General features: G+C 35.4%; 9 protein-coding genes across 13 annotated transcripts in view; all 9 read right to left on the reverse strand.

Moving 5' to 3' along the window:
• Window positions 1–1,512, reverse strand: part of LOC131951486 (uncharacterized) — an 8,757-nt gene extending 7,245 nt beyond the window's left edge. Inside the window, exons 1-3 of the mRNA XM_059313903.1 lie at window positions 1,444–1,512; window positions 1,028–1,187; window positions 362–453 (exon numbers count right to left, since the gene is read on the reverse strand). Of these exons, the coding sequence (XP_059169886.1) occupies window positions 362–453; window positions 1,028–1,165 (230 nt within the window). The 5' untranslated portion in view covers window positions 1,166–1,187; window positions 1,444–1,512. The remainder of the gene's footprint in view (window positions 1–361; window positions 454–1,027; window positions 1,188–1,443) is intronic.
• A 3,563-nt stretch (window positions 1,513–5,075) lies between these two features.
• Window positions 5,076–10,045, reverse strand: LOC131951616 (uncharacterized). The gene is made up of 5 exons (XM_059313988.1): window positions 10,040–10,045; window positions 9,073–9,084; window positions 7,363–7,439; window positions 5,908–6,121; window positions 5,076–5,198 (listed from the first exon to the last, which is right to left on the reverse strand). Exons 1-5 carry the CDS (start codon window positions 10,043–10,045, stop codon window positions 5,076–5,078), a joined length of 432 nt encoding a protein of 143 aa, XP_059169971.1.
• Window positions 10,046–16,967: 6,922 nt separating this feature from the next.
• On the reverse strand, window positions 16,968–20,112 carry LOC131927457 (uncharacterized). Its single transcript, XM_059283169.1, has 3 exons — window positions 20,042–20,112; window positions 17,927–18,140; window positions 16,968–17,183 (listed from the first exon to the last, which is right to left on the reverse strand). The coding sequence occupies exons 1-3, from the start codon at window positions 20,071–20,073 to the stop codon at window positions 17,061–17,063; spliced, it is 369 nt and encodes a 122-aa protein (XP_059139152.1). The 5' UTR covers window positions 20,074–20,112; the 3' UTR covers window positions 16,968–17,060.
• A 27,996-nt stretch (window positions 20,113–48,108) lies between these two features.
• Window positions 48,109–84,344, reverse strand: LOC131951705 (uncharacterized). The gene is made up of 7 exons (XM_059314102.1): window positions 84,238–84,344; window positions 83,814–83,973; window positions 56,163–56,254; window positions 54,823–55,024; window positions 54,584–54,697; window positions 52,317–52,328; window positions 48,109–48,234 (listed from the first exon to the last, which is right to left on the reverse strand). The coding sequence occupies exons 2-7, from the start codon at window positions 83,952–83,954 to the stop codon at window positions 48,109–48,111; spliced, it is 687 nt and encodes a 228-aa protein (XP_059170085.1). The 5' UTR covers window positions 83,955–83,973; window positions 84,238–84,344.
• On the reverse strand, window positions 62,083–75,803 carry LOC131927544 (uncharacterized). Its single transcript, XM_059283286.1, has 3 exons — window positions 75,733–75,803; window positions 73,509–73,722; window positions 62,083–62,230 (listed from the first exon to the last, which is right to left on the reverse strand). Exons 1-3 carry the CDS (start codon window positions 75,762–75,764, stop codon window positions 62,108–62,110), a joined length of 369 nt encoding a protein of 122 aa, XP_059139269.1. The 5' UTR covers window positions 75,765–75,803; the 3' UTR covers window positions 62,083–62,107.
• Window positions 84,345–98,433: 14,089 nt separating the features above from the next.
• On the reverse strand, window positions 98,434–106,150 carry LOC131951879 (uncharacterized). Its single transcript, XM_059314335.1, has 7 exons — window positions 106,124–106,150; window positions 103,561–103,568; window positions 103,143–103,302; window positions 102,520–102,611; window positions 101,193–101,394; window positions 99,191–99,202; window positions 98,434–98,643 (listed from the first exon to the last, which is right to left on the reverse strand). Exons 1-7 carry the CDS (start codon window positions 106,148–106,150, stop codon window positions 98,434–98,436), a joined length of 711 nt encoding a protein of 236 aa, XP_059170318.1.
• A 6,381-nt stretch (window positions 106,151–112,531) lies between these two features.
• Window positions 112,532–121,442, reverse strand: LOC131952448 (uncharacterized). 2 transcript variants are annotated; one of them, XM_059315140.1, is made up of 11 exons: window positions 121,299–121,442; window positions 119,442–119,538; window positions 116,942–117,018; window positions 116,308–116,548; window positions 115,670–115,708; window positions 115,481–115,536; window positions 114,665–114,914; window positions 113,922–113,960; window positions 113,390–113,428; window positions 112,920–112,958; window positions 112,532–112,670 (listed from the first exon to the last, which is right to left on the reverse strand). In XM_059315140.1, the coding sequence occupies exons 2-11, from the start codon at window positions 119,443–119,445 to the stop codon at window positions 112,633–112,635; spliced, it is 822 nt and encodes a 273-aa protein (XP_059171123.1). In that variant the 5' UTR covers window positions 119,446–119,538; window positions 121,299–121,442; the 3' UTR covers window positions 112,532–112,632. The 2 variants fall into 2 exon arrangements, with proteins under 2 accessions (XP_059171123.1, XP_059171205.1); XM_059315222.1 differs by having other exon boundaries at window positions 121,289–121,442.
• Window positions 121,443–125,787: 4,345 nt separating this feature from the next.
• On the reverse strand, window positions 125,788–131,041 carry LOC131952116 (uncharacterized). Of its 4 annotated transcripts, XM_059314675.1 has the most exons (10): window positions 131,010–131,041; window positions 130,759–130,881; window positions 129,396–129,447; window positions 129,142–129,170; window positions 128,400–128,601; window positions 127,842–127,906; window positions 127,425–127,659; window positions 126,741–126,785; window positions 126,538–126,583; window positions 125,788–126,100 (listed from the first exon to the last, which is right to left on the reverse strand). In XM_059314675.1, exons 3-9 carry the CDS (start codon window positions 129,430–129,432, stop codon window positions 126,561–126,563), a joined length of 636 nt encoding a protein of 211 aa, XP_059170658.1. In that variant the 5' UTR covers window positions 129,433–129,447; window positions 130,759–130,881; window positions 131,010–131,041; the 3' UTR covers window positions 125,788–126,100; window positions 126,538–126,560. The 4 variants fall into 4 exon arrangements, with proteins under 4 accessions (XP_059170658.1, XP_059170805.1, XP_059170740.1 ...); XM_059314822.1 differs by lacking the exon at window positions 130,759–130,881 and having other exon boundaries at window positions 130,902–131,021; XM_059314757.1 differs by lacking the exons at window positions 130,759–130,881; window positions 131,010–131,041 and adding an exon at window positions 130,105–130,180.
• Window positions 131,042–139,238: 8,197 nt separating this feature from the next.
• The window catches only part of LOC131927630 (uncharacterized), a 7,619-nt gene continuing 2,678 nt past the window's right edge, over window positions 139,239–144,179 (reverse strand). The window contains exons 2-4 of the mRNA XM_059283408.1: window positions 143,349–143,411; window positions 142,082–142,110; window positions 139,239–141,887 (exon numbers count right to left, since the gene is read on the reverse strand). Of these exons, the coding sequence (XP_059139391.1) occupies window positions 141,747–141,887; window positions 142,082–142,110; window positions 143,349–143,411 (233 nt within the window). The 3' untranslated portion in view covers window positions 139,239–141,746. The remainder of the gene's footprint in view (window positions 141,888–142,081; window positions 142,111–143,348; window positions 143,412–144,179) is intronic.

Below are 144,179 nucleotides of genomic sequence, written 5' to 3' on the forward strand. Positions count from 1 at the left end.
ATTAAAACTTTAAATACAATTTAAATAACTTTAAAATTACTTCAAAATAAATTGTAACTAATCATTAGACAGAGTCAAACGTTTAATAAATTCTCTGCAATTAATTGCAAATTTAATAACATTGATTCTTAAGCGATTACTAATCTGATATTTTCTTTCAAGCTTTAGATTTGCTTTAAATATGAAAAATTAATTTTCAAAAACATGATTTTTATACATGATAACAAAAATAGACTGACGGCATTTCGTGGAAAACGTTGGGTCTATAAATCTGTATAAATCTACTCGTATCTAACACACGCTGCCTAAACTGTAGAAATTGGAACTTTTCATCTTAAATAAATAAAACACAAGCAGTCACCTTTTCGTTGAAGACGTTGTCACTCCTTCAATGATAACCTCTTTCCCGTCGTACATTGGAAATCGAATTTCCCCATAGTAAGGGATTGGGTACTGCGTAAATTACGATCAGATTAGAAGTCACAAAACAATTTTTAAGACAACTGTGTTTGTTGCAAATTGTTGTTGTATCAAAGTTCAGAATATTTTTTGTACTGATATGAAACCAGATGTAATCATAAAAGTATGATAGATATTTTGTGTAGTGGTTTTGTAAACAAACTATTAATCTGATCAAATTAACAATATATAAGATATAATATGTAATATGTGTAATTTAATGTGTATATATATATATATATATATATATATATATATATATATATATATATATATATATATATATATATATATATATATACATATATGCCTACTGTTGTTGTCATTCTTTTTGTTTCAATATTGATTTTTCGTTTCATTTTGTCTTATGTCGGCTCCAAACGAATTCCTTTTATAAAATATAGAATTTGATGTGACCTAAACCGATTAGGTTTATATTTTTGTCTGGAGCTGCATTTTTACTCTTAAAGTGGACAAAGTTTCAGCTTTATAAAGTTTTGACCAAATGCTTTAAACAATAACCAAGTCATAAACTAAAGAAAACAAAGCCAGATTAATGAACACTTACATTTGTTTTACCATCAGCAAACGACCATTTAGGGTGGTAAAATGTGCTGTTGTCGAAGGTCTGGATCTGATAAGTGTCCACACAACCCAAGGAAAGGATAATTGACAGAAATACAAAGAGCATATGATGAAGCATCATTGTATTGCTAGAGGTCCGACGTCTACAAAAAAATAGATTGAGTTTTTAATCAATTAACCTGGAAATTTATTAAGAGATTTTATATTTTAGTTACCACTTTGATTACATAACATAGACACAAATCTTTAATGCGTCTATACTAAACAGGATTTTTTAAAACTGTCAACTGATGCCTCTGTTAGATAAAGTATCGCAACTTTTTTATTAAAAATTCTTAGTTTCACTTTAATGACGGTTAAATTTTAAATAAAACGAGTATAATATACAGGAGAACGTGCCTAGTGCACTAGTACAGGTTTTCAAAATGTGTTGCTACTCACTTTTCTTTAACACGTAGAACAAAGATGGCCGAAGAAAATTAAACAAAAGACAACTATATCCGGTCATCAGAACCACGTCAACAAAACGTGATACTTACAGATTTTTCGGTGTCGGTGACTGGATTACAAACGCTGAAGTTAAATCAAACGATGTCGAGTAGATCGTTGCAAAAGAAATCAATTACGGTAAATTACATATTGGTTTTTACAACGTTCATCTTGTAGTTAAAGATAATAACACATTGATTAATATATGGAAAAATGCTAGCAAATTGTTTTTTACCACATTACACCAGACGCAACAGATTGTAAAAAAAAATAGAGGTAAACCTATCTAAACATATATCTCCAACATATTAAGAATACCGAATTAAAACGGTCGATCATTGAACCACAACCACCTAATAACTATCCTTATTGCTTCTCTATCATGAAATCGACGGAAATAATACTTAAGGTGGTTGGCGCTGTCGAGTAGGTAAAGCTCATTATGGGAAAACCTTGATTTATCATGGTCAACACAATATCATGCTTGAAACAAATCAATTATAAAAACTGAATAATAGGTTAAATCTCATCAATTAAAATTACATGTCTTGCAATTAAATGTTAGATAAAATGTTTACTAACGCTGTTATTTATATTTTGCTGATTCGGAATATTTTTTGAAAGTCTTTTGTGTTGTGATGTCACCACTGATGTGCAAAGAGAGAGAACAATCTTAAAACAATGCAGAGAGTTATACCCTAATCTGGCTATCTAAACATATTTCTCCAACATATTAATTATAACCCGGTCGACCATTGAACCACTTCAGACTGTATGATAAATAGCGACCTAATAACTATTCTTATTGCTTCTCTATCACGAAATAGCCGGAAATAATACCCAAGGTGGTTCGCGCGGTCGAGTAGGTAAAGCTCATGATAAAAAAAAACCTTTGGTATAGTGACGTAACTCCTCTCCTTTGTTTCAGTTTTTACTGCCGATTATCAAGACAGAAAAATCACATATCGATTGCTTCGTGATTTGCAAAGCTCAACATGACAAGTGGTTCCCTATAAGACTAAGGGACAGATGACTGTCTTTTAAAGATTACAAGCAATTGGTTGGTTTAACAAACAATTTTTGTGTGTTGCTCTCTCCTATTTAGTGTCAGCTTTTTGTTTCAGGCGAATGACTATACATTTTAAAACAAAACAAAATAAAACCCTTATAATAACAAGCTTTTGAATGCACTGAAAACAAGAAAACAAAATTAATTTTCCCCCTAAAATAAAAGCTTTTGTCGCTAAAATATGTTGAAGATTTCAATGAGTGACCATAGCTTAAATTAAAGAAAGAAGATTTGTCTTATTTTCTTATTTTCGGTGCAGATAAAAGCCTTTTATTTTATTTATTTAATTTTTTTATATTTTATTTTTTTTAAATTATAAATGACGAGCCGGCTCGACGCCGCTGTTTAGTTGTTTTATTTTCTACTTTTCACTAATTTATAATTTGTGAATTTGACACTACCAATGAACTTGTTATTACCTCCCCTTAGTTTCAAATCGTTTTTTTATTGACTGCCCGTAATAGCCGTCACTTATTCGACCCGCCTCTTCGATTGTAAACATTTCGAGAGTACCACAGCTCACCAGACTGGTGGGAATGGGGGTGGTAGCGATATGCGTAGAGAGCGAGGGATATGGAAACTCGGCGCGCGTAAGTGTTGGTACAGAGGAGGGTCGGTAACAATTTGTCTGATATATGATTGGTTGATTTAAGTGAAACAAAAATATTAAACTAAATTTTTAAATGATCAGTTTCGTAAAAATCCAGAATTATGAATTTATCATTTTTCAGAAACATTAACAGAATGTGAAAACATTAGACATCGTAGAATAGAAGGTACAATAATTACATACCTTGAGCATTGAAACTCAGCAAGCATTAAAAAATTATTTTCCTTATATTGAAAATGCATTTTATTTCGTAATTTTTCAGGAATATTTTGTCACATCTATTACAAAAAACATGAAACATTAACTCAGAGACGCATACAGATATTTTCGGATTAGCGGTAGTGGCCAGAAAAGGCACCATATATATATATGACATTGCTTCGCTAAAGTGAAAAATACATTCAAACATTAGTCTGTAGAAAAACAAAGAACAAGACACCCTATGGGCCGAAAACACAAAACAATTAATCACACAAAACAAGAAACAATTTAAAATATAAAACCATCACAACACAGCCAAAAAGAAGTCTCGTCAGTAGCCTGTTTAAACCATTACTCTTTCAAGAGTAAATCTAGAAAGATTTGTTTAAAATCAATATCTCCTTGTTGTTTTTTTAGTTTAACAACTTAAAAATAATACTTTTCATAGAGTAGAAAACTGTTTGAAAACTAGCAGTTACAATGGGCTTGAAAAGTCGATATAATAATAATTTTTTAAAATCTTTTTAAAATTATGGCAGGGGATAAAATTATAGTTATATTTTTTAAAAGTTGATTTGGAACCCTCGATTACACTCATTTTCATTTTGTTGTATTGAATATAAGCCGAGTAAAAGCCGTTTAAAATTATTTTATCAATTCAAAATTTAAAAAAAAAACCGCCTCAACCTCTCCTTAAAGACAACCGGATTGGCCAGGGAGAGTAAAACAATTAAAGTCACAATAATTGTTTTCATTGACAAAATACACAATATTCTTATATAAAATAACACGGGATGGGAACTCGGGCTATAGACATGATTTTTAATCCATTTTAAATACTTAAAGTTTTTAAAATAGAATAAAATCTCGTAGACAAAAGAATTGCACACCAAGTGAACGCCAAATTAAGAAGTGCATAATAGTGCGCAATATTATTAGTACTTTAAAAATTTACATTAGTTTTTTGAGAAAATGACTACTTCCGGTCAACGGAAATTACTAAAAATTTAACAGAAGTTAGAGAATTAGATATTTTACTTACATGTGAAATTTTATTTTTCTATCTGAAATAGTACTCAAGTTATAGGCTTTTGAAAAATTCAAAGTAGGAAAAGTACCACTTCCGGTTATCGGAAATCGCTAAAAAGTTAATAAGGATCTACGATTTTGATAACGTACTTATATATGAAATTTCATCAACCTAGCTGTAACGGTACTCAAGTAATCGTGTTTACACACAGACACACACACACACACAAACATAGACAGACAGACAGACACACAGACATACGGACAAGATTGCAAATTATGTTTTTCCCTATCAGTGAGATGTAAAACGTCGAGATTTGTAAAAATCTCGATTTTTCTTTTGCACGATTACAATACTTTCTCTATACTTCGTATATACGAGAAAGTAAAAAATGAAGCATTAGCATTAGTTTAATTTCCCTTATGCAAACTCATGTTCACATGAAGATATAGATGTTTAAGTCATAAAAAGCAGAAATATTGTCAATAAAATACTGGTTTGTGGTGTTATGATCTTAATGCATGAACCTGTTTTGTTTTTTTTATTCATGAATTTAAACTAAAAAATGAAGCAACAGCAATAGTTTTATTTCCCTTAAGCAAACTCAATTGTTCACAGGAAGAAATAGATGTTTAAGTCATATGAAGCAGAGATATTGTCAATTTTCCCCAATGCTCTATCCGGTCATAGCATGAACTAAGGTTGGTCTTGGAGTAATCTTTCCTGCTAGAACTCTCAGCTGTAGTAACTGTAATCTGAAAAAATGTTAAAGTAGTTATTTTAATAGAAAATATCAACATCTTATTTCCCAAAATTAGTTGATACAAATATAGTAGCAACACATGTTTTTGGCGGAAATACTGTCAAAGTTGGAAAATGCAGCGTTTCTTCCAGACTTCTTTCTCGGGGGGTGGGGGATGTACAACATTTTCAGGGGGGGGTGGACACTGGTAAAGTATATGTTTTCTATATAAATTCCATTTCGTTGTGGTTGGGGTGGTAGACTTACTTCGGGGGAGGGGGTAGCAGACACCCCCCTCTCTACCCCCCCCCCCCCCCCAAGAGTTGCCTGGAAGAAACTCTGGAAACATGTTTCATTTTTTTTCCTCTCCAGTGATGAGTATCGCTACTCTAAGTATCGTCGATTATAAGTAAAGACAACTCTGAGTATCTTCAATATTTAATGTCACCGTGTCTAAGTATTTTCGATTATAAGAATCATCAATTCTAAATACTGTCGATTCTAAATATCGCCGACTGCAAGTATAGTTGATTCTAAATATTGTTGACTCTGTCGTATAAAGAAATTTGTACCACTTTTAAGGAATTAGCGTAAATCTTAATTACCAGCACACAAATTTAGTTTGAGTATAGGTTAGTCATATGAAGCAGCATAATTTATCTCAGTTGCATAATTGGATATCACACCAAATAAACTAATAATCACACGATGTCAAAACTTACCTGCAAGAGAGGTGGGCGTAGTACCCACACCATCGTGAAAGGAACATTGAATTCAAAGGGGGAATCATACATAGCTGCTGCCTTCCCATAGGTACCGTTAAATAGATCATTTATAATTACAGTATTCACGTGGTTACCATCATTAAATACAACTCTAAAGAGCGCTGCAAGATCAGATTTTCCTTCCCCAGTACATGCCAAGTCGACCGAAAACCTAAATTAAATCAGAACTAATTAATCAAAAACCTAAGTATAACAGTCTAAACATATCTACAAAAAACACACCGGAGCTTGCGTGTATACATTTGATAAAATGTGTATATTACATATATGAAAGGATTGACAAAACTAAAAAAAGAGGATTGTACATCTAGACATGAAAGGATCATAAAACCAACCCACACGACTTGTGTATGTTTAATACCATCCCTTGGTGGTGGAGACAGACCCTACGGGAGAAAATGACTGCTACACGGAAATAATACAAGAAGAAATTACTTTCAAGAAAAGTCAAACAATGAACAAGATCACACCGTAGATATTGTTTGACAAATGTTAATTTGAAGATCGCAGTCTACTCATTCGTACGGAGCTTCCAAAGAAAGCAGTATTTATGTTGATTTAGCCCGCCATGTAAGCTTATAGCAATAAAAAAAATATTTTTACTGAATGATTCAGATAACCCAATTATTTTTGTTTAACTTTTCACGTCTTTTGATCACTGAAGTGGTATAATTAACTTGCACCAACACCGGACAACAACGACAACAACGATAACACAGCGCTTGTGATCAAACACCAGTTGATAGACCACCTGTGATCAAAGACCCTCTGCTGAGAAAACACCTGTGGTCAAACCCCCTATGGTCAAACCCCCTATGATCAAACCCCCTATGGTCAAAGCACCGCTATGGTCAAAGGCCCGCTGTGGTCAAACCCCCTATGGTCAAAGCCCCTATGGTCAAAGCTCCGCTGTGGTCAAACCCCCTATGGTCAAACCCCCTATGGTCAAAGCACCTGTGGTCAAAGGTCCTAGGACCCTAATTTAGTACTTAAACATATTTCATTGCAATATATCTGGCCTGAAATAATAAATAATAACGTATTGATCGAATTTTAGCCCGTGGAAAATTACGAAAAGTGTAACTTCATATCGGTCAATGGTATACGAAACACGGAAGTTTGATACCTGAAATGCTTTTTCGTGTTCGTTTTATTCTTATATTTTTTCGTTTTTATATTTAGTTTGAAACTAATTCCGTAATAAAGATGTCATTTTTCAATGTGCCTTATTTTAATAATATTTAAGAGAAGGAATTCCTTTTAAATTGCCCCTTAATGGCCTGCTTCCCCTTTTCTCTTTTACAAAGTGATAGTAACAAAAATAAACTGTTAACTGCTGTAAATATTCAAGTGCACATTAATTTACATGTACAAAGTAATTATAACACTTACAAAGGGATCCTTGTTGGTGTTCCTCTAATTATTATCTTTTCTCCAACCGGCAATCTTTTAACAGGAAGTACGGGACCCTCATAATGGGAAAGAATCAAAAGATTTTAATTTGAAACAAATGAATGTATTAGGCCTTTGCAGAATTTTAAAAATACAACCAAACTCCGGTCAGTCATCGCCATAATCACAATTTAAAAGGGATTCTGCCGTGACGTGACTAGAAAAACAGCACCCCCCCACCACCCCCCTGCAGAAATGTTTTTGGGTTTCAGGGTCCTAACCTATATATATATATATATATATATATATATATATATATATATATATATATATATATATATATATATATATATGTTACGGTCAAAGCCCGAAGTGCGGCCAAACCCCGGATTGGCCGGCCAATGCGCGGATTGGCCGGCTCTCTTGGCCAAAGCCCGAAGAACTTAAAACTAAGATCGTATTTCGTACATTGGCCGGCCAATGCGCGCACTGGCCGGGACGTACTGGCCAAAGTCCGAAGTGCTTAAACTTGACAGCGTATTTTGTACATTGGCCGGCCAATGCGCGCATTGGCCGGGATGTCCTGGCCAATGTTCTATCTAGACTAAGTTGTGATCGCGTTTTCATTATTCTGGGTGCGGTTTCATTGTGAGTAACGTATTGTTTAGCTCTTGTTTGTACAGCTCATTCTTGTGGATCCTGTGGCAAAGATGTCCATGCTATTTGTGGAGTAACCAATGAAGCAGACGAAGGGTACGGAGGGAACATTACCTGCAGATTGTGTCACAACAAACAAGACATCATGGAACACAGGTCAGCAGCTCATGCTGGCTTGCAAACTCAAGGTGCTAAGATGCTTAAAACATCAAATACAAAATTTAAAGATGGTGAAGTGGGTGACAATGTACGCATCCGTGTTCAAGATGTTGACAAGAGGTCGCGGTGATCCCCGAAGCGTGATTGCATTTGTCATGAGCGTCGAGGGCGGTTTCTACAAATTAGGAACGGAACATGGTGTTCTAAAACAACTGTATGCTAGAAGTGAGTTTTCAATTCTTCACGAAAAACTGCTCAGTTGGCACTGAGGAAAAATCACTACGAACCATCGCATCTTCACAATCATTGACTGGGGGCCAAGGTTACACTCGCTGCAATTGCACAACCAAGTGCACAACAAATCGCTGCAAGTGTAAAAGTAACAAGCTACTATGTAATTCTAAATGCAATAAAAGTTCAAATTGTTGTAACAAATGATAATATTGATTGATTGAGACTATTATACAATAAAAAATTTGAATGTTTCTGTCATTTACTTTAATTAATAATCAATAAAGACTTAATTTCATGATCCTTACGGCATAAAAAAAGCCAAAATCTGCCCAAGATCTTCTAATTAAGACTTTGGCCGGTCCAAAATGGCCAGTCCGCGGACTGGCCGGCTAAAGGCCGAAATCAAGAGCTATTTCAGACTTTGGCCGGCCCACCATGGCCAGTCCGCGGATTGGCCGGCCAAAGGCCGAAATCAAGCAAAGTTTCGGACTTTGGCCGACCAATGGGAGACGATATTGGCCAATGCGCGGATTGGCCGGCCAATCCGCGCATTGGCCGACTTCGGGCTTTGACCGTAACATATATATATATGTTTGTGTGTGTAATAGCAGTATTAATTAAAACAAATATTTCATTCGCAGTCAACTGTAGTGTACTTACAGGTGAGGCTATCTGCAACAAAAACATAAGAAATAATTAAATCTAATATTAGCTCAAGGTTTGTGCCAGATTAACTGACTTTTTTTTTACTTACTATTTTATTATTATTTTTTTTGTTTATTTTTCAATTATCTTTTTTTCAATTTTTAAGTAGAATATAGATATAAACTATCAAGGTTATATGAGGTATATTTGTATGTTAATGACGGATGGAATTATTTGTGTATAGAACTTTTTCTTTGAATTTCGAATAATCAAGGAATTAGCCATGTAAAAAAATATTAATTTGGCTGCTTCACTTTACCAATTAAAAAATTCTGACACAAAACTGGGATGGGATTACCATTCTTAAAATAATGATTAGTAGTACGTTAAGGAATACTATTGAATTTCGTTAGATTTGCTGCCCCAAGCTCCAACATTAGCACAACGGACCCTAAGTTCGATTTAAGAGTCTGATACACTACGGATACAATGGGCTACTATAATCGCTTACTAATCAAATCAATCGCGTCCATCGGCGACTCGGCGATCGGTAAACTGCAGCACCGCGTTCTCCTCTGTTAGCAGTTGTGGCGCCTACTTCTGTTTTAAAGAGCATTTTTCAATAGCGACACAACATTCGACCATAATACCGAACTAAGGTGATTTCTCGCCGAATGCAGTAGTGCAAACGGTGGTTTCCGAGATTACCCAGACGAAATAAGCCACGTATTAAATAACATGCTAGCGTGCCCGTTGCGCGGGTTGCTGCAAGCTGACACAATATTTTAAGAGGATTTCATCAATGCGTTACCAATGGTGTAATTTTAGTCTTTGTGTTTCTGAGACTGAGTTATTCAAGTGTTAACCGCGCTTGTGCTATATTGGATCTGAGATGTTTGAGCGCGGGTTTGTTCACACTCTCGCCCAGACCACGACCCCCCACAGGACGTCCTGTGTTAACGCCTTAATGTACGTTATTTACCTCCATAATAATAAGGTAGAGCACACCATGGCGACCGCTCAAGTGTCAGGGTCGTCGTGGGGGCGCTCTCGAAATAAACCGATTAAAGCACCACAGTGTCGACGGGTGCTCTTTAAAACTAATGTGGCCCCATATCGATCATAAATAGCCCATGGTATTTCGGGTAATCCGACCTCAGACGGACGCACACGTAAAAAATTCATACTTTGGTGGGGGAAAAATGCACAATGAAAAATCTAACCCGGCGTTGGGTCCCTTTAAAATCTTGGACTCAACCAGTTTACCCCTAATAGTAACGCATGGTCTTATTAGTTTATTGCACTCTTAACACGCACTGGGGTGTACTAAACGGTAGTGTGGCAAAAAATTTGATTTGAATTTTGAATTTTGACTTTCGAATTTTGATTTTTAAATTTTGAATTTTTTTTTAATTTTGAAATTTGAAATTTGAATTTTGCCTTTTTTTTTTAAATTTTGAATTCAATATAAAAGATTTATTTTAAACCGTATTTGAAATTTGAATTTCGAATTTTGAATTTTGGATTTTTTTTTATTTAGAATATTGAATTCAATATTAATGATTATTTTTAAACCGTATAAATATACTGCATTAGGTACACACACTGTACAGTATCCATTCCACAAAAATACCCTCACGAACTGATACGTATTTAATTGTTTCTTTGTTTACACCTCGTAGACTCAAGTCTGTAAGCAAATCGTCTTTAAAGTAAATCTGGTGAATACAAAATAAATTATCACTAGACTTAAGCCTGTTCAACTATCAGTAATCGTTTGAAAACGTTAAGAGAATAATTTTAAAATTGCCAACCTTCTGTATTAATTTAAAAACGAATTATGAAACAATTACCCTAATCATGGAGTCATGTATTATGAGTTTTATCTCAACCTCAGATTGGGTCATTAGTGAAGCGACATTAAACGTGATTTCCGGTCCCCACGTGTCGTTTTTTATAGAACTAATTCGAATTTTTCCTGTTTCCTTCCGAACACTCATATACATTTGTTTGTCATCGCCGCAGTCAGCTCTCGGACACAACTCAACTATGAACCTAGAACAATTATATTATTACAATGTAATGCATGTATTCTGAATCTCATATAACGTACGTTAAAATGTATAAATATAAAACGGATCTACGCCCATGTTTTTAATTCTAATTTCACATTCTTAGTCTCCCATTCTGCACCATATAATATACTGTAAAAATTAATAAAAGCCAACTTTTATGTAGCTTGCTTCCCAGAACGTGTGCAAGATAAAACACTATTTTTGTAATACGTTTTAAATAACTTTAAAATAACCTCAAAATAAATTAAAACTAATCATTAGACGGAATCAAACGATTTCTAAATTCTTTGCATAAATTTTATAACACGAGAAAAATGGCCCGTTGAGGAAGGATACAACGGGCGCTAGGCTGATAGTGCTGTCTCTTTTCCTAAACTAAAACCAACCCACCCCCCCCCCACATACACACCACCCCCACCCCCACCCCCCCACCCCCACCCCCCAAAAAAACATGTCTACCGTCCCATTCAACGAAATATAATTATATACTTTTTCCAGTGTCCGCCCCCTCCCCAAAAATTCTACCCCCGCCCCCGAAAATTTCAAGTACCCCCACCCCTCTCCGGGGAGGAAAAAGTCTGAAAGAAACACTGGTGTCGCGCTTAGCCACTACCCGAAGAATTGCATTAAAGAAATTGCAAGTAAACCACTTTTTAGATTAGACACATTAATTAGGCGGTAATTTTATTATAGAGTATCGATGAGGAAATTTCTTTTGAGTTGGGGAGGAGGGGGGGGGGGGGCTCAGACGTTCTTACGCGGGGGTGGGGCTTCGCCCCTACCCGAAGAATTGTATGAAAGAAACTCTTCACGCAAACCACTTAGATTAGACAAAATTGCCTTTGTATTGAATGTTTACTCGATAATCAATGACGTCATATTAATGTGTGCACTATCCGGCTTGAGATTATTTTCTACTCTGTGCTAAATGTGTCGACGTCATACTTCGTTTTTCGAATTACTATGCATGTTTTTATTTTCCTTGTGTTTTCTCTAGAGCGTTCTTGTCAGATAGATACATAGACAGACAGCGAAACTATTATTATAGATAGATTCCTAAACAATTACTAATCTGATATATTCTTTCAGGCTTTAGAGATTTTTTAAATGGTCGCTATAAAGGCAAAATTTATTGACGAAAACACGATTTTTATACATGATAACAATAATAGACGGACGGCATTTCGTAGAAAACGTTGGTTCAATAAAGCTAGTATAAATCTAACCGTATCTAACACACGCTGCCTAAACTGTAGGAATTGGAACTTTTCATCTTAAATAAAACACCATGCAGTCACCTGTTCGTTGAAGACGTTGTCACTCCTTCAATGATAACCTCTTTCCCGTCGTACATTGGAAATCGAATTTCCCCAGAGTAAGGGATTGGGTACTGTGTAAATTACGATCAGATTAGAAGTCACAACACAATTTTTAAGACAACTGTGTACGTCGCAAATTGTTGTTGCGTCAAAGCTCAGAATATTTTTGGTAGTGTTATAAAACAAAACGTGATCATAAAAATATGATAGATATTTTGTGTGATAGTTTTGTTAACAGACTGTTTATCTTATCAAATTAACTATCTAAACATGTATGATAAAATATGTAAAATGTATAATTTAATGTGTATTTATATTTATTTTTATATATTTATTTTTGTCATTCTTTTCGTTTTTATTTTGCGTTGCCTAATCGATATTAATTTTTAATTTCATTTTGTCGTATTTCGGCTCCAAGCGAACTCCTTTTATAAAATGTTGAATGTGGCCTAAACCGATTAGATTTATATTTTTGTCTGGAGCTGCATTTTTCTCCTTAAGTGGAAAAAGTTTCAGCTCTATTAAGTTTTGACCAAATGCTTTAAACAATAACCAAGTCATAAACTAAAGAAAACAAAGTCAGATCGATGTACACTTACATTTGTTTTACCATCAGCAAACGACCGTTTGGTGTGGTGAAATGTGCTGTTGTTGAAGGTCTGGATCTGATAAGTGTCCACACAACCCAAGGAAAGGATATTTGACAGAAATACAAAGAGCATAAGATGAAGCATCATCATGGCAATGGAGGTCCGACGTCTATAAACATACAGTGAGTTTTTAATTAATTAGCCTGGAAATTTATTAAGTAATTTTATATTTTAATTACCACTTTGATTACGCAACATAGACACAAATCTTTAATGCTTCTATACTAAACAGGATTTTTTAAAACTGTCAGCCTTTGCCACTGTTAGGTAAAGTATGTGCAACTTGTGTATTAAAAATTCTGAATTTCACTTTAAGGACGGATAAAAGTTTAAATAAAACGAGAAAAATATACAGCAGAACTTGCCTAGTGCTCTAGTAAAATCCAGAAAGCAGCTTTTCAAACTGTTATGGCACTCACTTTTATTTAACACGAAGACCAAAGGTGGCCGAAGGAAATTAAACAAAAGATAACTATATTCAGTCATCAGAACCACGCCAACAACACGTGTTATTAACAGATTTTTTCAGTGTCGGTGACTGTTGTGGACATGAGTGGAGTAATAAACTAGTTTAGACATGGTGAGATTTATGTTTTATTGTATGAGTAGACATTAGAACTGGGGGTAGAGCAGGATAAACTTGTTCAGACATGGGGAGATGTTTGTATATATCCACATTTTCTATGTGTATGTCGGCCTTATGTTCGATTGACCTCTTTTTTTAATAATCTACTACGTCTAGTGTAATGTAGTAAAACAAACAATTTGCTAGTATTTTTCATCAATAAATCAATGTGTTATTATCTTTAACTACAAGAAACTACAAGATGAACGTTGTAAAACCCAACATGTAATTTACCGTAATTGATTTATTTTGGCAACGATATATACTTCAATAGATAGGTTCAACTATTATAACAAGGTGAGATAATTATTAATGGAATAGATAAAAGGCAAACCGTAACAACCGAGGTGCAAAGAGAACCAGCAAACAAAAAAATACAAAGTTGTTTTCTGTCCTTAACTGGCTATCTAAACATATTTCTCCATCATATTAAGAATACAGAAAAAAAAACGGTCGACCATTGAACCACTTCAGACTGTATGATAAATAGCTACCTAATAACTATCCTTATTGCTTCTCTATCTCGAAATGGCCGGAAATAATACTTAAGGTGGTTGGCGCGGTCGAGTAGGTAAAGCTCATGATGGGAAAACCTTGATTTGTCATGGTCAACACAATATCATGCTTGAAACAAATCAATTATAAAAACTGAATAATAGGTTAAATCTCATCAATTAAAATTATATGTCTTGCAATTAAGTTTTAAATAAAATGTTTTTTAACGCTGTCCGTTATCTTTTGCTGATTCGGAATATTTCTTGAAAGTCTTTTGTGTAGTGGTGTAACACCGATTCTTTGTTTCAGTTTTGACTGCCGACTTTCAAGCCAGAAAAATCACACATCGATTGTTTCGTGATGAGCAAAGCTCAAACATGATAAGTGGTTCCCTGTTAAGACTAAGGGACAGAAGGCTGTCTTTTAAAGATTACAAGCAACTGGTTGGTTTAACACAATTTTTGTGTGTGTTGCTCTTTCCTATATAGTGAATGACTATAAATTGGAAAACAAAACAACATAAAACCCTTATAATAACAAGCCATTGAATGCACTGAATATATATATAATAGCAGTTTGACATTGCTTCGCTAAGGTGAAAAATACATTCAAACATTACTCTGTAGAAAAACAAAGAACAAGACCCTATGGGCCGACAACACAAAACAATTTATCACACAAAACAAAAAACAATATAAAATATAAACACAACACAACACAACCAAAAAGAAGAAATCTTGTAAGTAGCCCATTTAAACTATTACTCTTTCAAGAGTAAATCTAGAGGGATTTGTTTAAAATCAATATCTCCTTTTTTTATTTTTAGTTTAATTAACAACTTAAAAATAATAATTTTCATAGAGTAGAAAACTGTTTAAAAACTAGCAGTTACAATTGGCTTGAAAAGTCGATATAATCATAATAATTTTTAAAAATATTTTTAAAACTATGGCAGGGGATAAAATTATAGTTATATTTTTTAAAAGTTGTTTTGGAACCCTCGATTACACTCATTTTCATTTTGTTGTATTGAATATAAGCCGTGTAAAAGCCGTTTAAAATTATTTTATCAATTCAAAATTTAAAAAAAAAACCCGCCTCAACATCTCCTTAAAGACAACCGGATTGGCCAGGGAGAGTTAAACAATTAAAATCACAACAATTGTTTTCATTGACAAAATACACAATATTCTTATATAAAATAACAGGGTATGGAAACTCGGGCTATAGACATGATTTTTAATCCATTTTAAATACTTAAAGTTTTTAAAATAGAATAAAATCTCGTAGACAAAAGAATCGCACACCAAGTGAACGCCAAATTAAAAAGTGCATAATAGTGCGCAATATTATTAGTACTTTACAAATTTACATTAGTTTTTTGAGAAATCGGAAGTAGCGTAAATTACTACTTCCATTCAACGGAAATTACTCAAAATTTAACAGAAGGTAGACAATTAGATCTTTTACTTACATGTGAAATTTTTTTTTTATATCTGAAAAAGTACTCAAGTTATAGGCTTTTGAAAAATTCAAAGTAGGAAAAGTACCACTTCCGGTTATCGGAAATCGCTCAAAAGTTGATACGGATCTACGATTTTGATAAAATACTTATATATGAAATTTCATCAACCTAGCTTTAACAGTACTCAAGTAATCGTGTTTACACACAGACACACACACACACATAGACAGACAGACGGACACACAGACATACGGACAAGATTGCAAAATTATGTTTTTCCGTATCAGTGAGATTTTTTACTTTCTCGTATATACGAAGTATAGAGAAAGTATTGTAATCGTGCACAAAAATCATTTTAAATTTTAACAATTTTCCCCTTATTACACCTCAGTTCTTCATCACATCCGAAGTATAGAGGGCTTTTTTTTAATCGGGCAAAAATTATAAATCCAGATTTATCAAAATAAAGAGGTTTTATGCGTAATCCAGTCTGAAAAACTGGGCTTTGCAATTCTGTCCGTATGTCTGTGTGTCTGTCTGTGTGTCTGTCTGTGTGTCTGTGTGTAAACACCATTACTTGAGTACCGTTACAGCTAGGTTTATAAAATTTCATATATAAGTATTTTATCAAAATCGTAGATCCGTATTAACTTTTAAGCGATTTCCAACAACCGGAAGTGGTACTTTTTCTACTTTGAATTTTTAAAAAGCCTATAATTTGAGTACTATTTCAGATAGATAAATGAAATTTCACATGTAAGTATACGATCTAATTCTCTACCTTCTGTTAAATTTTGAGTAATTTCCGTTGAATGGAAGTAGTAATTTACGCTACTTCCGATTTCTCAAAAAACTAATGTAAATTTTTAAAGTACTAATAATATTGCGCACTATTATGCACTTTTTTTAATTTGGCGTTCACTTGGTGTGCAATTCTTTTGTCTACGAGATTTTATTCTATTTTAAAAACTTTAAGTATTTAAAATGGATTAAAAATCATGTCTATAGCCCGAGTTCCCATCCCCTATTGTTTTATATAAGAATATTCGAGAAAGTTTAGGGGAGATCACCCCCGGTTTATTTTTTTGCACGATTACAATACTTTCTCTATACTTCGTATATACGAGAAAGTAAAAAATGAAGCAACAGCATTAGTTTAATTTCCCTTATGCAAACTCATGTTCACATGAAGAAATAGATGTTTAAGTCATAAAAAGCAGAGATATTGTCAATAACATACTGGTTTGTGGTGTTATGACCTTAATGCATGAACCTGTTTTTTTTTATTCATGAATTTAAACTAAAAAATTAAGCAACAGCAATAGTTTCATTTCACCTATGAAAACTCATTTGTTCATAGGAAGAAATAGATGTTTAAGTCATATGAAGCAGAGATATTGTCAATGTTCCCCAAAGCTCTATGCGGTTATAGCATGAACTAAGTTTGGTCTTGAAGTAATCTTTCCTGCTAGAACCCTCAGCTGTAGTAACTGTAATCTGAAAAAATGTTAAAGTAGTTATTTTAATCGAAAATATCAACATCTTATTTCCCAAAATTAGTTGATACAAATATTATAGCTACACATGTTTTTGGCGGAAATACTGTCCAAGTTGGAAAATGCAGCGTTTCTTCCAGACTTCTTTCTCCGGGGCGACACTTGATATTTTCGGAGGGGTGGGGGGGTGGACAACTTTTCTTGGGGGGGGGGGGTTAGCGGACACTGGTAAAGTATATGTTTTCTATATAAATTCCATTTCGTTGGGGGTGGGGCGGTAGACTTACTTCGGGGGGGGGGGGGGGGGGGGGTAGCAGACACCCCGTCTACCCCCCCCCCCCCCTAGAGTTGCCTGGAAGAAACTCTGGAAACATGTTTCATTTCTTTTTTCCTCTCGAATGATGAGTATCGCTACTCTCTATCGTCAATAATTAATGTCACCGAGTCTAAGTATTTTCGATTATAAGAATCATCAATTCTAAATATTGTCGATTTTAAATATCGCCGGCTGCAACTGTAGTTGATTCTAAGTATTGTTGACTCTGTCGTATAAAGAAAAAAGCCGATAAGACTCCTTAGTTAATTTGTACCACTTTTAGATAATTAGCGTAAATCTTAATTACCAGCACACAAATTTAGTTTGAGTATATGTTAGTCATCTGAAGCAGCATAATTTATCTCAGTTGCATAATTGGATATCACATCAAACAAACTAATAATTAATCACACGATGTCAAAACTTACCTGCAAGAGAGGTGTGTGTAGCACCCACACCATCGTGAAAGGAACATTGATTTCAAAGGGGAAATCATTCATAGCTGCTGCCTTACCATAGGTACCGTTAAATCGGTCATTTATGATTACAGTGTTCACGTGGTTACCATCATTAAATACAAGTCTAAAGAGCGCTGCAAGATCAGATTTTCCTCCGCCAGTACATGCCAAGTCGACCGTAAACCTAAATTAAATCAGAAATAATTAAGCTTCAACCTAAGTATAACATTCTAAACATATCTACAAAAAACACACCGGAGCTTGCGTGTATACATTTGATAAAATGTGTATATTACATATATGAAAGGATTGACAAAACTAAAAAAAAGAGGATTGTACATCTAGACATGAAAGGATCATAAAACCAACCCACACGACTTGTGTATGTTTAATACCATCCCTTGGTGGTGGAGACAGACCCTACGGGAGAAAATGACTGCTACACGGAAATAATACAAGAAGAAATTACTTTCAAGAAAAGTCAAACAATGAACAAGATCACACCGTAGATATCGTTTGACAGATGTTAATTTCAAGATCGCAGTCTACTCATTCGTACGGAGCTTCCAAAGAAAGCAGTATTTATGTTGATTTAGCCCGCCATGTAAGCTTATAGCAATAAAAAAAATATTTTTACTGAATGATTCAGATAACCCAATTATTTTTGTTTAACTTTTCACGTCTTTTGATCACTGAAGTGGTATAATTAACTTGCACCAACACCGGACAACAACGACGACAACGATAACTATATGAAGAGCCAGCACTAGGCCCGACCGCTATAATTTTCCTATATATATATATATATATATATATATATATATATATATATATATATATATATATATATATATATATATATATATATATAATTTATATATGGTAAAGGTGGCATCTCGTACCTCTCCCATATTCCTTGACCTTGAAAATCGCGGGAACACAATGAATACATCTTACATGATGCAAGCTGTGTTCTTAGAAAAAAAAATCGCGGAGACGACCGTACAGTTGAAACGCAAAGTTAGTTTATGTGTTTTGTCACTCTTCGATGTAATATCGAGACTGTCTATCTAGCTGTACCATGAAGCAGAGAAACGTGTAACTAGTTTTTTTCTGTTCTAACGTGCCGACAAATCATTTATGCTTCATTATATTTTGATTTTGTTTGCCGGTTAAAACTCGAAAGCAAATGTCTGTTTACAGTGGAGGTTGGCTCAGTCGTACCAAGCTAGGGCGGCTAATGGGTACTGGTGGAACTAGTTAACCTACCTGTGTACATTTTACAGCTGCTAACTAATAGTATACCTGGTCAATGGGTTGCAAGTTTGATTCACAAATCCTGTTAAGGAAGTTACTTCTTACTTTACATTATTAAAACGTTTTTGCATTTATTGGTTTTGAAAACGTGATACGAAACGGACTGAAGCAGACCTGAAAAAAGCTATTCAGGTTTACAGAGAAGGGGTTTGTGGATTTAATGAATGTGCAAGTTTGTATGGAGATTTAAGCCCACTTTAAGACGTCATTTACTTAACAAAAACAAATTCGCATAAAATGGTACTACTTACCCACCTTTACCCTATATTATATATATATATATATATATATATATATATATATATATATATACATACCTTAATAGACTAAATTTTAAATTTTAAAATTGCCTAATTTAGTACTTAAACATATTTCATTGCAATATTTCTGGCCTGAAATAATAAATAATAACGTATTGATCTCATTTATGCCCGTGGAAAATTAGGAAAAGTGTAACTTCATATCGGTCATAGGTATACGAAACACGGAAGTTTGACACCTGAAAAGCTTTTTCTTGTTCGTTTTAGTCTTATGCTTTTTAGTTTTTATAATATTTAGTTAGAAACTAATTTCGTAATATAGATGTCATTTTTTAATGTGCCTTAATTTAATAATATTTAAGAGAAGGGATTCCTTTTAATTTGCCCCTTAATGGCCTGCTTCCCCTATTCTCTTTTAAAAAGTGATAGTAACAAAAATAAACTGTTACTTTCTGTAAATATTAAAGTGTGCATTAATTTAAATATACAAATTAATTATAACACTTACACAGTGTTCCTTGTTGGTGTTCCTCTAAACATTATCTTTTCTCCAACCGGCCATCTTTTAACAGGAAGTACGGGACCCTTATAATGGGATAGAATTAAAAGCTTATAATTTGAAACAAATGAATATATTAGGCCATTGCAGAATTTTAAAAATACAACCCAACTCCGGTCAGTCATCGCCATAATCACAATTTAAAAGGGATTCTGCCATGACGGGACTAGAAAAACAGCACCCTCCACCCCTTCAGAAATGTTTTTGGCTTTCAGGGCCCTAACCTATATATATATATATATATATATATATATATATAAAAATACAACCAAACTCCGGTCAGTCATCGCGATAATCACAATTTAAAAAGGATTCTGCCGTTACGGGACTAGAAAAACAGCACCCCCCCTCCCCCACCCCTGCAGAAATGTGTTTGAATTTTCGGGCCCTAACCTATATATATATATATATATATATATATATATATATATATATATATATATATATGTAATAGCAGTATTAATTAAAACAAATATTTCATTCGCAGTCAACCGTAGTGTACTTACAGGTGAGGCTATCTGCAACAAAAACAAAAGGAATAATTAAATCTAATATTAGCTCAAGGTTTGTGCCAGATTGACTGACTTTTTTTTTACTTAGTATTTTATTTCTTTCTTTATTTTTCAATTATCATTTTTTCTATTTTTAAGTAGAATATAGATATATACTATAAAGGTTATATGAGGTATCTTTGTATGTTGATGACGGATGAAATTATTGGTGAATAGAATTTTTTTCTTTTAATTTTGAATAATCAAGGAATTAACCATGTAAAAAATATTAATTTGGCTGCTTCACTTTACCAATAAAAACATTCTGACACAAAAACTGGGATGGGACTACCATTCTTAAAATAATGATTAGTAATAAGTTAAGGAATACAGTTGAATTTTGTTAGATTTGCCGCCCCAGCTCCAACATTAACACAACGGCCCCTAAGTTCGACTTAAGAATCCAATACACTATGGATACAATGGTGTCCGGTAATAATCCCCCTGGACAAAAAAAAACCCTGGACAAAAAAAACCCCGCAATATAAACCACTGGATAACCCCCCCCCCCCCCCCCCCCCAAAGAAAAATGATGTTTAAATAACGAAAAACCATAGTTGATGAGAACCAAAATTAATAATTAAAAACAAAACAAACATTAGAAAAATAATGTTTTATTATAACTTTAAAAAGAGAGATTTTGAGCAATGCCTCGCAAATACTCTATAATGGCCAACTTCAAATGAGTTGTTTGATTTTGCCATATAGTCTTCTGTTGAAGACCAGAGTTCTGTATTTTTCTGAATATGTTTTGGCTAAGATGGAAAAAGCATCCTTTTATCTCACAGTCTGGAAATACCCTTTCAACACTTTTTATCACAATCGTTTCAAAGCCAATCATAATAGAAATTGGTTGCAGGTTTGTATTCATTACCGTTAGTTGCTCTAAGAGCGCTGTGTATGTTTCCTGTGTTTTGTATTAAAGTAAAGCATAAACACATGGAACAGTCCGCCCATTGACCAATGTATGGACTGTGTACAATTGTGAAACAATGCAGGAGCTGTTTTGAATGTACCACCCATAAAGCAGTGCTGATTAACCTCCAAAAACCTAACGTTGTCTTTACTTCCAAACAAAAACATACTACTTTTGACTCGGTACCAGAATCGTTAGTCGTTAAAAATTACACTAATTTAATTTAATTTTGTTTTTTGGTTCTCATTATCGTTATTATTTCCTTATATAAACCTCAGTCGGGGTTATTATCCAGGGGGTTTATGTCGCGGGGCGGGGGGGGGGGGGGGGGGTTATGTCGCGGGTGTTTTTGTCCAGGGGTTTATGTCCAGGAGGTTTTTGACCGGGAGCCGGGTACAATGGGCTACTATAATCGCTAACTAAATCAAATCAGGCGCGTCCACCAGCGACTCGGCGATCGGGTGACTGCAGCACCGCGGTCTCCCCTGTTAGCACTATTGGCGCCTACTTCTGTTTTAAAGAGCATCCTACAATAGCGACATAACATTCGACGATTATACCTAACTAAGCTGCGTTCTCGGCAACTGCATAAGTGTGAATTTTTAAATTTCGAATTTTAATTTTTTTAACTTTAAATAGCGAATTCAATATTAAAGTTTAATTTTAAACCGTATGATTATACTGCACTAGATACATACACTGTATAGTATCCATTCCACAAAAATATCCTCTCGCACTGATACGTATTTTATTGTTTCTTTGTTTACACCTCGTAGACTCAAGTCTGTAAGGAAATCGTCGTTTACGTAAATCTGGTGAATACAAAATTAATTATCACTAGACTTAAGCCAGTTCAACTAACAGTAATCGTTTGAAAACGCTAATGAGAATAATTTTAAAATCTGTATTAATTTAAAAATGAGTTATGAAACAATTACCTTAATCTTGGAGTCATGTATTATGAGTTTTATCTTAACCTCAAATCGGTTCTTAACTGTAGTGGAATTAAACCTGAACTCCTGTCCCCATATGTAGTTTTTTCTAGAACTAATTAGAATGTTTCCGCTGTTCTTCCAAACAGCAATTTGCATTTGTTTGTCAGTTTTGCAGTCGGCTCTCGGACACAACTCAACTATAAACCTAGAACAATTATATTATTACAATGTATTGCTTGTTTTCTGAATCTCATATAACGTACGTTAAAATGTATGAATATAAAATGGGCCTACGCCCAGATTTTTAATTCTAATTTCACAGTCTTAGTTACACATTCTGCACCATATAACATAAAGTAAAAATTAATAAAGGCCAACTGTTGTTCAACTTTCTTTCCATAATGTGTGCAAGACGGAAAACTATATTTGAAAACAACCTTATTTTTAACGTAGAAATTGATTAATTTTTCCAATATATCCAACAAAGAATAATCTCGAATATTCCATTCCCTTTTTTTAAATTGGCGTGCGGTATTAATAAATAAATTGTGGTTCAATGGCATTGTGGGAGGGGGGGGGGTGTAGGGGGGTTCATAATAACCATGTTATTTATTTAAATCTATTTCTGAATCAGTATAATTGTATAATTATATATGCATGTTTAGAACAGTCATCTAAAAACTGACGCTATGTTCACTCTGAGTTGGTTCCCTCACCCCCGTCCCCACCTTACCACCTAAAACCGGACAGGCCTTAATTGTGTAGATCGACATTAATGTCACACCTAGGTATACGCCGGGCAGGATAATTCCACTAAAGTTACCGGACAGTGGTGAATGAAGTTGAACCCCCCCCCCCTCCCCTCAACCCACCCGAACTGATCTGTGAAGTACATTTGGGGAAACGCGTAATGATGTACCAAAGTACCTTGCCGCCAGGTTCATAGCTTTTGAAACATGTAAATTTCTGTAAATAAAGAGTTGTGTGATCAATACAATGACCTAACCCATACATTATCATTATGTTAAAAAATTTATCTTTAAAGAACACAAAACAATAGCAGCTAATATAAAATTGATTGATCTTAACTGCAAGAAGAATAATTTAGTTACATGTAGGCTATTATTCAGAAGGTTCCACCTATTCGATTTAGGATGTATATTAAATTGAAAAACTTGATTTTATACCAACTCTGATTTCAAAAACTTTCATTATGCTGCAATATTTTATGACAATATATTTAATTCTGATTGTAAAATCATATATTTATAAAAACGAATAGTGTAAAGCTACTATATTACATACTAAAGTAATTATGATCTGTTTTGACATTTACAATTAAATGTTTAGAAATGCACATATTTACATTAAGAGAGTATTTATTTCCCCTAGTTCGCATGTCTTAATTAATATTCTAGGTATCATGTCCAATTGTTTTTACTTTCTTACTTGTATATATAGTATAGAGAAAGTATTGTAATGGTGCAAAAAAAAATTCCAGATTTTTACAAATCTCGACGTTTTACACATCCCTGAGTCGGAAAAATAAAATTTTGAAATCGTGTCTCTATGTCTGTGTATGTGTGTGTGTGTGTGTGTGTGTGTATATCTGTAAACACGATAACTTGAGTACCGTTACAGCTAGGTTAATGAAATTTCATATATGTATTATATCAAATCTGTAGATCCGTATAAACTTTTCAGCGTTTTCCGATAACCGAAACTGGAACTTTTTCTACTTTAAATTTTTCAAAGCCTATAACTTGAGTACTATTTCAAGTAGACGAATAAAATTTCACGTATAAGTAAAAGATAAAATTCTCTGCCTTCTATCAATATTTGAGTAATTTTAGTTGACCGGAAGTATTAATTTACGCTATTTCCGATGTCTCAAAAACGCATGTGAATTTATAAAGTACTAATAATATCTCGCACTATCATGCATTTTATTTAGTGTTCACTTGGTGTGCAATTATTTTTTCTAAGAGATTCTATTCTATTATAAAATGTTTAAGTAATTAAAAATGGATACAAAATTTATATACTATTAAACCTCAAGTTTGTTTACATTTCTGAATATTTTTTTTTTATTGTTTTTTTTTTCTTTTTTTTTGTCCCTTTGGTTACAGGAGAGAATCTGCACCGTGTGTAGAGCTGTAAAATAGTAATTAGGTAGAGAACAATTTTTTTTTGTTTTTAGACAGACTGTTAATCACAAATTTATTTAAAAACGTTAATTAAAGGCTAATTTTCTGTCGGCTATAGATTTAACGAAGCGTCCGTTTTCTATTTTTATTAGGTTTCAACACTATCGAGTCCTTGCAAACACGTGACCTAAATCACGTGATACCTACGTCCGCCGCCACGGTGGTGTACACCGGACGTAAACAAAATCAGCTGTTCGTCAGCGCTAGACGCGTTCACTGTTTGTAAAGAACCGCACCCGCGGAAAGGAACAATACGTTAAAAAAACTCGAACTCTTAGGAATTGAAGATCCTTATACTGTTATTGACAGTTTCGTGGATAATATAAATATGTGGCCGAAATTTCTAAATAAAAATACTGTTAGTAATACTGTTTGCGTTTAGAGTTTAAGTAGACGAATCTGATAAAATGCAGTAATATATTAAAAGTTATCTAGATTTGGTTAATGTAGATTCTAGATTCTCTGTGAAGTACAAGATTTAGTAGCAAAAGATCTAGTACAACCACACTACTGTAACAAACGTGAGACCACTTAACTCCTACAAAGCCCACACTAGAACGGCTAATATAATTCATGGGTAATAACCACTGCTGTTCTTAGATTTCAGCCAATCTGGGTAGCATGTAATTCCAAAGAGGAGTCAGTACCACTGCCCTCCCTGATAATTTCTCACCTTCGTGATACCCAGCCCCACAGAGACAGTATCTCTTATAAAATTTATGACCCTCAGGGCACAGCAAAGAGAACAAAGGGGAAAGTCCCACTGTTCTCCCCTCAACATTTCTCACCTCCATGTCATGTTATGTCATTTATAGCACACGTGGCTTATCAGGGGAAAGTATTAAGGCAGATAAGTACCATCCCTTTTTACATCCAAGAATCTTAACTCTGGACAGCTACACACTGGTATACTAGCTACACACTAGGTGCCTACTTTAAACAACTAGATTGTAGGCCCTATGTAGACCTGCAATTGTGTAAATTGTAGACCTGGTCCATTTTTATTATTCTAAACCATCTCACTTATAAAGTTTCTAGCTTGATTTGTTTCTTTTATAAACTGGGGATTTTTTTAAAAAAAATTAGCCTAATCATTAACCAAATAATAATAATGTGGTTATCTGTTGTTGGCTACATAAACGTAGTAGACTATTTACTGGATATGCATTTGAATTTAATTAAACTCAGTCCAGTATCAGATACATCCTAATATATAAAACCCCACGTTCGCACATCTCTCTCTCTCTCTCTCTGTCTGTCCGCAAAATATTTTCGCCGGACATCACGTCAGAATCGGCAGCGATATATGGATACTTTTATACGGACTTTTGTTGAAAATAATATGTTAGATGTTTTAAATGTATAACCACAATTTTATTGAAAGAAGAAAAATAAAAAATAAAGGCGTATTCGAATGTAGAGAAACAGTATTATTTATGCAACCGGAAAAGTGTATAAACTTGGGACAAGAGCGCATTTAACAATGACGTCGCTTATTGCTTACACTAAAAAAAAGAGCACGAAACTGATGACGTCATCTTCCGAGTTTAGAATGTTAAAAGATGAACTATTTCATTCAAATATGATTTAGAGCTATGTACGCTATGAATTGTAGACTACACAATACGATATTCTCGGCCTAAACTTTAAAAAAATATTTTATCTATTTGGATTCTAGATCTAGATTCTAGAGATTCTAATATATAAATATAATATGTAGATCTAGATCTAAATCTACGTTACGTCGCTAAGATCTATTCTAGATCTAGAATTAGACTCTATCTACTGTAGAATCTATTCCAAAAATAAATTTCTATAATAAACTTTTTCAGGACTTAAATATTTTATAGAAATCTTTGTTTGTTTAGCAATGAAACTGGCTAATTTTGGGTAAAAAAAATAATTTGAAAAATAGGCATATTCGTGTAAGTTTTTTTTTTTTAAACACTTCTTTTATTCTCCATATTTTAAAAGGTACCTAATTAGCTGAGATGATAGTGTACTTAATACCAGACAGGTGGTGCTGGATCAAGACACACCAAGTCAAACCTAATTTTTTTTTTATATGTGAATCTTCCTATATTAGACTATAAAGAAAGGAACTACTTTGGAAATCTTTGTTTATCTATGCAATTTGCTAATCTCTATAATATATGAAGCAAAGTAGTCGGGTGCCCGACATCGGGCACTTCCCGGCGCCGCAGGCGCTTCAAATTTGGCAGGATTTTGCCTTGGGGCGACAGAACACGGGGGCCGGTGCCCGTTGACCTAAAATTCTACGATGAGGGGGTCAAAACAGACCTCGACTGACCGGCGCCGCCTTATATGAGCTATAAATCGAAAAAAATTTGTTCACGTAGGAACCTCTTCATAACTCCTGAGGTCGTAGACCGACCCTCGGGCGAATTAATTAAGCATTCAAATTCTCAATGTTTTTGAAAGCCTAAGCGAAGCTGGGCAGCATGCCTAGTATTACTGTAAAAAGACACAAAGGAGGTAGCCCTTAGTAATTTATTAAAGTCGTCTACTAATCAATTAAATGCTTGTATAAACTTTTTAAAATTTAATTTTAAGTAGCAGATTCTAGATCTAAGTCTAGTCACACAATCTATTTCAATTTCAGATAATTTCGTTTACTAAAAAATGATTAGTTTATAGAGCAATAATATACAGCTTATATATATATATATATATATATATATATATATATATATATATATATATATATATATATATATATAATTGAACACCCCCCCCCCCCCATGAGACGATCCTGGCTACGCCACTGTTGTGGTTATTAAAAATTTAAATACTATTTAAATAACTTTAAAATAACTTCAAAATAAATTGTAACTAATCATTAGACAAAGTCAAACGCTTAATAAATTATCTGCAATTAATTGCAAATTTAATAACATTGATTCTGAAGCGATTACTAATCTGATATTTTCTTTCAGGCTTTAGGTTTGTTTAAATAGGAAAAATAAATTTTCAAAAACATGTTTTTTATGCATGATAACAATAATAGACGGACGGCATTTCGTGGAAAACGTTGGTTCCATAAATCTAGTATAAATCTACTCGTATCTAACAAACTGTAGAAATTGGAACTTTTCATCTTAAATAAATAAAACACAAGCAGTCACCTCTTCGATGAAGACGATGTCAGTCCTTCAATGATAACCTCTTTCCCGTCGTACATTAGAAATGGAATATCCGCAGAGTAAGGGATTGGGTACTGCGTAAATTACGATTAGATTAGAAGTCACAACACAATTTTTAAGACAACTGTGTTTGTTGCAAATTGTTGTTGTATCAAAGCTCAGAATATTTTTTGTACTGATATGAAACCAGATGTAATCATAAAAGTATGATAGATATTTTGTGTAGTGGTTTTGTAAACAAACTATTAATCTGATCAAATTGACAATATATAAGATATAATATGTGATATGTAAAATTTAACGTATATATATATATATATATATATATATATATATATATATATATATATATATATATATATATATATATATATATATATATATGTATATATATATATATATATATATATATATATATATATATATATATATATATATATATATATATATATATATATATATATATATATATACTGTTGTCATTCTTCTTGTTTCGATATTGATTTTTCATCTCAGTTGGTCTTATGTCGGCTCCAAGCGAATTCCTTTTATCAAATGTACACTTTGGTGTGGCCTAAACCGATTTGGTTTATATTTTTGTCTGGAGCTGCATTTTTACTCTTAAAGTGTCCTTCAGCTCTATAAAGTTTTGACCAAAAGCTTTAAACAATAGCCAAGTCATAAACTAAAGAAAACAGCTAGATCGATGTACACTTACATTTGTTTTACCATCAGCAAACGACCGTTTAGTGTGGTGAAATGTGCTGTTGTCGAAGGTCTGGATCTGATATGTGTCCACACAACCAAAGGAAAGGATATTTGACAGAAATACAAAGAGCATATGATGAAGCATCATCATGGCGATGGAGGTCAGACGTCTATAAATACAGATTGAGTTTTTAATTATGTAATCTGGAATTTTATATTTTAATTACAACTTTAATTACATAACATAGACACAAATCTTGAAAGCGACTATACTAGAAAGGATTTTTTAAAACTGTCAACATATGCCACTGTTAGTTAAAGTATGTGCAACTTGTATTTTAAAAATTCCGAATTTCACTTGAAGGACGGATAAATAAAAAGAGAAAAATATACATGAGAACTTACCTAGTGCACTAGTAAAAACCAAAAAACAGCTTTTCAAACTGTGATGGCACTCACTTTTCTTTAACACGTAGAACAAAGATGGCAGAAGGAAATTAAACAAAAGACAACTATATCCGGTCATCAGAACCACGTCAACAACACGTGCTACCTACAGATTGTTGTAGTGTCGGCTTCTGTTGTGGACATGAGTGGAGTAATAAACTTGTTCAGACAAGGGGAGATTTATGTTTTATTGTATGGGGCATTAGGACTGGCGGTAGAGCAAGATAAACTTGTTCAAAAAATGGGAGATTTGTGTTTCCTTGTAAAGCAGTAACAGAATTATAAGTGGCTGAAAATCTATATATATATAAGCGCCTTGCTGTCCCCTCTCTTCCTCTCTATCGCTACCACCCCCCCCCCCCCCCACCTCACATGGTCTGGTAAGCTGTGGTTCGCGTTAAATGTTTACATTTTACAATCGTAGAGCCGGGTTGAGTGACGGCTATTAGGGGCAGATAATTTTGTTTGAAACGCTTTTAAACTTAAAGGAGGTAACTAAGAGGAGGCTGCTTTCAAGGGGGGGGGGGTGAATGGGGGTTTAGTGTTTTAAAGCAAATATTTTTAGTGTCAGCATTGGTACTGTCGAATTCACAAATTATGAATTAGTGAAAAGTAGAAAAAACAACTAAATAGCGGCGTATGATACACCGCGGGTCGGGTCGTATTATATAATTGTGTATAGGGCGACACCAAGATTGCAGGTAGAGCGAGATAAACTTCTTCAGGCATGGCGTGATTAACGTTTTATTGTACAGTTCTGTAGTGTATATATATATATATATATATATATATATATATATATATATATATATATATATATATATATAAATATATATAGATATATATATATGGACTTGAAAAACAATTGCGGCGGGGCACGGCGTCATTATTTAAAGTTTTGCCTAGGGCACTACATAACTTGGCGCCGACAATGTCAGCATTGGTCGCTGTCTTTAAGCATGAGTCACTAGATCACTATCGTGTGACTGAAATATAACTATTGACTTTAAATGAAAATGGTATTTCCACGGAGGGCGGATGTCTTTAGGGCCTTCTGACAACAAAGCGAGCGGCCACCTTGGTGCGTAGGTGTGTTTTCATAGCCCTTCAATCAATAGATAAGCAATCAGCTTTGATCTAGCTTCGTCCATCTAATGTGGTAGGATTATCTCATGATCGATAAGTCCACCTAAACTGTCTATCTAATAGTATATCTCTAATTGCAATTTTAATATATTTAATGTAGTGTGACAAGCCAATACGAGCAATCTATTCTAGCACCAACAAAACAATGGTGCTCATGGCAAACAGCAACACGAGTCGATGACGTCGATATACAAACCAAAAAGCCTGGGTTCTGTACCTGGTCTGGTCTCGATAACTTAGGCCGTCCACCATCCGAACTACAGATGTAAACCAAACATGTCTACCGCCATGGTCTCGATAACTTAGGCCGTCCACCATCCGAACTACAGATGTAAACCAAACATGTCTACCGCCATGGTCTCGATAACTTAGGCCGTCCACCATCCGAACTACAGATGTAAATCAGACATGCCTACCGCCATGTTCTCGATAGCTTAGGCCGTCCACCATCCGAACTACAGATGTAAACCAGACATGCGTACCGCCATGTTCTCGATAGCTTAGGCCGTCCACCATCCGAACTACAGATGTAAACCAAACATGTCTACCGCCATGGTCTCGATAACTTAGGCCGTCCACCATCCGAACTACAGATGTAAACCAAACATGTCTACCGCCATGGTCTCGATAACTTAGGCCGTCCACCATCCGAACTACAGATGTAAATCAGACATGCGTACCGCCATGTTCTCGATAGCTTAGGCCGTCCACCATCCGAACTACAGATGTAAACCAAACATGTCTACCGCCATGGTCTCGATAACTTAGGCCGTCCACCATCCGAACTACAGATGTAAACCAAACATGTCTACCGCCATGGTCTCGATAACTTAGGCCGTCCACCATCCGAACTACAGATGTAAACCAGACATGCCTACCGCCATGTTCTCGATAGCTTAGGCCGTCCACCATCCGAACTACAGATGTAAACCAAACATGTCTACCGCCATGGTCTCGATAACTTAGGCCGTCCACCATCCGAACTACAGATGTAAACCAAACATGTCTACCGCCATGGTCTCGATAACTTAGGCCGTCCACCATCCGAACTACAGATGTAAACCAGACATGCCTACCGCCATGGTCTCGATAGCTTAGGCCGTCCACCATCCGAACTACAGATGTAAACCAGACAAGCCTACCGCCATGGTCTCGATAGCTTAGGCCGTCCACCATTCGAACTACAGATGTAAACCAGACATGTCTACCGCCATCACTGGGGAGGGCGGAAAATTCTGGTGGAAACATTTGACGGCTAACAACTGGGTTTAGAAATTACACGACGCATAGAAAAGCAGTTTAGTCGTGACAAGTACAAATACTAGAGATATAAAGCGTGTTTGATTATGTTGACTGGTAAGTAAGAAAAAAAACTTGTTTACATATGACAAACATTTTTAGCAGTTTCTTCTTATTCACTAGCTAGATCATTACATGGCTAGACTTCAAAGGCGCTATTATTGAACTAGATCGATTATAAACCCTGAGGTTAAAGCAAACGATGTTGAGTAGATCGTTGCAAAAGAAATCAATTACGTTAAATTACATGTTGGTTTTTACAACATTCTTCTTGTAGTTAAAGATAATAACATATTGATTTATAGATGGAAAAATGCTAGGGAATTTGTTTACTTCATTACACCAGATGTAGCAGATTGTAAAAAAAAGGGGGTCAACCTAACCTAAGGCCGACAGGCTATAAGGCCAACATACCATAAAAACGACATTGAAAATGTAGATATGTACTGAATGGGATAGGTTCAACTACCATAACGAGGTGAGAGAATCTTTAATGAAATAAATAAAAGGCAAACCTCCGCGGTCGCGAGGTCGAGTAGGTAAACCTCATGATGGAAACACCTTTGGTATAGTGACGTAACTCCTCTCCTTTGTTTCAGTTTTTACCGCCGACTTTCAAGCCAGAAAAATCACACATCGATTGTTTCATGATTAGCAAAGCTCAACATGACAAGTGGTTCCCTGTTAAGATTAAGGGACGGATGACTGTCTTTTTTAGATTACAAGCGATTGGTTGGTTTAACACAATTTGTGTGTGTGTGTTGCTCTTTCCTATATAGTGTCAGCTTTTTGTTTCAGGCGAATGACTATAAATTTAAAAACAAAACAAAATAAAACCCTTATAATAACAGGCTGTTACGGATGTGAAAGCAACATCCGTAACGACAGTTTACAGATGACAATGAAAAGATCAAGCAGAACTTTTTAATACCTCCTCTTAGTTTCAAATCGTTTTGAAACAAAATTGTTTGCCCTTAATAGCCGTCACTAATTCGACCCGGCTCTACTATTGTAAACATTTCGCGTGTACCACAGCTCACCAAACTGGTATGGATGGGGATGGTAGCGATATGCCTAGAGAGCGAGGGAGGGGGCGACTCGGCGCGCGTACGTGGTGGTGTTGGGGTGTCCTGCATGGTCCCCACGTAAATAATTAAAATATACGAGCTGACCCGCGACGTAGCATACGCCGCCATCTAGTTGTTTTATTTTCTGCTTATCAGCAATTCAGCAATTGTAATTTAAACACTACCCCCTCCCTTACCCTCCCTCCCCCATTGAAAGCAGCCGTTTACAGACAATGGAAATATCAGTCAGAAATTGTTACCTCCCCTTCATTACAAATCGTTCAATATGCTACTAAATTATCTGCCCCTAATAGTCGTCGCTAACCCGGCTCTACGATTGTTAACATTCGGGGTGAACCACAGCTCACCTGACAAGTGGGGATGAGGGTGGTGGCTAAGATGCGTGGTGTTTTCTATGGTCTCCATGAAGAGAATTATATATATATATATATATAGATAGGTTGGTTAAAGCCGTACATGTCACGTTTTGTCATTTAAGGGAGCTGATTCTGATAGCGTTTTGAAAGATTTCAATTTTCTTGAATAATCCCCCTTTGATCGTGCGAAAGGATAGGCGCTGAAACGATAAAAGCCATGAACAATCTTTGCCACAGAGGAGGGTCGGTAATGATTTATCTGATATATGATTGGTTGATTTAAGTGAAACAAAAATATCAAACTAAATTACCAAATGGTAAGTTTTGTAAAAATCAGGAGAACCATCGATTTATCACTTTTCTGCAATATTAACAAAATGCGAAAACATTAGACATCGTAGAATAGAAGACACAATAAACACACATTTTTAGCCTGACAACAAAAATCAATTTTATTCACTAATTTTCAGGAATATATTGTCACATCTATTACAAAATAATTAAGCATGCAGTCGGAGGCGTACTAAGGTTTTCGGATTAAAGGGAGCGGACAGATAAACAAACTGGCATCCCAAAAATGATATGAAGTTCGTTTAAAACCACCAATGCAATGTAAAATAAATAGCAGAATGAATTGCTAAAATAAACGGCATACAGTCAGGGCCGGCGCTACTTATAAGGCGAACTAGGCGGTACTTTTAGAAAGTACCTAATATTTATTACTTTGATTACATTATATAAACTATAGACAGGGTTTTATACAAAAGTGTAGCGATTTATTTCGGCGCCCAGGATGAATTACCCCCCCCTCCCCTTCCACAAATGGGCCTAGATAGGCCCTATAGGTATTCGCGTTGGTGAAAAAAACCCTCCCCCACCTCCCTCATTTCAATAGAATGCGACACATGCTTCGACACTAGAATTAGTAGAAGCGAAGAAGACACGAAAAAATTAAATTTAGATTTTGAAATCTACTTGTAACATTTATGCAATTGATAATAATTTAATATGTCACTTTACATCTATTGTTTTCTTATACATGTGTTTTTGTAATTCATTTGTGTGAAAGGGGGCGTTTTAATAAGTTTTGCGTAGGGCGCGTAGCAACCTGGCACAAGTACTGCATACAGTAGCATCTAAACAGACTAACAAAATATACGTCATAAAGTCTTGAAAGTTGCACGTTAAATTCATCACTTTTTCAAGAGTAATCAGTGTTTCTTTCAGACTTTTACTCCGGGTGGGGGGGGGGGGGCACTTGAAATTTTCGGGGGGGGGGGGGACGACGGGGCGGTGGACGGTAGACTTTCTTCGGTAGACCGAAGAGATGCCTGGAAGAAACTCTGGAGTAAATCGAGAGATGTAATGTAGCAAGCTACGATATGTTGCGTTGGAGCTGGTTCTAAAACAAACAATGGTAAACATTATTTAACATAACTCGAAGACTAAAGATTTGCCAAAACAATTTTTTTTAGTTTAACAGCTTTAAAATAATCCTTTTCAGAGAGTATAAAACTTTTTGAAAACTAACATTTATTTTTATTTTAAAACTTGTATTACCTGTTACATAGGCTTGAAAAGTCGATGTAATAGTACTGAATTAAAAATATTTTTAAAAATGGCAGGGGATAATATTGTAGTTATATGTTTAAAATTTAAAGCTGTTTGGGAACCCTTGATTTCACTCAATTTTATATGTGTGCATTCAATATACACTGTTTAAAAGACGTTTAGAATTATTTTATCAATTCAAATATTTAAAAAAAAAACGCTCTCAATTTCTCCTTGAAGTCAACCGGAATGTCGAGGGAGAGTAAAACAATTAGTCACATCTATTGTTTTCCTTTGTAAAATACACAATGGTGGTCAATGGTGTATAGCGTAGTATTGTATTTATATTAAATAAGATAGCATCACTTATCACCACAACACCCTGACTCTACTAATTAAAATTAAAAATGAAAGTATTTGTTAAATTACAATTATTTTACTAGTAATTATTTGTTTGACTATTTCTAGCCTTAATAAAACCGGAAGTCATTGTGCACTTATCACACAAATGTTAAAAGATATTCAATTTCGGGTTGAAAAAGATGCTCACTGTCAACGAAAATGTCGAACTATTACAAACAGTTTTTCAAGCATATAGAATACCTACAATGTTTATTTATGTTTAGGTAAAATAAATTATAGAATTTTAATTTTGAAATACTGGTTTGTGGTGTTATTACCTTAATGCTGAGACATGGAGAATAACTGTTATAAATAAGAAGAAAATGCAATAATTTATAAACTCATGCCTCAGAAAGATCCTGCGAAGTCGCTGGCCTAAAACCATCAGAAATGATGTTCTGTGGCAACAGACAAATCAAGTGCCAGCTGAAGTAGAGATGCTCCAGTGAAAGTGGAAATGGATTGGCCACACACTCCGGAAGCCTGTATCCAGCATAACAAGACATGCCCTCACCTGGAATCCACAGGGCAGGAGGAGGAGAGGCAGACCAAGAAAGACATTGAGACGTGACCTGGAAGAAGACACCAAGACGATTTGATACACCTGGGGACAGTTGGAGAGACTAGCTCAGGACAGAGATGCCTGGAAAGCTCTTGTCGGCGGCCTATGCCCAGGAGGGACGACAGGCAAACCTAACCTAACCTAAGAATTTAAACTAAAAAAATGAAGCAACAGCATTCGTTTAATTTCCCTTATGCAAACTCATGTTCACATGAAGAAATAGATGTTTAAGTCATTTGAAGCAGAGATATTGTCAATAAAATACTGGTTTGTGGTGTTATGACCTTAATGCATCGACCTGTTTTGTTTCGTTTTATTCATGAATTTAAACTTTAAAAAAAAATTAAGCAACAGCAATAGTTTCATTTAACCCATGCAAACTCAATTTTTTCACAGGAAAAAATAGATGTTTAAGTCATATGAAGCACAGGTATTGTCACTGTCCCCCAATAGTGGACCTGGTTATAGCATGAATTTAGGTTGGTCTTGGAATAATCTTTCGTGCCAGAACCCTCAGCTCTAGTAACTGTACCCTGAAAAAAAAGTTAATGTAGTTATTTCAATAGAAAATATTAACATATTATGTTCCATAGTTAGCTGATACAAATATAGTAGGCACACATTTTGGCGGAAATATTGTCGAAGTTAAAAAGATGTTTAATTTTTTTCCTCTCCAGTGATGAGTATCGCCAGAGTTTCTTCCAGGTATCTCTTCAACGAACGAAATCAAATTTATATAATTTATATAGAAAATATATAACAGTGTCCGCCCCCCCCCCCCCGAAGAAAGTTTACCGCTCCCCCGAAAATTTCAAGTGCCCCCCCCCCCCCCCCGGAGAAAAAAACTCTGGAAGAAACACTGAGTATCGCCGACTCTATGTATAGTCGATTCTAAGTAAAGTCAACTCTAAGTATCATCAATGCTTAGTGTCCCCGACTCTAAGTATTTTCGATTATATGAATTGTCGATTCTAAATATCGCCGACTGCAAGTATAGTTGATTCTAATTACCGTTGACTCTAATAAGCCGACAAGAATCCAGTGGTGTAGCTACCGTACAGCAAGCGTAAGCAAGGCATAGGGCTCAAGGCAAAAAGGGGCCTTTTTCACTCTTTAAATTTTTAAAATTTTACATTGGAATTTTAATATTTGTATTATAAAAATATTTTTTTAAAAAGAAAACTAAAATCTAGTTTCTTTTCTACTGTAGAGGTAATTAAAAAATCCAAAAAAGGCTCCCAAATCTTTCTTACTGGGGAGATACTTTAGGCATTATTTCATTGTCGGGCAAGTCGAATTAGCCTACAAATAAACTTGAACATAGACTGTTTTGTGAGATTGGCATCCGGCACCCGCAAATTTATACGCATTGCTAAATACTCTCTCGCCACAAACCTGCACCCCCTCCCCTCTCAACTCGCTGTTCTCACCGAAGTTCCTCCCATCCATGATTACAATTGAACCATTTTTTAAAATAACAAAAGTGGACAATGTTTTCACAACAAGCTACATCGAAAATGTGTTTCTAGTTTTAACCTGAATTTAACCACATTTTGTTTGTTGATCTAATTTACCTCTCGTAAATATGCCGCTACTTAAAGATTTTTGTTTGTCTGTCTCTTTGTTCTTTATGCATTAATTTGTAAGTCGTTTGGAATAATGCAGACAAACCTCTACTGATCGTGAAATCTCCTACCACAACCCCACACACGAGGAGCAGCCAGAAAGAAACTCGGACTCCTGCAAAGTTTTCTGCCATTATTTTTTTAAATTTTATTCGGAGAGCGGCCCCTTGACAGTAAGGCGGTTCGGTTTTGCCATCCAGAGTTTCCCAGCGTCTTTCTTAGTACCCGATGCCAGTTATTTGGGTGTTCTGCACAATGGGTCAGGGTTACTGCTTAATTCAACGGTCAAAATGCACATGTGCATCAGCCGGCGCCCCGGGCTCTCCTTGTGAGCACTACGGCGCAAACACTTGCTCTAGGGATACGGAGGATTACTATAATCAATGGCTAAAGAAAATAAGTGGTGCCCTACAGCCGCATCGGTAGTAATATACAGTTGGACGCCCGAGTCTCTCCATTATGATAATGTTATGAAACAAGTTGTAGATATGCCCTTTGGGTCAATAGCTTGCCCATCCTAAGTACCTAAGATACAGTGGCAACTAAAATAGACTTCAAGGAACATATTTATCACTTTGCGAACTAATAAGAAATATAAAAACAAATCTAAATAAATCATGAGCAAAGTTTTAAAATTTGTATTTGGTTAGTGGCGTCCACGAGGTTTCGATATCACCCGTTGCGTTTAGTTAGTGTTGCCCCCCTACCCCGTCTGACAATTTTGCATTTCCGGTGGAGTGTTACCCCTCTCCATAATATCGTATTATTATAACTGAATAAAACATAGTTTTGAAAGAAAAGTTAACAATTTTTCGTCATGGTATCATGCCTAAATTGTGAGCCCCCCCCCCCCCCCCCAACTTGAAGCTACTGTGTTGGGTTACTTAAAGGTTACAGGGTAACAGATCATTTGTTAGTTTGTTTTTCATAAAAGTGATATAAAATCAAAGGTATTTTACGCTACGGGGTACTACATAATAATACCGTATAAATACACAACTATGGACGTATAAAATACACAATTTACAGATTAACGTATGGGCCCGATAATAATTTTTGCATAGGGGCCCGAAAATCCCAGCTACGCCACTCTTTAGTAAATTTCTACCACTTTTAATTAGTAATTAGAGTAAATCTTAATTACCAACACACAAATTTAGTTTGATTATTTGTTAGTCGTCTGAAACAGCATAATTTATCTCAGTTGTTTAATTGGATATCACATCAAACAAACTAATAATTAATCACACGATGTCAAAGCTTACCTGAAAGAGAGGTGGGCGTACCACCCACACCATCGTGAAAGGAACATTGATTTTAAAGGGGAAGTCATGTATAATTGCTTCAGTCCCATAGGCGCCGTTAAATCGATGATTTAAAACTACAGTTTTCTCGTAATAAGGATCTTTAAATATATTTCTAAAGATCAGAGCAAAATCAGATTTTCCCCCTTCAGTACATTCCAAGTCGATCGAAAACCTAAATCAAATCAGAACTAATTAATATTCAACCTAAATATACCATTCTAAACGTATATACCAAAATACACCGAGACTTGATTATAAGCCTTTTATAAAATTATGTGTATGTTACATAACATATAAAAGGATTGACAAAACTAGAAAAGAGGATTGTACATCTAGACATGAAAGGATCATAAAACCAACCCACACGACTTGTGTATGTTTAATACCATCCCTTGGTGGTGGAGACAGACCCTACGGGAGAAAATGACTGCTACACGGAAATAATACAAGAAGAAATTACTTTCAAGAAAAGTCAAACAATGAACTAGGTCACACCTTAGATATCGTTTTTACAAATGTTTATTTCAAGTTTGCAGTCATGCGTACTGAGCTTCCATAGAAAGCAGTATTTATGTTAATTTAAAGATTGCAGTCATGCGTACTGAGCTTCCATAGAAAGCAGTATTAATGTTAATTAGCCAGCCATGTAAGCTTATGGCAATAATACAATTGTTTTTACTGAATGATTCAGATAACCCAATTACTTTTTTAAAACTTGTCACGTCTTTTGATCACTGAAGTGATATAATTAACTAACACCAAAACAAGACAACAACGACAACAACAATGGCGTCAACTTGTTTACTTCCGGAATTGATGTCAACTTTCTTTCATAGTTTTTAGTGTTTTTATTCTATATTTGATCCAAAAAATCTAAGGGAAGTACTACTCATCCATTAGGGTTGAGAATGTAGTTTAGTACTAATTTACTAACCGGTTCTTACTGTAATATTTTATGCTTTTATTTTATTGTCTCATCCATTGTTAAAATGTAAACCGGATATCTATATTCTTAGTTGTTGTAGATCTACTGATGATTCGTTTTCTACTTCATCTATTTCTACTGATGTCAGCATGATATTTTAATTTTACTGGTGAGTGAAAATGTTAGGGACTGGTGTTGTCACCAGAAGCGTCAGAGCCAAGAAGTATCGTTTAAATAAAGAAAAAGCTATATCAAAAAAGATTGCCAACATTTGTGCAGCGGATGATATTCATTTTCAAAAGAAAGATGGAGGACGATGCGTTATCATTGCTTTTCGAAACTCAATTAGCTATGAAAAGGTAAAAAGAATCATTAAAACAAAATATGCTGATGTTGTTGAGGAAAGAAGAGATGATGATGGCGCCAATGTTGAAGATAATTATAAATTACCAGGGCTGTCAGTCCATCTGTACCACACGAATAACAAAATCATGGTACAGGGAAAATCTAACGTTGTGTCTGTTTGGGTGGATTCGGATTTTTGCTGTATTCTAAATAACCTAATTACAACAGACAAAGCTGTCGACATGCCTCTACCCATGTCGCCGCCACTATCACTGTCACCACCACCTTCACTGTCCCCACCCAGAGTATTGGAGCTACCCATTTCACCGCCAATGATTATGTCCGCTTCCAACAGTGACAATCAGTGTGGCGAGGTTACGATCAATACCAATCCGTTAGATTGTGTAACTCCTATAAATAACTATACATTTTCATCAAACCTATCCCAACCAACTGATCTGCTTAGTCCAAAAATATCATTTCTTCAAACCACACAACTGGATAATAACTTAAGATCGTTTATTCTTAACGAGATCACCTGTGTTAAAAAAGCTTTTAAAGCGGAGAAATTACAGTTTAACAGTCAACTAGAACAACTCCGAGTCGAAAACGCTGTCTTAAGGGACGAAGTCAAGAGACTATCTAATGAAGTGCATAGCTACAAGGATATACACGTTAACCTTAAGAAGCGTTTGATTGATCAAGAAAATATTTCTGCGTCACTAAAGAAACTCCTCACAACCAAGAAACCCTCTTGCAGCACAATATCCACCTCAACATGTGAGGATAATCAACAACAACTAATAAATGAAACAAAAATCACATCGGCAGGCATCATGCAAGAAGCTCCGTTCCCAATCCCTGTTAAAATTACACAACGTGATGACAGAGCGCGAATCAAACCATCGGAACATTCGAGTCCCAGCACCCTGCAACGACAACGCACTAAAAGTGATTCCACACATTGCAGCGTCCCAACGGTCAAGGCTGTTCATGTCCCTGTTGTCCAACGCTCTACTCACTATGCCACTAATAGAGATAGCACACAACATGTCGCCGCCCCCTACACCAACCAAACAACGAAACACCATTTGATTCTTGGTGACTCTACACTTAAAGGTCTCCATCCTGATATAATGGCCACGGATCATTACGAGCGTGTATCGGTAATAGCGCTGCCTGGGGCAAATTTTGAAAAAATTAGGGACGTTATTAGTAGCCGTTCACGTGACTCAAGCACCACAACTGTAACCTTACATTGTGGTGTCAACGACAGTCTATCAAACGTCAGACTGTCACAAGCTAGTATGCTAGAAATTGTTAGAAGTATCATTCACAAATTTCCCAACGCTACAATCCGATTCTCATCCATCGTACCCCCATGTCGTGGCAAGGGTAGGCACTTGATAGAAATAAATAATAGATTTTTACAGTCTTTCTGCATTAGTTATAAATACTGTTTTATAAACAATACACCTTTTTTCACTGCGAAGTCAGGTGCCCCGAGACAACGCTTGTACAATGACAGTATTCATTTGACAAAAATTGGTAGCAGCATTCTCGCTAAAAATATCAAGTATCCCCAAAGAGCCGTCAGCTTAACAGATAAAGACCATGTGCAACTTTCAAACGTAAACGGTACAAAGGCTGATTTTGTTTCGACTGTTGATATGCTTCCAACAATATCTTCAGATCAATTGAACTCTATCCCAGGCTTACATCACTTAATGGGCTTTAGCCCTTTGTTGCTTCATCAAGCTCTAATGTTGTCGCTTAAGCGCCTTCCTGGAACCTAACTTTTTTTCACTTACTATTTACTAGTTGAGCTCACGGTACTATTTTAATTATAATACGTACTGATACTATTGTACATTTATATAGCAATATTTGTTTATATATATTTATATATATTTATATATATATTTATATATAGGTATTTTTTTTGAGAGAGAGAGAGAGTGAGAGAGAGAGAAAGAAAGATAATAAGGCAGTGTGAAGAGCAGCGAGTGTTTGTTTATTGGATGACAAAGCGTGTAATTGTAAGACAATTATATTGATTCTGTTTAATTAGTTCATTATATTGATTTTTGTTTATAACATCTCTTATTCATTGATATTTTATTATCTTTATGCATTGTTTATTTTCATCATCCTGGCCCTCACAAAGAGGGCTAAAGTTGGGCCATTTAAATATTTTCCACATATTTAATAAACACCATGAAGTTCTAAAAATTTTAAACAATTCCAACAATCCTTTCCATATCTTTGGTTTCTCTGAAACTCGATTACAATCTTTTATAAATGATGTTGAGATTTCCGTCTCTGATTATAACCTAATACGCCGAGACCCATCCTTACACAAAGAAACTGGCCTTTGTGTCTATGTCCACTCCTCAATTTGTTTCAAGTACAGGAAGGATCTGTCAACGGACAATATAGAATGTATTTGGATTGAACTCGAAAAAAGCAAACACCATCCGGCAATTTTAATTTGCTTCCTTTATAGAAATCCCTGCGAAAACATGGATTGGTATGATCGTTTTTGCTCCATGATGGATACCGTTTTATCTACTAACAATGAATATATCATTTTGGGAGATTTTAATATAAATTTATTAAAACCTCAAGGATATTGGCAAGATATTATTGATTCTCTGAATCTAAAACAATTTGTGCACACGGCTACCAGGGTAAATGATAAATCAAGTACAATAATTGACCACATATACGCATCACCTGACTGCAACCTAATTGAGGTCTGTGTCCCCTCTTGTGGTGTTAGTGACCACTTCCCTGTTTGTTGTACTTTTTCGACAAAAAGATTATGTGTACCTTCGCGGCAACACATAACTATAAGTTATCGCTCTTTTAGAAAATTTAATGAAAATCTTTTTCTTTCGGATTTATTGGCTGCCCCCTTCTGCAATGTATACAATTATAATTGTCCCGATCTTGCCATTTCTGAATGGCTGCGTATTTTCTATACTATATATGACAAACATATTCCTAAAATCTCTAAAAGGGTTAAGACTACATACAAACCTTCTTGGTTTAACAACAATATCGAATCTGCAATTAATAAAAGAGACTGGCTTAAACGTTATGGAACTTCTGAAGACTTTTGTAGGCAACGAAATTATGTAAAACTGCTCGTGCGTAGGTCGAAGAAGGAGTATTTTAATAAACTGCTGTCAGGCAAACCTAATTCCAAATCTATCTGGACTGCCATAAATCAAATAATTAGAAAAAAACGCACATGTAATACAGCTGGACATTGCCAGATATCTGCTGATGACTTTAATAAACATTTTATATCATCTGTAGCGCTCAACACAGATGCTGATTACACAATCAGTGAGGAGCTTAAAATTTTTTGTAATTCTGCTCACCGTGGTAGGACAGAGCTGATCATTCCGCTTCTCACTGTTCATGAAGTATATGTTAGCCTAAGATCTCTTAAACCGTCTTCAACAACTTCGTTTGATGATATTTCTAATAATGTATTGAAGATTTCAGCTCCAATAATTTCCGAAGTTTTAACCTATGTCTATAACCTCTGTATTGCCAAGCATTATTACCCGACACATTTTAAGCATGCTAAAGTTATACCACTACACAAAAAAGGTAACATCCAAGATGCTAATAACTACAGGCCAATTTCTATACTTTCATCCCTCTCCAAGCCACTAGAAATACATATAAACAAATTCATGTCAAACTACCTAGAAAAGCATAAACTTTTCCATAGTAATCAGTCTGGGTTTAGAAAGTTTCATTCTTGTCACACTGCTTTGATTAAGATGAATGAAAACTGGCTTAAAAATATTAACAATAACCTACTCTGTGGCTCGCTGTTTGTCGATTTCAGAAAAGCCTTTGATTCAATTGATCACAGCATTCTTCTTAAAAAACTAATTCCATACAAATTCCACGACTTTACAGTTAGGTTACTTCACTCCTTTTTATCTAACCGATCTCAACGCGTGTTTCACCTTAATAACATCTCTTCACAGAAATATGTTAATATAGGGGTTCCACAGGGCTCAATCTTAGGTCCTTTACTTTTTTCTTTATACATTAATGATTTTCCATTACACATTGACGCTGGTCAGTGCGAGATGTTCGCTGATGATACTTCTTTACATGTCTTTGCAGACAGTGCTGAGTCACTCAGTTACAAACTTCAAACGTGTGCCAATCAGCTTGCTACTTGGACAAAATTGAACAAAATGAAACTTCACCCCGATAAAACCAAGTCAATGTTTATTACAACTCATCAAAAACGCCTTCGTCTTCCATCCACCGCATTAAACATTACTATAGACAATTCAAACATTGAACAGGTAGAAAGTTACAAATGCCTTGGATTGTTTATAGATCACAACCTCACTTGGTCTGACCATATTCATTTTCTAAGAATGTCCTTATTAAAGACAACCTTTCAATTAGCAAGGATAAAAAACTTTCTCAACTATAGGAGCAGGCTGGTTTTTTATGAAGCTTTTATTCAATCCAGGTTGGATTATGCTTCTGTAGTGTGGAGCGGCAGCTTTATAACTAAGCAGCGTCCTCTTCTTTCTTTACAAAAAAGGGCTATAAAACTGGTTACTGGCTTGTCTAGTAATCTGGATTCCTTTCTTACAACTAAAATACTTCCATTAAATAAAAAGATAATATATACTAAATCAATTTTCTTATATAAAATATTCCACGAAACAGCCCCCTCTTACTTGTCAAATCTATTTTCTTTTAACATAAAATTAAATCGCCGTCTTAATTTACCATTCCCTTATTCAACCTTTTTCCAAAAACATAGCTTCGCCTACTCTGGTTGTAATTTGTGGAACAATCTTCCTAATAAAATAAAGCTATCTAGATCTGAAAATATATTCAAATCTAAACTAAAACTAAAACTATTTAATGACCTAACTGACTCATTGTAACATTTCTCATTCATCTATTATATTTTCTTTTTTTTATCTCATTATGTATGATAGCTATGTAACATTGTTTCTTTATTCCACATTTTTAATGCTATGTTGTTACTGCTATGTGTTATTGAATTGTTTTATTTGTTTGAACGGCCAATGTGAAAAAAGGCCTTTGTGCCTACAATTGTAACCGTTGTTTGAATAAATTTGAATTTGAATTTGAATTTGAATTTGAATTTGAATTTGAATAAATTTGAATTTGAACAATAACGATATGAAGGTTCAGCACTGTGCCCGGTATAAATTTTCCTATATTTATATAAGTATATATACAGACCCGGCGCCAGGTTATTTAGCGCCCTTGGCAAAACTTATGACCCCCCTCCCGCACATCTTTTTCGACCCCTTATATTTTATATATATATATATATATATATATATATATATATATATATATATATATATATATATATATATATATATATATATATATATATATTTATATATATATAGGCCTATATATATATGTGTGTGTGTGTGTGTGTGTGTGTGTGTGTGTGTGTGTATGTGTGTGTGTGTGTGTGTGTTTAGGGTCTTGTGGTGCCAACAATAAATTTACTTTGAAAATCTAAATCTCTCCCTGGCTAACGAGATTTCTAATTCAAAGTTAGAGAAAACAAGACTTAGCCCTATTTAAAAACCGAAATCGCACAGACGCCGTCCCAAAGGGGGCGCCAAACGAGGTAGATATTAAAATATAAAGGGTCATTACTGAATTACACACAGTCGAAATGAAAATTTTTACCTGCTACTTGGCATAACGGACTTATTTAAATGTTTTCTATATTAATTTTTTGACACCAAAACAAAAAGGCAAAGTGACTGGTAAAAAGCGCCCCGAACTTTCTTAGTGAGGGAGGTTGGGGCCGCATTTTCCCCTAATTTAAACATGGGGCGCAAATTTGATAGTTCGTCCTGGGAACCGATATAGATCGCTACGCCTTTGTATATTACCCTGTTTAAAGTTGATATAATTTAATAAAAAATATTAATTATTATGTACTTCTTACTAATCGATATTACACATTTTTGCGCCCCTCTATGGATATCGCCCTAGGGGACCGCCTAGTTCGCCTTATAATATTTAGTTTGAAATTAATTACGTTTTACAGCTAAGTCATTTTTTTTAATTTGCCTTATTTTAATAATAATTAAGAGAAGGTATTCTTTTTAATTTGCTGAGTACAAAACTACTTTAATGAGCTTGGTGGAAACCCCTATTAGAATATTTAAAGAAGAGCAATAAGTTGTAGAAGTGGTTAGAAGTTATGCCTAACGTTCACACAACAGCTAACGTAATTTTTATTTTTGGACGCAACAGTCTAGGCCAGGGGTCGGCAACCTGCGGCTCGCGAGCCGCATGCGGCTCTTTTGATATCAAGATGCGGCTCTCCAGCTCCTTGCACAAATACTAGTAATCTTAATAAAAAAAATGTTTTAAATAAAAAAAAATGTTAGTGGCTCTTTAAAACCAGGGAAATTTTGAAAATTGTAACTTTTGGCTCTTCCGCTTCATAAGGTTGCCGACCCCTGGTCTAGGCTAATCACTGTAGAACAATCTGCCGCAGTAGATCTGTTTTTTTTTTTTACTAAACTACTTCCCTATCAAGGTGGACAAATTTTGTTCGGTCAGTTTTCGATCCCCTTAAAAGGCCAGCACCCTCCCCCCCCCCCCCGACGGTTATGTAATTCTACTAATTCCTCCCCTTTTGAGTATTAACGAAGAATTGGGTAGAAACATTCACTGCACCTGTTCTTTTTAAGATAATTAAAACATGTCTGTTCTTCACTTACTTATATACAGAGTATAGAGGGAGTGTTGTAATCGTGCATCTACAGTTTTTTTAAATTTTAAATAAAAAAGAATAATAGATTTTTTAAAGTGATAGTAACATAAATAAACTGTTAACTTCTGTAAATATTCAATTGCGCATTAATTTACACGTACAAATTAATTACAACACTTACACAGAGTTCCCCGCTGTTGGTGTTCCTCTAATGATTATCTTTTCTCCAAACGGCCATTTTTTTACAGGAATTATGCGACCCTCATAATGGGATAGAATAAAAAGCTTTTAATTTAAAACAAATGAATGAATTAGGCTAGTGCAGAATTTTAAAATATAACCAAACTCAGGCCAATCATCGCCAAGGCAATTAAAACATAATTATAATTTAAAAGGGATACTGCCGTGACGGGACTAGAAAAACAGCCCCCCACCCAACCCCACCCAACCCCTGCAGAAGTGCTTTTGGGTTTTTGGGCCCTAACTTTTATATATATATATATATATATATATATATATATATATATATATATATATATATATATATATATATATATATATATATATATATATATATATATATAACTTGTGAATTCAAGGTATTTTTAGCTTTTCCGTTCGGTACACGAATAAATCACGAATAAATTTTTCAAACTCGAGAGCAGGCCCCATATGGTTGTCCATCTAAAAAGCACGGACTCTCCTAATCTAGTCCAACACAACAAACTGACGCTGCTTTTTATGAGGTTTTTATCAAAAAAGTTACCAATCGTGTAATTTTAGACGTGTGACCTTCTTTCCCAGAACAAAGTAAATAAAATTCAGATGTCGGCTCTGTGTTTCTTGGGTCTTAGTTGTTGGGGCGCGGGTAGTAACCCTGGTAAGAAAAGTCACAAGGGCCAACGGAGGCATTTTACTGATGAAGATTGTGACGTTTTAGTGTGAGTTCGTTGTTGCCGGGGAAGAAGCTAGAAAGGAGTCTTGTTCTTGTAGTCTTGGGGTGATGCCGTTATGTAATCAAGTATTAAGATCTCATTGTCCAAGTCATTGTATGTATTTGTATTGTGGAATAAACAGTAGAGTTATATAGCGTCTTCTATCAAGTCATTTGGATAGTTTGATATCGTCTCACTTCAGAATGAACTAGTAATTGGCTGGAGGGAGTACAATAGCAGTGCTAGAACCTCTCACATAGTGAGGCTTAACAGAGATAAATTGAGAGAAAAAGCCCAGAAAGCAGAAAAAGAAAAGGATTGGAGGCGACAACAAGGAATTGAAAGTGATTAAGAAGAAGTGGTAGAAGAAAAGGGTGGAGTTGAAGCCGGAGCAAAAAACAGGGAATTGCCTTCCTCACAATCTTCAGAGTCAGAAATAGAGAATCATGATCAGGAGGAAAAGCCAAAAGGTGTTTCACGTTTAATCGATATTGAAAATCCAAATAGAGCTGGTCACAGAAATGGGAGAATCTGGCGGCACTAATCTTTCTAGGAGGGAAAGAGAAGAACTAGAAAAAAATGGGACTCGAAGAAGGTACCAGGCACTCCATTTGGCAGGGAAAACAGAGGAAGCACAAGCAGATTTAGCTCGATTAGCTATTATTCGTAAACAGTGAGAAGAAGCAGCTAAGAAGAAAGAAGAATAGAAGAAATCTTAGGAAGCTGCTCTAGCATTTGATTCAAAGACAAATGGAAAATCTTGACCATATCAAGGTGTACAGCAGCGTGCATGATGGTTGCTCTGTTTTACTCCAATGTGCTTGGATACAAGCTGTGCTGGCTCTAACAGGTGTTTCATGGACTGGTGCCATCTTGTGCTCTCTTTTTCTTTCAACTTTTTTTTTTATCAGTAGTAATATTTTTAGCATCTTAACTTTCAAAATAAATTATGGATTTACAAAAAGTAAAATATTTTTATTTCGAAAGTGTAGCGTTAATAACATGAATTATTTGTATCCTCAATCAGGGGCGGAACTACAGTGCCGCCAGACCCCGCAATGCGGGGGGGCCCAGACCGATTGGGGGCCCAAAAATCCTGGCTAAATTATTTAAAAAAAAAAATTTAAAAAAAAAAATTAGGTGGAGGTCGAGTTATCTTTCTTCTACAGTTACAAACAAACACGATAGTCGGCAAACGTCTTTGATAAAAATGCACAGACTATAGCTCGAGAGACCGCCAGACATAAAGTCAACTTCAAAGACGCAGCCTACCGTTCTTTTTAGTGGCGTCGACTAGGAGAACAAAAAAGCATTGTTATATTGTTTACATTATTAAAATACATATCTATGATTGTGTGTTTAAACTACTGGCCTGAATTCTACAAAAAATATAATTATTTATTTCGATCTCGTACATTTATAACTGCGTTCATTTTTACTTTAACAACTGTATCAATAAACTTGTAAAAGTTTAAGTTATCTCCCTTCAGCGAAGCATCTGAAATTTGACTGTGCCGGCACGCTTTGAAATCGGGCTGGGGAAATGTTGCGGCGACTATCCTGGTCTTCTAGACGACCGGAAAAAGTCGGCACTATTGATGTAGATGTTCATCGGCGCTTTCTTGTCCCCTTCCAATGAACCTTCCCAACTCTCTCCCCTGCCCCCTCTCACCCCTACCCCTCACCACACCCTTACTCTTACAATAAGATGTAATGCATAGATTAACGAACCGTCTATGAACTACTGAACTGTAAACTGACCACTCCTGCACATTTTGTTAAAGACACTAGTCAGTAGTTGTTCATTTACCTGATGAACAGCGACGGAACTACAGTCCCGCCAGACCCCGCAATGCGCGGGGGGGGGGGGGGGGGCAGGCCGTTTAGGGGCCCACGGCTGACCAAAATTAATATTTTTTTAAATTTTGAATTTAATTTTCGTGCATTTTTGCCTTAATATTTGGTTTGTAAACGAAAAACACTAGCTGCGGTACGATTATCTTTATTTTACAGTAACTATACCACGCTCTTCCGCAACAGATAAAATCCATTACACAAACTACAGTGTAAAATATAGGCAACTCTTCAAATTTGAATGACTTCTTTGACTCGTTGCCCCCCACCTCTTTAATAGCTAAATAGAGGACACGTAACTGTTTAACCGATCCTCCAAAGTGTACTGTCGCGGATTAGGCAGGGGATGTGGACCAAAAAGGGGGTTCAAAAATTGTCGAATTTTTTTTACATATTTTAAACAGTTATTTATAGTTGTATTTTTTAACCATTGTCAAGGCCGAGTTCTATTTCCCTACAATCAAACACACGCTGTCGTCGGCAAAATTCTTTTTAAAAAACAACAAAGTCCATAGCACGAAAAGCCGCTATATATGAAGTGGGCTTTCGTCTTTGCGGCATTGGTAAGGGACCCGAAATCCTTTGTACAATTTTCAATGTTAATGTGTTTGTGATAGTGGTTGAATTTGTATCTTGCATCCTACAAATAATAAAAAAATAATATAATACTATACTAGAAACTTCAGTTTTATATACGGTTACTTGTTTTTGCTTTTACGAGAAATATCATAGTAAACTTTTAAAGTCTATACTTGGAATAATCTCCCCTGAGTAAGTTTTACAATGGGCGATGCTGACGTACATAGATCAAGGCGTTTTGATGTCGCTTTCAAGTTTTTTTCCCGAGCCGACCCCTATCCCACCCCTCTTTCTCAACCTCACAAGTATCGTTTATGAACTACTTCCTAACCGTACGATTCAACACTTCAGCACATTTAGTCAGACACTAGACAGCACTAGATCTAGATCTAGATCTAGTCAACAGATATTAATTTACTTTCATAGTATTAGGCACATCTAATTCACAAAACAGGGCAGGTAAGATTATTTTTATATAATTATTTAGAAATTAATTACGTTTAGAATTAATTGAACATTATTAATAGTCAATTACTATTTATAAATGACGTCATTGAGGTGGGGGTGTGAGAGGGTCTGGCTTTTTGTTAGTCCCCCCCCCTCCCCTAAATCAGAAGGTTATCCAACGCGTGACCTGGCCACATACAGTTGTACACGTGAAAAACATTTTCTGTCTATTTTGCATTACTGCATCATTCACCCAATCGCCATGAAAACTTGGGAAGCTGTTGAGTACAGCCCCGCAAAAGTTTCTGTCATAGGCCTAACATTTGTACATATTGGAGTGGGGACTCCTAACGGAAATATGTGATTTAGCGCCCCGTGATCCTGCATAAACGGATGAGGTTACTACTTGAATACAACCGGCGTCAGTGTCATCCTGAGCGCATCACATATGAGCAAGTTGGCCCCCCACAGACAGTCGTTTAAAAGTTCCCACAACACTAGGAATAAGTCTCGCTACAACACTCGATGACTAAATCTAATTAGGTGTCGCACCAATGTTTCTTCCTAGGTAGACTGTTTTCGGAGGAGGGGTGGGGGAGGGGGAGCTCTGCCGGAAGAAACAATTTGTTGCACCCATCACCCGTGCAGTAATGTAACCGGTAGCTCCAAGAGCCCCGTGACTCCCCTGACACCTGGGTCGTCGCCGAAGGACTTACAGCATGCCTTGGCGTGTCTAGTAGGTAGTGTGGACAAACCCGCGCCCTAAGATCCAAGAAATGAACTGCCGACATTGTTAACATTTAATTCAACTTCTGGAAAACAGGGCACACGGTTGGTAACGTTTTGATGAAAGCCTCATAAAAACCGGCGTCAGTTTGGAGTGTTGTACTAGATTTAGAGAGTCCGTGCTTCTCACATGGAAAACTGAATGGGGCCAGCTCGTGTGTTGGAAAACCTCTGATTTATTCGGGTACCGGATACATTTTTTTTTTAATTTAGTGCGACCTTTGTTTTCCATATATATATATATATATATATATATATATATATATATATATATATATATATATATATATATATATATATATAGGGGCCCAAAAAAAAATTCTGCGGGGGGGCCTTTTTTTTCTAGTTCCGCCACTGTCCTCAATAAGTATTTAATTCTTCTTGCTGTCAAGCCTCCTCAAAATAGGATGAGTAAAATATATTTTTGTCAATTGTCATCTATATTTATATTTGTTTCATTAACTCTAAGATGATTAAGATGTGTTACAATTTACATTTACTTGCTGTACTGTAAAAAAAACATGTTTTGAAATAACTTCCTAATGTTAACAAAATATTTAACATGGAACTACTTTGAATTACTTGTTTATACCCGCAACAATGATAAATATGATGTGTTTAATTTTGAAAAGAAATTTTAATTTAAAAATGTTTTTTTTTAAAGGTGGCTTATTTCTGGTTTCCCATGAAGGTCTACATGGCGTTGGCAACAACAGAAAGTATTTTTACTGAAACTATTTTGTACCACCCCCATATGTGCATCTCTTTATCATGTCAAATACATGCACTCACATTGGGCTACTTTTCTTTAGCAAAGAGATATGGATGGTTCATTATTTCCCATATATTTCCTTACATTTCATGCAGTATGGATACCTTTGCTAATAAATTAAATGTTAATACTGAACACAAAAAAACAAAACAAAAAATGCGGCAAAGTTCCTGATCATGACTACATAAATAGCAATTTTTTAAAATATATCAAACGTGTTAATTGTAATAAATATAGATGTTTATCTTTAAAGAATATACTTGACACTTTAATATTCTTCGCAAATATTTTTTTGTAGTTTTAGTTAACTTTGTATCAGTGGCGTAGCAGTATCGCCTCATGTGGGGTTCAAATTTATATATATATATATATATATATATATATATATATATATATATATATATATATATATATATATATATATAAATATATATATATATATGGATGCGTATATAAACTATATATATAAATATAATATATAATATAGTAGTATTAATTAAAACAAATATTTTATTCGCAGTCAACCTTAATTTACTTACAGGAAAGTTTATCTGAAACAAAAACATAAGGAATGATTAAATCTAATATTAGCTCAAAGTTTGTGCCAGATTAACTGACTTGTTTTTTTTTACTTAATATTTTATTTTTGTCTTTATTTTTCAATTATCTTTTTTTTCTTTTTTAAAGTAGAATATAGATATATACTATAAAGGTTATATTAGGTATCTTTGTAAGTTGATGACAGATGGATTTATATGTGAATAGATTTTTTTAGTTGAATTTTGAATAATCAAGGAATTAGCCATGTAAAAAATATCAATTTGGCTGCTTCACTTTACCAGTTAAAAAATACTGACACAAAAACAGGAATGGGACTACTGTGATGACGCTACATTATGTCAGATAGGTCAAGTAGAAGAATTTAATAGAAACAGGCTATAGCTAGTTGGTTAGAGAGACCAATGAAAATACAGGAGCTGGCCGGTCACGCGGGACGGTCAGCTGACCACTGAAGCGTGGGTCTGCAGTTAGGTAGGCAGTTGATATATTGGTAGGGTAGGAGAATTGACAGAAATTTGTAGAGCTAGGGAACAGATAGATAGTGTTAGGATTGGTTACGGGAGTGCGTAGTTAGTAGTAGTAGTGGATAGTATAGAATAGGCCTGTTATGTGAAAAGCTGATTGTGTCTATTTTAATAAAGAACATTATATTTTGACATGGACATGTGTGTGTGTGTGTGTGTTGGATCTTCATCATTTTCATCAAGCCCACCTTCACATTTGGTAGTTGCTGTTTTTCCCCACCCTCACAACTTGCGGAAGATCTTCTAATTCACCCCCACAACTACCGTTTTTAAAATAATGATTAGCAATACGTTAAGGAGTACTGTTGAATTTCGTAGAATTTTGCGCCCCGAGCTCCCACATGGGCACCACGGCCCCTAAGTTAGATTTAAGAATCTGATACACTACGGATACAATGGGCTACTATAATCGCTGACTAAATCAAATCAGGTGCGTCCTCCAGCGACTCGGCGATCGGGTGACTGCAGCACCGCGGTCTCCCCTGTTAGCACTATTGGCGCCTACTTCTGTTTTAAAGAGCATCCTACAATAGCGACACAAAATTCGACGATTATGCCAAACTACGGTGCGTACTCGGCGACTTCAGTAGTGTAAATGATGGTTTCCGAGAGCGCCCAGACGAAATAAGCCACTTATTAAATAGGATGCTAGCGTGCCCGTCGCGCGGATTACTGCAAGCTGTCACAATATTTCAAGAGGATTTCATCAATGCGTTACCAAAGGTGAAATTTTAGACCATGTTTTTCTGAAACTGAGTTATTCGAGTGTTAACCGCGCTTGTGCTATATTGGATCTGAGATGTTTGAGCGCGGGTTTGTTCACACTCTCCCCCCCCCCCCCCTGCAACCGTTCAAGTTTCAGGGTTTACGTGGGGGCGCTCTCGAAATAAACTGGTTAAAGTACCGCAGTGTCGATGGGTGCTGTTTAAAACTAATGTGGCACCATAGTGATCACAAGTAGCCCATGGTGCTACGGGTAATCCAATCTCGGACGGACGCACCTGATTCAATGTATTAAACAATTACAGTAGCCAGTTGTAGACTGCCCCGCCGGTCTATCAGGAAATATTTCGGTGGGCACCCAGATAAACATCCCGTTCAAAGTCTTTCTAATGATGCGTAAATTCAGGCTTTGATGGTGGGGGGGGGGGGGGAGAAATGCGAAATGAAAATTCTAACTTAGAGTGGGGGGGGGGGTTGGGTCCCTTAAAAACGGGCATCTTGGACTCAACCAGTTTACCCCTGATAGTAGCCAATAGTATCATTAGTTTATTCCACTCTTTAAATCGAACGTAGGCGCCATATTGCTCACCGCGCTGTCGTAACTCCGGCTGATGCATCTGGTGCAGTTTTACCGTAGAAGTAAGTAGTAAACCTGACCCCCCCCCCCATCCCCTACCATATTGGCACACGACTTTCGATGATAAATCGAACCAGGGCCCGTACGCGAGACCCCTACGGTAGTGTAATCGGGGCCCCCGAGCAGCCCTACTATGTCCCTAATATCGGGGAGGTTGCGTAGTGTATTCTACCACTACCACACTATTACGGAGAGGGATTAACCTACACTCAGGCCTTTCATAAAACACGACCTGGGATGTGCTGAACGGTAGTGTGGCAAAATTTTGAATTTTAAATTTTGAATTTTGAATTTTGAATTTTGAATTCAATATTAAAGATTATTTTTTAAACCGTATAATTATACTGCATTAGGTACATACACTGTACAGTATCCATTCCACAAAAATACCCTCACGCACTGATACGTATTTAATTGTTTCTTTGTTTACACCTCGTAGACTCAAGGCTGTAAGGAAAACGTCTTTAAAGTAAATCTGGTGAATACAAAATAAATTATCATTAGACTTAAGCCTGTTCAACTAAAAGTAATCGTTTAAAAACGCTAATTAAAATAATCTTAAAATCGTCAACCTTGTGTAATCATTTAAAAATTAGTTACCTTAATCTTGATGTCATGTATTATGAGTTTTATTTTAATTTCAGTTCCAGTCATTAGTGACGAGGCTTCAAACGTGTACTCCGGTCCCCAAATGTTGTTTGTTTTAGAACTAATGTGAATGTGTCCGGTGTTCTTCCGAACACTCATATGCATTTGTTGGTCAGCGTTGCAGTTAGCACTCTCGCACAGCGCAACTATAAACCTAGAACAATTATATTATTACAATGTAAAGCATTGTATTCTGAATCTCATATAACGTACGTTAAAATGTATGAGTACAAAACGGGTCTACGCCCATGATTTTTATTCAAATTTCACCGTCTTAGTCTCACATTAATAATTGCCAACTTTATTTTTAACGTAGAAATTTATTCATTTTTCTAAATGTCTCCAACCACGAATAATCTCGAATATTCAATTACATTTTTTTTAAAATTGGTTTGCGGTATCAATAAAAAATTGTGTTAATTAAAACTTAAAATACATTTTAAATAACTTTAAAATAGCTTTAAAAAAGAATGAAACTAATCAGTAGATGAAGTCAAACCGGTTCTAAATTCTCTGCAACTTTTATAACATTTATTCTTAAACGATTACTATTCCGATATATTCTTCAAAGGTTTAGTTAAGCGACATTAAACAATAACTCCTGCCCCCACGTGTAGTTTTTTATAGAACTAATTTGAACTTTTCCTGTGTTCTTCCAAACACTCATATACATTTGTTGGTCATCGCTGCATTCAGCTCTCTGACACAACTATGAACCTATATCAATTATATTATTACAATGTAATGCATGTATTCTGAATCTCATATAACGTACGTTAAAATGTATGAATACAAAACGGGTCTACGCCCATATTTTAATTATAATTTCACAGTCTTAGTCTCACATTCTGTACCATATACCATACTGTAAAAATTAAAAAAGGCCAAAGTTATTCAACATGCTTCCCAGAACGTGTGCAAGATAAAACACTATTTTTGTAATACGTTTTAAATAACTTTAAAATAACTTCAAAATAAATTGAAACTAATCATTAGACGGAATCAAACGGTTTCTAAATCCTCTGCATAAATTTTATAACATAGATTCTTAAACGATTACTAATTTGGTATATTCTTTCAGGTTTTAGATTTTTTTGAATGGTTGCTATAAAGGCAAAAAATGATTGACAAAAACACGATTTTTATACATGATAACAATAATAGACGGACATTTCATGAAAAACGTTGGGTCCATTAAATTAAGTATAAACCTAACATAATCTAAAACACACTGCCTAAACTGTAGGAATAGGAAATTTTCATCTTAAATAAATAAAATACGATGCAGTCACCTGTTCGATGAAGACGTTCTCACTCCTTCAATGATAACCTCTTTCCCGTCGTACATTGGAAAACGAATTTCCCCAGAGTAAGGGATTGGGTACTGCGTAGATTACGATCAGATTAGAAGTCACAACACAATTTTTAAGACAACTGTGTTCGTCGTGACAAATTGTTGTTGTATCAAAGCTCAGAATACGTTTTGGTAGTGTTATAAAACAAAACGTGATCATAAAAATATGACAGATATTTTGTGTAATAGTTTCGTTAACAAACTATTTATCTGATCAAATGAACAAAATGTAAGATATAATATGTAATATGTGTAATTTAATATGTATTATATATACATATATATATATACATATATATATATATATATATATATATATATATATATATATATATATATATATATATATATATATATATATATATATATATATATATACTGTTGTCATTCTTCTTGTTTCGATATTGATTTTTCATTTCTTTTTGTCTTATGTCGTCTCCAAACGAATTTCTTTTATAAAATCTAGAATTTGGTGTGGCCTAAACCGATTAGGTTTATATTTTTGTCTGGAGCTGCATTTTTACTCTTAAAGTGGAAAAAGTTTCAGCTCTATAAAATTTTGACCAAATGCTTTAAACAAAAACCAAGTCATAAACTAAAGAAAACAAAGTCAGATTAATGAACACTTACATTTGTTTTACCATCAGCAAACGACCATTTTGTGTGGTGAAATGTGCTGTTGTCGAAGGTCTGGATCTGATAAGTGTCCACACAACCCAAGGAAAGGATAATTGACAGAAATACAAAGAGCATATGATAAAGCATCATTGTATCGCTAGAGGTCCGACGTCTACAAAAAAATAGATTGAGTTTTTCATTAATTAACCTGGAAATTTATTAAGTGATTTTATATTTTAGTTATCACTTTGATTACATAACATAGACACAAATCTTTAATGCATCTATACTAAACTGGATTTTTTAAAACTGTCAACTGATGCCTCTGTTAGATAAAGTATCGCAACTTGTATATTAAGAATTCTTAGTTTTACTTTAATGACGGTTACATTTTAAATAAAACGAGTAAAATATACAGGAGAATTTGCCTAGTGCACTAGTACAGGTTTTCAAAATGTGTTGCTACCCACTTTTCTTTAACACGTAGAACAAAGATGGCCGAAGGAAATTAAACAAAAGACAACTATATCCGGTCATCAGTACCACGTCAACAACACGTGATACTTCCAGATTTTTCAGTGTCGGTGACTGGATTACAAACGCTGAAGTTAAAGCAAACGATGTCGAGTTGATCGTTGCAAAAGAAATCAATTACGGTAAATTACATATTGATTTTTACAACGTTCATCATGTAGTTAAAGATAATAACACATTGATTAATAGATGGAAAAATGCTAGCAAATTGGTTTTTACCACATTACACCAGACGCAACAGATTGTAAAAAAATAGAGGTAAACCTAACATAAGGAAGACAAGCTATTAGGCGACATACCATAAGACCGACATTGAAAATGTGGATATATACTGCATGGGATATGTCAAACTATCATAACGAGCTGAGGCAATCCTTAATCTTTAATAAATTAAAGGCGAACCTCCGTCACCACTGATTTGCAAAGAGATACAGCAAACATTAAACAATGCATAGTTGGTTTATACCTTTATCTGGCTAAACATATTTCTCCAACATATTAAGAATACCGAAAAAAAAATGGTCGACCATTGAACCACTTCAGATATAGCTACAAATAGCTACCTAATAACTATCCTTATTGCTTCTCTATCATGAAATGGCCGGAAATAATACCCAAGGTGGTTGGCGCTGTCGAGTAGGTAAAGCTCATGATGGGAAAACCTTGATTTATCATGATCAACACAATATCATGCTTGAAACAAATCAATTATAAAAACTGAATAATAGGTTAAATCTCATCAATTAAAATTATATGTCTTGCAATTAAATTTTAGATAAAATGTTTACTAACGCTGTCCTTTATATTTTGCTGATTCGGAATATTTTTTGAAAGTCTTTTGTGTAGTGATGTCACCACTGATGTGCAAAGAGAGAGAACAATCTTAAAACAATGCAGAGAGTTATACCCTAATCTGGCTATCTAAACATATTTCTCCAACATATTAATTATAACCCGGTCGACCATTGAACCACTTCAGACTGTATGATAAATAGCTACCTAATAACTATTCTCATTGCTTCTCTATCACGAAATGGCCTGAAATAATACCCAAGGTGGTTCGCGCGGTCGAGTAGGTAAAGCTCATGATAAAAAAAACCTTTGGTATAGTGACGTAACTCCTCTCCTTTGTTTCAGTTTTTACTGCCGACTATCAAGACAGACAAATCACACATCGATTGCTTCGTGATTTGCAAAGCTCAACATGACAAGTGGTTCCCTGTAAGACTAAGGGACAGATGACTGTCTTTTAAAGATTACAAGCAATTGGTTGGTTTAACAAACAATTTTTGTGTGTTGCTCTCTCCTATTTAGTGTCAGCTTTTTGTTTCAGGCGAATGACTATACATTTTAAAACAAAACAAAATAAAACCCTTATAATAACAAGCTTTTGAATGCACTGAAAACAAGAAAACAAAATTAACTTTCCCCCTAAAATAAAAGCTTTGGTCGCTAAAATATGTTGAAGATTTCAATGAGTGACCATAGCTTAAATTAAAGAAAGAAGATTTGTCTTATTTTCTTATTTTCGGTGCAGATAAAAGCTTTTTATTTTATTTATTTAATTTTTTTATATTTTATTTTTTTAAATTATAAATGACGAGCCGGCTCGACGCCGCTGTTTAGTTGTTTTATTTTCTACTTTTCTCTAATTTATAATTTGTGAATTTGACACTACCAATGCTGCGACAGAAGATATTTTGCTTTTAAACACTATCAGTAGCTCGTGATGAACGATTATCCTCACCCTAACTTTCAACCACTCCCTCCCCTCTCCAGCCCCTGTGAAAGCAGCCGACCGTATAGACAGTTTACTGATGACAATGAAAAATATCAAGCAGAACTTGTTATTACCTCCCCTTAGTTTCAAATAGTTTTTTTTTTATTGACTGCGCCTAATAGCCGTCACTAATTCGACCCGCCTCTTCGATTGTAAACATTTCGCGAGTACCACAGCTCACCAGACTGGTGGGAATGGGGGTGGTAGCGATATGTGTAGAGAGCGAGGGATATGGCGACTCGGCGCGCGTAAGTGTTGATACAGAGGAGGGTCGGTAAAAATTTGTCTGATATATGATTGGTTGATTTAAGTGAAACAAAAATATTAAACTAAATTTTTAAATGATCAGTTTCGTAAACATCCAGAATTATGAATTTATCATTTTTCTGAAACATTAACAGAATGTAAAAACATTAGACATCGTAGAATAGAAGGAACAATAATTACATACCTTGAGCCTTGAAACTCAGCAAGCATTAAAAAAATATTTTCCTTATATTGAAAATGCATTTTATTTCGTAATTTTTCAGGAATATTTTGTCACATGTAACGTCCCCTATCTATCAGCCAAATAGAAGGAGAACGTCCCCGGATTCTTTTTTCGGGGTCATATGCAAATGCCTTACGGCCTAAGTGGATGAACACTAATACAACGGCACACTAAGGCTCGAATTCAATGTCTAGGGTAAACTAGTGATACTATTGTAATTAACACTCATCCAATCTACATACAACTTTAATCAGCGAACTCAGTTGTGGCAAAACACAAGGTTGAACTAGTTAAAATATTTAATGTATAAAATATCAAAAACACAACTTACAAAAGTAGGAAAAACACTATCACAGATTTCTACACTGTCTAAATAACTGTTTGATCAAGGTAGACGGCCTGACCAAGGTAAAATCGCCCTGTAGACTGCCACGTGTTGCACAATCATTCCATATAAGGTATTATACAATGTCGAAATAAAAATGGAACCTGACTCGACCTAAGTAGGTCACACACATCTATTACAAAAAACATGAAACATTAACTCAGAGACGCATACAGATATTTTCGGATTAGCGGTAGCGGCCAGAAAAGCCACCATATATATATGACATTGCTTCTCTAAAGTGAAAAATACATTCAAACATTAGTCTGTAGAAAAACAAAGAACAAGACACCCTATGGGCCGAGAACACAAAACAATTAATCACACAAAACAACAAACAATTTAAAATATAAAACCATCACAACACAGCCAAAAAGAAGTCTCGTAAGTAGCCTGTTTAAACCATTACTCTTTCAAGAGTAAATCTAGAAAGATTTGTTTAAAATCAATATCTCCTTGTTGTTTTTTTAGTTTAACAACTTAAAAATAATAATTTTCATAGAGTAGAAAACTGTTTGAAAACTAGCAGTTACAATGGGCTTGAAAAGTCGATATAATAATAATTTTTTAAAATCTTTTTAAAATTATGGCAGGGGATAAAATTATAGTTATATTTTTTAAAAGTTGTTTTGGAACCCTCGATTACACTCATTTTCATTTTGTTGTATTGAATATAAGCCGAGTAAAAGCCGTTTAAAATTATTTTATCAATTCAAAATTTAAAAAAAAAACCGCCTCAACCTCTCCTTAAAGACAACCGGATTGGCCAGGGAGAGTTAAACAATTAAAGTCACAATAATTGTTTTCATTGACAAAATACACAATATTCTTATATAAAATAACACGGGATGGGAACTCGGGCTATAGACATGATTTTTAATCCATTTTAAATACTTAAAGTTTTTAAAATAGAATAAAATCTCGTAGACAAAAGAATTGCACACCAAGTGAACGCCAAATTAAGAAGTGCATAATATAACTATAATTTTATCCCCTGCCATAGTTTTAAAAATATTTTTAAAAATTATTATGATTATATCGACTTTTCAAGCCAATTGTAACTGCTAGTTTTCAGTTTTCTACACTATGAAAATTATTATTTTTAAGTTGTTAATTAAACTAAAAATAAAAAAAACCGGGAGTGATCTCCCATAAACTTTCTCGAATATTCTTATATAAAAAAAACAGGGGATGGGAACTCGGGCTATAGACATGATTTTTAATCCATTTTAAATACTTAAAGTTTTAAAAATAGAATAAAATCTCGTAGACAAATTAATTGCACACCAAGTGAACGCCAAATAAAAAAGCGCATAATAGTGCGCAATATTATTAGTACTTTAAAAATTTACATTAGTTTTTTGAGAAATCGAAAGTAGCGTAAATTACTACTTCCAGTCAACGGAAATTACTCAAAATTTAATAGAAGGTAGAGAATTAGATATTTTACTTACATGTGAAATTTCATGTATCTATCTGAAATAGTACTCAAGTTATAGGCTTTTGAAAAATTCAAAGTAGGAAAAGTACCACTTCCGGTTATCGGAAATCGCTAAAAAGTTGATAAGGATCTACGATTTTGATAACGTACTTATATATGAAATTTCATCAACCTAGCTGTAACGGTACTCAAGTAATCGTGTTTACACACAGACACACACACACACACACACACATAGACAGACAGACAGACACACAGACATACGGACAAGATTGCAAATTATGTTTTTCCCTATCAGTGAGATGTAAAACGTCGAGATTTGTAAAAATCTCGATTTTTCTTTTGCACGATTACAATACTTTCTCTATACTTCGTATATACGAGAAAGTAAAAAATGAAGCATTAGCATTAGTTTAATTTCCCTTATGCAAACTCATGTTCACATGAAGATATAGATGTTTAAGTCATAAGAAGCAGAAATATTGTCAATAAAATACTGGTTTGTGGTGTTATGATCTTAATGCATGAACCTGTTTTGTTTTTTTTATTCATGAATTTAAACTAAAAAATGAACCAACAGCAATAGTTTTATTTCCCTTAAGCAAACTCAATTGTTCACAGGAAGAAATAGATGTTTAAGTCATATGAAGCAGAGATATTGTCAATTTTCCCCAATGCTCTATCCGGTTATAGCATGAACTAAGGTTGGTCTTGGAGTAATCTTTCCTGCTAGAACTCTCAGCTGTAGTAACTGTAATCTGAAAAAATGTTAAAGTAGTTATTTTAATAGAAAATATCAACATCTTATTTCCCAAAATTAGTTGATACAAATATAGTAGCAACACATGTTTTTGGCGGAAATACTGTCCAAGTTGGAAAATGCAGCGTTTCTTCCAGACTTCTTTCTCGGGGGGTGGGGGATGTACAACATTTTCAGGGGGGGGGGGGTGGACACTGGTAAAGTATATGTTTTCTATATAAATTCCATTTCGTTGTGGTTGGGGTGGTAGACTTACTTCGGGGGAGGGGGGGGGGGGTAGCAGACACCCCCCCTCTCTACCCCCCCCCCCCCCCCCCAAGAGTTGCCTGGAAGAAACTCTGGAAACATGTTTCATTTTTTTTCCTCTCCAGTGATGAGTATCGCTACTCTAAGTATCGTCGATTATAAGTAAAGACAACTCTGAGTATCTTCAATATTTAATGTCACCGTGTCTAAGTATTTTCGATTATAAGAATCATCAATTCTAAATACTGTCGATTCTAAATATCGCCGACTGCAAGTATAGTTGATTCTAAATATTGTTGACTCTGTCGTATAAAGAAATTTGTACCACTTTTAAGGAATTAGCGTAAATCTTAATTACCAGCACACAAATTTAGTTTGAGTATAGGTTAGTTATATGAAGCAGCATAATTTATCTCAGTTGCATAATTGGATATCACATCAAATAAACTAATAAATAATCACACGATGTCAAAACTTACCTGCAAGAGAGGTGGGCGTAGTACCCACACCATCGTGAAAGGAACATTGAATTCAAAGGGGGAATCATACATAGCTGCTGCCTTCCCATAGGTACCGTTAAATAGATCATTTATAATTACAGTATTCACGTGGTTACCATCATTAAATACAACTCTAAAGAGCGCTGCAAGATCAGATTTTCCTTCCCCAGTACATGCCAAGTCGACCGAAAACCTAAATTAAATCAGAACTAATTAATCAAAAACCTAAGTATAACAGTCTAAACATATCTACAAAAAACACACCGGAGCTTGCGTGTATACATTTGATAAAAATTTGTATATTACATATATGAAAAGATTGACAAAACTAGAAAAGAGGATTGTACATCTAGACATGAAAGGATCATAAAACCAACCCACACGACTTGTGTATGTTTAATACCATCCCTTGGTGGTGGAGACAGACCCTACGGGAGAAAATGACTGCTACACGGAAGTAATACAAGAAGAAATTACTTTCAAGAAAAGTCAAACAATGAACAAGATCACACCGTAGATATTGTTTGACAAATGTTAATTTGAAGATCGCAGTCTACTCATTCGTACGGAGCTTCCAAAGAAAGCAGTATTTATGTTGATTTAGCCCGCCATGTAAGCTTATAGCAATAAAAAAAAATATTTTTACTGAATGATTCAGATAACCCAATTATTTTTGTTTAACTTTTCACGTCTTTTGATCACTGAAGTGGTATAATTAACTTGCACCAACACCGGACAACAACGACAACAACGATAACTATATGAAGGGTCAGCACTATGCCCGACCGCTCTAATTTCCCTATATATATATATATATATATATATATATATATATATATATATATATATATATATATATATATATATATATATATATATATATATATATATATATATATATATATATGTATATATATGTATATATATATATAATTTATATATGGTAAAGGTGGCAACTCGTACCTCTCCCATATTCCTTGACCTGACCGATAGAAAATCGCGGGAACACAATGAATACATCTTACATGATGCAATCTGTGTTCTTAGAAAAAAAAAATCGCGGAGACGACCGTACAGTTGAAACGCAAAGTTAGTTTATGTGTTTTGTTACTCTTCGATGTAATATCGAGACTGTTTATCTAGCTGTACCATGGAGCAGAGAAACGTGTAACTAGTTTTTTTATGTTCTAAGGCGCCGACAAATCCTTTATGTTTCATTATATTTTTATTTTGCTTGACGGTTAAAACTCGGAAGCGAAAATCTATTTACAGTAGAGGTCGGGTCAGTCGTACCAAGCTGGGCGGCTAATGGGTACTTGTGGTACTAGTTACCCTACCAGTGTACATTTTACACGCTGCTAACTAATAGTATACCTGGTCAATGGGTTGCAAGTTTGATTCACAAATCCTGTTAAGGAAGTTACTTCTTACTTTACATTATTAAAAGGTTTTTGCATTTTTTTTTTGAAAACGTGATCCGACATGGACTGAAGCAGACCTGAAAAAAGCTATTCAGGTTTACAGAGAAGGGGTTTGTGGATTTAATGAATGTGCAAGTTTGTATGGAGATTTAAGCCCACTTTAAGACGTCATTTACTTAACAAAAACAAATTCGCATAAAATGGTACTACTTACCCACCTTTACCCTATATATATATATATATATATATATATATATATATATATATATATATATATATATATATATATATATATATATATATATATATATATATATATATATATATATATATATATATATATATATATATATATATATATATATATATATATATATATATATATATATATATATATATATATATATATATATATATATATATATATATATATATATATATATATATATGGGTCAAAGCTCCGCTGTGGTCAAACCCCCTATGGTCAAACCCCCTATGGTCAAAGCACCTGTGGTCAAAGGTCCTAGGACCCTAATTTAGTACTTAAACATATTTCATTGCAATATATCTGGCCTGAAATAATAAATAATAACGTACTGATCGAATTTTAGCCCGTGGAAAATTACGAAAAGTGTAACTTCATATCGGTCAATGGTATACGAAACACGGAAGTTTGATACCTGAAATGCTTTTTCGTGTTCGTTTTATTCTTAAATTTTTTCGTTTTTATATTTAGTTTGAAACTAATTCCGTAATAAAGATGTCATTTTTCAATGTGCCTTATTTTAATAATATTTAAGAGAAGGAATTCCTTTTAATTTGCCCCTTAATGGCCTGCTTCCTCTTTTCTCTTTTACAAAGTGATAGTAACAAAAATAAACTGTTAACTGCTGTAAATATTCAAGTGCACATTAATTTACATGTACAAAGTAATTATAACACTTACAAAGGGATCCTTGTTGGTGTTCCTCTAATGATTATCTTTTCTCCAACCGGCAATCTTTTAACAGGAAGTACGGGACCCTCATAATGGGAAAGAATCAAAAGCTTTTAATTTGAAACAAATGAATGTATTAGGCCTTTGCAGAATTTTAAAAATACAACCAAACTCCGGTCAGTCATCGCCATAATCACAATTTTAAAGGGATTCTGCCGTGACGGGACTAGAAAAACAGCACCCCCCCCCCATCACCCCCCTGCAGAAATGTTTTTGGGTTTCAGGGTCCTAACCTATATATATATATATATATATATATATATATATATATATATATATATATATATATAATATATATGTTTGTGTGTGTAATAGCAGTATTAATTAAAACAAATATTTCACTCGCAGTCAACTGTAGTGTACTTACAGGTGAGGCTATCTGCAACAAAAACATAAGAAATAATTAAATCTAATATTAGCTCAAGGTTTGTGCCAGATTAACTGACTTTTTTTTTACTTAGTATTATATTTTTTTTGTTTATTTTTCAATTATCTTTTTTTCAATTTTTAAGTAGAATATAGGTATAAACTACCAAGGTTATATGAGGTATATTTGTATGTTAATGACGGATGGAATTATTTGTGAATAGAACTTTTTCTTTGAATTTCGAATAATCAAGGAATATTAATTTGGCTGCTTCACTTTACCAATTAAAAAATTCTGACACAAAACTGGGATGGGATTACCATTCTTAAAATAATGATTAGTAGTACGTTGAGGAATACAGTTGAATTTCGTTAGATTTGCTGCCCCAAGCTCCAACATTAGCACAACGGACCCTAAGTTCGATTTAAGAGTCTGATACACTACGGATACAATGGGCTACTATAATCGCTTACTAATCAAATCAATCGCGTCCATCGGCGACTCGACGATCGGTAAACTGCAGCACCGCGTTCTCCTCTGTTAGCAGTTGTGGCGCCTACTTCTGTTTTAAAGAGCATTTTTCAATAGCGACACAACATTCGACCATAATACCGAACTAAGGTGATTTCTCGCCGAATGCAGTAGTGCAAACGGTGGTTTCCGAGATTACCCAGACGAAATAAGCCACGTATTAAATAACATGCTAGCGTGCCCGTTGCGCGGGTTGCTGCAAGCTGACACAATATTTTAAGAGGATTTCATCAATGCGTTACCAATGGTGTAATTTTAGTCTTTGTGTTTCTGAGACTGAGTTATTCAAGACTTAACCGCTCTTGTGCTATATTGGATCTGAGATGTGTGAGCGCGGGTTTGTTCACACTCTCGCCCAGACCCCGACCCCCCACAGGACGTCCTGTGTTAACGCCTTAAGTGTACGTTATTTACCTCCATAATAATAAGGTAGAGCACACCATGGCGACCGCTCAATTGTCAGGGTCGTCGTGGGGGCGCTCTCGAAATAAACCGATTAAAGTACCACAGTGTCGACGGGTGCTCTTTAAAACTGTGGCCCCATATCGATCATAAATAGCCCATGGTATTTCGGGTAATCCGACCTCAGACGGACGCACACGTTAAAAATCAAGGTCATTTCAATTTTTTTCTATTGATTCGTAAATTCATACTTTGGTGGGGGAAAAATGCACAATGAAAAATCTAACCCGGCGTTGGGTCCCTTTAAAATCTTGGACTCAACCAGTTTACCCCTAATAGTAACGCATGGTCTTATTAGTTTATTGCACTCTTAACACGCACTGGGGTGTACTAAACGGTAGTGTGGCAAAAAATTTGATTTGAATTTTGAATTTTGACTTTCGAATTTTTATTTTTAAATTTTGAATTTTTTTTTAATTTTGAAATTTGAAATTTGAATTTTGCCTTTTTTTTTAAATTTTGAATTCAATATAAAAGATTTATTTTAAACCGTATTTGAAATTTGAATTTCGAATTTTGAATTGTGGATTTTTTTTTTTTATTTAGAATATTGAATTCAATATTAATAATTATTTTTAAACCGTATAAATATACTGCATTAGGTACACACACTGTACAGTATCCATTCCACAAAAATACCCTCACGAACTGATACGTATTTAATTGTTTCTTTGTTTACACCTCGTAGACTCAAGTCTGTAAGCAAATCGTCTTTAAAGTAAATCTGGTGAATACAAAATTAATTATCACTAGACTTAAGCCTGTTCAACTATCAGTAATCGTTTGAAAACGCTAAGAGAATAATTTTAAAATTGCCAACCTTCTGTATTAATTTAAAAATGAGTTATGAAACAATTACCCTAATCATGGAGTCATGTATTATGAGTTTTATCTCAACCTCAGATTGGGTCATTAGTGAAGCGACATTAAACGTGAACTCTGGTCCCCACGTGTCGTTTTTTATAGAACTAATTCGAATTTTTCCTGTATTCTTCCGAACACTCATATACATTTGTTTGTCAGCGCTGCATTCAGCTCTCGGACACAACTATGAACCTATATCAATTATATTATTACAATGTAATGCATGTATTCTGAATCTCATATAACGTACGTTAAAATGTACAAATACAATACGGGTCTACGCCCATGTTTTTAATTCTAATTTCACATTCTTAGTCTCCCAATTTGCACCATATAACATACTGTAAAAATTAATAAAAGCCAACTTTTATGCAGCTTGCTTCCCAGAACGTGTGCAAGATAAAACACTATTTTTGTAATACGTTTTAAATAACTTTAAAATAACCTCAAAATAAATTAAAACTAATCATTAGACGGAATCAAACGATTTCTAAATTCTCTGCATAAATTTTATAACATAGATTCCTAAACAATTACTAATCTGATATATTCTTTCAGGCTTTAGAGATTTTTTAAATGGTCGCTATAAAGGCAAAATTTATTGACGAAAACACGATTTTTATACATGATAACAATAATAGACGGACGGCATTTCGTAGAAAACGTTGGTTCAATAAATCTAGTATAAATCTAACCGTATCTAACACACGCTGCCTAAACTGTAGGAATTGGAACTTTTCATCTTAAATAAAACACAATGCAGTCACCTGTTCGTTGAAGACGTTGTCACTCCTTCAATGATAACCTCTTTCCCGTCGTACATTGGAAATCGAATTTCCCCAGAGTAAGGGATTGGGTACTGCGTAGATTACGATCAGATTAGAAGTCACAACATAATTTTTAAGACAACTGTGTACGTCGCAAATTGTTGTTGCATCAAAGCTCAGAATATTTTTGGTAGTGTTATAAAACAAAACGTGATCATAAAAATATGATAGATATTTTGTGTGATAGTTTTGTTAACAGACTGTTTATCTTATCAAATTAACTATCTAAACATGTAAGATAAAATATGTAATATGTATAATTTAATGTGTATTTATACGTATTTTTATATATTTATTTTTGTCATTCTTTTCGTTTTTATTTTGCGTTGCCTAATCGATATTAATTTTTCATTTCATTTTGTCGTATTTCGGCTCCAAGCGAACTTCTTTTATAAAATGTAGAATGTAGCCTAAACCGATTAGATTTATATTTTTGTCTGGAGCTGCATTTTTACTCCTTAAGTGGAAAAAGTTTCAGCTCTATTAAGTTTTGACCAAATGCTTTAAACAATAACCAAGTCATAAACTAAAGAAAACAAAGTCAGATCGATGTACACTTACATTTGTTTTACCATCAGCAAACGACCGTTTGGTGTGGTGAAATGTGCTGTTGTCGAAGGTCTGGATCTGATAAGTGTCCATACAACCAAAGGAAAGGATATTTGACAGAAATACAAAGAGCATAAGATGAAGCATCATCATGGCAATGGAGGTCCGACGTCTATAAACATACAGTGAGTTTTTAATTAATTAGCCTGGAAATTTATTAAGTAATTTTATATTTTAATTACCACTTTGATTACACAACATAGACACAAATCTTTAATGCTTCTATACTAAACAGGATTTTTAAAAACTGTCAGCCTTTGCCACTGTTAGGTAAAGTATGTGCAACTTGTGTATAAAAAATTCTGAATTTCACTTTAAGGACGGATAAAAGTTTAAATAAAACGAGAAAAATATACAGCAGAACTTGCCTAGTGCTCTAGTAAAATCCAGAAAGCAGCTTTTCAAACTGTTATGGCACTCACTTTTATTTAAGACGAAGACCAAAGGTGGCCGAAGGAAATTAAACAAAAGATAACTATATTCAGTCATCAGAACCACGCCAACAACACGTGTTACTTACAGATTTTTTCAGTGTCGGTGACTGTTGTGGACATGAGTGGAGTAATAAACTAGTTCAGACCTGGTGAGATTTATGTTTTATTGTATGGGTAGACATTAGAACTGGGGGTAGAGCAAGATAAACTTGTTTAGACATGGGGAGATGTTTTGTATATATCCACATTTTCTATGTGTATGTCGGCCTTATGTTCGATTGACCTCTTTTTTTAATAATCTACTACGTCTAGTGTAATGTAGTAAAACAAACAATTTGCTAGTATTTTTCATCAATAAATCAATGTGTTATTATCTTTAACTACAAGAAACTACAAGATGAACGTTGTAAAACCCAACATGTAATTTACCGTAATTGATTTATTTTGGCAACGATATATACTTCAATAGATAGGTTCAACTATTATAACAAGGTGAGATAATTTTTAATGGAATAGATAAAAGGCAAACCGTAACAACCGAGGTGCAAAGTCTTTTGTGTAGTGATCTAACACCGATTCTTTGTTTCAGTTTTTACTGCCGACTTTCAAGCCAGAAAAATCACACATCGATTGTTTCGTGATGAGCAAAGCTCAAACATGACAAGTTGTTCCCTGTTAAGACTAAGGGACAGAAGGCTGTCTTTTAAAGATTACAAGCAACTGGTTGGTTTAACACAATTTTTGTGTGTGTTGCTCTTTCCTATATAGTGAATGACTATAAATTGGAAAACAAAACAACATAAAACCCTTATAATAACAAGCCATTGAAAGCACTGAAAAAATATATAATAGCAGTTTGACATTGCTTCGCTAAGGTGAAAAATACATTCACACATTACTCTGTAGAAAAACAAAGAACAAGACACCCTATGGGCCGACAACACAAAACAATTTATCACACAAAACAAAAAACAATATAAAATATAAACACAACACAACACAACCAAAAAGAAGAAATATTGTAAGTAGCCCATTTAAACTATTACTCTTTCAAGAGTAAATCTAGAGGGATTTGTTTAAAATCAATATCTCCTTTTTTTTTATTTTTAGTTTAATTAACAACTTAAAAATAATAATTTTCATAGAGTAGAAAACTGTTTAAAAACTAGCAGTTACAATTGGCTTGAAAAGTCGATATAATCATAATAATTTTTTATATATTTTTAAAACTATGGCAGGGGATAAAATTATAGTTATATTTTTTAAAAGTTGTTTTGGAACCCTCGATTACACTCATTTTCATTTTGTTGTATTGAATATAAGCCGTGTAAAAGCCGTTTAAAATTATTTTATCAATTCAAAATTTAAAAAAAAAAACGCCTCAACATCTCCTTAAAGACAACCGGATTGGCCAGGGAGAGTTAAACAATTAAAGTCACAACAATTGTTTTCCATGACGAAATACACAGTATTCTTATATAAAATAACAGTGTATGGAAACTCGGGCTATAGACATGATTTTTAATTTATTTTAAATACTTAAAGTTTTTAAAATAGAATAAAATCTCGTAGACAAAAGAATCGCACACCAAGTGAACGCCAAATTAAAAAGTGCATAATAGTGCGCAATATTATTAGTACTTTAAAAATTTACATTAGTTTTTTGAGAAATCGGAAGTAGCGTAAATGACTACTTCCGGTCAACGGAAATTACTAAAAATTTAACAGAAGGTAGAGAATTAGATCTTTTACTTACATGTGAAATTTTATTTTTCTATCTGAAATAGTACTCAAGTTATAGGCTTTTGAAAAATTCAAAGTAGGAAAAGTACCACTTCCGGTTATCGGAAATCGCTAAAAAGTTGAGAAGGATCTACGATTTTGATAACGTACTTATATATGAAATTTCATCAACCTAGCTGTAACGGTACTCAAGTAATCGTGTTTACACTCAGACACACACACACACATAGACAGACAGACGGACACACAGACATACGGACAAGATTGCAAAATTATGTTTTTCCGTATCAGAGAGATTTTTTACTTTCTCGTATATACGAAGTATAGAGAAAGTATTGTAATCGTGCACAAAAATCATTTGAAATTTTAACAATTTTCACCGTATTACACCTCAGTCTTTCATCACATCCGAAGTATAGAGGGCTTTTTTTAATCGGGCAAAAATTATAAATCCAGATTTATCAAAATAAAGAGGTTTTATGAGTAATCCAGTCTGAAAAACTGGGCTTTGCAATTCTGTCCGTATGTCTGTGTGTCTGTCTGTGTGTCTGTCTGTGTGTCTGTGTGTCTGTGTGTAAACACCATTACTTGAGTACCGTTACAGCTAGGTTTATAAAATTTCATATATAAGTATTTTATCAAAATCGTAGATCCGTTTTAACTTTTAAGCGATTTCCGACAACCGGAAGTGGTACTTTTTCTACTTTGAATTTTTAAAAAGCCTATAATTTGAGTACTATTTCAGATAGATAAATGAAATTTCACATGTAAGTATAAGATCTAATTCTCTACCTTCTGTTAAATTTTGAGTAATTTCCGTTGAACGGAAGTAGTAATTTACGCTACTTCCGATTTCTCAAAAAACTAATGTAAATTTTTAAAGTACTAATAATATTGCGCACTATTATGCACTTTTTTTAATTTGGCGTTCACTTGGTGTGCAATTCTTTTGTCTACGAGATTTTATTCTATTTTAAAAACTTTAAGTATTTAAAATGGATTAAAAATCATGTCTATAGCCCGAGTTCCCATCCCCTATTGTTTTATATAAGAATATTCGAGAAAGTTTAGGGGAGATCACCCCCGGTTTTTTTTTTTTTTGCACGATTACAAGACTTTCTCTATACTTCGTATATACGAGAAAGTAAAAAATGAGGCAACAGCATTAGTTTAATTTCCCTTATGCAAACTCATGTTCACATGAAGAAATAGATGTTTAAGTCATAAAAAGCAGAGATATTGTCAATAACATACTGGTTTGTGGTGTTATGACCTTAATGCATGAACCTGTTTTTTTTTATTCATGAATTTAAACTAAAACATTAAGCAACAGCAATAGTTTCATTTCACCTATGAAAACTCATTTGTTCATAGGAAGAAATAGATGTTTAATTAATATGAAGCTGAGATATTGTCAATTTTCGCAAAAGCTCTATTCGGTTATAGCATGAACTAAGGTTGGTCTTGGAGTAATCTTTCCTGCTAGAACCCTCAGCTGTTGTAACTGTAATCTGAAAAAAATGTTAAAGTAGTTATTTTAATAGAAAATATCAACATCTTATTTCCCATAATTAGTTGATACAAATATAGTAGCTACACATGTTTTTGGCGGAAATACTGTCCAAGTTGGAAAATGCAGCGTTTCTTCCAGACTTCTTTCTCCAGGGCGACACTTTATATTTTCGGGGGGGGGGGGGGGGATGGACAACATTTTTTGGGTAGGGGAGAGCGGACACTGGTAAAGTATTATGTTTTCTATATAAATTCCATTTCGTTGTGGGTGGGGCATTAGACTTACTTCGGAGGGGGGGGGAGAAGCAGACACCCCCTCTCCCCACCCCAAGAGTTGCCTGGAAGAAATTCTGGAAACATGTTTCATTTTTTTTTTCCTCTCTAGTGATGAGTATCGCTACTCTACGTATCGTCGATTCTAAGTAAAGTCAACTCTGTGTATCGTCAATATTTAATGTCACCGAGTCTAAGTATTTTTGATTATAAGAATCATCAATTCTAAATATTGTCGATTTTAAATATCGCCGACTACAAGTATAGTTGATTCTAAGTAGTGTTGACTCAGTCGTATAAAGAAAAAGCCGAAAAGACTCCTTAGTAAATTTGTACCACTTTTAAGTAATTAGCGTAAATCTTAATTACCAGCACACAAATTTAGTTTGAGTATATTTTAGTAATCTGAAGCATCATAATTTATCTCAGTTGCATAATTGGATATCACATCAAACAAACTAATAAATAATCACACGATGTCAAAACTTACCTGCAAGAGAGGTGGCTGTAGCAACCACACCATCGTGAAAGGAACATTGATTTCAAAGGGGAAATCATAAATAGCTGCTGCCTTACCATAGGTACCGTTAAATCGGTCATTTATGATTACAGTGTTCACGTGTTTACCATCATTAAATACAACTCTAAAGAGCGCTGCAAGATCATATTTTCCTCCGCCAGTACATACCAAGTCGACCGTAAACCTAAATTAAATCAGAACTAATTAATCAAAAACCTAAGTATAACAGTCTAAACATATCTACAAAAAAACACACCGGAGCTTGCGTGTATACATTTGATAAAATGTGTATATTACATATATGAAAAGATTGACAAAACTAAAAAAGAGGATTGTACATCTAGACATGAAAGGATCATAAAACCAACCCACACGACTTGTGTATGTTTAATACCATCCCTTGGTGGTGGAGACAGACCCTACGGGAGAAAATGACTGCTACACGGAAATAATACAAGAAGAAATTACTTTCAAGAAAAGTCAAACAATGAACAAGATCACACCGTAGATATCGTTTGACAGATGTTAATTTGAAGATCGCAGTCTACTCATTCGTACGGAGCTTCCAAAGAAAGCAGTATTTATGTTGATTTAGCCCGCCATGTAAGCTTATAGCAATAAAAAAAAAATATTTTTACTGAATGATTCAGATAACCCAATTATTTTTTTTAACTTTTCACGTCTTTTGATCACTGAAGTGGTATAATAAACTAGCACCAACACCGGACAACAACGACAACAACGATAACTATATGAAGGCTGAGCACTATGCCCGACCGCTCTAATTTCCTTATATATATATATATATATACATATATATATATATATATATATATATATATATATATATATATATATATATATATATATATATATATATATTTACATATATATATATGCCTATATATATATAATTTATATATGGTAAAGGTGGCAACTCGTACCTCTCCCATATTCCTTGACCTGACCGATAGAAAATCGCGGGAACACATTGAATACATCTTTCATGATGCAATCTGTGTTCTCAGAAAAAAAAATCGCGGAGACGACCGTACAGTTGAAACGCAAAGTTAGTTTATGTGTTTTGTCACTCTTCGATGTAATATCGAGACTGTCTATCTAGCTGTACCATGAAGCAGAGAAACGTGTAACTAGTTTTTTTTCTGTTCTAACGTGCCGACAAATCATTTATGCTTCATTATATTTTGATTTTGTTTGCCGGTTAAAACTCGAAAGCAAATGTCTGTTTACAGTGGAGGTTGGCTCAGTCGTACCAAGCTAGGGCGGCTAATGGGTACTGGTGGTACTAGTTAACCTACCTGTGTACATTTTACAGCTGCTGACTAATAGTATACCTTGTCAATGGGTTGCAAGTTTGATTCACAAATCCTGTTAAGGAAGTTACTTCTTACTTTACATTATTAAAAGTTTTTTGCATTTTTTTATTTTTTGAAAACGTGATACGAAATGGACTGAAGCAGACCTGAAAAAAAGCTATTCAGGTTTACAGAGAAGGGGTTTGTGGATTTAATGAATGTGCAAGTTTGTATGGAGTTTTAAGCCCACTTTAAGACGTCATTTACTTAACAAAAACAAATTCGCATAAATTGGTACTACTTACCCACCTTTACCCTTTATAATATATATATATATATATATATATATATATATATATATATATATATATATATATATATATATATATATATATATATATATATATATATATATATATATACATACCTTAATAGACTAAATTTTAAATTTTAAAATTGCCTAATTTAGTACTTAAACATATTTCATTGCAATATTTCTGGCCTGAAATAATAAATAAAAACCTATTGATCTCATTTATGCCCGTGGAAAATTAGGAAAAGTGTAACTTCATATCGGTCATAGGTATATGAAACACGGAAGTTTGATACCTGAAATGCTTTTTCGTGTTCGTTTTAGTCTTATGCTTTTTCGCTTTTATAATATTTAGTTAGAAACTAATTTCGTAATATAGATGTCATTTTTTAATGTGCCTTAATTTAATAATATTTAAGATAAGGGATTCCTTTTAATTTGCCCCTTAATGGCCTGCTTCCCCTATTCTCTTTTAAAAAGTGATAGTAACAAAAATAAACTGTTACTTTCTGTAAATATTAAAGTGTGCATTCATTTAAATATACAAATTAATTATAACACTTACACAGTGTTCCTTGTTGGTGTTCCTCTAAACATTATCTTTTCTCCAACCGGCCATCTTTTAACAGGAAGTACGGGACCCTTATAATGGGATAGAATTAAAAGCTTATAATTTGAAACAAATGAATGTATTAGGCCATTTCAGAATTTTAAAAATACAACCAAACTCCGGTCAGTCATCGCCATAATCACAATTTTAAAAGGATTCTGCCGTTACGGGACTAGAAAAACAGCACACTCCCTCCCCCACCCCTGCAGAAATGTGTTGGAATTTTTGGGCCCTAACCTATATATATATATATATATATATATATATATATATATATATATATATATATATGTGTGTGTGTGTGTGTGTGTGTGTGTGTGTGTAATAGCAGTATTAATTAAAACAAATATTTCATTCGCAGTCAACTTTAATATACTTACAGGTGAGGCTATCTGAAACAAAAACAAAAGGAATAATTAAATCTAATATTTGCTCAAGGTTTGTGCCAGATTAATTGACTTGTTTTTTTTTTATTTAATATTTTATTTTTTGTTTATTTTTCAATTATCATTTTTTTAAGTAGAATATAGATATATACTATAAAAGTTATATGAGGTATCAGGGAATTAGCCTTGTAAAACATATTAATTTGGCTGCTTCACTTTACCAATAAAAAAATTCTGACACAAAAACTGGGATGGGATTACCATTCTTAAAATAATGATTAGTAATAAGTTAAGGAATACAGTTGAATTTTGTTAGATTTGCCGCCCCAGCTCCAACATTAACACAACGGCCCCTAAGTTCGATTTAAGAATCCAATACACTATGGATACAATGGTGTCCGGTCATAAACCCCCTGGACAAAAAAAACCCTGGACAAAAACCCCCCGACATAAAAACCCTGGACAAAAAACCCCCGCAATATAAACCACTGGATAACCCCCCCCCCCCCCCCCCCCCCCCCCCCAAAAAAGAAAAATGATGTTTAATGAGAACCAAAATTAATAATTAAAAACAAAACAAACATTAGAAAATAATGTTTTATTATAACTTTAAAAAAGAGAGATTTTGAGCAATGCCTCGCAAATACTCTATAATGACCAACTTCAAATGAGTTGTTTGATTTCGCCATATAATCTTCTGTTGAAGACCAGAGTTCTGTATTTTTCTGAATATGTTTTGGCTAAGATGGAAAAAGGATCCTTTTATATCACAGTCTGGAAATACCCTTTCAACACTTTTTATCACAATTGTTTCAAAGCCAATCATAATAGAAATTGGTTGCAGGTTTGTATTCATGACCGTTAGTTGCTCCAAGAGCGCTGTGTATGTTTCCTGTGTTTTGTATTAAAGTAAAGCATAAACACATGGAACAGTCCGCCCATTGACCAATGTATGGACTGTGTACAATTGTGAAACAATGCAGGAGCTGTTTTGAATGTACCACCCATAAAGAAGTGCTGATTAACCTCCAAAAACCTAACGTTGTCTTTACTTCCAAACAAAAACATCCTACTTTTGACTCGGTACCAGAATCGTTAGTCGTTAAAAAGTACATTAATTTAATTTAATTTTGTTTTTTGGTTCTCACTATCGTTATTATTTCCTTATATAAACCTCAGTCGGGGTTATTATCCAGGGGGTTTATGTCGCGGGGGGGGGGGGTTATGTCGCGGGGGGGGGTTTTGTCCAGGGGTTTATGTCCAGGAGGTTTTTGACCGGGAGCCGGATACAATGGGCTACTATAATCGCTGACTAAATCAAATCAGGCGCGTCCACCAGCGACTCGGCGATCGGGTGACTGCAGCACCGCGGTCTCCCCTGTTAGCACTATTGGCGCCTACTTCTGTTTTAAAGAGCATCCTACAATATTGACATAACATTCGACGATTATACCTAACTAAGCTGCGTTCTCGGCAACTGCATAAGTGTGAATTTTTAAATTTCGAATTTTAATTTTTTTTAATTTAAATAGCGAATTCAATATTAAAGTTTAATTTTAAACCGTATAATTATACTGCACTAGATACATACACTGTATAGTATCCATTCCACAAAAATATCCTCTCGCACTGATACGTATTTAATTGTTTCTTTGTTTACACCTCGTAGACTCAAGTCTGTAAGGAAATCGTCGTTTACGTAAATCTGGTGAATACAAAATTAATTATCACTAGACTTAAGCCAGTTCAACTAACAGTAATCGTTTGAAAACGCTAATGAGAATAATTTTAAAATTTGTATTAATTTAAAAATGAGTTATGAAACAATTACCTTAATCTTGGAGTCATGTATTATGAGTTTTATCTTAACCTCAAATCGGTTCTTAACTGTAGTGGAATTAAACCTGAACTCCTGTCCCCATATGTAGTTTTTTCTAGAACTAATTAGAATGTTTCCGCTGTTCTTCCAAACAGCAATTTGCATTTGTTTGTCAGTTTTGCAGTCGGCTCTCGGACACAACTCAACTATGAACCTATATCAATTATATTATTACAATGTATTGCTTGTTTTCTGAATCTCATAGAACGTACGTTAAACCGAATGAATATAAAATGGGCCTACGCCCAGATTTTTAATTCTAATTTCACAGTCTTAGTTACACATTCTGCACCATATAGCATAAAGTAAAAATTAATAAAGGCTAACTGTTGTTCAACTTTCTTTCCATAACGTGTGCAAGACGGAAAACTATATTTGAAAACAACCTTATTTTTTTAACGTAGAAATTGATTCATTTTTCCAATATATCCAACAAAGAATAATCTCGAATATTCCATTCCTTTTTTTTTTAATTGGCGTGCGGTATTAATAAATAAATTGTGGTTCAATGGCATTGTGGGAGGTGGGGGTGTAGGGGGGTTCATAATAACCATGTTATTTATTTAAATCTATTTCTGAATCAGTATAATTGTATAATTATATATGCATGTTTAGAACAGTCATCTAAAAACTGACGCTGTGTTCACTCTGAGTTGGTTCCCTCACCCCCGTCCCCACCTTACCACCTAAAACGGGACAGGCCTTAATTGTGTAGATCGACATTAATGTCACACCTAGGTATACGCCGGGCAGGATAATTCCACTAAAGTTACCGGACAGTGGTGAATGAAGTTGAACCCCCCCCCCCTCCCCTCAACCCACCCGAACTGATCTGTGAAGTACATTTGGGGAAACGCGTAATGATGTACCAAAGTACCTTGCCGCCAGAATCATAGCTTTTGAAACATGTAAATTTCTGTAAATAAAGAGTTGTGTGATCAATACAATGACCTAACCCATACATTATCATTATGTTAAAAAATTTATCTTTAAAGAACACGAAACAATAGCAGCTAATATAAAATTGATTGATCTTAACTGCAAGAAGAATAATTTAGTTACATGTAGGCTATTATTCAGAAGATTCCACCTATTCGATTTAGTTTGTATATTAAATTGAAAAACTTGATTTTATACCAACTCTGATTTCAAAAACTTTCATTATGCTGCAATATTTTAGCATTCATTATGACAATATATTTAATTCTGATTGTAAAATCATATATTTATAAAAACGAATAGTGTAAAGCTACTATATTACATACTAAAGTAATTATGATCTGTTTTGACATTTACAATTAAATGTTTAGAAATGCACATATTTACATTAAGAGAGTATTTATTTCCCCTAGTTAAAATGTCTTAATTAATATTCTAGGTATCATGTCCAATTGTTTTTACTTTCTTACTTGTATATATAGTATAGAGAAAGTATTGTAATCGTGCAAAAAAAAAATTCCAGATTTTTACAAATCTGGACGTTTTACACATCCCTGAGTCGGAAAAATAAAATTTTGCAATCGTGTCTCTATGTCTGTGTATGTGTGTGTGTGTGTGTGTGTGTGTGTGTATCTGTAAACACGATAACTTGAGTACCGTTACAGCTAGGTTAATGAAATTTCATATATGTATTATATCAAATCTGTAGATCCGTATAAACTTTTCAGCGGTTTCCGATAACCGAAACTGGAACTTTTTCTACTTTAAACTTTTCAAAGCCTATAACTTGAGTACTATTTCAAATAGACGAATAAAATTTCACGTATAAGTAAAAGATAAAATTCTCTGCCTTCTATCAATATTTGAGTAATTTTAGTTGACCGGAAGTATTATTTTACTCTATTTCCGATGTCTCAAAAAACTCATGTGAATTTATAAAGTACTAATAATATCTCGCACTATCATGCACATTTTATTTAGTGTTCACTTGGTGTGCAATTATTTTTTCTAAGAGATTCTATTCTATTATAAAATGTTTAAGTAATTAAAAATGGATACAAAATTTATATACTATTAAACCTCAAGTTTGTTTACATTTCTGAATATTTTTTTTTATTGTTTTTTTTTCTTTTTTTTTTGTCCCTTTGGTTACAGGAGAGAATCTGCACCATGTGTAGAGCTGTAAAATAGTAATTAGGTAGAGAACATTTTTTTTTGTTTTTAGACAGACTGTTAATCACAAATTTATTTAAAGACGTTAATTAAAGGCTAATTTTCTGTCGGCTATAGATTTAACGAAGCGTCCGTTTTCTATTTTTATTAGGTTTCAACACTATCCAGTCCTTGCAAACACGTGACCTAAATCACGTGATACCTACGTCCGCCGCCACGGTGGTATACACCGGACGTAAACAAAATCAGCTGTTCGTCAGCGCTGGACGCGTTCACTGTTTGTAAAGAACCGCACCCTCGGAAAGGAACAATACGTTAAAAAAACTCGAACTCTTAGGAATTGAAGATCCTTATACTGTTATTGACAGTTTCGTGGATAAATTTATTCATTCAAATTTATTCAAATTTATTCAAACAACGGTTACAATTGTAGGCACAAAGGCCTTTTTTCACATTGGCCGTTTAAACAAAAAAAGCAATTCAATAACACATAGCAGTAACACATAGCACTGAAAATGTGGAATAAAGAAACAATGGTACATAGCTATCATACATAATGAGATAAAAAAAGAGAATATAATAGATGAATGAGAAATGTTACAATGAGTCAGTTAGGTCATTAAATAATTTTAGTTTTAGTTTAGATTTGAATATATTTTCAGATCTAGATAGCTTTATTTTATTAGGAAGATTGTTCCACAAATTAGAACCAGAGTAGGCGAAGCTATGTTTTTGGAAAAAGGTTGAATAAGGGAATGGTAAATTAAGACGACGATTTAATTTTATGTTAAAAGAAAATAGATCTGATAAGTAAGAGGGGGCTGTTTCGTGGAATATTTTATATAAGAAAATTGATTTAGTATATATTATCTTTTTATTTAATGGAAGTATTTTAGTTGTAAGAAAAGAATCCAGACTACTAGACAAGCCAGTAACCAGTTTTATAGCCCTTTTTTGTAAAGAAAGAAGAGGACGCTGCTTAGATATAAAGCTGGCGCTCCACACTACAGAAGCATAATCCAACCTGGATTGAATAAAAGCCTCATAAAAAACCAGCCTGCTCCTATAGTTGAGAAAGTTCTTTATCCTTGCTAATTGAAAGGTTGTCTTTAATAAGGACTTTCTTAGAAAATGAATATGGTCAGACCAAGTGAGGTTGTGATCTATAAACAATCCTAGGCATTTGTAACTGTCTACCTGTTCAATGTTTGAATTGTCTATAGTAATGTTTAATGCGGTGGATGGAAGACGAGGGCGTTTCTGATGAGTTGTAATAAACATTGACTTGGTTTTATCGGGGTGAAGTTTCATTTTGTTAAATTTTGTCCAAGTAGCAAGCTGATTGGCACATGTTTGAAGTTTGTAACTGAGTGACTCAGCACTGTCTGCAAAGACATGCAAAGAAGTATCATCAGCGAACATCTCGCACTGACCAGCGTCAATATGTAATGGAAGATCATTAATGTATAAAGAAAAAAGTAAAGGACCTAAGATTGAGCCCTGTGGAACCCCTATATTAACATATTTCTGTGAAGAGATGGTATTATAAATATGTGGCCGAAATTTCTAAATAAAAATACTGTTAGTAATACTGTTTGCGTTTAGAGTTTAAGTAGACGAATCTGATAAAATGCAGTAATATATTAAAAGTTATCTAGATTTGGTTAATGTAGATTCTAGATTCTCTGTGAAGTACAAGATTTAGTAGCAAAAGATCTAGTACAACCACACTACTGTAACAAACGTGAGACCACTTAACTCCTAAAAAGCCCACACTAGAACGGCTAATATAATTCATGGGTAATAACCACTGCTGTTCTTAGATTTCAGCCAATCTGGGTAGCATGTAATTCCAAAGAGGAGTCAGTACCACTGCCCTCCCCTGATAATTTCTCACCTCCGTGATACCCAGCCCCACAGAGACAGTATCTCTTATATAATTTATGACCCTCAGGGCGCAGCAGGGAGAACAAAGGGGAAAGTCCCACTGTTCTCCCCTCAACATTTCTCACCTCCATGTCATGTTATGTCATTTATAGCACACGTGGCTTATCAGGGGAAAGTATTAAGGCAGATAAGTACCATCCCTTTTTACATCCAAGAATCTTAACTCTGGACAGCTACACACTGGTATACTAGCTACACACTAGGTGCCTACTTTAAACAACTAGATTGTAGGCCCTATGTAGACCTGCAATTGTGTAAATTGTAGACCTGGTCCATTTTTATTATTCTAAACCATCTCACTTATAAAGTTTCTAGCTTAATTTGTTTCTTTTATAAACAGGGGATTTTTTTTAAAAAATTAGCCTAATCATTAACCAAATAATAATAATGTGGTTATTTGTTGTTGGCTACATAAACTTAGTAGACTATTTACTGGATATGCATTTGAATTTAATTAAACTCAGTCCAGTATCAGATACATATTACTGTAAAAAGACACAAAGGAGGTAGCCCTTAGTAATGTATTAAAGTCGTCTACTAATCAATTAAATGCTTGTATAAACTTTTTAAAATTTAATTTTAAGTAGCAGATTCTAGATCTAAGTCTAGTCACACAATCTATTTCAATTTCAGATAATTTCGTTTACAAAAAAATGATTAGTTTATAGAGCAATAATATACAGCTTATATATATATATATATATATATATATATATATATATATATATATATATATATATATATATATATATATATATATATATATATATATATATATCATTAGACAGAGTCAAACGTTTAAAAAATTATCTGCAATTAATTGCAAATTTAATAACATTGATTCTGGAGCGATTACTAATCTGATATTTTCTTTTAGGCTTTAGATTTGTTTAAATAGGAAAAATAAATTTTCAAAAACATTATTTTTATGCATGATAACAATAATAGACGGACGGCAATTCGTGGAAAACGTTGGTTCCATAAATCTAGTATAAATCTAGCCGTATCTAACACACGCTGCCTAAACTGTAGAAATTGGAACTTTTCATCTTAAAAAAATAAAACACAAGCAGTCACCTCTTCGATGAAGACGATGTCAGTCCTTCAATGATAACCTCTTTCCCGTCGTACATTAGAAATGGAATATCCGCAGAGTAAGGGATTGGGTACTGCGTAAATTACGACCAGATTAGAAGTCACAACACAATTTTTAAGACAACTGTGTTTGTTGCAAATTGTTGTTGTATCAAAGGTCAGAATATTTTTTTGTACTGATATGAAACCAAATGTAATCATAAAAGTATGATAGATATTTTGTGTAGTGGTTTTGTAAACAAACTATTAATCTGATCAAATTGACAATATATAAGATATAATATGTGATATGTGTAATTTAATGTATATATATATATATATATATATATATATATATATATATATATATATATATATATATATATATATACTGTTGTCATTCTTCTTGTTTCGATATTGATTTTTCATCTCAGTTGGTCTTATGTCGGCTCCAAGCGAATTCCATTTATAAAATGTACACTTTGGTGTGGCCTAAACCGATTTGGTTTATATTTTTGTCTGGAGCTGCATTTTTACTCTTAAAGTGTCCTTCAGCTCTATAAAGTTTTGATCAAATGCTTTAAACAAAAACCAAGTCATAAACTAAAGAAAACAAAGCCAGATTAATGTACACTTACATTTGTTTTACCATCAGCAAACGACCGTTTAGTGTGGTAAAATGTGCTGTTGTCGAAGGTCTGGATCTGATAAGTGTCCACACAACCAAAGGAAAGGATATTTGACAGAAATACAAAGAGCATAAGATGAAGCATCATCATGGCGATGGAGGTCAGACGTCTATAAATACAGATTGATTTTTTAATTATGTAATCTGGAATTTTATATTTTTATATTTTAATTACAACTTTAATTACATAACATAGACACAATTCTTGAATGCGACTATACTAGAAAGGATTTAAACATGTGCAACATGTATGTTAAAAATTCTGAATTTCACTTGAAGGACGGATACATAAAAAGAGAAAAATATACAGGGGAACTTAGCTAGTGCACTAGTAAAAACCAGAAAACAGCTTTTTAAAATGTGATGCTACTCACTTTTCTTTAACACGTAGACCAAAGATGGCAGAAGGAAATTAAACCAAAGACAACTATATCCGGTAATCAGAACCACGTCAACAACACGTGCTACCTACAGATTGTTGTAGTGTCGGCTTCTGTTGTGGACATGAGTGGAGTAATAAACTAGTTCAGACAAGGGGAGATTTATGTTTTATTGTATGGGTCGACATTAGGACTGGCGGTAGAGCAAGATAAACTTGTTCAAAAAATGGGAGATTTGTGTTTCCTTGTAAAGCAGTAACAGAATTATAAGTGGCAGAAAATCTATATTTATAAGCGCCTTTCTGTCCCCTCTCTTCCTCTCTATCGCTACTACCCCCCCCCCCCCCCCACCTCACATGGTCTGGTGAGCTGTGGTTCGCGCGAAATGTTTGAGTGACGGCTATTAGGGGCAGATAATTTATTTTGAAACGCTTTTAAACTTAAAGGAGGTAACTAAGAGGAGGCTGCTTTCACGGGGGGGGGGGGGGGGGGGGGTAAATGGGGGTTTAGTGTTTTAAAGCAAATATTTTCAGTGGCAGCATTGGTACTGTCGAATTCACAAATTATGAATTAGTGAAAAGTAGAAAAAACAACAACTAAATAGCGGCGTATGATACACCGCGGGTCGGCTCGTATTATATAATTGTGTAAAGGGCGAAACTAAGATTGCAGGTAGAGCGAGATAAACTTCTTCAGCCAGGGGTGATTAACGTTTTATTGTACTGTACTGTAGTATATGTATATATATATATATATATATATATATATATATATATATATATATATATATATATATATATATATATATGGACTTGAAAAACAATTTCGGCGGGGCACGGCGTCATTTTTTAAAGTTTTGCCTAGGGCACTACATAACTTGGCGCCGACAATGTCAGCATTGGTCGCTGTCTTTAAGCATTAGTCACTAGATCACTATTGTGTGACTGAAATATAACAATTAACTTTAAATGAAAATAGTATTTCCACGGAGGGCGGAAGTCTTTAGGGCTTTCCGCCAACAAAGCGAGCGGCCACCTTGGTGCATAGGTGTGTTTTCATAGCCCTTCAATCAATAGATAAGCAATCAGCTTTGATCTAGCTTCGTCCATCTAATGTTGTAGGATTATCTCATGATCGATAAGTCCACCTAAACTGTCTATCTAATAGCATATCTCTAATTGCAATTTTAATATATTTAATGTAATGTGACAAGCCAATACGAGCAATCTATTCTAGCACCAACAAAACTACGGTTCTCATGGCAAACAGCAACATGAGTCGATGACGTCAATATACAAACCAGAGAGCCTGGGTTCTGTACCTGGTCTGGTCTCGATAGCTTAGGCCGTCCACCATCCGAACTACAGATGTAAACCAGACATGTCTACCGCCATGGTCTCGATAGCTTAGGCCGTCCACCATCCGAACTACAAATGTAAACCAGACATGCCTACCGCCATGGTCTCGATAGCTTAGGCCGTCCACCATCCGAACTACAGATGTAAACCAGACATGTCTACCGCCATGGTCTCGATAGCTTAGGCCGTCCACCATCCGAACTACAGATGTAAACCAGACATGCCTACCGCCATCACTGTGGGGGGGGGGGGAGGAAAACATTTGGCACCAGCAGACAACTTAGGGTTAGAAAATACATGACGCATAGATAAGTAGTTTAGTGTTGACAAGTACAAATACTAGAAATATAAAGCGAGTTTGTTTATAAGTACCGGTATGTGTATGTAATTAAAAAACGTGTATACATATGACCAACATTTTCTAGCAGTTTTTATTATTTACTAGCTAGGTCATTACATGGCTAGACTTGAAAAGACTCCATTATTGAACTAGATCGATTACAAATGCTGAGGTTAAAGCAAACGTTGTCGAGTAATCGTTGCAAAAGAAATCAATTACTGTAAATTACATGTTGGTTTTTACAACGTTCATCTTGTAGTTAAAGATAATAACAAATTGATTTATAGATGGAAAAATGGTAGCAATATTTTTTACTTCATTACACCAGACGTTGAAGATTGTAAAAAAAAGGTCAACCTAACATAAGGCAGACAGGCTATAAGGCCGACTTACACATAGAAAATGCGGATATATACTGCAAGGGATAGGTCTAACTATCATATCGAGATGAGGCAATCTTTAATGAAATAAATAAAAGGCAAACCTCCGTCACCACTTATTTGCAAAGAGAGAGAACAGACTTAAAACAATGCATAGTTGGTTTCTACCCTTATCTGGCTATCTAACCATATTTCTCCAACATATTAAGAATACCGAAAAAAAAACCGGTCGACCATTGAACCACTTCAGATATAGCTACAAATAGCTACCTAATAACTATCCTTATTGCTTCTCTATCACGAAATGGACGGAAATAATACCCAAAGTTGTTTGCGCGGTCGAGTAGGTAAAGCTCATGATGGGAAAACCTTGATTTATCATGGTCAACACAATATCATGTTTAAAACAAATCAATTATAAAAACTAAATAATAGGGTAAATCTCATCAATTAAAATTGTATGTCTTGCAATTAAATTTTAAATAAAATGTTTACTAACACTGTCCGTTATCTTTTGCTGATTCGGAATATTTCTTGAAAGTCTTTTGTGTAGTGATGTAACTCCGATTTTTTGTTTCAGTTTTTACTGCCGACTTTCAAGCCAGAAAAATCACACATCGATTGTTTCGTGATTAGCAAAGCTCAAACATGACAAGTGGTTCCCTGTTAAGACTAAGGGACAGAAGGCTGTCTTTTAAAGATTACATTTTTTTCTGTGTTGCTGTTTCCTATATAGTGTCAGCTTTTGTGTGAGCGTGTGAATGGATTATTTATTTTGTATTATTTTATTGTGTGCGAATCTGTGAGTGAATGGTCCACTGGACAGCGGCTACGGGGATTCCCCTTCCGCCCGAAGCGGTCAGTATAAAAACTGACCGCTCGGAACATTTCTTTCTTTTTTACCCGAGGCGAGATGTAGATCGGGTCGGTTTCTGTGTGGGCGCGTGGCACACCTCATGCGTGGGTGTTTTGTTTAGTCGTGTTTTGTGTATTCTGTACTTTTTCATCTTTTTTATTTTGATAGGTGTGTGCTGTAGATGGCAGCCTCGTGTGGGCTAGACTGGACAACACACACGGGCGTGGCACGGATCTGGTGTGTGAGGCAGACCGGTGACCAACGAACGGCTTATGGCGTCATCTCTTGACTCACAAAGAGGGCTACCTGGACACCGCCCCGCAGGTGTGTCTATACCAAGGCACTATCATGGGGGCGTGGAACAGACTGAGAGCCAGTGGTGCTAGGCGTTTGCGTCTTCTCTTGACCCACTAAGAGGGCTAACTGGACACCCGCCCCGCAGGTGTGTCGAGGCGTACACACGGTCATTGGAGGCGGGCATAAGCACGAGAGACAGTGGTGCAAGACGGTTGCGTCATATCTGGACCAACTAAGCAGACGCTTTACCGGTGGTCTTACGCTGAGGCCAGAACCAAATACACGGTGTGTTGTACAGTGGGCCAAGGTGGACGGGATGGAAAGGCAGCGTGCACTCAGCAAAGTGTGCCATTATTAGCTTCTGATCTAGACAGACACCCCCCCCCCTTCCTTAGCTAACTCAGCGCATGAAAGAATGACACGACCAGTAGCACGGCTAGGGACCTCGGTGTAAGGAACATTATCTTGGTGCCTCTGGTACAATGACAGAATTTATTTTGGGAGCCCAGACGCAAGATTATGTGTTATTGTAAATTGTTTTTTTATCTTGCATTCAAGCTTATGGGCTTGATGTAAGAGATAGGGTGAATTTGTTTTGTTAAGTTTGTTGGATGCATTTATTTGCTTACAGGGACTGTAAGCTTTAAAACAGGGGTAAATGTGAGCGGGTGAATGGATTATTTATTTTGAAATATTTTATTGTGTGCGAATCTGTGAGTGAATGGTCCACTGGACAGTGGCTACGGGGATTCCCCTTCCGCCCGAAGCGGTCAGTATAAAAACTGACTGCTCGGATAATTTCGTTTTTTTTACCCGAGGCGAGATGTAGATCGGGTCGGTTTCTGTGTGGGCGCGTGGCGCACCTCATGCGTGGCTGTTTTGTTTAGTCGTGTTTTGTGTATTCTGTACTTTTTTCACCTTTTTTATTTTGATAGGTTCCATGTAATAAATGTAATTAACTGTTAATTTTTTTTTGCTTTTATTTAGTCTAAGGTTAAGGTTAATAACCAGTCTGGGTTTAGCCGGTCTTGCACTGACAGGACAGTAGTAAGATAATCCTAGCATGGCTTACATTTGTTTTCGAGTGAATGACATTAAATTGGAAAACAAAACAACATAAAACCCTTATAATATCACGCTTTTGAATGCACTGAAAATAAGAAAAAAAGTAATTTGCCCCCTTATGTGAGCGGCTGGAGTGTATTATTATTATTTGTAACTTAGAAGGCGAATGTATCGTTTCGTTTCATGTCGTAAATTGTTCGTAGTTTTTTGTTGTGTAGTCCCGTATTATGGCGCCGCTGTCTCACTGTTTATGTCCCTGTTTATAGCTCGTTTGTATATATTTCGTTTATATTGTTGTCATTGTTTATATTAAGTGTCTTTTTATATAATTCTGTTGCATGTTTCGTGGCGTTCGTTTTATCCGTGAATTAGGGACTATTTGTTTACGTGTAGTGTGTGAGGTATGTGGAAGTCGATTTCCGGCTGGTTCGAGTCTGTCTTTTTGGTGTGTGGAAGGCGATGAAGAGAGCAGGAAGACTCTCTTGTCATCGATTATAAAGATTACCATCCAGCCGTATTTATTTTGTGTATGTGTTCTTCACAGACCTGGTAAGTTAGAAAGATGTTTATTTTTTTGCTATGCTGTTTATTTTTGGTTGCTGGCCATAAGTTTTTTTGTGGCTGTTTTCTGACCGCCATTGTGGTTTGGTCAGACCATGTGGACTCAGATTCTGAGTTTTATTATATTATTATGTTATGGTTATTTTGTTACTTTGTTGTATCTCTTGGGCTTGTGTTAAGCCAGGGATAATGCTTATTTATACTTGGCCCACAGTTATGGTTTACTCCTGGCTGTTGGGTTAGGTGGTACACACATTTTATTGGTTGTATCCCTTGGGCTGGTGTTAAGCCAGGGATAAAGGTATTTTTAGACTTGACCCGCAGTCATGGTTTACTCCTGGCTGTTGGGTTAAGTAGTGGAGTTATTGTTACTTGACCCACAGTCACGGTTCGTTCCTGACTGTCGGGTTTGGTTATGTACTTGTAGCTGTAGGCTGGTTATAATATTTTTATGCCATTATAGTGACCTTTCGCTTCCTGTGGTGATCTTGTTGATCCCCAGGAGAGTGTTTGGTTCATTCTAAGTCACTGTGGATGTGCGCATGTTATTAATAGATTTTATTTTACATGAGCCTTTTGTTAGGCTGGTAACTGTGTTGAGCTAGTAGTTTGAGCTCAGTGTCCTGGTAGTGTTCCAGTTAATTGTTAAAGTATGTTCTGTGTGAACTACCTGCAGGCTGTTGAGATGTAATCCAGCCAGCCTGTGGTTAATGCTTTGTATATAACTTTTTTTGTATAATAATTAATTTATTTGTTTTCCCTTTTCTAGGACGTAGTCCGAAATTGGGTGTTTTGTTTTGTTTGGTTTTGTTTTGTCTGTTTTGTGTCAGTAGTTTTTATCTACTCTTTTTTTGTGATTTTCCATTGGTTCCATATTTTTGGTAAATAAATTTTATTAATTGTTAAAGTTTTTGTTTTATTTTAGTAGTTTTTTATTTAGACTAAGGATAAGATATAACCACCGTGGGTTTCACCACGGTTGCACTGACCCGGACAGTTAGATAGATTCTAGTATCCCCCCTAGCAGGGCTTACACTTATATAAATACTTTGGTCGCTAAAATATGTTAAAGATCTCGTGAGGCACCATAGCTTATATTTAAGAAAGAAGATTGGTCTTATTTTCTTATTTTCAGTGCATATAAAAGCTTTTTATTTTATTTTTTAATCTTCTTATATTTTATTTTTTAAAATTATAAATGACGAGCCGACCCGACGCCGCTATTTAGTTGTTTTATTTTCTACTTTTCAGTAATTTATAATTTGTGAATTCGACTGCGACAGAAACTATTTTGCTTTAAAACACTATCAGTAGCTCGTGAAGGACGATTATCCTCACACCTCACTTTCAATCCCTCTCTCCCCTATCCAGCCCCCGTGAAAGCAGCCGTCTGTAACAACAGTTTACAGATAACAATGAAAAGATCAAGCAGAACTTGTTATTACTCCCCTTAGTTTCAAATCCTGTTTTCTTTTAAATTGTCTGCCCCTAATGGCCGTCACTAATTCGACCCGGCTCTACGATTGTAAACATTTCGCGTGTACCACAGCTCACCAAACTGGTGGGGGTGGGGGTGGTAGCGATATGCATAGTAGGCGAGGGTGGTGTTGGTGGTGTCCCGCATGGTCCCCACGTAGATAATTAAAATATACGAGCTGACCCGCGGCGAATCATACGCCGCTATTTAGTTGTTTTATTTTCTACTTTTCAGTACTTCGTCGTGATTGAATTCGACACTACCCTCCCTTTCATTCCCGGGGGAGTAACGGCGTACGTTTACATGGTGTCTCACATGGTCTCCATGAAGAGAATTATATATATTGAAGGCTGTTTAGGGTCAATATATGTTACGTTTTAACAATTAAGGGAGCTAATTCTGATGGCGTTTTTGAAAGATTCCAATTTTCTTGAATAACCCCCCTTTGACCGTGCGAAAATATAGACACTGAAACGATCGTGTCTGGAACAATCTTTGCCATGGAGGAGGGTCGGTAACAATTTGTCTGATATGTGATTGGTTGATTTAAGTGAAACAAAAATATCAAACTAAATTACCAAATGCTAAATTTTGTAAAAATCCAAAACCATGGATTTATCATTTTTCTACAACACCGTCCGTGAGATAATTTGTCCTTGAGATTATTTGTCTTGAGATCATTTGTCCTGAGATCATTTGTCCGTGAGATATTTTGTCAGAGATGTTTTGTCTAAAATCATTTGTCCTGAGATCATTTGTCATCACGTTTTTACCCACGTACCAACTACGAACCGTATCAGTCACTTAGAAGTGCCTGCAATTTCGCTCGGGCGTTTCGATCAAGACAGACAGACTGACGACAGACTGACGACTGACGACAGACAGAGAAAGTGAGATAAATAAAAGCTTGTAAAAATATTCAATTTTGGTTGAAAAAAAAGATGCTTTTTGTCAAAAAAATTACTGCTAAACATAAGAAGAAAATACAATCATTTATAAACTCATGCCCCAGAAAGATCCTGCTAATTCGTTGGCCTAAAACCGTCAGATATGATGTTCTATGGCAACGGAAAAATCAACTGCCAGCTGGAGTAGAGATGCTTGTATCCACCATAAAAAGTCAGGCCCTCACCTGGAATCGATAAGGCAGGAGGAGGAGAGGCAGACCAAGAAAGACCTAGAGACGTGATCTGGAAGAAGACTCCAAGAAGATTGGATACACCTGGGGACAGTTGGAGAGACTAGCCCAGGACAGAGACGCCTGGAAAGCTCTTGAATTTAAACTTAAAAAAATTAAGCAACAGCATTTGTTTCATTTCCCTTATGCGAATTAATGTGTTCACAGGAAGAAATAGATGTTTAAGTCATACGAAGCAGAGATATTGTCAATAAAATACTGGTTTGTGGTGTTATGACCTTAATGCATCGACCTGTTTTGTTTTGTTTTATTTATGAATTTAAACTATTAAAAAATGAAGCAACAACAATAGTTTTATTTCCCTTAAGCAAACTCAATTGTTCACAGGAAGAAATAGTTGTTTAAGTCATATGAAGCAGAGGTATTGTCAATTGTCCCCAATGCTCTATTTGGTTATAGCATGAACTAAGGTTGGTTTTAAAGTAATCTTTCGTGCTAGAACTCTCAGCAGTAGTAACTGTAATCTGAAAAAAGTTAAAGTAGTTATTTTAATAGAAAATATCAACATCTTATTTCCCAAAATTAGTTGATACAAATATAGTAGCTACACATTTTTTTTTGTGTGGAAATACTGTCGAAGTTGGAAAAATGCATTGTTTTTTTTTTCCAGAATTTTTTCCTGGGGGCACTTGATATTTTCGGGGCGGGGGGGAGGGGGGTCGGACAACATTTCCTTTCGGGGAGCGGACAATGGTAAAAGTATTTAATTTCTATATAAATTCCATTTCGTTGGGGGGCGGTAAACTTTCTTCTGGAAATATGTTTAATCTATTTTCCTCTCCAATGATGAGTATCGCTACTCTAAGTATCGTCGATTCTAATTAAAGACAACTCTGAGTATCGTCAATATCTAATGTCACAGAGTCAAAGTATTTTCGATTTTAAGAATCATCAATTCTAAATATTGTCGATTCTAAATATCGCCGACTACAAGTAGGCCTATAGTTGATTCTAAGTATTGTTGACTCTGTCGTATAAAGAAAAAAGCCGGTAAGACTCTTTAGTAAAATTCAACCACTTTTAAAGTAATTAGCGTAAATCTTACTAGCACACAAATTTAGTTTGAGCATTTGTTAGTCGTCTTAAGCAGCATAATTTATCTCAGTTGTATAGTTGGATATCACATCAAACAAACTAATAATTGATCAAACGATGTCAAAGCTTACCTGCAAGAGAGGTGGGCGTAGCACCCACACCATCGTGAAAGGTACATTGATTTGAAAGGGGAAATCATACATAGCTGCTGCCTTTCCATAGGTACCGTTAAATAGATCATTTATAATTACAGTGTTCACGTGGTTAACATCATTAAATACAACTCTAAAGAGCGCTGCAAGAGCAGATTTTCCTTCCCCAGTACATGCCAAGTCGACCGTAAACCTAAATTAAATGAGCACTAATTAATCAACAACCTAAGTATAACATTCTAAACATATCTACAAAAAAAACACACCGGAGCTTGCGTGTATACATTTGATAAAATGTGTATGTTACATATATGAAAGGATTGACAAAACTAAAAAAGAGGATTGTACATCTAGACATGAAAGGATCATAAAACCAACCCACACGACTTGTGTATGTTTAATACCATCCCTTGGTGGTGGAGACAGACCCTACGGGAGAAAATGACTGCTACACGGAAATAATACAAGAAGAAATTACTTTCAAGAAAAGTCAAACAATGAACAAGATCACACCGTAGATATCGTTTGACAAGTGTTCATTTCAAGTTTGCAGTCATGGGTACTGAGCTTCCAAAGAAAGCAGTATTGATGTTAATTAACCAGCCACGTTAGCTTATGGCAATACAACATTTTTTTTTATTACTGAATGATTCAGATAACTCAATTACTGTTTATAACTTTTCACGTCTTTTGATCACTGAAGTGGTATAATTAACTAACACCAACACCGCATAGATAACGAAGACAACAACAATAACGATATGAAGGGTCAGCACTGTGCCGGGCCGCTATAAATTTTCATATATATATATATATATATATATATATATATATATATATATATATATATATATATATATATATATATATATATTTATATATATATATATATATATATATATATATATATATATATATATATATATATATATATTTCCCCTAATATATACATTTCCCTATATATGTTTCCCCTTCCGCCAAGTCACATGGTATTTAAGGCCGAGTGACTGCCAGAATTAGTTCTTTTTCACCATATAACCAGAATGTAGTTCTGGTCAGTTTCTGTGTGGGCGCTTGGCGCACCTAGTGCGTGGAGGTATTTTTTTTATATATTTTTTTTATATTTGTGATTGGTATGAAAGCGACTGCCGATTTTTCTCGTTTTCTAAAGATTTTAAAATTACTTTTGTTTTTCCTAAACCCTTGGCGTGTGTTTTTGGACCACGTTATTTAGGTCGATATGTTTAGGAGTGTTTCCTAAACTGGTGTGAATGCGTGTGTGTATTTTACTTTATTATTTTAATCAATTGTTATTGTGGGTTCCCCACGATGACTAAGTTGGGCTTAGTAACAAGTAATTTTGTTGTAGTTGTCTAAAACAGTTCTTAGTACATTTTAGTTTGTCTCTCGAGTTTTAGTTTACCTTAAATTTAATGTGTGTGATGTTTTGTGCAACGTCATGTTGAGCAGCACTTGCTTTGTGTCTGCCTTTATTGGGGCCTTAACGGGGTGTGTTAACTTTATTGTTATCAATGTAGATGTTGTGTAGGTAGACCAATGGCTTCGGGCTGCTCCTGGTGTAGGAAAGATTGGTTCTACAATGAGTTTGTTTTACACGTTATTTTTGATTTGCTATTTTCTTGGTAAGACAGTCGTTAGTTGTGGTTTTGAGAATGGATTTTAGTAGTCTAAGATTAGTGTTAGTAGTAGGGATCAGTATTTCACTCGAAACTTTAGCTAGGTATCTTTAGTAGTAGTAGGTAGTATGTTAAACATGTCTATATATGTCTATATATATTTTACATGCATTTTATTTATGTTTTTTTTTTATTCTTTTCTTCCCCCCCCCCCCCCCCCTCCCTTCAAGTGAATTTGCTTGTGCAACCTGGCTGGGTGTTTAGTACGTATTGTTTGGTACGTATTATTTTGTATGTAGTGTTTTGTTGTTGTTTTTTTTTTTGACATGTGGTGTAGATATTAGATGGCGTTTCGGTTGTCGTAGGGGATCGGAAGGTGGTCTGTGTGGTCAGAGCTTAGACTATCCGAGACATCGAAGGTACATAATATCCCATCAAACGTTGTGTGTTTTGTTTGTTTAGAGTTGGATTAGGATGTTTTGAATTTGTCTTAATGTTTACGTTTTTATTATTGGTTCCATTTCTGTTAAATAATTTTTATTAAATTGTTAAAGTTTTTTTGTGTTTTTATCTAGACTAAGGTTAGGGTGTCACCACCGTGGGTCTACCACTGTTGCACTGACCGGGCAGTTAATTTAGATAAGCCTAGGGAAGGGTAGATAGATAGATAGTAGTTATCCCCCCTCCCAGCCCCCGAGCAGGGCTTACAGTAGACTAAATTTTACATTAAACATCTTCCTAACGTAGTTCTTAAGCATATTTCATTGCAAAGCAGATCTGGTATTAGACGAAAAAGAAACACAGAAATAAGCTCAACTAATTTCTTGCCTGAAATAATAAATAATGAACCGGGAGTGATCTCCCCTAAACGTTCTCGAATATTCTTATACAACTACACTACTGGGGAATGCAACTCGAGATATAGACAATATTTTTAATCAATTTTTAATTACTTAAACGTTTTATAATAGAATGGAACCTCGTAGAAAAAAAAAGAATTGCACACCAAGTGAACTCCAAACAAAATGTGCATAATAGTGTGGGATATTATTAGTACTTTATAAATTCAAATGCGTTTTTTTTTAAATCGTAAATTACTACTTCCGGAAAGTGGAAATTACTCAAAGATTGAGAGTAGGCAGAAAATTATATCTTTTACTATTATGCGAAAATTCATTTATCTATCTGAAAGAGTACTCAAGTTATAGGCCTTTGAAAAATTAAAATTAGAAAACGTTCCACTTCCGGTTATCGGACATTTTTCTAAAGTGTATACGGATCTACAAATTTTATATTATACTTATATATGAAATTTCAACATTCTAGCTATAACGGTACTTATGTTATCGTGTTTACAGACACACATACATGCACACACAAAGACATGCGGACAAGATTGCAAAATTATGTTTTCCGACTCAGGGAGGTGTAAAACGTCGAGATTTGCAAAAATCTTTATTTTTTATTTTATTTTTTTCACGATTACAATACTTTCACTATACAATGTATACACGAGAAAGTAAAAACCGTATTGATCTCATTTATGCCCGTGGAAAATTGCAATAAATTTTAACATCAAAAGTGTATGAAACACGGAAGTTAGATATCTCTAATGCTTTTTCGTGTTCGTTTTATTCTTATGCTTTTTCGCTTTTATAATATTTAGTTTGAAACTAATTCCGTAATATAGCTGTCAATTTTTATGTGCCTTATATTAATAATATTTAAGAGAAGGAATTCTTTTTAAGAATGGAGTAGAAACATTCACTGAACTTGTTCTTTTTGAGATAATTAAAACATGTCCGTTCTTTACTTTTTACAGAGTATAAAGGGAGCATTGTAATCGTGCATATACAGTTTTTTTTAAATAATTAAATTAAAAAGAATAAAAGTGTTTTTTTAAGTGATAGTAACATAAATAAACTGTTAACTTCTGTAAACATTCAATTGTGCATTAATGTACATGTACAAATTAATTATAACACTTACACAGTGTTCCCTGTTGGTGTTCCTCTAATGATTATCTTTTCTCCAACCGGCCATCTTTTAACAGGAAGTACGTGACCCTCATAATGGGATAGAATTAATAGCTTATAATTTGAGACAAATAAATTAATTATGCCAGTGCAGAATTTTAAAAATGTAACCCAACTCCGGCCAGTCATAGCCAAGGCAATTAAAAGGTCAACAAAATCATAATTTAAAAGGTATTCTGCCGTGATGGGACTAGAAAAACAGCAACCCCCCCCCCCCCCCCCCCACCCCTGCAGAAATGTTTTTGGGGTTTTGGGCCCAAACTTATATATATATAAATATATATATATATATATATATATATATATATATATATATATATATATATATATATATATATATATATATATATATATATATACATATAATTACTTACTTAATCCTCATCACTCTTTGTGGAGTATAAGGCAGCAACAATTCTCCGCCATTCCACTCTGTCCTGGGCGAGCCGCTTCAGTTCATGCCTGGTCTTGCCAGTAGCCTGCACTTTTTCTTCCATCTCTCTTCTCAATGTTCCCAGTGGTTTTCCTCTCTTTCGCTTTCCAGGCGGGTTCGAAATCAGCGCCATGTTGGGGAGTCTTCTTTTGCTCATGCGTAGGACATGGCCCAGCCAGCTCCATCTCCTCATTCGAACTTCTGAAACAATGTCGTTTAATCCTGTCCTTCGCCATATTTCCTTGTTCTGGACTTTGTCGTCCCACTTTAATCTGGGGATACGTTGGAGGGATCTTCTTTCAAAGCCTCTAAGTCGGATCTCTCCTTTCTTGTTTAGTTTCCATGACTCTGCAGCATAGAGGAGTACAGAACGTACATTAGACTTGTAGATCCTTATTTTAGTTCTATGCTGCAGTGATGATGATTTCCAGATCTTAGCAAGTCTGTTTAAAGCCTGTGCTGCCATTGCTATTCTGGTGGCTATTTCTTTCTCCATGCTGCCATTTGCTGATATATAGCTGCCGAGGTACTTAAAGTCTTCGACCTCTTCTAGCTCTGCTCCATTAGCAAAGGTCTTGAGAGCACTTTTGGTTTTCCCGGAGTTTATCTTTAGCCCAACGCTTTTAGCAATTTGCTCTATTTTCGTGGTTTTTGCTTGGATGTCTTTTTGGGCATGTGAGAGTAAAGCCAAGTCATCAGCAAAGTCACAGTCCTCCAGGTGGTTGGTAAGTTCCCAAACAATTTCTCTTGGCTTATCCTCAGTGGCTCTTCACATAATCCAGTCTATGACACCAAAATGATGATAGGTGAGATGACACAGCCCTGCCTGACTCCTGTTTTTACCTTGAACCATTCACTTTGCTGATTTTCATGTCGCACACAGCATTGGTTGTCATAGTAGATGTCCTTAAGTATGTTTATGACTTTTCCTGGGAAGCCATATAGCTCTAGTATCTTCCATAATGATGGGTGGTGGATGCTATTGAATTCTTTCTCAAAATCTATGTAGTTGATGTAGAGAGACGAATTCCACTCCAGGGACTGATCCACTATAGTGCGCAAGACGAATATTTTGTCATTACATGACCTGTTGGCCCTGAAGCCAGCTTGTTCTTCACGAAGGCTTGCATTAATTCCTTTCCTTATTCTTTGTAATAAGACGATTTTTCCTGGTACTGACAGAAGGTTAATGTCTCTCCAGTTCTCACAAACATTAAGGTCGCTCTTTTGGGGTAATTTAATGATGATTCCCCGTTTCCAAGAATCTGGGACTTTTTCTTCATTCCATACTTTATTGAAGATCCCTGATAGAGTTTCTGCACCTATTTTTGGGTCTGCCTTTAGCATCTCCGTAGTGATTCTGTCCTATCCTGGAGCCTGATTGCTTTTTGTTTTTTGAGTAGCTTCTATTATTTCTTGTTCTAGGATGGGTCCTCTATACATTTCGAAGTGTAGGCTTATGTTAGTGAAGTCAGCAGTTTCTTCTGGATCTGGTCTGTTTAGGGTCTCTTCAAAGTATTCAGCCCATCTTGTTAGTTGTTGTTTCTCCGTTGTGAGAATTCTCCCGTTTTTGTCCTTGATAGTAGATGATCTATTTGCTATTCCGCCTGTTAGAGTCCTGATGATCTTTTAGACTGTTCTGCTATCTCCCTTATCAGCTGCAGCCTGTGCTTCTGTAGCCAATGTGTCTACCTAATTTATCTTTTCCTTCCTAACATTCCTTTTTACCTCTTTTTGCAGTCTTCTATATTCTACATCGTTCCGTACCCTGCTTTCCACGGTTCCAGTTAGTGTTTTTATTTTTGCTTCTCTTCTCTTTTCAATGAGATTCCAAGTATCATTTGAGATCCATTCCTTCATTTGTTTTTTCCTGTGTCTTAGTATACATTGGCTTGTTTCGTATATACATCCAGGATCTTCTCGCAATGTGTATTGGTGTCCTCTTCTGGTACGTCCTCGAGTAGACTAAATCTATTTTTGGTTTTTTTTACCCAAACTTATAAATATATATATATATATATATATATATATATATATATATATATATATATATATATATATATATAATAGAAGTATTAATTAAAACAAATATTTCATTCGCAGTCAACCTTAATGTACTTACAGGAAAGGCTATCTGAAACAAAAACATAAGGAATAATTAATTCTAATATTAGCTAAAACTTTGTGCCATATTAATTTAACTGTTTTCTTAATATTTTATTTTTGTGTTTACTTTTCTTTTAATTTTTTTCTTTTTTTAAATAGAATATAGATATATACATACTTTGTATGTTGATGACGGATGGAATTATTTGTGAATAGAATTTTTTCTTTGAATTTCAAATAATCAAGGAATTAGCCATGTAAAAATTATTAATTTTGCTGCTTCACTTTACCAATTTAAAAATTCTGACACAAAAACTGGGATGGGACTACCATTCTTAAAATAATTATTAGTAATACGTTAAGGAATACTATTGAATTTCGTTAGATTTGCTGCCACAAGCTCCAACATTGGCACAACGGACCCTAAGTTCGATTTAAGAGTCTGATACACTACGGAGACAATGGGCTACAATAATCGCTGACTAATCAAATCAGGCGCGTCCACCGGCGACTCGGCGATCGGTTGACTGCAGCATCGCGTTCTCCTCAGTTAGCAGTTGTGGCGCCTACTTCTGTTTTAAAGAGCATCCTACAATAGCGACACAACATTCGACCATAATACCGAACTAAGGTGATTTCTCGGTGAATGCAGTAGTGCAAACGGTGGTTTCCGAGATTACCTAGACGAAATAAGCCACGTATTAAATAGGATGCTAGCGTACCCGTCGCGCGGGTTTCTGCAAGCTGACACAATATTTTAAGAGGATTTCATCAATGCGTTACCAATGGTGTAATTTTAGTCTTTGTGTTTCTGAGACTGAGTTATTCAAGTGTTAACCGCACTTGTGCTATATTGGATCTGAGTTGTTTGAGCGCGGGTTTGTTCACACTCTCGCCCAGACCTAACCCCCCACAGGACGTCCTGTGTTAACGCCTTAAGTGTACGTTATTTACCTCCATAATAATAAGGTAGAGCACACCATGGCGACCGCTCAAGTGTCAAGGTCGTCGTGGAGGCGCTCTAGAAATAAACCGATTAAAGTACCACAGTGTCGACGGGTGCTCTTTAAAACTAATGTGGCCCATTATCGATCATAAGTAACCCATCCTGCTCCGGGTAATCCGATCTCAGACGGGGGCACCCGTGAAAAATCCCGGTCATTTCAAATTTTTTCTATTGATTCGTAAATTCATACTTTGGTGGGGGAAAAATGCACAATGAAAAATCTAACCCGGCGTTGGGTCCCTTTAAAATCTTGGACTCAACCAGTTTACCCCTAATAGTAACGCATGGTCTTATTAGTTTATTGCACTCTTTAAATCGAACGTCGGCGCCATATTGCTCACGGAGGAGCCCGCAGTGCTCAGGAAACTTAACCGCCCTAACTCCGGCTGATGCATCTGGTGCAGTTTTACCGTCGAATTAAGTAGTACACCTGACACCCTACCGTGTTGGCACCGTGGCACACTACTTCCGGTGATTAAATCAAGCCAGGGGCCGTACGCGGGACCCCTGCGGTAGTGTAATCGGGAGTCCAGAGCGAGTCCTACTACGTCCGTAATATCAGGGAGGTTGCGTAGTGTGTTTTAACGCATTATTACGGAGAGTGGTAAACCTACACTCAAGGCTTTCATAAAACACGCACTGGGGTGTACTAAACGGTAGTGTGGCAAAAATGTTTATTTGAATTTTGAATTTTGAATTTTTTTATTTAGAATTCTGAATTCAATATTAAAGATTAATTTTAAACCGTATAATTATACTGCATTAGGTACATACACTGTACAGTATCCATTCCACAAAAATACTCTCTTGCAGTGATACGTATTTAATTGTTTCTTTGTTTACACCTAGTAGACTCAAGTCTGTAAGCAAATCGTCTTTAAAGTAAATCTGGTGAATACAAAATTAATTATCACTAGACTAAAGCCAGTAATTTTTTGAAAAAGCTATTGAGAAAAATTTTAAAATCGTCAACCTTTTGTATTAATTTAAAAACGATTTATGAAACAATTACCTTAATATTGTTGTCATGTATTATGAGTTTTATCTTAATTTCAGTTCCAGTCATTAGTAACGCGGCTTCAAACGTGTACTTCGGTCCCCATGTGTCGTTTTTTTTAGAACTAATTTGAATTTTTCCTGTATTCTTCCAAACACTCATATACATTTGTTTGTCATCGCTGCAGTCAGCTCTCGGACACAACTCAACTATGAACCTAGAACAATTATATTATTACTATGTAATGCATGTATTCTGAATCTCATATAACGTACGTTAAAATGTATGAATACAAAACGGGTCTACGCCCATGTTTTTAATTCTAATTTCACATTCTTAGTCTCACATTCTGCACCATATAACATACTGTAAAAATTAATAAAAGCCAACTGTTATGCAACTTGCTTCCCAGAACGTGTGCAAGATAAATCACTATTTTTGTAAACAACCTTATTTTTAACGTATTAATTGATTAATTTTTCCTAACGAAACAGCCCCCTCTTACTTGTCAAATCTATTTTCTTTTAACATAAAATTAAATCGCCGTCTTAATTTACCATTCCCTTATTTAACCTTTTTCCAAAAACATAGCTTCGCCTACTCTGGTTCTAATTTGTGGAACAATCTTCCTAATAAAATAAAGCTATCTAGATCTGAAAATATATTCAAATCTAAACTAAAACTAAAACTATTTAATGACCTAACTGACTCATTGTAACATTTCTCATTCATCTATTATATTCTCTTTTTTTATCTCATTATGTATGATAGCTATGTAACATTGTTTCTTTATTCCACATTTTTAGTGCTATGTTGTTACTGCTATGTGTTATTGAATTGTGTTATTTGTTTGAACGGCCAATGTGAAAAAAGGCCTTTGTGCCTACAATTGTAACCGTTGTTTGAATAAATTTGAATAAATTTGAAATTTGAATAACCAGGAATAATCTCGAATATTTCATTACATATTTAAAATTTGGTTTGCGGTGTTAATAAATAAATTTTGGTTATTAAAACATTTAATACGTTTTAAATAACTTTAAAATACTTTTAAAATAAATTGAAACTAATCATTAGACGGAGTCAAACGGTTTCTAAAAAATTACTAATCTGATATATTCTTCTAGGCTTTAGAGATTTTGTTAAATGGTCGCTATAAAGTCAAAATTGATTGACAAAAACACAATTTTTATACATGATAACAATAATAGACGGACGGCATTTCGTGGAAAACGTTGGGTCCATTAAATCAAGTATAAACTTAACCGTATATAACACACGCTGCCTAAACTGTAGGAATTGGAACTTTTCATCTTAAATAAATAAAATACGATGCAGTCACCTGTTCGTTGAAGACGTTGTCACTCCTTCAATGATAACCTCTTTCCCGTCGTACATTGGAAAACGAATTTCCCCAGAGTAAGGGATTGGGTACTGCGTAGATTACAATCAGATTAGAAGTCACAACACAATTTTTAAGACAACTGTGTTCGTCGTGACAAATTGTTGTTGTATCAAAGCTCAGAATATGTTTTGGTAGTTTTATAAACCAAAACGTGATCATAAAAATATGACAGATATTTTGTGTAATAGTTTCGTTAACAAACTATTTATCTGATCAAATTAACAATATGTAAGATATAATATATAATATGTGTAATTAAATGTGTATTTTTACTTATTTTTATATATTTATTTTTGTCATTCTTTTCGTTTTTATTTTGCGTTGCCTAATCAATATTGATTTTTCATTTCATTTTGTCGTATGTCGGCTCCAAGCGAATTCCTTTTATAAAATATAGAATTTGGTGTGGCCTAAACCGATTAGGTTTATATTTTTGTCTGAAACTGCATTTTTACTCTAAAGTGGAAAAAGTTTCAGCTCTATAAAGTTTTGACCAAACAAATTAAACAATAACCAAGTCATAAACTAAAGAAAACAGAGCTAGATCGATGTACACTTACATTTGTTTTACCATCAGCAAACGACCGTTTAGTGTGGTGAAATGTGCTGTTGTTGAAGGTCTGGATCTGATAAGTGTCCACACAACCAAAGGAAAGGATATTTGACAGAAATACAAAGAGCATAAGATGAAGCATCATCATGGCGATGAAGGTCCGACGTCTATAAACATAGATTGAGTTTTTAATTAATTAACCTGGAAATTTCTTAAAGTAATTTTATATTTTAATTACCACTTTGATTACATAACATAGACACAAATCTTGAATGCGTCTCTACTAAAGTGCTTTTTCTTAAAATTGTCAACTGATGCCACTGTTATGTAAAGTATGTGCAACTTGTTTATTAAAAACTCTGTATTGCACTTTAATGAAGGTTTGAAGTTTAAATAAAACTAGTAAAATATACAGGAGAACTTACCTATTGCACTAGTAAAAACCAGAAAACAGCTTTTCAAAATGTTATGGCACTCACTTTTCTTTAACACGTAGAACAAAGATGGCCGAAGCAACAACACCTGCTACCTACAGATTGTTGCAGCTTCGCTGACTGTTGTGGACATGAGTGGGAAAATAAACAGACACGGGGAGATTTGTTTTATTGTATGGGACTACATTAGGACTGGAGGTAGAGCAAGAAAACTTGTTCTGACATGGGGAGATTTATGTTTTATTGTACTGTAGTATATATATATATATATATATATATATACATATATATATATATATATATATATATATATATATATATATATATATATATATATGTATATATATATGTATATATATGTATATATATATATATATATATATATATATATATATATATATATATATATATATATATATATATATATATATATATATATATATATATATATATATATATATATATATATATCAGGGGGTGAGGGTGGAGGGACGAGAAATTGTTGTTTAAAGCAATGGAGCAGTCAAAAAAACAATAACAAATTTGACTTTTAATCACTTTGGTTATAAAAGAAAAGAATGAGCCAATTTATAAACCACTGTAAAATAAGCAAAGCAGTGCCGTAGGCAGGGGGGGGGGATTAGGGGGTCATAACCCCCCCCCCCCCCATAGACACCTCGGTATATATATAAAAAGTACGAGGGGGGTGCAAATCGAAAGTTTGAGGGGGGTGCAAATCGAAAGTTTGAGGGGGGGGGGGTGAAAATCGAAAGTTTGAGGGGGGGTGGGTGCAAATCAAAAGTTTGAGGGTGGGGGGTGCAAATCGAAAGTTTGAGGGGGGGTGCAAATCGAAAGTTTGTCCCCGGGTAAAAATTGGACCCCCCCCCCCCCCATTGAGACGATCCTGGCTACGCCACTGAAGCAAAGTATCAACATTTGTAAAAATATTTTTTGTAATGTATTTTTAGTATCTTAGATAGGGTTATATTTATACTTTTAAAAAAACGCATGACACAGTAGATGTCTGGTTTAATCTTTCATTTAGAAAATGAAAACAAAGCAATTTTTTTTTCCTTTTTTTAAAGTTTTTTTGTTACCGAAAATTTTCAAAATATCAAATACATCCAATCTTAGGTAAATTCCGACAAAAACCTCAAAATAAAGTTCTTATAACCACAATTTATTTATTAATACAGAAAACCGTTTTTTTTTTAATGTAATGGAATATTCTAGATTATTCCCGCTTTGATGCATTGGGAAAAATTAATCCATTTCTAAGTTAGAAATAAGGTTGTTTTCAAAAATAGTTTTTCGTCTTGCACGCGTTATGGAAAGCAAAATGAATAACAGGTGAAGGTTAATATTTTTTACATTAAGTTATATGGGGTGCAGGATGTAAGACTAAAACGGTGAAATTCCGAAAAAAAAATGTGTGTGTAGTCCCATTTTATATTCACACTGTTTAACGTACGTTACATTTTGTGGTAATCTGATCTCTGCATTGCCGATAACTTTTCAAAATAAAATTGAAGTTTTTTTTTAAAAAAAACGCGTGACATAGTTAAGCGATGTATGTTTAACACTTTCATTCAGAAAAATAGAACAAAATACATTGTTTTTGGCTTTTTTAAAAGTGTTTAGTTACCGAAAATATAAAGAACTTCAAAAACGTCCAATCTTAGGTGAAGTCCGACAAAAATTTCATATATTACAGTTTTTATAATCACAATAAATGTGTTTATACCGCACACCAATTTGAGTTTAAGATAAAGCTCATATTACATGACATCAAGATTAAGGTAATTGTTTCATAACTCATTTTTAAATTAATACAGAAGGTTGAGGATTTTTAAATTTATATATATATATATATATATATATATATATATATATATATATATATATATATATATATATATATATATATATATATATATATATATATATATATACATATATATATATATGCATATGTAGAGGACCAAATAATTCTGTGCGGTGGGGGACCTTTTTTTTCTAGTTCCACCTCTGCAGCAGCGTCAATTTAAATTATGATCATGTTGACCTTTTAATTACCATGTTGATGACTAGCTGGGATGGCTAGTTTTGTGTAAAAATAAATTCTGCACTAGCTTTAAAATAAATCATTCATTTGCTCATAATTAAAAGCGTTTATTTCTTTTTAATTTTGAGGATCGCCAACTTCTTGTTAGAAGATGGCCCGTTGGAGAAAAGATAATCATTAAAAGTACACATACAACAAACTATAAGTAAGTAATATAATCTAATTGTAAAATTTAATGTATGCACAGCAGGTGCGGATTAAGCTTGGGCGGGGCCCAATATATATATATATATATATATATATATATATATATATATATATATATATATACATATATATATATATATATATCCTAATCAGCATACCATTCAAGATATTGATGGATTATTTATAACTTAGGGACATTCGACACCGATATTTACAAAACTGCTAATTTAAAAAGCTGTCAATTGTGTTCAATGAGCGGTACATGGGATACAAACATCTAACCTTCTTCTCTTCTTCTTCGTTCTTCATTTTAGTGTTGGAAGGGATCCCCTTCAATACAATTAAGTATACGTGTCAACTGGTTAGGCGCCATTGAGACCATTGACTCTGATTTCAGCCTACTTTTCTTTTTACTATCTCATATATACGAAGTGGCTACAGGACATTACCCCCCTGGAAATTACCCCCCCGGTCATTCCCCCCCCCCCGTATTTACCCCCGGAGCAATTACCCCCCTGTCAATTACCCCCCTGTCAATTACCCCCCCCCCCCCCGGTGAATTACCCCCCCCCTTCTCAAGTTAGAATCCTAACTCTAACTAGAATTATATACCTATATACTAATTTAATCCAAAACTTAAGAAAAAGACCAAAACCTAAACATCCAACTTAGCCTAAAACTTCACACAAAACCAAAACCAACGCTAGACATTGGTTTAAACTTAACCCTAACCCTATTACTAGCCCTAATCCTGACCCTGACCCTAACCCTTAACCTAAGCCTAACCCTAACCCTAACCCTAACCCTAACCCTAACCCTAGCCATAGCTCTAGTCCTAAACCTAGTCCTAAACCTAGCCCTAACTCTAACCCTAACCCTAACCCTAGCTCTAACCCTAACTCTAACTCTAGCTCTAGCCCTAGCCCTAACCCTATCCCTGACCCTGACCCTGACCCTGACCCTAACCCTAACCCTAACCCTAACCCTAACCCTAGCCCTAACCCTAACCCTAAGCCTAACCCTAACCCTAACCCTAACTCTAACTCTGTCCAGGGGGGTAATGTCCTACTGGGCGGGGGTAATCGACAGGGGGGTAATTGACAGGGGGGTAATTACTCCGGGGGGTAATGTCGGGGGGGGGGAATGTCCAGGGGGTAATTGACAGGGGGGAAATGCCCTGTTCCCATACGAAGTATAGAGAAAGTCCTGTAATTGTGCAAAAAACAAAATCGAGATGTGAGATCTGATACGGAAAAACATAATTTTGCAATCTTGTCCGTATGTCTGTCTGTCTGTCTGTGTGTAAACACGATAACTTGAGTACCGTTACAGCTAGGTTGATGAAATTTTATATATAAGTATTTTATCAAAATCGTAGATTCTCGTCAACTTTTGAACGATTTCCGACAACCGGAAGTGGTACTTTTTCTTCTTTGAATTTTTCAAAAGCCTTTAACTTGAGTACTATTTGAGATAGATAAATGAAATTTCACATGTAAGTAAAAGATTTAATTATCTACCTTCTTTCAAATTTTTAGTAATTTCCGTTGACCGGAAGTAGTAATTTACGCTATTTCCGATTTTTTAAAAAAACGCATGTAAATTTATAAAGTACTAATAATATTCCGCACTATTCCGCACTATTATGCAGTTTTTGTTTTAGCGTTCGCTTGATGCGCAATTCTTTTTTCTATGAGATTCTATTCTATTTTATAAAAGTTCAAGTATTTAAAATGGATTTTAAAACATAACTATATCCCGAGTTCCCATCCCCTGTTGTTTTATATAAGAATATTTGAGAAAGCTTAGGGGAGATCACTCCCGGTTTATACTTTCTCGTAATCAGAGTATAGAGAAAGTATTGTAATCGTGCACAAAATTCACATGAAATTTTGAGAGTTTCCACCGTTTTACTTCTCAGTATTTCATCATAAACGGAGTATAGGGGACTTATTTTAATCGGGCAAAAATTCTAAATCCAGATTTATTAAAATTTCGGCGTTTTACGCGTAATCTTGTCGGAAAAACTGGACTTTTCAATTCTGTCCGGATGTGTGGATGTGTGTCTGTAAACACGATAACTTGAGTATCGTTAAAGGTAGGTTGATGAAATTTCATATATAAGTATTATATAAAATATGTAGATCCTTTTCAACTTTTCAGCGATTTCCGATAACTGGAAGTGGGACTTTTTCTAGTTTGAATTTTTCAAAAGCCTATAACTGGAGTACTTTTTAAGATAGATATATGAAAATTTCACATACAAGTAAAAGATATAAATTTTAATAATGAAATAACACACGGGAACAACAACGTTTGTTTTCGTTCAAAAATACGCTATGATAAAATAAAACTGCTGTTACCAGATCAAACTAATCAATTCTCAATGTTCATGTGCTGTTGATGGAACCGAACACATTCAACTGTAAATGTTGGTAATGCTCAATCTATCACTGTAATACAAACTGGGATGCACACAATGAGTCCAGGGACAATGGGCAGGATTCAGCGCACTTTTATCTCATGTCATGCGGAATGATTCATTCTTTGTTGAAATAGAAGCACGTCGAACAGGCAAGGTATTAACTATTGCATACAAATTATAGCGAACCAAAATGGCTATCTGTTTGCTAATATTAAAACTGAAATAAAATAACCTGCTCACAGTTAAACATTGAGCCACTTAATTCAAGACTATCGTACCTTGATTACCGAATGCCCCAACTTCTACTTTAGGCAATCACTTTTATTTTATTTTTACTTTCTCGTATATACGAAGTCTTGTAATCGTGCAAAAAACAAAAACGAGATGTGAGATTTTTGCAAATCTCGACGTTTTACACCTCACTGATACGGAAAAACATAATTTTGCAATCTTGTCCGTATGTCTGTGTGTCTGTTTGTGTGTGTAAACACGATAACTTGAGTACCGTTACAGCTAGGTTGATGAAATTTTATATATAAGTATTTTATCAAAATCGTAGATCTTAATCAACATTTGAGCGATTTCCGACAACCGGAAGTTGTACTTTTTCTACTTTGAATTTTTCAAAAGCCTATGACTTGAGTACTATTTGAGATAGATAAATGAAATTTCACACGTAAGTAAAAGATCTAATTATCTACCTTCTATCAAATTTTAGTAATTTCCGTTGACCGGAAGTAGTAATTTACGCTATTTCCGATTTTTTAAAAAAACGCATGTAAATTTATAAAGTACTAATAATATTCCGCACTTTTATGCACATTTTGTTTTGGCGTTCGCTTGGTGCGCAATTCTTTTCTTTTTTCTATAAGATTCTATTTTATTTTTAAAAGTTTAAGTAATTAAAAATCATGTCTATATTACAAGTTAAATAAGAATATTCGAGAAAGTTTAGGGGAGATCACTCCCGGTTTATTAAATATTATAATAAAAACAATTTTAAAATTCTATGTTAGGGATTGTGTATATTTATATATTTATATATTTAATAAGACAATTGGGTGAATTATAATAAACAGCAAAAATTATTCAAATAAGTTTAGAAGTATTTGGCTTGCTGTCCCAACTTTGGCATTCTATAGAATACTTTGGTATTCTACAGAAACCTATGGCATTCTATAGAAACCTTTGGCTTTCTATATAAAACTTTGGCATTGTATAGATAACTTTGGCATTTTATAGAAAACTTTAGCGTTTTATAAAAAAAAAATTGGTATTCTAAAGAAAATTTCGGCATTCTATAGAAAACTTTGACATTCTATAGAAAACTATGGCATTTTATAGAAAACTTTGGCATTCTGCAGAAATCTTTTGTATTGTATAGAAAACTTTGGAATTCTATAGAAAACTTTGGAATTCTATAGAAAACTTTGGTATTCTACAGAAACTTTTGGCCTTCTATTTAAAACTTTGTCATTGTATAGAAAACTTTGGCATTCTACAGAAACGTTTGGCATTTGCAGAAATCTTTTGTTTTTTTTTAGAGAAAACTTTGGCATTGTATAGAAAACTTTGGCATTGTATAGAAAACTTTGGCATTCTACAGAAACGTTTGGCCTTCTATAGAATACTGGGTTTCTCACCTTACCGTTGACATGTATGATAAGCATTCGCGAGTGTGGGGTAATTGGCATGGGTAATTTATCTCGTGTGGGGGTAGTGGAATGGCTTGAGGGTATTACCGAGGGGTAATGGACTGGGGGTATGTCTATACCCGTGGCCTACAAAGCTAGAATAATAATGGAGAAATGCCCGATATTTATAACCATTATGACACAATATAATACTTTTCAAATAATATTTGTTTTCTATTCCAGATTTCAAAACAGAGTCCTGGCTTTATAAGTAGACCCACAGGTGGCAAAATAAATATTTTGCACAAACAGTACATCCAGCCTAACCATGAGCATTAAAACTGGTCTGTTTGACTGGTCAGTTTGGTTGGTCAGTGTGGCCGGTAAGTGTGGCTGGTCAGTGTGGCTGGTCGGTGTGGCTGGTCAGTGTGGTTGGTCAGTAGTGGCTGGTCAGTGTGGCTGGTCAGTGTGGCTGGTCAGTGTGGCTGGTCAGTGTGGCTGGTCAGTGTGGCTGGTCAGTGTGGCTAGTCAGTGTGGCTGGTCGGTGTGGCTGGTCAGTGTGGCTGGTCAGTGTGGCTGGTCAGTGTAGCTGGTCAGTGTGGTTGGTCAGTGTGGCCAGTCAATGTGGCCAGTAAGTGTGGCTGGTCAGTGTGGTTGGTCAGTGTGGTTGGTCAGTGTGGTTGGTCAGTGTGGTTGGTCAGTTTGCGTGGACAGTGTGGCTGGTCAGTGTGGCTGGTCGGTGTGGCTGGTCAGTGTGGCTGGTGTGGCTGGTCGGTGTGGCTGGTGTGGCTGGTCAGTGTGGCTGGTCAGTGTGGTTGGTCAGTGTGGTTGGTCAGTGTGGTTGGTCAGTTTGCGTGGACAGTGTGGCTGGTCAGTGTGGCTGGTCGGTGTGGCTGGTCAGTGTGGCTGGTGTGGCTGGTCAGTGTGGCTGGTGTGGCTGGTCAGTGTGGCTGGTCAGTGTGGCTGGTCAGTGTGGCTGGTCAGTGTGGCTGGTCAGTGTGGCTGGTCGGTGTGGCTGGTCAGTGTGGCTGGTCAGTGTGGCTGGTCAGTGTGGCTGGTCAGTGTGGCTGGTCAATGTGGCTGGTCAGTGTGGCTGGTGTGGCTGGTCGGTGTGGCTGGTCAGTGTGGCTGGTCAGTGTGGCTGGTCAGTGTGGCTGGTCAGTGTGGCTGGTCGGTGTGGCTGGTCGGTGTGGCTGGTCGGTGTGGCTGGTCAGTGTGGCTGGTCAGTGTGGTTGGTCAGTGTGGTTGGTCAGTTTGTGTGGACAGTGTGGCTGGTCAGTGTAGCTGGTCAGTGTGGCTGGTCAGTGTAGCTGGTCAGTGTGGTTGGTCAGTGTGGTTGGTCAGTTTGTGTGGACAGTGTGGTTGGTCAGTGTGGCTGGTCGGTGTGGCTGGCCAGTGTGGCTGGTCAGTGTGGTTGGTCAGTGTGGTTGGTCAGTTTGTGTGGACAGTGTGGTTGGTCAGTGTGGCTGGTCGGTGCGGACGGTCAGTGTGGCTGCTCAGTGTGGCTGGTCAGTGTGGCTGGTGTGGCTGGTCGGTGTGGCTGGTCAGTGTTGCTGGTCGGTGTGGACGGTCAGTGTGGCCGGTAAGTGTGGCTGCTCAGTGTGGTTGGTCAGTTTGTGTGGACAGTGTAGCTGGTCACTGTGGCTGGTCAGTGTGGCTGCTCAGTGTGGCTGGTCAGTGTGGCTGGTCACTGTGGCTGGTCAGTGTGGCTGGTCAGTGTGGCTGGTCGGTGTGGCTGGTCAGTGTGGCTGGTCGGTGTGGACGGTCAGTGTGGCCGGTAAGTGTGGCTGCTCAGTGTGGTTGGTCAGTTTGTGTGGACAGTGTAGCTGGTCTCGTGGCTGGTCAGTGTGGCTGCTCAGTGTGGCTGGTCAGTGTGGCTGGTCAGTGTGGCTGGTCAGTGTGGCTGGTCAGTGTGGCTGGTCAGTGTGGCTGGTCAGTGTGGCTGGTCAGTGTGGCTGCTCAGTGTGGCTGGTCAGTGTGGCTGGTCACTGTGGCTGGTCACTGTGGCTGGTCAGCGTGGCTGGTCAGCGTGGCTGGTCAGTGTGGCTGGTCAGTGTGGCTGGTCACTGTGGCTGGTCACTGTGGCTGGTCAGCGTGGCTGGTCAGGGTGGCTGGTCAGTGTGGCTGGTCAGTGTGGCTGGTCAGTGTGGCTGGTCAGTGTGGCTGGTCAGCGTGGCTGGTCAGTGTGGCTGGTCGGTGTGGCTGGTCAGCGTGGCTGGTCACTGTGGCTGGTCACTGTGGCTGGTCAGTGTGGCTGGTCAGTGTGGCAGGTCGGTGTGGCTGGTCAGTGGGGCTGGTCAGTGGGGCTGGTCGGTGTGGCTGGTCAGTGTGGCTGGTCAGTGTGGCTGGTCAGTGTGGCTGGTCAGTGGGGCTGGTCGGTGTGGCTGGTGTGGCTGGTCAGTGTGGCTGGTCAGTGTGGCTGGTCAGTGTGGCTGGTCAGTGTGGCTGGTCAGTGTGGCTGGTCGGTGTGGCTGGTGTGGCTGGTCAGTGTGGCTGGTGTGGCTGGTCAGTGTGGCTGGTCAGTGTGGCTGGTGTGGCTGGTCAGTGTGGCTGGTCAGTGTGGCTGGTCGGTGTGGCTGGTGTGGCTGGTCAGTGTGGCTGGTCAGTTTGTGTGGACACTGTGGCTGGTCAGCGTGGCTGGTCGGTGTGGCTGGTCAGTGTGGCTGGTCGGTGTGGTTGGTCAATGTGGCTGGTCAGTGTGGCTGGTCAGTGTGGCTGGTAGGCGTGGCTGGTCAGTGTGGCTGGCTCCCTGGATCTACGGTGGAAAGAGCTGTGAAACAAAAGAAAACCACCTTGTAATGGATGGATTGTTGAGTGAAGCGTATGTATATATAGGACAGTCAATGGCCACGTATGCGAAGTGTTATACAACGTGTAAAGTTGTGTGAAACAACATTTGTTTAATGCATGATACAAATATTTCTATGTTGTAAAAGTTGAGTTTAGTGTAGGAACTAAACTGTGAATGATGTTACAAATGTAATTGCTGTATGCTGTTTTGAACAAATCTGTTCCTTACCTGGGTCCGTGGATGTGACGTCAATACCACTATCACGACCTGAAAAATAATAGAAACATGTTGGGAAAACTTAATTTTAAGCTTTGTATGCTTCTATGCGCTAAAATAAAGTATAAAATAAACAAAACATTTATAAGTGATAGAAATGGAATAGCTGGTATCTAAAATGTCTTTAGCAAATGTTATTTTCATATTTTGTTGATGTATTTGGTTATTTGGTATTTTTTATTTCCGTCTTTTAACTTAAAAATTAACATATTCATGCATTGTCATCTGAACTGCTAAGATTAGAGAAATCGCTCCTCAAAAATGATTGCGAACATAGCTACTAATGTGACCACAAACCATTAAAAACAATGCAGTGTGATTTAAGCTGTTTAGGCATCGAGTTATTGTGATAAGTAAAACGGCGTTTGTAAGTTGTATTATAGCAATAGTTGTTTGTTGACTAAAACACGTCAGAACAGTACCTGCGCTTGTTGATGACACTTCAAAACCACTGGCACGAGCTGTAGATGAGTAAAACATGCACAGTCATTGTACAGTGGCAAGCTTTTAAATGTATTAGAAGTAAAAAAAAAATAAACATACTTTTATTGTTATTATATTGAAATCACATCTTTAAAAAGTTTATAGGGAATATTTTTTAGGAACTGACGGTTTTGTTGTTATACCAACATTAAAACAAACGTTATGATTTATTTTTATGTTAGCACCAAACCACTTGACCGTTTGCTACTATTTAATTAATTAAGGTATATTTCACAGATATTTCTTGAAAGAAATCGCCCAAGTATTTAATGAGTAATATGGGAGACAACGAAAAAAAAAATGTGACCGCAAAAAATATTTAAAAACAGAAATGGGCAACCATAGTGACCTACGACATCTGATTTTAAAGTTGAGCACCAATATAATTTTTTGCTACCAATGTTAGTGAGGTGTTTAAAACAATGTAACTTGATGTGAAAAACGTAATTAGTTTTTTGATCTGGTCTTTACCTGAGCTTGTGGGTGAGTCATCGATACCACTGTCGCGTGCTGTAGAAAAAAAAAACATTCATACTGGATTAGATTAACATGTTTGGAATATAGCTTTGTATTTATTTCCTATAAAAAATGTAAAACGTGGTACAATCAACTCAGCAACGACTCGTCACTCATAAATTATGTCAGGTAATTCCAGTCTATCTTGGCCTTATCAACATCCATAATGCTACAATAATTAGTGTTTTCTTATCGTTTTCACGCTGTAAATTGCTCCCTGCTTTACTTTTCTCTAACCACCCCCCCCCCCCACACACACACACGCTATCGTCCTCAGATAATAGTCACATAGTCACAATACTTATAAAATCCCTATCTCCAGTTGCGTGACGTCACTTTTGGACGACAACCTCCCCCCCGCCCCCCGCCCACACACACACACACCTCTATTCTCAATTCTCACAAAGGTGAGTATAAGAATAAGCATTATGGTAGTAGTTTATGTACTAGTATGTTGTTAAAAGTACTTGAATTGAGGACGGCTATAGAGACTAGACTGCAGACGCGGGTTGAAGTAGTAGAGATGAACTGAGTCCACCCAGCTCTGATGGCGACTGAGCATAGTGCCGACCACACTATCCCTTCAAATTCCGAAATCACAGAAACAGGTGAACTCTACTCTATTTGCCTCATAGACCGTCAGGGTTCGAAAAGGGAACTTATAAGTACAAGTATTAGTATTAGCCTAATGTACTTACCTGACTTGTGTAGTTTTAAATGTTCGGGTAGGCTGGTTTCGATCTCCTGACACCAGCGAATATTTGCTTCGAACAGCGCTTTCACCTCCCCGGTTTTCGCAAATTCGCTCTGGATGATGCAGCAGTTTAATGTGGTGCCGCCCTCTTTTAGTTCCAGCAAGGACTTGAGGTCCTCTAACTGCTGGATGTATGTGTTGATTTGCCGCTCCATAGTTTTAACCAAATAACAATAACATCGTTGGACATTTACCTGGTTGATAGGGTGCAGTAAATAGTACTTAAAACTTGGTAAGAAGGAATTGTTTATATAGTAATCTATATCCAGGGGTAGACTGTGCTGTAATACTTTTGATTTTTTTTTATTGTTAGTATTTTACCGTTCCCTTTATTGAAAAACTGATAAAATAATAAGTAGAAATTTATACGAATGTACATAAACAGGTAAAATATGTAGCCTAGATAAATATCAATAGATTAGCATCAACAGATTAGCATCAACAGATTAACATCAACAGATTAGCATCAACAGATTAGCATCAACAGATTTGCATCAACATATTAGTATCAACAGATTAGCATCAACAAATTAGCATCAACAGGTTAGCACCAACAGATTAGCATCAACAGATTAGCATCAACAGATTAGCATCAACAGATTAGCATCAAAAGATTAGCACCAACAGATTAGCATCAACAGATTAGCATCAACAGATTAGCATCAAAAGATTAGCATCAACAGATTAGTATCAACAGATTAGCATCAACAGATTAGCATCAACAGATTAGCATCAACAGATTAGAAGAACATGTCCTTACCGGTCTAGCATCGCGTGTCTGGCTTTCTTGTGTCGAGTAATTTGAATCTAATTCCGCTGTGAAAAAGAATGAAACGCAAATCTAATTATGCTTGCTTGTTTGTTTTTTCCAACATAACTGTTTTAAAGAATTTTACAACCATAACATCTAAGGTTAGCGAAGGGGTAAAAAAACTTTGCTTCAGATTACCGTTGTTAAATACCACACCATGTCTCTGTGTTCGGGTATCTGCAAAACAAAACCAGATTTTAGGTAATATTTAAAAAGATGCGTCTTCTCGTCAAAAAGTCTCTTTTTTACAAGCTTTTATTTAACTCACTTCCTCGTAATTGGTACGTGGGTCAAGACATGAAGACAATACCTCGTAACATTAAATTTGACTTAATTGGATGCCCAAAATTTTTTAACTAACCATTGAACCTTAATTAAACTTAACTACTCAAATTGTATAGATAATCGCTATGGGAGTGTGCATATTGTAAGTGTAATGAGTAGTCTGTAAAAGATGTCATTTAGTTAAAAAGGGGGGGGTCTGAATTTTTTCGTAATCAGCAGTATAGTGGGTGGCGGTCAAAGAAATGTTGTATTTAAAAAATTTAAACTTTGCGAAAAACGAGTTAATTTTTGTTGGAATTTTGCAATTTTATTTACTATAGAGGGGGTGGAAGGGGGGGGGGGTGGGTTTTGTGACGACGTCTTGGTAAAATTAAGATGATTGAAAGCGGCTTTAACCTAAGGGTCGCATTGACATTATGTTTTATGTGAGAGGAATCCATTCCCTTGAGTGCGTGAAATGTTTTGCAAGTTTTATTTGATAAAATAATCACCTCTATCTTTCGGATGGTATTGTAGATGCTGATTATAAACAGTATTCACATCTATCAATTTCTGTCTTAATTCCGCAAGCCGATCCATTAGAATATGCTCATAGCAAGTTTCGTTCAGCTTCTCAATACACGTGCATATGTTGTCTCCGTATGGCAAAGATTTAGCGTAATGTTGTATGTGCATATCCACCATTTTGAATGCACTCGGCACTTCCCGACATACCGTACATTGAAACGGGACCTGTAAATGCATTATGGTCTTTTTAAAACATTTTTATTTCAATATTCTAATTATAACAGTTTAGAAATGAAATGGTTGTTTTAAATATACAGATTTCTTAAATTGTACTTGAACTAACAGGTTGTTTTCAGTGTTTCTTCCAGGCATCTCTTCGGTGAGCCACCCCCCCTTAAGAGAGTCTACCCCTACCCCTGAAATTTTTGTCCGCCCCCCCCCCCCCCCCCGAAAATGTCAAGTATCCCCCCCCCCCCCCCCGGGGGGAAAAAGTCTGGAAGAAGCACTGTTGTTTTTAAATGTGTGTGCTGGATGTAAACATATAACAAATTTATTTCTGTTTAATATAAAGCTTAATTAAAAATGTCTTTCATTTTTTCAATGACTGAGAATGTTAACCTCTATAGCCGTAGAAAGTCCTGTTCTCCTTTGTAAACCTACCACCTCATCGGCTAAATCACCGTTTACAGGAACGTCTATAATACAACAATGAAAAGAAAACTTTTTATTTTTGTTTAATCTGCATACTAATATCAATTAATGGACTAATTACTCGTGTGCAATTCTTTAACGAACTAATTATTAATGTAAAATACTGAAACTGACTAATGTCAGATTTGCCCCCCCCCCCCCCCCCGAAGAAAGTCTACCGCCCCTCCGAACGAAATCAAATTTATATAGAAGATCTATACTTTTAACCGTGTCCCCCCGAAAATTTTAAGTGCCCCTCCTCCCCCCCCCCCCCCCCGGAGAAAAAAGTCTGGAAGAAACACTGGGCTCGACGCTTCAATATGTCCTACATGTAGGTTATTAAAACATTTTCATTGGCCCATCGTCCTAGTCAAGTCGACGTAAATCGAAAATACTTGACGTAAACTGAGGCTATTATTTTTTCATCGAGGAAAACCGAAACCGGCGCTATTTTTCATTTCGAAAGAAAAATGAGACAATGAGTTAAGATATTGCAAGTATGTAGATTAAGTCATCAAACCGTGCAGTATTATGGATCATTCACATATTACGTAATAAAATAGAACATTTTAAGCCATCTACCATCATAGAACATCGGTACTACAAAACATTTGTTATCAGCATTTCTTGTATGTACAACTAAAGATAACAACTTATCATTTTGATTGGCCTAATGGCTTATGTCCCCTTAAAATAACATTGTGCGTGATCTTTTTAGCGCAATTTCCATACGGACAATTGCGATTATTAACTCGTCATTTCTGGTGATGGATGGATGGATGGATGTGTGTCCGCAGCTTTAAGTCGTATCTCCTCCTCAACGAAGCAATATCGAGGACTAGTTCCAAAGCAAATATGTTAAGCAAGTTCCGAGGATGATTGTGGGCCAAAAAAATTCCCGGAATTCCTTCCTGGATTTCCCGGAAAAGCCAAAAAAAACTCGAAAAAATGCAGTTTTTGGCCCATATCTCGGCAACCAGACCACTTAGCGACTTGAAACATTTACCAATCGATTCCTGCCATAATTTAGAACAATATTGCCGAAGAAAGTTTTCAAAAATATCCTTTCGTTCTTTCACAAAAAATTAATTAAGAACATTTAAACTGAGCATCGTGTAGGCCTACTCGTTAAAATAAAACTATTTCCGTTGATATAGGTTAATATAGTTGTCTTTTTTTTTTAGCGCAAAAACAGTATCATTTCGTTCGGTCACAAAAAAATAAAAATTGTTATGGTTAACATAAGGAAATTGCGCTTAAATTGTCACTAGACTTTTTATTAACTTGTTTTTTTTTAAATGAGTGTTGAGCTTCACTCCATACCCAAAATAAAAACAATCTTACAAAAATATAAATCACCTCTAACCAATGTAAGAAAATACAAATAATGATAAACCCAACCCTATCGTGTTGTAAAAAAATCAAAAATCATTATTGAGGACATCCTAGCTCGTACATTTTCTATTTCTAACGAAATATGAAACACAATGTAAAGACGTTGGTGTAGTTGAGTCAGATAAACTCGACAAATAAGCTCCCTCTAACACAACCAGTTGGTTAACTCTTTAAATAGTGACGTCCATCTCTAGACTTTGAAACAGAAAGCGAGTCTATAAAACTGTTACATTACTTAAACAGTTATCTGAGTTAGCATTGGTACTCTATTATAATAGACAGCTTAGAGACGTCTTGTCGCTGCGTCTATCTGTAGTTAACTTGTCTCTGAGTCTATCTGTAGTTAACTTGTCTCTGGGTATATCTGTAGTTAACTTGTCTCTGTGTCTATCTGTAATTAACTTGTCTCTGTGTCTATCTGTAGTTAACTTGTCTCTGGGTATATCTGTAGTTAACTTGTCTCTGGGTCTATCTGTAGTTAACTTGTCTCTGTGTCTATCTGTAGTTAACTTGTCTCTGGGTCTATCTGTAGTTAACTTGTCTCTGGGTCTATCTGTAGTTAACTTGTCTCTGGGTCTATCTGTAGTTAACTTGTCTCTGTGTCTATCTGTAGTTAACTTGTCTCTGTGTCTATCTGTAGTTAACTTGTCTCTGTGTCTATCTGTAGTTAACTTGTCTCTGTGTCTATCTGTAGTTAACTTGTCTCTGTGTCTATCTGTAGTTAACTTGTCTCTGTGTCTATCTGTAGTTAACTTGTCTCTGTGTCTATCTGTAGTTAACTTGTCTCTGCGTCTATCTGTAGTTAACTTGTCTCTGTGTCTATCTGTAGTTAAGCCTCACACATCCGCTACACACCCACAACACGGTAAACACTGATTATACAAGGGACGTAACTGTGATATACATAACAACAAGGGAAGTAACGATAACTAACAACATTTAACGTAACAAGAACAGCTATATATCGTGTATTATGTAGAGTCCTGTATACCTGCATCCAAGGTTTGCATTTTAAAAAACTTTAAAAGCTTACCCATTGAGTGTACGTTAGATTCACAAATTAATTAGCCAGCTGTTGATTGTCCTCCAAATTGGTGGGGAAAAGTGTGGTTTTGTTCCTTCTGTCTCAGCTGCACATAATAATATAACATCTATAGCAACGATTTTACATAACATACATTCATATATATATATATATATATATATATATATATATATATATATATATATATATATATATATATATATATATATATATATATATATATATATATATATATATGTATTTATATATATATGGGGGAGGTGTATTTATGGGGGTGTGTTTTATGCATTACTACACCATTCATTAGATCACAAGGCAATTTTGAGAAATTATATTTTTTCCCCATATTAAAATGAATAAATACATTTTTTTTTACATCGCAGCACTATGCAACCGGTCTCCCAGTAGTAGCCCTCAATATAGTATGATGAATATACGTAAAATAAAAGACATTTTGTATTTAATTAATGTGAGGGGTGGTTGCTGGGATCTCAACTGTAGGCCTAAATGGATTAACAACAATGAGCTTGAAGTAATAAATGCCTATTTAGTCTACTAATCTCCTTTCCTCTCGTTTACAATTATAAAATCTTGACACATTTAATCCTCAGCCCGCTGCCACTCACAATACGCTTTCATAAATGACAGCTCCCCCCCCCCCTGGGCTATCATTCTTCCATCTTATAATTATACCCCGCTCCACAACACACTCGTTGTTAGTTACTCGATCAGTAACTTCTCTTGTTACGCTTATTCACTCCGTACAGCAACAACATACACAGACGTCGCTTGGTCTCGCTTCAGTGCACACACTGTTTACACTTGGTACCATTCAAACATTTCACCACATTAAACAAGAAATTTAAAATCTTTTTAGAATCAAATCCTATTTTCCAAATAAAGGAGCTATTAGTCAAATGTCTTTTCAAAACAATGTATTTTATTTTTGTAGACTATAGCTGCTTACTTTAGCTAACTGAAGTTTATTCATATTAATTTAATGATAACAATTTTTAGCACATCAATTGTATCATATTAAAAACATTCGCTCTTGCGCACTGCCTTACTATATTACAAGTTATGATATTTAAAGAATTGTGTGTTCATGCTTAAATAGATATTGAATCGTACTTTAATATGAGTTTTGGGACGGAGTGGTCTAGCGGTGGAACAAGTCTCGAGTTCGAATCCGGGTTTAAGTCAGTAGATCGTCCATGAGTCCACCCAACTCTGATGGGTACCTAACTCACGTTAGGGAAAGTAAAGGCGGCTGGGCATAGTGCCGAGGTCACGGAAACGTGTGAACTCTACTTCACTTTGCCCCATAGGCCGTTAGGTTTGGAAGGGAAACTTTTAATATGAGCTATGAGCTATTTAATAACAGTATGCTATTTAGTTAACTAAATAAATTACAAATATGTTGTTAATGTAAAAAAAAGTACTCTATTTCACCACAACTATTATCTTTTTTTTTAGCAATGAAGTAAACTACTAGAACTAAACCAAGGTAATACACTGTGAGTTGTCTCGTCTCAAAATGTGTTTTATTTATAACATATGGATGAGAGAGAAACTATACCTATACATACGCACACACACACACATATATATATATATATATATATATATATATATATATATATATATATATATACATACATACATGTAAATATATATACGTATATATATATATATGTATATACTTATGTATTGTCTATACTTAATCCTGGGAAAATAAGCCGCTCATATATTTTTGATCGTTTTATTATAAATGCCAAAAATCAAATTACACTACTTTGAAAAATGTTTCTTCTCATTTACACAACAAACATTACTTGTTCCTACAATCAGTAAGATCCTTTGCTTAAGTCGAATACACAGACGTCGGGTAGTCTAGCTTCAGTGCACACACTGTTTACAATACTTTGGTTAAATGTTCACGGCTATACCTACATATATACAAAATATTAGTGGTTTTTCCATATTCTAAAACAGTCACTTCCCTGTTAAGCTTTTCGCCCCCAAGTCAGCCAGTGTTACATGACTTGAAAACGGCATCTAAATTTAGTGACCACGTAAGGGCTTTTTATAAACAAAAATATGCCTTATTAGTTCCGTGGCCCATTTTTTTTTTAAAAAACGCTGATTTAAATATGTTGAGACAAAATTGCACACTCACATAGACACTGATATACTCACGTATTTTATCGGATCCTTGATTATGCAATACAACCATTTAATAGGGTCAGATGAAGGCCATAAAAAGTTGTTTTTTCCTGAAGTCGTAAATTCGGGTTATCAGCCTTTTAGAAAATTGGTACTTAGGCTAACGGCGTTCAAGAACTTTTGGGCATTTGTGTTTAAGTGTTTTCTGTGATAAAAATAATTGTCTATCAGCTATTTTATTCTACCTGCAAGGTTATCAACAAAGGAAAGCTAACAAATACATACTCAGTGAAAACGGGAGTAAAACAGGGATATAGGGATATATGCCTCGCAATTAAAGCTTTGATGGTAATTGACTGAAACACGCAGAAGACTACACATAACAATACACAAATAACAATTCACAAATAACAATACACAAATCCATTGGAACTTCACCCAAAGGCTGGAGGATCTCGACTTTGCTGATGACACCTGCCTCCCATCTCACAAGCAACAACATGCGCCAACCAATGTGAATCGACTATCTGAAGTAGTCTCGAAAGTAGGACAAAAATTCAATAGAAATTAAACAGGTATCAGAATCGGTAATGAAGAAGACGCACGAGTGTCAAACAAAATCTAGGGAGTGTTATCAACAAGGTATACTGTTGTTGTTTACAACAATTAAAAAAACAGATCAGTAACATACACTACGTCAAACTAAACATCCGATATAAAAAAAATTACGCCTATCATGAAAGTAATTAATCTCTCCTTTTTAAAATCTACATTTTTTATTCTGTACTGATTCAAATTCTTCTATATTTTTCTGTATTTAAACTACGCAATGCAACAAATAACGTTGGAAATTTTTTCATACTCAAGAAATATACTTCCCGTTTATTTAGCAGAATAGTAGTTAGCTTAGATATGTAGGATAGATTAATATAAATGGGAAAAGCGTACATTGGAAAAACCAAATTTTTTAAAAATTTGATTTTAGAAATCCGATTTTAACCACGTCATTGGCTTTCAAAAAGCTACCAGATATTCCCAATGTATTTTAATCAGTTAATGTTAGAAGCAGTTACGTAACCAATTGATGAATATGATGGTTACATTGAGATCTATACATTCAACATAAGTCTATGTTGTGTTGGATGATATAATTATTTGTAAAACTATGTGTTGTGCTTCAAGATAACATCATTGAACATGACATTGGGGGTGAGTGTCGTAAAAGTTTCAATAATGTTGGTGCTGATGTTGATAATTCTATTTATGGCTACGTAAAAAAACTGTTCTCTAGGATGTCAGCAATTTCCTACATTAGTCTACCAATGTTGCCATGGACGCGGATGCCACATGACACATTACTAAATTTTTAAAAGTAAAAACTCTCGCTTCAGACCTTAAGATCCATAGCGCAGATGAAGTAGAGTTCCTATATTTCTTAGCCTAGGCATATGAAAAAGTGATGCTGGTAGCTCTATACCCAGCTGCCTTTACTTTTCCCAACGTGAGTTAGGTACATATCAGAGGTGTGAGCACTATGGCGCTTAAGTTCGTTTTAAGCGTGCGATCCACACTGTGGATACGATGGGTTACTTTAATCGTCGACTAAATCGAATAAGTGTGTGATAGTGTAACCAGTGGCTTCCAAGAGCGCCCGCGATGCCGCTGACACCTAACGTACACTCAAGGCTTTCACACAGCACGCCCTGGGGTGTCTGGGTGGTAGCGTGGATAAACCCGCGCCCCAACAACTATTATACAAGAAATATAGCATCGGCTTTGTGTATATTTAAATCACTAAGTTTTAGAAATCAAGGTAAAGCGTCTAAAAATACACGGTTGGTGAAGCATTAATGAAAACCTCTTAAAATGTTGCGTAGCTCGCAGCAAATTGAACGCTAGTTTAATATTATAAATATAAAACCCCATATAGTCAGACTCTGACATACCTTCACACCCCCACATCAACATCTACCCCAATACACGAACTTTTACACGCTCTTTCAATACGAACCTACCTTAAATAAAGATAAGGCCATATGTCAATAACGTTTTTGTTACCTAATATGGTTCTTAAAGCCAATACAATTGATAGGCAAATACAACACTTTGTGGCCTCTGTAGGCAAAACACACAAAACGGGGAGAAGGTGTACTGTGTTGCTTGATTTACATACTAGCGGATAGGCATAGGTATTACTTTACTTAAAAGGAAATAGAAATGTAGAAATCAAACTTGGTTCAGCGTGTTATAAACCAGAACCACCAAGGACCATCGCCTTCCATTACATACAATTTAGTCAGACTGAGAGGTCCAACCACGCTATCATCAACAAGCTTAGCTCTATAAAACCTTTAGTGCTCTGTTCTCTCATATCACCATTTCGTCTATCCAGAGACAAAGAGACTTAAAGTATTAACCATCTAAATATTTTTTGACTTGTACTTTAATAACATTTTCCATTTGACATGAAGGTAAATGTGACGGTTTCATTTTTTTATGTGATAAAATTTTACAATACAGTAGTAATAGTATATAGAGCTTTAATAGTTGTTTTTAAAAAAAACGATAATTATTTTCTCCATTGTTGCCATTTAATTGATATTTTCATGCTAACGAGTATTAGCATATTTATTTAATTAATTAATTATTTAAAAGATTTAATTGCGACCTCGCCAGATTATAGTTCTTCTGTTGACCTTAACAGGCGAGGATTAGGATACAAGGATTAGGGGAAGGAAACGTTTTGGGGAGTGGGGATTAGAGATGGGATAAGGGTGGGTTAGAGAGATCCCTCGGGAAATACCTACCTAAAGAACGTGCTTAAAACAAAAAGGTTTATGAAAAACACACGTCCTTAATGTAATTTTAATAAAAGGAAATTAAATGTATAATCATACTTGGAACAAACATCAAAGAACAGGAGTTTTTTATTTAATCGCAAATTGTTAAGCTCAACTTTTAGAAAAAAAAAACAAATGCAAAAAGGGTAAGAGTGAAACAGAAGTTAAAATATTTGTAACATTTTGTAAAAAAAAAAACATTTTTTTTTAAATATGTGTCAGTGTAAATAATAAAACAAATAAAATTAATTAATATCAAACAAATAAATTCTTTCATTCCGCGAAACCTCTTTGGCATCAATCCCGATAATTACAATACTGGTTAACAAAATACATTGCACTTAAATAATATATTCTTATGTTAATGATCAGGCAAAATAATTATATTTACACAAGCTTTCGTATATTTACTTAGATTCACAATCATAGACCAACCGAAAAAAAAATAGTTTACACAGTATACATTAAGCTTTCCACACAATCTCACATGTACAATGCCATGGGCACAACACTTTTACAATTATTGATTATCTAATAAAATGTCTAATATTGAGTTCAAATCGAACATTCGCTAACATCTATTGTAAAGAAAGGCTGCAAAAACTGTATTCTTACCAGACTCAAACACAGATATACACACATACATCCTCACACACACAAACACATACATACACACATGTAAACTTATATAAATATACATACATATATATACATATATATATATATATATATATATATATATATATATATATATATATATATATATATATATATATATATATATATATATATATATATATATATATATATATATATATATATATATAGTTGACACGACAAACACTTAACAATTGTGTTATAAATATTTTGGCGCCATTAAAACAAGAATCAAAGCGCGCCTAATCCCATCGATAATACCAGATATAATACAATAATCCCCATCAAAGAAGACTATATTGACCATTTGTAAAATATTCAGTGTGTTCTGATTAAAGACAGTCTAAGAGCTGAGTGGAGGTTGTGGCAGGTGATACATAATTTACCATTTCACTGACAATTAATTTAACTACAACTGATGAAAAAAACATGTTTTTAAAACTTTAGAATTTTAATTCAGGAATTATTTTCTAAAAAGACTAGTTATCGAAGACTCATCCATGTAGTTAGTTGTTTTTTTTTAATATCAACAAGGTGTATAATTATGTATAATTAATGAACTTTTACCACTAATTCACAAATTAATATCAAAGGTATATTTTTTTTTAACTGATTGAAAAACAGTTTCCCAATTTTTCATCATTTAAAAAAAAGTTTTGAAATATGTGCTCAAGAGCTATTATTAGAGGTTATGTTTTTAAAAGGGTTAGATATGCTTTTATTACAAAAATTATATACAGAAATAAATTAGGCACTGTGGTCAGTACTAATCATTTAGACAATGTACTGACACAGTAATCATACACAGAATGAAGTATAGCCGTAATTCCAGATAAATATATTGCTTTCTGATGAGTAGAAGATCTATGCTGCAGTTTCCTTTAGATTGTTAAGGAACTTACGGGTAAGTGGACTTCTGGCTTCAATAGATTCCAATCGCCATTTTGAAGGCTAGAGCTAGAAATACCTGTTTCCCTATCATACCTTAAAATAATCGGAATATATTCATCATTTTTACCACAAATATTTCAGCATAACAAAAAGTAATTTTCGTTTAATTTCTCTTTACTGTAGATTTAAGTTATGGACGATGCATGTTAATTGTAAATTTTAACTGCACACAAATTATATATAGTGACAATTAGTGGTCACGGTATATAGTAGTCTGACTGAGAAATATATATATATATATATATATATATATATATATATATATATATATATATATATATATATAAAAGTATATATATACTTATATATATATATATATTTATTTATTTATATTATATATATATATATATATATATATATATATATATATATATATATATATATATATACGTTTGCGTGTTATGCGTACGTATCCGCGCGTGTGTATTTTAGTGAGTGTATCTACTATTAGGTATAATTCAATTAATTACCTTTGAAGTTCCATAATGTTTTTCTAAGCGTCCGTTTCATAAAACACTAAAAAAAAATGGCAAAAAAAATCTAAATTATTTTTTTTACAACACAAACATTGTTTATTTCATAAAACTGAATCACAATAAAAACATATGACACAGACTAGCTAACAATTTGGTTTAACCACTAGAAAAATGAAACAAGCTGGACCATTTCTTACCTGCGCTGTTGACAGAGTTCCCGAGTCCACTGTCTCGAGATGTATCTGGAAGTGACAATTTTAGATATTGTTATCATGACTTTGTGCTGTAAAGCGATTCCACAAAAGTTGTACCGCTTCTACAAGACAATTGGTCCCTTATTGGATGAAGGCGGTAAAAATAAATTTTATGGAAATAGTAAATTGGTTATACTGTCTAGCAACAACAACGATAAATTCGGTTCTTCTAACAATGTCGCGTTTTTGTGTTTATTTTGGCAAATCATGATATTTTTTGCTGCATCTTTTAACCTACACAGATACAATTGTAATAATACCATACCAGATTTATTTTTTTGTAAACGTGCAACGATATTAGTCTGTGTACCAGTATTATTGTAGCTGAATTCAGCATTAAATACCAGAAAAAATACTTCAAAGGTTCCACCAGAAGAAAAAAATATGTTTGTAGAAAATTAAATTTTCACATCAAATTAATTGTGCTCCAAACTTAGATCATGTTAGAATACACGCGGCATATATATTATAGTAGATATAGGGGTTAGTTTATTCAGGGTGGCATTTTGTTCTTATATAGTTTGTAACTTTAGGGGGCGTTGAAAATCAGAACTTCACCCATATCTAAGAAAAGTAACGAAACGCCCCTGAACAACAAAACTGACTTGTTCCATGAGCTTTAGTTACCTGTATGGGACTCCAGGTGCTTTCTAAACGAACTTGTGATGACGTCACATAGCGATACCAGACTGTCTAACTTCTCCAAGACATCTCCGTTCCCCACCCTGCCGTGTACATTGTACACTTGATTATCGGACAGGAAGCTGTTTTTTATATCATCGAATTCTTTACGGTGATGGCTGACGTCACGTTTTAGATTCTCCACTATGTGGCAGCTGTTTCTCATTTCCGCTTGCTCCGACTGTTTGTGAAAATTACATGAAATTAGAAAATTACAGCAATATGGAATTAAAAATGCTTAGGAAGTTTAAAATATGAGATTTTTCTTATTTGTAAATGTCATTATACACTTAAACAATTTTAAAAATGTAAATAACGTCAATTAAATCCAAGTCCGAAAACAAGTATTAATTAATAATTAACCTCATTAATTGCTGGAGCAGAGTCGTCACCTTGTGTATTACAGACGATGTATTGCCGCCCAGACTCTGCAATTTAATGCAACTGTTATTGATTATAACCTTGATTAAATTCTTCAAATAAGGATACAAATTAAAATATATAACACTACAATGATGATGCGATTACAGAAACTTGTTTTTATTTTTACAACAGTGAGAAGTATCAAGTTCAATGCAGTGTTTTATTTACACGACTACATTGCTTATCAGATTTAGATGGACGTGCAATGAACTAATAACATTTTACATTTAATAATTAGGCCTTTAGCACAAATAGATTTTTACATTTTGACCTATTTCCTTCTATTTGAATGAGTTGAACAGATACTCATGATTTAAGAGTGGACAGAAAAAAATTCTTAATAGAAATTATAATTTTTACGCCAGCATTATCATTATATCCATAATTTCTTTAAATTAGTTATAGTAATAAAAAGATGACAATAACGCATAAATCCCTTTAAAAAGTACATTTTAATGAGGATCAGGCTTTGGGCTGACTCCCATCACACAGACTTACCCAGGTGTGAAATGATTATTTTAATTTCTCCCACTATACTCTTTAATTTAGTCAGCTCATCCAGAACGGAAGCGTTCATCACTTTAGATGCCTTTTTTTCACACTTGTTCACAGCGTTCAATGCCACATTTAAGTCTCCAAACAGACTCGCCGTGTAATCCAAATTTCTGACCAGCCTTTCCATATTAGCAATTAGATGCTCCTTAACGCAAAAAATCACAAATTCATATTTTAACCATAAACTCCAAGTTCTCTCATTTTTTTAATCATTTATAATAATAGATTGAATCATCAAAATATAAAAAGATAGAGATGGAACATTCCCAACCATCAATACAAAAGTTTTTATAAAATTGCATTACAGATTAAATAAAGTAAATATTGATGTGAGCGAAAATACAAACATGTTTAACCTGTTCTTTGGTCGGTGCATTGGTAGAACTCGTTGCCAACGCATTTAAAGCATAAACAAATGACTGATGAATATTCTCTAGCTTAACATACAATTTATCTCAATGGTCATCTAAAGCTACTTTTTTACGTTTTGAATATTTAGACATAATACTTGATAAACTCTGCGTTTTATTTTGTTTTGCGGGGAAGAATAATTAAAAGTCACTTTTACATTTAAAAAATAAAAACAAATATTTCCAAAAGGCTAGAAAAGTAATATTTCAAAAACACGACTTAAAAGTCTCCACGAATAAATGAAAACTATGAAGGTTTTTTAATAAATATTTACCTCGCGGTTACTGGTTGTCGCATCCCTGACTGAAAAAAATAAAAATTTCTTTCGCAAAGATGAATTTTAAATTAGAACTATTTAGAATTATTTGTATTATCTTTTTTATAAAATTTTGATAAAACTCATTGATGTTTTCATTCTCTCTACTTTAATGTTTTTTGTATGTTTTATGTTATGTTATGTTATGTTATTTATTTAGTTATTTATTTATTTTATTTATTTTAATTTATATAAATATGAAAGCATCTTACATTGCAGCCGTATATCTTCCGGTGTTGGGGCTGCCATAAGAAATAACCAGCTCTGTGGTAGAAAAAAAATTGGTAGAGGTGAAGATTGGTAGCAAATTTAACAACAAGATAAACCGTATAATTTAAGGTATAAAAATTTTTAATTAATTCATAAAAAATAATCAGGCGACCAATTAAGTAAAATTTAATGTCACGATGCACTGTCTTCATGTCTTGACCCACGTACCAATTACGAACCGTATCTGTCAGTTAGAAGTGCCTGCTATTTCGCTCGGACGTTTCGATCTAGACAGACTAACGACAGACAGAAAGTGAGTTAAATAAAAGCTTGTAAAAACACAACGAAAAGAAATTTATGTCAACTACTTAGTGGTGAGTCTAGACAACACGCATCCTACAACGTTGTTGATCTTGTGATAGAGTCAACAGTTTTACGCTATCTTTTAGATAACGAAACATGGGGGTTTTGTTTTTATCTAAAAAGGAAGCCTGTACTAGCACTTCAATATTTTTATTGCTGTCTGAAACTTTTCTCTAATGGTTTTATGAAAGGCCAAGAATCACAAAATTATCTGAACTTTGTTACATTTAGTTAGAGATATATGAACAAACGTTATTTTCTCTAAGTATTTTTAAAACAGCACACTGTGTTTAAAAAAAAATGTTGGCTTAAATCAGCTACAGAAAAGTTTTAAGTGTTTACACTTACTTATCAGAAACGTTAGTCCGTTTGCTAACTGCGTCGAAGTGTCGTCGGTAATATACTTCCGCTTGTGACGTCAGTGGAACCTGCAGTCACAGGCATTGACCCTATTAACAGAGGCGTAGCGAGGGCGGGGTGGGGGGTGCGGACCACACCGGGTGACACCATTTAGAGGGGTGACACCAAGGCAAAAAAAAAATGCAAAATGTAGAGAAGAAAAATGCTTTTTTGCTAGTTCCATTAATGATTAATTAAAGTAAAACAGTCTTTTAAGTACAAATCGAAAATTATTACAAGCGGGAGGTGTGACACAATGACGAAAACGTGCTAACTTTAGAGAAAACAGTGCTACATCCAACTGTTTTATTAACAGACTATAGATAAACATCGTTACCATTACGTCAGCAGTAATTAAAGCATACACATACATGTACGCGTATGTGGCATATATTTAAATTATAGGCTTATGTAGGCATATATAAAAAATATATATATATATATATATATATATATATATATATATATATATATAGAGAGAGAGAGAGAGAGAGAGAGAGAGTTAGAGAGATTTGATAATTTCTAAAATTTTAACTGACAGTAAGCTGAAGCTTAAATATCGAAGTTCGTTTCTCACTAGCACAATAAAACACAGTTACCTACCGTAGTTACAGGTGTAAACACACACACACAATAGTGTGTGTCGAGGATAGCCTTCAATGTGAATGGCACACTTGTTGGTGAATGAAAGAATATCTAACAACCATTTGATAATCCACTATAGCACTGTAACATGAATTGGTTACCTTCGATGAAATAATGAGTCAAAATCTAAAAAAGCAAAACATGTTTTGCAACTGGTACTGTATCCAATGAATATCTATTCCTTTTCAGAAAAGTAAAATTTTACCTACATGGTAATTTCCATTTACTTCCCGGATAGTCTACTGCGCATTTAATATACTTGATAAGGAAGTTGTTTGGTCATCGATTTTTGGTCCAATTTTTTTAGCGGTTTCTTACTTATAAACATGTACGAGATAACTAGATTAAAATAAGTTTGTTGGTTAGATCTGGATAAAGCGTTAGATAAAAGCAGTAAAGTGTAAAAGTGTTTTCAAAGTCATTAACATTTTCCTTTGTTTTTCTCATGCTTTAGCTGTTATTAAAATTTAACGAGTAGAGATTGCCCATTCAAGTGTCCAGCAGTAGATAAACTCTACTTCAACTGTCCTGTGGACAAATGGTCTTACGGGTTATATTTACTGTTAACAATAAACTCAATTTTCGTTTTATTTTGTAAATAAATTCATGAAGTGAAACTATTTGGTAGTCTTAAATTGTATGCTGTATTTAACTTCGTTAAGATATAGGCCTAATTGTTGAAATGATACCTTTTTGAGTTAACTTTGACTTCTTAATTAATCAATTTTTTATTTGTATGTGACAAGGGAGAATTCAGTATTTTCTCTGTTAACATTTTCTCGATTGACCAATTTAACAGGTTTTTCAGTATTGGTCTAGGTCAGGGGTCGGCAACCTTTTGAAGCGGAAGAGCCCAAAAGTTACAATTTTCAAAATTTACATGGTTTTAAAGAGACACTACCATTTTTTTTTATTTCAAATATCTAATACTTTTATTAAGATTATTAATATTTGAGCAAGGAGCTGGAGAGCCGCATCTTGATATCAAAAGAGCCGCATGCGGCTCGCGAGCCGCAGTTTGATGACCCTGGTGTAGGTCGCCGGTACTGCTTGATTATTGGTCATAGATATCAACAGACCCGTATGTGGGTCTAAGTTTTAGTGTCCCACATACAGGTCTAAGTGTTGATGTCGCACATACGGGTCTTTGTTGATGTCCCACATACGGGTCTGTGTTGATGTCCCACATACGGGTCTAAGTGTTGATGTCCCACATACAGGTCTGTGTTGATGTCCCACATACGGGTCTAAGTGTTGATGTCCCACATACGGGTCTAAGTGTTGATGTCCCACATACGGGTCTGTGTTGATGTCCCACATACGGGTCTGTGTTGATGTCCCACATACGGGTCTGTGTTGATGTCCCACATACGGGTCTGTGTTGATGTCCCACATACGGGTCTGTGTTGATGTCCCACATACGGGTCTGTGTTGATGTCCCACATACGGGTCTGTGTTGATGTCCCACATACGGGTCTGTGTTGATGTCCCACATACGGGTCTGTGTTGATGTCCCACATACGGGTCTGTGTTGATGTCCCACATACGGGTCTGTGTTGATGCCACTAATACGGGTCTTTGTTGATGTCCCACATACGGGTCTGTGTTGATGTCCCACATACGGGTCTGTGTTGATGTCCCACACGTGTCTGTGTTGATGTCCCACATACGGGTCTGTGTTGATGTCCCACATACGGGTCTAAGTGTTGATGTCCCACATACGGGTCTAAGTGTTGAAGTCCCACATACGGGTCTAAGTGTTGATGTCCCACATACGGGTCTAAGTGTTGATGTCCCACATGGGTCTGTGTTGATGTCCCACATACGGGTCTGTGTTGATGTCCCACATACGGGTCTGTGTTGATGTCCCACATACGGGTCTGTGTTGATGTCCCACATACGGGTCTGTGTTGATGTCCCACATACAGGTCTGTGTTGATGTCCCACATACGGGTCTGTGTTGATGTCCCACATACGGGTCTGTGTTGATGTCCCACATACGGGTCTGTGTTGATGTCCCACATGGGTCTGTGTTGATGTCCCACATACGGGTCTGTGTTGATGTCCCACATACGGGTCTGTGTTGATGTCCCACATGGGTCTGTGTTGATGTCCCACATACGGGTCTGTGTTGATGTCCCACATACAGGTCTAAGTGTTGATGTCCCACATGGGTCTGTGTTGATGTCCCACATACGGGTCTGTGTTGATGTCCCACATACAGGTCTAAGTGTTGATGTCCCACATACAGGTCTAAGTGTTGATGTCCCACATACGGGTCTGTGTTGATGTCCCACATACAGGTCTAAGTGTTGATGTCCCACATACGGGTCTGTGTTGATGTCCCACATACAGGTCTAAGTGTTGATGTCCCACATACGGGTGTAAGTGTTGATGTCCCGATGTCCCACATACAGGTCTGTGTTGATGTCCCACATACGGGTCTAAGTGTTGATGTCCCACATACGGGTCTAAGTGTTGATATCCCACATACGGATGTAAGTGTTGATGTCCCACATACGGGTCTGTGTTGATGTCCCACATACGGGTCTGTGTTGATGTCCCACATACAGGTCTGTGTTGATGTCCCACATACAGGTCTAAGTGTTGATGTCTCACATACGGGTCTAAGTGTTGATGTCCCACATACGGGTCTGTGTTGATGTCCCACATACGGGTCTGTGTTGATGTCCCACATACAGGTCTAAGTGTTGATGTCTCACATACGGGTCTAAGTGTTGATGTCCCACATACGGGTCTGTGTTGATGTCCCACATACGGGTCTAAGTGTTGATGTCCCACATACGGGTCTAAGTGTTGATATCCCACATACGGATGTAAGTGTTGATGTCCCACATACGGGTCTGTGTTGATGTCCCACATACGGGTCTGTGTTGTTGTCCCACATACGGGTCTGTGTTGTTGTCCCACATACGGGTCTGTGTTGATGTCCCACATACAGGTCTAAGTGTTGATGTCCCACATACGGGTCTGTGTTGTTGTCCCACATACAGGTCTAAGTGTTGATGTCACACATACGGGTCTGTGTTGTTGTCCCACATACAGGTCTAAGTGTTGATGTCACACATACGGGTCTGTGTTGATGTCCCACATACGAACCTGTGTTGATGTCCCACATACGGGTCTGTGTTGATGTCCCACATACGGGTCTGTGTTGATGCCCCACATACGGGTGTAAGTGTAGATGTCCCACATACGGGTGTAAGTGTTGATGTCCCGATGTCCCACATACGGGTCTGTGTTGATGTCCCACATACGGGTCTAAGTGTTGATGTCCCACATACGGGTCTGTGTTGATGCCCCACATACGGGTGTAAGTGTTGATGTCCCACATACGGGTGTAAGTGTTGATGTCCCACATACAGGTCTGTGTTGATGTCCCACATACGGGTCTGTGTTGATGTCCCACATACGGGTCTGTGTTGATGCCCCACATACGGGTGTAAGTGTTGATGTCCCACATACGGGTCTGTGTTGATGCCCCACATACGGGTGTAAGTGTAGATGTCCCACATACGGGTGTAAGTGTTGATGTCCCGATGTCCCACATACGGGTCTGTGTTGATGTCCCACATACGGGTCTAAGTGTTGATGCCCCACATACGGGTGTAAGTGTTGATGCCCCACATACGGGTGTAAGTGTTGATGCCCCACATACGGGTGTAAGTGTTGATGTCCCACATACGGGTGTAAGTGTTGATGTCCCGATGTCCCACATACGGGTCTGTGTTGATGTCCCACATACGGGTCTAAGTGTTGATGTCCCACATACGGGTCTGTGTTGATGCCCCACATACGGGTGTAAGTGTAGATGTCCCGATGTCCCACATACGGGTCTGTGTTGATGTCCCACATACGGGTCTAAGTGTTGATGTCCCACATACGGGTCTGTGTTGATGTCCCACATACGGGTGTAAGTGTTGATGTCCCGATGTCCCACATACGGGTCTGTGTTGATGTCCCACATACGGGTCTAAGTGTTGATGTCCCACATACGGGTCTGTGTTGATGCCCCACATACGGGTGTAAGTGTTGATGTCCCACATACGGGTGTAAGTGTTGATGTCCCACATACGGGTGTAAGTGTTGATGTCCCGATGTCCCACATACGGGTCTGTGTTGATGTCCCACATACGGGTCTAAGTGTTGATGTCCCACATACGGGTCTAAGTGTTGATGTCCCACATACGGGTCTGTGTTGATGCCCCACATACGGGTCTAAGTGTTGATGTCCCACATACGGGTCTAAGTGTTGATGTCCCACATACGGGTCTAAGTGTTGATATCCCACATACGGATGTAAGTGTTGATGTCCCACATACGGGTCTGTGTTGATGTCCCACATACGGGTCTGTGTTGATGTCCCACATACGGGTCTAAGTGTTGATGTCCCACATACGGGTCTAAGTGTTGATGTCCCACATACGGGTCTGTGTTGATGTCCCACATACGGGTCTAAGTGTTGATGTCCCACATACGGGTCTGTGTTGATGTCCCACATACAGGTCTAAGTGTTGATGTCACACATACTGGTCTGTGTTGATGTCCCATGCACTGTGTCATTCTCATTCTGATGCTGTGGTCCTGTAGTTATTGTGGCATCGTGATGTGTTGATGTGGTCAATGTGTAACTGTGGTGTGGTGCTGTAGTTATTGTGGCATCGTGATGTTTTGATGTGGTCAATGTGTAACTGTGATGTGGTGCTGTAGTTATTATGGTATCGTGATGTGTTGATTTGGTCAATGTGTAACTGTGGTGTGGTGTTGTGGTGCTGTAGTTATTGTGGCATCGTGATGTGTTGTTGTGGTCAATGTGTAACTGTGGTGTGGTGCTGTAGTTATTGTGGCATCGTGATGTGTTGATGTGGTCAATGTGTAACTGTGGTGTGGTGCTGTAGTTATTGTGGCATCGTGATGTGTTGATGTGGTCAATGTGTAACTGTGGTGTGGTGCTGTAGTTATTGTGGCATCGTGATGTGGTGTTATGGTCAATGTGTAACTGTGGTGTGGTGCTGTAGTTATTGTGGCATCGTGATGTGATGATGTGGCCAATATGTAACTGTGGTGTGGTGCTGTAGTTATTGTGGTATCGTGATGTGGTGTTATGGTCAATGTGTAACTGTGGTGTGGTGCTGTAGTTATTGTGGCATCGTGATGTGGTGTTGTGGTCAATGTGTAACTGTGGTGTGGTGCTGTGTTCCTTATTGATCTTTGTCCGCCCTTACTTGCCCCAACTTTTACCTATCGGACCGTGACGGAACTTTGCACGCTCTAGTTAACACACACCTTACTGGCTAATGATTGTGTCCCATTGTATAACGAGGTCAGAGAAACAGATTACATTTTTTCGTCTAGGGCATAGACCCTCTGGTCTAACGATTCACCGTGTACGCATCTCTTAGATTTTACTCTTTAAACGAAAACTCTACCTGGCCTAGAAGTTATCTGATAATATGATAATATCTCTATAACATTCAAAGTACATTTTTAAATCACTATGTAAAACATTCAAAGTACATTTTAAATCACTCCCTATAACATTCTAAGTACATTTTTAAAAGCCACCTTTAAGTACATTATAAATGAAAAGGCTCTTTTAAAATATTATAGTATCAGGTTTTTATGGTCACATTATCGTATGTACGCTTGGTAACCAGATTTTGTGGACAAATTCATAGACTAAACATTGGTGAACGTCCGAGATTTTTATTGGACATTGGTGAACGTCCGAGATTATTGTTGGACATTGGTAGACGTCCTAGATTTTAGTTGTACATTGGTAGACGTCCAAGATTTTTGTTGAACATTAGTAGACGTCCGAGATTTTTGTAGTAAATCGGTAGACGTCCGAGATTTTTGTTGAACATTGGCAGACATCCGAGATTTTTGTTGAACATTGGTAGACGTCCGAGATTTTTGTTGAACATTGGTGAACGTCCGAGATTTTTGTTGAACATTAGTAGATGTCCGAGATTTTTGTAGTGAATCGGTAGACGTCCGAGATTTTTGTTGAACATTGGTAGACGTCCGAGATTTTTGTTGTACATTGGTGAACGTCCGACATTTTTGTTGAACATTGGCAGACATCCGAGATTTTTGTTGAACATTGGTAGACGTCCGAGATTTTTGTTGAACATTGGTGAACGTCCGAGATTTTTGTTGAACATTAGTAGATGTCCGAGATTTTTGTAGTAAATCGGTAGACGTCCGAGATTTTTGTTGAACATTGGTAGACGTCCGAGATTTTTGTTGTACATTGGTGAACGTCCGAGATTTTTGTTGAACATTGGCAGACATCCGAGATTTTTGTTGAACATTGGTAGACGTCCGAGATTTTTGTTGAACATTGGTGAACGTCCGAGATTTTTGTTGAACATTAGTAGATGTCCGAGATTTTTGTAGTAAATCGGTAGACGTCCGAGATTTTTGTTGAACATTGGTGAACGTCCGAGATTTTTGTTGAACATTAGTAGATGTCCGAGATTTTTGTAGTAAATCGGTAGACGTCCGAGATTTTTGTTGAACATTGGTAGACGTCCGAGATTTTTGTTGAACATTGGTAGACGTCCGAGATTTTTGTTGAACATTGGTAGACGTCCAAGATTTTTGTTGTACATTGGTAGACGTCCTAGATTTTAGTTTTTTTTTGCATTTTTGACTTGACGGTAAAAGCTTTTGTAAATAACAAACAGATCTACTACAGTTGTGATGTTATACAGTAGCTAACACATGCTGTTGCGTTTAAAAACTATATGCATGAGCTGTAGTGTGACTTATTTCCCTTTTTTTAGATAGTTAAATAGGGGTGCTCATAAGCGCCTTTAAATATATTTGTACCAAACAAATAAAAAAGCAATTACTTCTCTAAGTTATTATTTATTAAAAAAAAATACATACTAAAGAATGACATAGCAAAGATAGGAAATATATTTAAAACAAATAATATAAATACAAACATAAAAATAAACATAACACGAGAAACAATCACACATACAAATCTTTCATGTTTTATATTTTTTTTACCGGCTAAAAATTGAGTGTAGGCAGTATTTTACAGCAAACATATTGAATAAACTAGTCCTAAATATAAAAAAAAAGAAATACAAGACAGACTAATGCACTCACACACATAACATGTTGTAATTTGTATAAACTGTAAAAAAAAAGACATTTTTTTCAAAACCCGATGGGTCCAGAAAAGAGTATCCAATGTTTGTATTCTGTGTTTGAATATATGTATATATATATATATATATATATATATATATATATATATATATATATATATATATATATATATATATATATATATATATATAGGAGGGGGCCCAGAATATTTTTTTTTGCGGGGTGGCCCTTTTTTTTCTAGTTCCGCCACTGCGTCCAAGATGTTTGTTGTACATTGGTAGACGTCCGAGATTTCTAAGTAAGACATTGGTTAAAGTTCGAGATTATTGTTGTACGTTGTTAGACGTCCGAGATTATTGTTGTACGTTGTTTGACGTCCGAGAATTCTAAGTAAGACATTGGTGAACGTCCGAGATTATTGTTGTACGTTGTTAGACGTCCGAGATTTCTAAGTAAGACATTGGTGAACGTCCGAGATTATTGTTGTACGTTGTTAGACGTCCGAGATTTCTAAGTAAGACATTGGTGAACGTCCGAGATTATTGTTGTACGTTGTTAGACGTCCGAGATTATTGTTGTACGTTGTTAGACGTCCGAGATTATTGTTGGACATTGGTCAACGTCCTGGATTTGCCCATTCAATGCTGATGCCGGAAGTGAATGTTAGGTCAGCATGACACTGTGCTGGTTAGGTTTAGGTCTAAAACATCGTAATCACCAGCAGTTTAATTAAGCTGGGGATGTGACGTTGGTCTTGGTAAACACCACGACAAAAGGATCGCTGACATAAGTAGCCTAAAATAGAATCGACGACCTGACAAACAGCAGCATATTAGCTTCCTGCTAAAAGTAGGTCGCCTGCTGATCTGTTATGTAACATGTAGCCCACATATCGCTTGAATCAATTCAATGTAAACTGGGTAAATAAAAGGACACAGCTTTCATTAGCCTTTCAATAGGCCTAGGCGGTATGGAATATATGTATATATATATATATATATATATATATATATATATATATATATATATATATATATATATATATATATATATATATATATATATATATATTGTATAGGGGATGGGGGATAGTTCAACTTCCTGATGCTGTATCAGCTGATTCAGAGCCGTCCATAAGTGACGTCACGCACCGTTGAAGGGCTGGGTTTAACCTATGTGGTGACGGTGTTGGAGAATTTGTCAAACTTCTCAGCAAAAACAAATTAAAACATAACCCTCTTTAATTAAAATTAGTGTCACAATTCATGAAACAACAACAATGATTTGATGTATTTTCATTTAATAATTAAAACAAAGTCATCTTTCACGTTTCAAATAGTAATCTTTACGTATGCGGATCAGTATCAGCATAATATGTTTTTAACATATATAACCGCTAAGATTACATAGATTGAAATATATTGTGCGCATCTAAAATATGCCCCAAATTACATTGAGCTTAAATAATATTTTGAACTGTAAAGTACACAGATGCATTATTTACATTGAAAAAACTCTAATAAACATTTTTCAAGAGAAATATATACAATGATTTTTTTAGCGTATGGAATGCAATGGAGGGGAACTAAACATCGATTAAACATCGATTGATCTCACATAGTATCAGCTGGTTTTTTTTTGACAGTGGTGTGTTTCTAGACTTACAAACACAAACCTGTCAGACTATATTATGTTTGTTTTCTAGAATTACAAACACAATTAATTTCACGGAGCTGGTAAGTTCAACAAATAATTAAAATAGTTAACAGATTCCACCTATTAAATTAGCAATAGTAGACAGCCACTTTTCTTAACTTAATCTTTCTTCAAATTGAGCAAAAATTAGCCAGTCATTAATCCTACTTATAAAAAAAAAACATACTTCAAATTGAATCTATCCTAATCCTACAACCCCCTCGAAGGTTTTTAATTCAGCAAACGTTTTACCTGCACTATTCACTTCCTCTCTAAACAATATTGGTACCTGTAATACTCCCTTCATCTTTAAACTGTATTAACGCGTGGAGCCATTCTAAATTCCTAGTTTTGTAGAATTTTTAGTTCGGGGTCACTAACCCTTTGAACTCACCCCTCCCGCACTTCTGATATGTTACCTTATTGGGACTTCAAAACACTATCAGGAAATGAGGTGGCAAACTTAATCGGGATACTCGACGTACAAAAATAGCAATAGTTAGCTAAGACGAATAGCAAAAATTTCATTTTTTAACTAACTTATGCCTGTACAAGTATTAGCAGTGCTTTTGTTTTGTGTGCGACTATTTAAAGTTTCGGGAAATCGTTACATTACAAGAGAGCGAAGAGCCATAACTGTTGAAATATTGCAGGTGAAAAAAACATCCGGGTCTAGTTCAACATTCAAGTCTTAAAAATCGGAAATATTTAATGCTGACAAATTACCTCAAGAGATAAAAAAAAAACGCCATAAGAGTTTCTTTCAGGCATCTCCATGTTGGGGTTGTGGGGGGCACTGCAAACTGAAGGAAGTCCCCCCGACCCCCCCTTCATCCACTCACACACCACAAACGAAATAGAACATAACTTTAAATTTTATTTAAAAATATACTTCAAGCAGAATCCACCCCCCTCTTGAATGTTTGAATCGCCACCCCCTCTCCATACACACCCCAGGAGTAAAAAATCTCTGAAATAAACAGTGACAGCATAATATATACATAAATATAAATATATTATTTGTGATCAGATGTTAAACACTGTTATACTATATAGTGGTTATGAAATCTAAACTAAACAAATCAACCCCAGCTAAATTAATGACTAATATTTAAAGTAATAAAACTACATTAAAAGTTTATAAATACCCCATATCAACATTTATCATAGTAATCTGGTCAAATGATTATAGAATTTGAAAAAAATCGCGTTTTAATTGACAATCATACAAATATTTCAGCAGATTTAGCCATGTTCACTTAAGTAATTGTTTCATCACTCTTTGATTCAATGACAAACACCTTTTTCTGTGGATTATGGATTATGTACATACGTTATCTCGTTATCTCATAATCATTTCCCTTTAGTGCCCATACACATGGGGCCACCACAGAAAGTGTTTAGCACTCTCTCGCAACTTGCTTCTAGAAGCTCGTTACCCCAGAAAAGTTAAAGGGGGGGGGGTCTTTGACCCCAGTATAGCTGCTGACATTAGGGTCAGATATTTATATCAAGCAAAATCATTTTACAGCCAAAAAAATGTTTTTTTAATAAACATCACATTTAAGCTTAACTCGAATTTTTACAAGTGAAAAATTACCTAACACCTTCGGAGTTACATCCCATTATTAATTAGTTCTGTGTAAATTCATAAAAACACACGCTATAACAGTTTTTGAAAAGTAAGAGAAACCTCCTTGAAAATATCAACATAGCAGTCGTCTCCGTTAGGTATAAAATCCAGTCCAATCCATAAACATAATGACACATACTCCAATTATCTTTGATACGTGTAATACTAAAATATAATGCTGACACTACAGAATAAATGAGTTCACTAACAATGAAATCTTCATCCTGACGTATTGAAATGTTTTAGGTAAAAAGTGTCCAAGCACTTTGTAAAACATCTTTTTATTCCAGTTTTATAAATAAATTCCTTTCAGTCCATATTTGCGTACAATCCATCTCGATAAAACGTTATCACTTCCAGTCCATATAAAACTCCAAAAATCCTTTAAAAAATAACATTCCAGGCTGGATACAGTTGCAACAAAATTGCATTTTCCCGTTGAGTCTGGCTAGGTTTCCTTGGAAACGCTCTAGCTTTTCTCAGCCCCCTCCACGGGCGCCTCCTCCGGCGCCTCGTCCTCCATGGAGAGGATGTTCCTGAGCTCGTCTAGTGCCGTCTTGGGTTTCGTCTGGCTCTGCTGCTGTAGCTCGTTCAAAGGTGAAGGTCGCATCTGGGGAATTCAACCCAAGGTCAAATATTTTTCGTCTGTTTATTTTTTTTCTTTTTATAAGTGTAATTTTATGTTCTTTTATTTTCTGGTAATTTTAGAACGAATGCTATTTTGTTTACGTTAATTTATAAATATTTATATGTATAACATCATAGGTTAGTTCAGCCGCCTTAATTCAGTATAGAAGAACTCACCTGATCGCATTCACTAATTCTGTTTATGTCTGAGGAAGATTGGAAAAAAAATGGTGTTAGTTCCAAAATTGGCAGAGAGAGAGAGAGAGAGAGAGAGAGAGAGAGAGAGAGAGAAAGACAGAGGGAGGGGGATAAGAATAGCATTTTGGGGAGTTCGTAGTTAGGGAAAGCGTGAGGGGATTGGGATGTGTGTGTGTGTGATGTGAGTGACCTGGTGTGTGGAACTATGGATGAGATAAATATGGGGGACCCTGTGAGGGCTGGTGTGAGGAACTAATGAGGGAATCTAATGTGATTAACTAGTGGTCAAAGGTTTACTAATGGTCAAAGGTTAACTAGTGGTCAATGGTTTAGAAAAGGTGGAAGGTTAACGAGGGGTCAAAGGTTTACTAGAGGTAAATAGTTTACTAGAGGGCAATAGTTTACTAGTGGTCAATGGTTTACTAGTGGTCAATGGTTTACTAGTGGTCAATGGTTTAATAGTGGTCAATGGTTTACTAGTGATCAATGGTTTACTAGTGGTCAATAGTTTACTAGTGGTCAATGGTTTACTAGCGGTCAATGGTATACTAGTGGTCAATGGTTTACTAGTGGTCAAATATTTACCAGTGGTCAATGGTTTACTAGTGGTCAATGGTTTACTAGTGGTCAATGGTTTACTAGTGGTCAATGGTTTACTAGTGGTCAATTGTTTACTAGTGGTCAATGGTTTACTAGTGGTCAATGGTTTACTGGTGGTCAATGGTTTACTAGTGGTCAATGGTTTACTAGTGGTCAATAGTTTACTAGTGTCAATGGTTTACTAGTGGTCAATAGTTTACTAGTGGTCAATAGTTTACTGGTGGTCAATGGTTTACTGGTGGTCAATGGTTTACTAGTGGTCAATGGTTTACTAGTGGTCAATAGTTTACTAGTGGTCAATGGTTTACTAGTGGTCAATGGTTTACTAGTGGTCAATAGTTTACTAGTGGTCAAATGTTTACTAGTGGTCTAATGTTAACTAGTGGTCAAATGGTTTACTAGGGGTCAATAGTTTACTAGTGGTCAAACATTTACTAGGGGTCAATGGTTTACTTTGTGGTCAATGGTTTACTAGTGGTCAAATGTTTACTAGTGGTCAAATGTTTACTAGGTGTCAATGGTTTACTAGTGGTCAATGGTTTACTAGTGGTCAATGGTTTTGTTTGATTTTTTAACCAAGTAAACTCATTTAATGCACTTATAAACAATCTTTAAGCTCTTATTATTTTGAATAAATCTCACTCACCAGTACCATCAAGGGAGATAATCCCGCTGTCTTTTTCTGTGGATGTTTGGCGTCCCTGGGGCACTAGAAAAACAAATCGACTGTGTACACTTTAAGAAATATACAAACAAAATTAAAATTTGATCAACTCTTAAAAGACATTAAGGAAAAAAAAAAGATTTTTTTTTATTACAATATATATTTAAAAATTTGAGCAGCATTAAAGAAAGCTATTTTGCTTCTATTTATATAAGTATTTACATTGTCGATGATTGTTCACGAAACATTTTATTTGCCTTGAACTTTTTTTTCTGAAAGGCGTCCTTGTGGTTATTTTGTTTAAAATACTTTTATTTTCCAAATTAAAATAAATACAGTAACATTTTACGCCGTTTGGGTGGATATTTACAAAGTAGTTGCATTGATGTACAGAGTATAGTAAATGAATGCTTAAGATACATTGAATTTAAACCTCGTTGGTTTAAAAATTGGACAGAGGCTTGTTTGGAACATTTTTTCCAACAAAAGTGGGTGAAAGAGCATAAAGTATGGAAGAATAGTCGAAAACAAAGCTGGTTTGCATGGATTTCATCCCATTCTGTACAATAAAGATAGTAACTACAAAAGAAAAATGAATACAAACGAATCGAAACGGTTGGGGTGGGTTAGGGGAAATCTTCACTTTTTTTCTCTCCTAGCAGCACCCCCACCCCCAACTACAGTAGCGACACACAAAAAAAGTCAAAACACACAACCAATAGGACACGCACCACTGCCCTCGACCGGTCCACGGCGACCTCCCCCCCCCCCCTCCCTCCCACTCTCTCAGTCAACCCTGACAATCATGATCAT

The sequence above is a fragment of the Physella acuta genome, unplaced genomic scaffold (assembly GCF_028476545.2).
Source record: "Physella acuta isolate Inbredline_101_S28 unplaced genomic scaffold, ASM2847654v3 ptg000008l, whole genome shotgun sequence".
NCBI lineage: Eukaryota > Metazoa > Mollusca > Gastropoda > Physidae > Physella > Physella acuta.

Bases quoted from the DNA above. Each gene is read 5' to 3' on its own strand.
- LOC131927457 (XM_059283169.1), bottom strand. From the start codon at position 20,073: ATGTTTAGAGGAACACCAACAAGGAACACTGT. The intron at 18,141-20,041 runs GTAAGTGTTATA...GATTTAATTTAG, and splicing joins ACACCAACAAGGAACACTGT to GTTTACGGTCGACTTGGCAT. The intron at 17,184-17,926 runs GTAAGTTTTGAC...ACATTTTTTCAG, and splicing joins TACACACACCTCTCTTGCAG to ATTACAGTTACTACAGCTGA.
- LOC131951879 (XM_059314335.1), bottom strand. From the start codon at position 106,150: ATGAAGAACGAAGAAGAAGAGAAGAAG. The intron at 102,612-103,142 runs GTAAGTGTACAT...TAATCTACGCAG, and splicing joins TTGCTGATGGTAAAACAAAT to TACCCAATCCCTTACTCTGG. The intron at 101,395-102,519 runs GTGACTGCATCG...TAATTGTTCTAG, and splicing joins ACAACGTCTTCAACGAACAG to GTTCATAGTTGAGTTGTGTC.
- LOC131952116 (XM_059314675.1), bottom strand. From the start codon at position 129,432: ATGGCAGCCCCAACACCGGAAGATATACGGCTGCAAT. The intron at 129,171-129,395 runs GTAAGATGCTTT...TATTTTTTTCAG, and splicing joins GGAAGATATACGGCTGCAAT to TCAGGGATGCGACAACCAGT. The intron at 127,907-128,399 runs GTAAGTCTGTGT...ATTAAATTGCAG, and splicing joins AATAATCATTTCACACCTGG to AGTCTGGGCGGCAATACATC.
- LOC131951705 (XM_059314102.1), bottom strand. From the start codon at position 83,954: ATGATGATGCTTCATCTTATGCTCTTTGTATTTCTGTCAAATATCCTT. The intron at 55,025-56,162 runs GTGACTGCATCG...TAATTGTTCTAG, and splicing joins AGAACGTCTTCATCGAACAG to GTTTATAGTTGCGCTGTGCG. The intron at 54,698-54,822 runs GTAACTAATTTT...TGTATTCACCAG, and splicing joins TACATGACATCAAGATTAAG to ATTTACTTTAAAGACGTTTT.
- LOC131927544 (XM_059283286.1), bottom strand. From the start codon at position 75,764: ATGTTTAGAGGAACACCAACAAGGAACACTGT. The intron at 73,723-75,732 runs GTAAGTGTTATA...GATTTAATTTAG, and splicing joins ACACCAACAAGGAACACTGT to GTTTACGGTCGACTTGGTAT. The intron at 62,231-73,508 runs GTAAGTTTTGAC...ACATTTTTTCAG, and splicing joins TACAGCCACCTCTCTTGCAG to ATTACAGTTACTACAGCTGA.
- LOC131952448 (XM_059315140.1), bottom strand. The intron at 115,709-116,307 runs GTGATTATTTTA...TTTGTTTTGCAG, and splicing joins ATACCATCCGAAAGATAGAG to ATACCCGAACACAGAGACAT. The intron at 112,671-112,919 runs GTAAGGAACAGA...TTTGTTTCACAG, and splicing joins CGTCACATCCACGGACCCAG to CTCTTTCCACCGTAGATCCA.
- LOC131951616 (XM_059313988.1), bottom strand. The intron at 6,122-7,362 runs GTAAGTGTTATA...GATTTAATTTAG, and splicing joins ACACCAACAAGGATCCCTTT to GTTTTCGGTCGACTTGGCAT. The intron at 5,199-5,907 runs GTAAGTTTTGAC...ACATTTTTTCAG, and splicing joins TACGCCCACCTCTCTTGCAG to ATTACAGTTACTACAGCTGA.